At 43.2% G+C, this 119,648-nt stretch overlaps 2 protein-coding genes across 2 annotated transcripts; one reads left to right on the plus strand and one right to left on the minus strand.

Moving 5' to 3' along the window:
- Positions 1-15,018: 15,018 nt before the first annotated feature.
- FBXO28 (F-box protein 28) lies at positions 15,019-40,372 on the minus strand. The gene is made up of 5 exons (XM_056852666.1): positions 40,163-40,372; positions 29,100-29,209; positions 20,147-20,285; positions 19,562-19,757; positions 15,019-15,590 (listed from the first exon to the last, which is right to left on the minus strand). Exons 1-5 carry the CDS (start codon positions 40,370-40,372, stop codon positions 15,196-15,198), a joined length of 1,050 nt encoding a protein of 349 aa, XP_056708644.1. The 3' UTR covers positions 15,019-15,195.
- A 24,698-nt stretch (positions 40,373-65,070) lies between these two features.
- TP53BP2 (tumor protein p53 binding protein 2) lies at positions 65,071-118,463 on the plus strand. The gene is made up of 18 exons (XM_056852664.1): positions 65,071-65,205; positions 85,270-85,417; positions 90,757-90,870; positions 91,991-92,070; positions 93,350-93,451; positions 94,234-94,408; positions 99,473-99,654; positions 99,976-100,140; positions 100,438-100,675; positions 103,655-103,783; positions 104,959-105,107; positions 105,651-106,125; positions 108,304-109,082; positions 111,553-111,690; positions 111,907-112,040; positions 112,649-112,815; positions 115,743-115,942; positions 118,185-118,463. The coding sequence occupies exons 1-18, from the start codon at positions 65,179-65,181 to the stop codon at positions 118,224-118,226; spliced, it is 3,444 nt and encodes a 1,147-aa protein (XP_056708642.1). The 5' UTR covers positions 65,071-65,178; the 3' UTR covers positions 118,227-118,463.
- Positions 118,464-119,648: the final 1,185 nt, after the last annotated feature.

Here is a 119,648-nt window from a genome sequence, read left to right on the forward strand (position 1 = left end):
CTGATTGGCTAATTTAAGTGCAGTGTTCCATTCGTCCCTGGATAAGTTGTTTCTCCTATGCATCTTTTGTCGTTCTACCAATGTCACGATTAACCACCTCATGAAAGGTTGCAATGAAATGATTGCTCGAAGAGGGTATAAATTTGGATTTGGGTCTGAATTTATTTGGTGATATCTCGTTGTCATCATTCCCAAATTTCTCTTTCCATTTTAAAAGGCGAACATGTCCCCGCCCTCCTCAGGCTCCACCTCAAAAACCTCCCACCAGTGGCGAAGAGGGACCTGGCAACCCTAATTTTTATGCAGGGCAAGCAAGCCAGAGGGAAAACATTTCCTATGAAGCCCCCTTGCCTGGCCCATCTCAGGACCATACCCAGCTGGCACTTGAGTGGCCGGCCACAGAAAGAGGCCTTGTAGAGGTTGTAGAAGGTGCATGGGCCCCAAAGGGATGCCAGTGTGCCGGAGGAGCAGAGGAGCAGCTCTCTGCACCACTTCTGCAGGGCGTAAAGGAGTCTTTACCCCTACGTAAGTCTGGTGACCCAATTACCTTTAAAACTCTTTATGGTCTTGGTCCAAGATATTTGAAAGGATGTCTTTTCCCATATATTCCCTCTCGCTGAATGTTGCAGATAATTCTGTTGTTGGTCTCATTTCCATCCAAAATTAGACTAGTCACTTCTGAATGGCAATTTTCCCATTGTGGCCCCACAGTTATGGAACTAACTGCATCTTTAGTACCTAGATCTGAATTGTTTAATAATATTTTGTGGTTTAATTGCTATCTGCAGATCTATTTAAGTCACTCTGAACTCAGTTTGATTGGTTGCTTTTTAGATGTGTTCTTTTATGCTTTGTGAGTTTTTATCATTTTATTTTCTGTAACTTTGAAAAACAGACTATTGGTTAAAAGAAGACAAATCTCATAAATACATAGGAATCAATAACATTTAATATCAAGAGTGGCATAGGAAATGTGTCAAAAGGTTGTGTGATCTTTCTGTGTCTCTCTCTGCCTCTATATCATGGATACCATCATGGTTTTTATTCCATATATATCTGATAAAATAGTTTCTTGGTTTCCTAACATATTCAACAACAAAGAAGTCTTTGGTTATAGCCTTAAAAATGTTCTTTCCCAATAAATTACTTGACATTGTAGTAAACAGTTATTTTAGAATATTAAATACATAGAACAAGTTTTATACATACTTCACTGAGTCATTTCCTTAAAACAGAAATAACAGCGAACCAGATGGAAATATTTTGCTGCTGTGACTACTCTTGCACAAGGACTGTTAAATGGAAATCACATATAAGAAGATGCCAAAGACAGAAGAACAAGTAGATATTACCATATTTCAATTACTTAATTTTAAGGCTTTGTACTTGGTTGCATAGTACAAGCTGATATTTCTTTTTGTTCTGTTAGAGCATAGACATCTTTTATTTCAGAAATTATACATTTTGTGAATTACTAAGTATTTAAATCCAATGAATAATATTGTTTTAATTATTAATATAATATTTTTAATGCATAAGAGAAAACTTGAAAAAGAAAATGAAAAAATCAAAGATCAGGCCGATTTCTTTTGCAAGTCTTTTTATTTTCTGAGGAATCTTTTTTCCAAAGTTGTACATTTTTCTGTAATTGCCTGAGCTGTGTTTCTCTCTGACGGATTATCTTACCCAAAACCCATGATAATCCCTCACTCTTTGTAACTGAGCATGCCCTAGGTTACATTCTTCTCCGATTTTGTTTTTGCAGAGGTTTATGACATAGCAGGGCTGGATCTACATTTTTTGAAGGGGGCAAAAGTACAAAATGATACCCCCCCATATATGATATACATACATACATACATACATACAGACAGACAGATAGATAGATAGATAGATAGATAGATAGATTATATACATATATATATAAAGAAATCATATGTATATAATATATTGGGGCATCTTTTTGTACTTTGCCCCCCCCCCTTTAAAAAATGTAGATCCGGCCCTGCTTTCTTGCAAGGGCATGAACAGCTGGCTGAGTAAAGGCTCAACAACTATGAATGCGGGCTAGATAGTGAGCTTGTTCATATTTAAACAATCATACTTTAAATAGTTCAAATGATTGTTTTGTAGAATGACATTTACATCCAAACCTCTTACTCTGCCCCAAACTGTGCAGCTTAGGACACTGACTAACAGCCCATTCCTGAGCTGTCGGGGACCAGGGACGGTGGGGAGGAGGCACAGCAACGCTGTTCGTCTCGCTGGCATAACGGGGCAAAAGGGGACAGGAGGCTGCCTACAGGCAGCCCCACCCCCTGGAACACCCCGGGAACACACCCCGGGATGCCGGAACACCCCCTGGAATGCCGGTGCGGGCCTTTACGCTGCTAGGATGCTGGCAGAAGGCCCAGCCAGCGTCTGGGGGCGGTGCTGCCACAGCAGCACCAAGAGACTGGCATCCGGGCCTCCACAACAGCATTGGGGCCACTCACGACAGTGTCCGTAGCCAGGGCGCAGGCATGGGGGGCCCCATTGCCAGCTCAACCCCTTCCTGGCCTCCTGAGGACTTCCATCCTCAGAAGTCAGGAACTCACTGTAAGTCTGCAGCTCACATAAAAGCTGCTCACATGGTTAGGTCTGCACAGCTGGCCTCTCCCAGACATGCAGTTATTAAGGCTACTTCATCTGTGACTCTGTCATCTCTTAGTGCAGTTTGTAAAGGAACAGATGCCTCAGTAGAGTGAAGGAGAGGGTATGCCGATTCATCTGGCTTATTTCCAGTTTCCCAATGAATGTTCAATAAATGTACAGATTGCGTATAGCTGTGTTTGCTTGGGGCTCAGCAGATTTGTAGTAAGTTTGTAGTATGCTGTTTTTAGAGCACTACTCTCTTAATTTTGTAATCCTGTTTTATTGCATATATTATATTCCTGATTGCATTGTTTTAATTATGTAACCCACCTTGAGTCTGATTGAGAAAGGCACACTATAAAAGTAACAAATCAGTTCATAAATAAATGAGACAAAACTTCATCAGTGCTTAGGAGTCCACCTGGATTGCCAAGGCTTTCCCCATGTGAGAATTAAACTAGGCACCTTGGGTATGCTATCCTTGAACCTTTTCTCTACATTCTCTTGGTACTCTTCCCTGACCTGTTTTATATGGCTAGTGTGGACGATGGGGCTAGCAGTGATACATTTTGCCTTATGGTGTGTCTCATTCCTGTATACCCAGTTATAAGAGCAGAAATATGGCTTCCATCTGTGGAACAAAAAAATAAATGAACTACAAAGGCTAGACTTCAATAAAAAAAACAACCATTGTGTGTGTGTGTGTGTGTGTTTATACACACACACACACATACACACACCGTATTTTTCGCTCCATAAGACGCACTTTTTTCCTCCTCAAAAGTGAGGGGAAATGTGGGTGCGTCTTATAGAGCGAATGTGCGCACAGAGCTGTCTGGGCACTCTGGGAGGCGGCAGGGGAAAGCCGCCTCGCGCTGTTCCAGCGCGCCCAGCCCGCTCTGTGCGCTTGGCTCGCCCGCCAGCCCGCCTCCTCCCAGCCCGCTCTGAACGCTTGGCCCGCCCGCCTCCTCCCCGCCCGCTCTGAGCGCTTGGCGCGCCCACCTGCCCGCCTCCTCCCAGCCCGCTCTGAGCGCTTGGTGCGCCCGCCAGCCCGCCTCCTCCCAGCCCGCTCTGAGCGCTTGGCTCGCCCGCCAGCCCGCCTCCTCCCAGCCCGCTCTGAACGCTTGGCGCGCCCGCCCGCCTCCTCCCCGCCCGCTCTGAGCGCTTGGCTCGCCCGCCTGCCCGCCTCCTCCCCGCCCGCTCTGAGCGCTTGGCGCGCCCACCTGCCCGCAACAAGATTTTTTCTTGTTTTCCTCCTCTAAAAACTAGGTGCGCCTTATGGAAAGGTGCGTCCTATGGAGCGAAAAATACGGTATATATATATCAAATACAAATTTGTGTAATGATTACATGTATCTGGATTTCAAGAATGTGAAGATTACAATTACTGTGCAAAAAATCACTTAATCACATATATGAATTCTATGAATCATTCTCCTGCTTCATTTCGAGCTCCTAGCCCACATCTGCCAACAATACTTGATTTTGCTTTGTTCCAGTCATCTATGATTATCAGCCTATCTTGTTTAAGTGAGTGATCAATTTCTTCCTTATCAGCATCTGTAGTTGGGATGTAAACTTGAATGATGGTTATATTGATAGGCTTTCCATGAAGTCTGATTGATATTGTTTGGTCAGACTGCATCATAGCTCCTGACTGTCTGTGCTATATCTTGCCCAATGGCAAGTGGGCCCTGTGGGCCTCTGATGAAGTGGCCCCCTTTAAACATTAGACAATATGTTAAACATGTTAATAACCTTTTAGTAGCTTGAAAATATAATAGACATTCCAATACTATTACTGTATGTTCCTTTTCCCCACTTATGTATTTTTTGAAAATTTCATTTATTTCTTATAAAAATTAAATGATTGCCTTATAGTTGTGGCTGGGCCCCCTTCATTTCCTGGCAACCAATATTTTTAGACCATGGGGTTACTGCATTATGTATTCCCAGCGATGTATTAAGAGTTTGAAAATGTTATAAAAAACATCACTTTAAAAGGGTTTTTGGATGCCACGGCTAAAAAATGGTTGGAAGACGTCTTCACAGCTAAAGGGGCCAAATGAAGTGCGAACAGTATTTTTTATAATTCACAGTGGGTAGCATGTTAGTCTGTCTGCAGTAGTAGAAAAGGGCAAGAGTCCAGTAGTAAAGGTTAGTCTTTAAGGTGCTACTGGACTCTTGCCCTTTTCTAGTATTTTTTATAACAGTTTCAAACTCTTAATACATCGGTGGGAATACATAGAAAGTGCGAACAGTATTTTTTATAATATTTTCAAACTCTTAATACATCTCTGGGAATACATACTGTGGTAACCCCCCTAGTCCACCTTTTTTCCTGATCTTGCCTCACTATTAAAGCAACTCCGTTTCTTAGGTGTTTGTCATTTCCCGAATAAAACACTTTGTAATTTTCTGACTGAAAATGTCCTAATCCAATCCACGTTAGTTCACTCACTTCCAGGATTACAATGTTTAAACGTTCCATTTTTGGTTTTACAATTTAGAGCTTACCTTGATTCATACTTCTCACATGCCATGTTCCTATTATCTGCGTCCAACAGCTTTGGACTTCCTTTTTGTATCCATTCACATCAGCAACTGAGTCCAGCTGTGTCTCACTACAGGCGTTAAACCAGCATAGCATAGCTAGTCAAGTATCACCAGCTGCTGCTATTGTGAATAGGTTGTTGAGTTCTTTTGTTGCATATATAGCCTTTTAAAGAAATGATGGGTGTGAGAATGCTGCCATCTAGGGTGAGGGGATAAAATGTTTGTACAGAATGTCTGTGTGAACTTTTGTCCAGCAACAGAGGAGACTAGCAAGTTTCTTCTGCGGGGGAGAGGGTGTGACTGAGCCACGGCCCTTCCCCCTACTGGCCCTTCTTACAGTCATGGGTCAGGCAGAAAGGCAGCATACTCATTGGAACTCTGCATAGAACTGCCACAGACCTACTTTGACTTCCGTGGCCTTTTCCATTCTCTTCCTGTGTGGAGTATGTAATTTTTTAGGGTAACATTTTATACATCTAACCAGTTAGGCTCAACACCATGAAAGATAATGGTACAGTATATTTTTGTCGGTCTCTGAAGTGTCCCAAGACACCTGGTTATTTCTGCTGCCATACCCCATCATGGTCATGCCTTTGGAACTTGTTCTTTAAAAAGAGGGATATCAGCAAATAGTACTATTTACCACAGGAAAGAGCCACTATCCTCCTTTATCTAAATCTGGTTTGCTTATCATATTATACTAGAGCTTTTTAAAAAAAACTAAAACAACAACAATCAACCTAGCTGTTCAATGGAAAACCACATGTGACTTTTACGCACCACATCTCACCAGGCTTTATATGTGCTCCTTCTAGCTTATCTCTGTGGTATGTTATAGTCAATGGCATTGAAAAGACAATCCAAACAGATAAGAAAAGAGGCGATGAGAGAAGCTGTGAGTGTCTTACCCTCCAAGCTGTGCACAGGAAATGCAAGAGAAGAAGGTAGCCTGCCTTTCGACAGCAAAAATTATATAATTGGCTATCACTATCTGCCATGGATCTTAATATACACAAACATCAGTTTGGTTTTTGTGAAACACCTTTAAATAAGATGCTGTGCTTTCAGGAGCACAGCCTGTGTTTTTAAGGTTTAAATGGCAGGGGGAAATTCACATTTAAAACCGTTTCCCATCCTTCACCCCCCACTAGCCAAAACGGCAACTGTCACACAAATCTTGCTTTCTCATACAAATTTGTATGAGTCCCACAGCCCATGCAATGTCCTATTTTCCATGCTAGGCATGTTTACTCAGACATGCTAATTTCAGTGGGCTTTGCTCTCAGCCAAACATATCAGACTGCACACTTGAGACCGACATCCGGCCTTGGGTTATCCACAAGCTACAGCAGTGGCACTTCTGCTGGCTGGTGATTTAGATGCTTCTACTGGTGCTTCTACAGGTGCAGCTTTTTTAAAAGCTTCACAAATCAGTCAATAAGTAATTTCCCTCTTGAGCCAAGAAGATCTAGGGAGACTAGAATTAACAGTGCAGGGAAAGGATTAACTTCTTTAATTGCCAACAATGGGTTTTTCATTGTTAATGGTTGCCCCCAGGCTGATAGTAAGGGGGACTTTATGTGTATTAATCATTGTGGTGCTAGTGTTATTGATTTTTACTGTATCACCTGATTTGTTTAGTTTGATCGATTCTTTGTGATGACAAAATATTTCCTCTCCAGTTAATTCTTAGTACTTCAGGTTGTAATGCTCTTCTATCTGTTTTACCTTTCCAACAAAGTCAGAATTATGAGACTTAGACCAGTGCAATGGAATAATGATATTGTGAAGGAAGTGGAAAAGTTAAACTCTTGAACCTGGTTAGTCATATTAAGGCTTTAATTCTCATTCTTCTCCAGAAAGGAACCTTTGTGTATTGGGCGACTTGTTAAAGTTGTTCCAGATGTTTATACATCTTCTGAGCAGGTTAAGGATTATTATGGCCAGGCAAGAAAGGGGAATTGGATTGATGCTGACTGTAGGGCATTTAAAAGAGCAATCCATTGTGTGTATCAGCAATTTAAATCACACAATGATAGTTATGCTTAACTGGATATTGCTTTTGAAACATGAATTCAGATCTGTTACTAAAAACAAAAACAAAAAGAGCTGCTTTAGTCACTACATGGAAGCATTTGATTTGGGCCTCTAAGCAAAAAAAGTGGAAGGTACTTTTGAATTCTTTTATAAGAACAGCCTTAAATACAGCAAAAACTATTTTGAGATTTCATTATCCCTCTGGGAGACAAAATGTTCTTGCAGCAGTTCAAGCAATGAATGCTAATGTTTCTGGGCATTTATTGTATGCCATGGGGGTGTGGTAACAGATAATATTGATGGACCATTGCCAAGATTTTTACACAGTATCCTGAGAAATCCAAGATGTGTGGCAGGAATACTTTGAGAGCCAAGATTGGGGAGATGTCTTTTGAAGCAAATTCTTGGATTAGTTATGCTGGATCATCATACAAGTGATTGGGACAAATACTTGTAATTTAAATTATTACGTCTGGACATTACTAATGATATGATAGGAACTATGAGTAGATGTAAACTGAGTCAGTCAATTAAAAGACGCTTGAGGGATCTTGATTATACGAGTGTGCTGGTTAGAGAGCGCAGAGTATGTTCATCCTTTTCAGTTGGTAATCTTCCCCCAACAAAAATGCCAAACTACCTATTTGATTGATTCTTGTAGGTTATCCGGGCTGTGTGACCGTGGTCTTGGTATTTTCTTTCCTGACGTTTCACCAGCAGCTATGGCAGGCATCTTCAGAGGAGTAACACAGAGGATTACCTGTTTGAATTACCTCCTCCGAAGTATAGAAGGGGCATTTATGCTTGCTCGTTTGAATGCCTTGCCATCAGCAGCACTGTTAGGAAGATTTAATGGTATTCCATACTCTAATAGACTCTGTAGATTGTGGTACTAACTAAATTGACTCTATAGATCACATTCTTTTGGATCGTCCTAAATTTTCAGATTTGACAGCAGAATTGATTTTTATTTTGCTTAAGTAGGACTCTTTTTAGAAGCTAAGTCGTCTTGGTTACTAAGAGATGAACAAGTAACGTGTGTAGCTTAATTTTTGGCTGCTCTCGTAAAATCATATTGTAACTTGGGTAGCTAACAACTCCATTGCACTGCAGCTATTCAGTTTCTAAAACCAGATTTCAAGGGCTAATTCAAATTTCTCCTTTTAAGATTTTTCGAAAGTGTTTGGCACCCATAATTATTTATAAAGACCTTTTAAAGTGCAGTATATACACGAAACTATAATATGCAGTTTCCTGCAGCCTTCTGGGTTCTGATATGACTATTAATAATGACTATTTCATACCCTTCTGTGATTTCCAGTTAAGCCTAGCTTGTCCACACTGTAGCATTTTCATGCTATAACTTTGGTCTTGATAGAAAAGATGAAAGAACATAAGGCAAGACAGACGCCCATGTGTGGGGTTTAAAACTGGGGAAAGCAGGCTTATGTGGGAGGAAAATAGCAAAGGAAGATTTTTTTCACTATTGTCTTCCTTTAATTTAGATTATAAATTCTGTAAAGTCCCATCTAGATTGATCATGCTATATGATACACTACACCCAGCACATTAATTGGTATGTGAAACTTTCCTGATAACAGAAACCAGCACACCTACAAACATGGAATGGGAGTCTCTTCATCACACCAGAGATAAGAGTTGGGAGTTTCCAGGGACATATTTCCCCAAGTAGAACATAAGCTGCATGTACCAGCAAAATAAAATTCTGGATAGTTTACAAAAATGAAGACACTTGTATATTATCTTCATGCTTCAGACAATTAACTCTTCCATTAAAACAAGCTTAAGTTCTCAGCTTTGCTTGAACAATATGTCCCAAGTGTTTTTCTACAGCCCATCTTGTGGCATTATTTACTTTCCCAAAGCATATGTTTGCACAGCAAGTCAAAAGTGATTTATACTTCTCCAGTCCAACTGTTAAGGCTGCCTTAGTCTTCGGACAGAAGCTAGCAGTCTCTATTGGTATCTTGGAAATTCAGCAACCAGAGCCACATTCTATAACTTTTAGGCATTATAGAATTCAAGAAGCTTTCAACCAACTGGAATTCTGAAGGAGAGTTGGTTTTTATATCCCACTTTACCTTTAAGGAGTCTCAAAGGGGCTTACAATCACCTTCCTTTCCCCTCCTCACAACAAACACCTTGTGAGGTAGATGGGGCCGAGAGAGTTCTGAGAGAACTGACTGGCCCAAGGTCACCCAGCAGGCTTAATGTGGAGGAGTGGGGAATCAAACCCAGTTCTCCACATTAGAGTCCACCACTCTTAACCACCACACTACACTGGTTCTGTGAAGGAGCTGAAGGAGCATGTAGAGTGCAAGAGCATACTGTACGTCATTTCATATAAAGACCTTAGTGGTTCTCAACATTTGTTCAGTTTTTGTGGCTCACTGGACACAATTACTGCTTGCTCAAATACAAGTGCCCACACATTGCTAAGCAAGTCATCCTAATGATTCCATCTTGCATTTCAACTGGTATTTTGCTGATACCGGCACTGGAAACATACTTGTCATTACAGTCTGCACATGCTCCAGCGTTTGATAACAAAATCATATTTTGCTACTTTCCCCCCAAATGGATGGGGAACCAGCGAGTGAGTGATAATTATTCCGTGTTTTATCCATTAACTATTTGTGTCCTCCCAAATGAGAGACTTTATCCACACAGCTTCTTCCGTATGTTTAAATTTGGTTGTTCAGTTGTGTCAAACGATTAATTTCAGATCTTAGTGAATTTAAATATTACTATAGTATCACCAGTATATCTTGCAAAGAATAAAAGGAATGGCTTTGACAAGATGTGGGTGACAGCTGTCATGGCTACACTGACATAAGTTTTAAGAGAACAGAAAAAAAGCAATAATTTACAGAAACTGTTAAGAGATTCTAGACAAGGGGTCCCCGACGTGGTGCCCATCATGTGTTTTGGAAAGTGGGCAGGGTCAGATGGGTCTTTTGCCCAGCAGGACTTCTGATTGGTCAGTGGAGATCCAATTCACTGTGCAGATTTTTAAAAACATTACTGTAGCAGCAGTCGCCACCTCGGCACAAGGATCTTCACTGCATGACTGAAGATACGCAAGAAGATACCTTTTAATATGAACATATTGCTTTAAAGTATCCTGTTAAACAGAGCATCTGCTTGAAATGTTAGAATTATTATTACAGTTATGCATAACCTTACTCCCTGACATTTTGCAGTTGGCTCTATCTCTTTTGGCAGCCATTCTGGGGTTGCCCCCACCACCCAAGGTGCCCTCAGGCTCAAACAGGTTGGGGGCACCTGTTCCAGACACTTCAAGCTATGCTTAAGTGTGCTACACTGTCATGTAGATAATAGCTTTAATTCATTTTCACGTGTACATAACTTTGGATTGCTGCATGAATTTTGTTATTTACTCAGCTTTGATCTTGACATACTTTTTTTCGTTCTTTTAAACTTTGGACTGTGGGAACACCTTCAGCATTTAAGTTATCATACTCTTGCAGGAATGTATATTTCACTAGGAGATCTGAGACTAGTGACATGCTGCAAAATATGAAGGGAGAGATGGAATAGGGCTCCCAGAGTTCCTATGGGACTTTTAAAGAACAAATTGAACTACCTGTTCAACTTAAATTAGAAGAATCACATTCTAAGCATTTGAATGCTGTTCTTTTGGGATTCTCCAGTTCTCCTAATTTTAATGTTTTCTCTGAATGGAGCTGTGCTACTGGCACTATCAACTATAATGATAACAGGCACAGGCTGATAAAAAAGCCTTATGACCTATCCCATATGCCCGTGTTGGCGAACCTATGGCACGCGTGCCGACTCTGGCACGCGTAGCCCTCTCTGCCGGCACGCGCCCGGCTGCCTCCACTCACCCCCCGGGGAAGCAGCCTTCCTTCCCCTTCCCAGGCTGGAGGCGAGGAGTCGAGGCGCGGCTTTGCCTGGCGCCGCGCCACGGGCGGTCTGCAGCGACTCCGGATTGGCTCCTCATGCCCGAGGTCGGACTGGGAGGCGCTTCAGAACGGGGGCGGGGACAGCGGGCGACCCGGCAGCGGTCGCCCTCAGGGCCTGCCTGCCCGCCCGCCCGCTGCAAAAGGCCCCTGAAGGCCGGGCCGCCACCTGCGGCGCCTCCCCCGCTCGGCCAAGAGGAGCCGTCGCCCCGGTTCTGCCCAGCGCGCAGCCCAGCCGAGCGGCCTGCGAAACGGTGCCGGGGAGCGGCCCATGTGGTGGTGGTGGGGGGGGCGTGCTGCGGTGGCAGCGGGCGGGACTTGCGCCCAAGCAGCCCCCGGAGCCTCTGGGAGGAGGAGTAAGAAAGCTCCTGGCCCAGACTGGGCTCCGCTGCAGCTGCCAGAGAAACGCAGCGCAGCACGGCCCTCTCTGAAGCCGCAGCGTGCAGGAACGCTGCGGCCCCTTTAAACCCCCTCTCGCCATCGGCAAGAGGAGGCGGGAGGCGGGAGGGAGGAAGACGCTTCCCCCAAGCCAGGAAGGAGAAGCGTCCCTGCACGCCGATCAAGTGGAGGACTTTTGTGGACTTGGGGGTGTGGGGGGGAGAGGTGGGAAGGCTGAAGCCCGGTCGCAGGGAGCCGGCTGTGTGTGTGTGTGTGAAGGCTTTTCTCTCTTTTCTTCCTTTTTCTGTCACTCTCCTATTCTTTCTCTCCTCTTTTTCTGTCTCTTTCCCCCTCTCTTTCTCTCTCTCTCTCTCTTTCCCTCTCTCTCTTTCTCCCCCTCTCCCTCCCTCTCTCTCCCTCTCCCCTTTCCATGCTTCCTTTCTGCCTTCTTTCTGTCCTTCATTCTTTCCTTCCTTCCTTCTTTCTGTCCTTTCTTCCCTTCCTTCCTCCTTTCCTTCTTTCTGTCCTTCTTTCCTTCCTTCTTTCTGTCCTTCATTCCTTCCTTGCTACTTTCTTTCCTTCCTTTCCTTCTTTCCTTCCTTCTTTCCCTGCTTCCTTCCTTCTTTCTGTCCTTCCTTCCTTCCTTCCTTCTTTCTTTCCTTCCTTCCTTCTTCCCTTCCCTGCAGATCGACCGCAGGCTGCAAGCTGCGCCCCCCTGGCACCTTGGTTGCCTGGGCCCACCGCTGGCTGCCTTCCCACCTGGGAGGAGGGGGAAGACCTGGGGGAGCTGAGGCACCCTCCAAGCCTTCTCTGCATAGCCTCCCCTAAGGTTGCCAATCTGCAGGTGGTGGCTGGAGATCTCCTGCTATTACAACTGATCTCCAGCCAATAGAGATCAGTTCCCCTGGAGAAAATGGCCACTTTGGCCATTGGGCTCTATGGCTGTGCAGTCTTCCTCCCCAAACCCCGCCCTCCTCAGGCTTCACCCCCAAAACCTCCCGCCAGTGGTGAAGAGGACCTGGCAACCCTAGCTTCCCCCCACACACACACACCAGGAGATCTACGCCCGGTATGGCCCCCGAACGATGTTATAAATATGCAAATGGCCCTTGGCAGAAAAAAGGTTCCCCACCCCTGTTCTAAACTAAAACCTCAGTATTCAGGTTAAATTGCCGCATTGGCACTCGGCGATAAATAAGTGGGTTTTGGGTTGCAGTTTGGGCACTCGGTCTCTAAAAGGTTCGCCATCATTGCCAAAGCCAGCTGATCAGACACTAACTTCATGAGTATCGTAGCTTTCAACGCTAGCCCAATTCTATTATTATATTACAAAAAGTTATGTTAAAAAACTATGGAAGATCCATAGACATTAACAAAAGTATCTGCATGAATAAACCAGGGATTAACTGCTCGTACATGGCTTGGACTCACAGTACTTCAGCAACAGGAGGAACCACTTATGATGAGCCTCCTTTCAATGATGGCTTCATGGGAAGGAACAGCTCTCTCCCACAAGAATCAGCTCTTACTGTAATGCCCCAGTATTTTTATACCATGTTGGCTAATACTCACTTTGTACCAAATACCTTTGATCCTCCATATCTATCATTCTCTATCATTCTCTAGAGAATGAGTTCACAATCCTTTCAAGCATCTCTAACAAAGAGAAAAGGAGTGGACCGTGACCAGAATTAAAATAAGATGTTTCCAGCACATAGGAACAGATCTGAATACACGCAAAGCAATTATAATTGTGCTGATTTGATAAAACAATCATCAAAATAAGAAACATTCAAGTGACTGATTCAACAACTGTTATATTATCCATGAGACAATTCAGTGTTTACTCACTGCTAAGATACAATAGCCTGCTCCCATTTAAAAGAAAAACGCACACATAGTAAAAAGGCCTTGAGATAACAAAACAAGAATATAATTAAAAAATTAAACACTTCAAACTCGTGACATCAATTGCAATGTTTTGTTTTATAGGAAACTTATTCCAATCATGAATTAAATGACTGATTAACAGGGATTTTTTTAAAGCCCAGAAGGGTCTAAATGATTTATATTTATCTTTGACTGAAAAATGAGTATTAAGCTGCCATTTTAACTCAAGGTACTTTATTTAAATTGAATGTGAGGGGTGGCTCTAAAGGCTGCTCTTGAACAATTTATAGAGCCACCCCTCAAATTCAATTTCTGTTCCCAAGTTAGATTTCACCAAAAAGCCTAAGGCAGCACCAACAGCAGATGGAGATAAAAATTTAACAGCTGAGCAACAGAACTACAATTGTTTAGTAACATCAAATTAAAACAATGGACAGCAATAATTGGCTAAGTTTTTTTAAAAATATATACAACCAGGGAAAATAAATCAATGTACACGACAACTCGGAGGCTGTTAAAGTGACAAATCCATAGACTGTACAGTGCAAGACGTGCTTTTCCAGTTACAACTTCACAGCAGGAGTGCAAAAGAAATTAAAGCTTTGTTGTCTGAAGTCAATTTACTTTTTTAGGATTTAAGAAACACTATAATCAGTATTACAGACAGTTCTGTCCACATATCAGTAAGATCTTTCTGAACACAAACTTTAAAAACTGTAAAGAACAGAAGTCACTTTCTACCCCAAACACCTAACAGACTTATGACTGCTGGTATCAGTAGCGTATAACCAGACACCTGCAGGCAAGAGAAACAACCTCTGAAATCCTGCTTTAGATAAGAATATTTGCAGGCGGCAGAAGCACCAAATGGCCCAGCTTCCATAAGCTCCTGCTATAATGAGATAAAATGGTTTCACAAGAAATGAAAGCGATGTTAAAAGCATGTGTAGTGTGTCCTGGCTATGGAAAAAAAACAAATTTTCTACAAAAGTTGGGAGAGGCAGATTTAATAGCAACTCCAGGCAAGTGCTTTAGCAAGCTGACTAAGCAATGCATGCACCTATCCATGCAAAGGTAAAATATGGCTCCAGACGCTTAGAAGTAGGGTATGCATTTGTGAAAATCAGACTGAAGTCAGTTGCTTGCTAAATTTACAAAAATATAAATAGCCAATGCTGTAGCTTAAGAAGTCGTCTTTACTTGTTACGCAGACTCCTGTGTGTATAAACTACTTTTCAGACATTCAAAACAAGGTCACTTGCAACAACAAAAAATCAACCTTTTTTCAAAACTAAGATTTTGAAAAGTGGGTCTTTTTCAAGTGAACATGACATCTGCTGTTTACCTTTTCAAAATAAACCCAGGCTTAATTTGACTACAAGATACTCCTGTATAGGAACAGAGGCATAAACGTAAATTTCACTTTAATAAACACCTGCACAGAAAAGTTAACTTTTCAGAACATGATAGAACAGGTCTGGTTAGTACAAATCTATGGCAAATTATCACAATCCTGTACAGTAGGGCCCACTCTAACAGAAGCAGGGCAGGTGGCGGTGGGGCGGGGGGAAGAAATGTCTTAGCAATAAGAGAAAATTGTTGCTTAAGTCTATGGTGTTCTGAAGAACCAGCAGGCTAAAAGAGACCATGCTGTGAATTTCGGTATCCAGACCAGACAACCTGCTTGGGCTACTAAAGCAGTGCGTTCTCCTGGGAGGTATCATTTATTCCACAGTTATTTGTTATTCCGAAGGCGTTTCGACTTCCTAAGTGAACCTATTGATTCAACAGCTTTCTTCCGCTTCCTAGGAGTTTCCTCACTTGGCGTAGACCCTGAGGAACTTCCTACTGCACTTTCCATAACCTCTCGCAGTTTGCGTTCGAGCTCAGCCAGTCGGGCGTTCTGCTCACCTATGATCTGGGTTTGCTCAAGCAGTTTCTGGTCTTGGTCTTGGAGCTGCTTTTGCTGCTCTTGCACTTTGGTGCGGAGCTCCGAAATTTCACGCCTCAGCACAGTCACACCTGCACCATTTGTTTTAACTTGCTGCTGGAGTTTGGTGACCTCCTGCCTTGATGGGTTCTGTTTGGAGAAGAGCTGCATTGTTGTTAAGGCTGCAGAAGGACCTGGAACTACAGGAAGAGAGTTGTCAGATTTCCCCCTTTCAATTCTGAATTGCACTTAATTCTGTTCTCTGAAAGTCAAGTTTCTGAGCAACAAGGTTTGTAAAAGTGAATATGAACATGCAAACAACTACAACTATTTTTATAATATTTTTTACAGGTTCAGTTAGAAATTAATCTAAGAGCGGCCCTGCTCATCCATTTAGCCCAGCATCATGTTTCACCAGTTGCCCCTGATGGCCAGACAAGGCCCAGACACCAAGTCCTTTCCATAAGGTTGCCTCCTAGTACTAGTATTCAGGGGCTTACTGCCCCTGCACGTGGAGGTTACCTTTAGTCACACTAATAGCCACTAATGGTCAGGGATGTGCACCCTGATAGTTCTAGTCTGAATATGTTTCCTTATAAGTATTTTTTGGGTCTCTGGAACAGTATTCAGGATTTTTGGAATACCAGTAATTGGGTCCCATATCTTTTTGGAAATATCTGGGGCTGCATTTTGAGGCTCCCGGGCGAGTTTTTCTTCCATTTAACAGGTGTCCTGAACAATGGGAGGGAGGGCAGGTCGCCCATGCAATGGGATCAGACAATAGGGGGGAAGTACTAGAACCGTCCTCACAATCACAATTATTCTCTCGCGGCCCTCTATGACTCTCTCAGCATGGATAAAGAGGATAAAAAGCAGGCCTGGCTGCAGCTTGAATCCCTTTCAAGGCAAGATTTTTTGGAGTGGCGTGCCGCACTGTACCGGTCCGTCTGTCCCTTGGATTAATTCTGCTGCCTGAAAGAACTTCTTGTTCTGTGCCTGGACATTCTACAGGACTGGTTTGCCCACATTAGACTTTGTTTTAAAAATAATATTTCTTCTGTGATTTTTGTTTTTTCCTGTGGGGTTGTAGTTTGGGGGGGAGGTTCTTTCTGGTTCTTATTAGAATTTGTAACTGCTTTGAATTTTTTCTCTGTTTCCAAAAGGTTTTTAATTTTTAAAGGGTTTGTGCTAGGGATGGATTTTCCAAGTTGTCACTGTTTGCATTCTTCTGTTTTTATAGTTGTTCTATAGTTCTTGTAAAGATCTTTCTGAGTGGGTTTTTTTTTGTGGGGGGGGGATGCTCCAGTTGGTTTTTAATAACTGAACTGATGCAGCAGCTTGTGATGAAAATTTCTGATTCGGTTTTAAATACAGTTAACTGCAGCTGAGAGTTTAGGTATGTAAACCCCTCCCACACACACACAAAATAGATCAGTGTTCTGATTAGAGATATCACCCCTTTCTGGAACGCCACCTGCGCCATGTGCTTGAGTGTTTGGTGGAACAGAAGAGCGCCCTGGACAAGGTGGCCTCAGAGGTAGACCTTGTGCAGGGGTGGGACTATTTAGCAACAAGGAGTGGCTGACTCTCTCCCACACAGTGGAGGTTCTTATGCTCTTTGCAGAGTTCACCAACACATTCTTGTCTGACATGGCAAACCCAGGTCTCATTATACCCTTGATCTGAATGCTTCAGGGGAACATGGTGGTCTTTCCGGACCCAGGCACAGGATGTTCAGCCACTGTTCCAGCAGTGTCTGGTGCTGGTTTAGAGGTTGCAGGAGGGCACTGCGTCCCACCTGGAACGTCTCACCAAGCAGAAGGTGTACATATTGGCAATATGTGAGACCAGCACATCAAGGGCAGCCTCACCAACCATACCCACCAGCAAATTCACTGCAAAGATGAGCTCTATTGATACGTGTGGCTTTTGCAGGCCAAGAGGCGTGAGCTGCCAGGCTTCAATGGATGCAAAGGTGAGGGACTACCTATCTGAGCCCTACGAGTTGTGTGTCACCAATCCTCTGAGCTACTGCACCAGAAAAGACAGTCTGGCCACACCTCTCTCTCGTGGTTCAGAGGCTCCTGTTGTGCTCTCCAATACGCATGCAGAATGAGTGTGTTTTTTCTCCAGACAGTGACATTGTCAGCCCATACCCCTCATGTCAGCTCCCCTGCGAGGTTGAGCCACTGATCTTCCTGCAGATCAATGCCACTGTTCAACTGCCCAGCTGCAGACTTTAAGAATGACTGAAGTAAGCACGTGCTTGCGCCTGCGTCCTCTCAGTCTGTGTTGGGGAGTCAGGGTAAACCACTCTTCCCAAAACTTAAAACTGAAATCTCAGAAATAGAAGGAAACATAGGTGTTATGCCAATTTGACTGGCATGATATAAAAGCCACATGCCAAACTGTGTTCTAAAAAAATCTTCGACTGGTGGTGCAGAGCTGCCCACCAGGCTTGGCCCAGCTGAGCCCAGCTCGTGGATCTGCGCAGGCCGTGCCTCTGAGTTCCATGTGGAGCCCAAAGGCAGCAATGACAACCTGGGCAGAGCTGTGAGCCGGGCTCGACTGGGCTCAGCCTGGCATGTAGCTCTGCGCCACCGGAGCCTGGAGGCAGCGGCGAGGGAGTTCTGCATCAGCCTGGCCGGCAAGCAGGTAAGTAAGGGAGCAGGGAGGGGAAGAGGGGAGGGAGTCTTTTTTTTTTTTTTTTATGGTGGCAGGGCAAAGTGGTCCGAATCATGTCAAAAATATTCAGCTGGATTCCGGGATCTGCTTTTCAGATCCCTTTAAATTGCTGCCTTTTTTGGGGGGGGGGGACTCATAAAATTCTGAAAAGGTATTTTTTGGGTGATTTCGGTTCAGTTTTGCCAAACACACATCCCTAGTTATTACTCATATCAATCTTGCATTAGACTGTTCACTGATTTTTGAGGATGTTTATGTACTTTTTAAATTTTGCCTGTCTCCTGGAGGCTAGCTGATGGTCAACAAAAATGGACCCTCTGTGCCCTTACTACAGCTAAAAGATCCATATTACAACATTGGAAATATAAAAGCCCACCTCCAGTAAATCAATGGATTGAGGACCTCAGAACTCTATCAATATTTGAATGCATGGCACGTAGATGGCAATTGCGCATGGACTTATTTTTAGATATTTGGAAATCATTTATATAAAGGCATGTGTAGATCCACCACCACTGTTGCTATATTTTTGTTTTTACTATGGTCTCCTAACAGCCTATACTAGAAGGGGAGAATGGAGTTCATACTGTGAGATGTTCACTGCCCAACCTTAATTATCCCTTGCCCTCCAGTTCAGGACGCTACGAGCTTTTGAGGGCACTGAAGTCAATTAAAATATTTTTCGTCCTGCTTTTCTCCCTACCAGGGACCCAAACTAGCTTGTACAATACAAAAATACAATTTAAATCAACAAACTGAAAACGACAAACAGTACAATACACCACATTCTGGGCTAGTCCTAGATTTGCTGGCCCAGTTCACTCAGGACCAGAGAAGACAAGCCACAGGATAAGAGTCAAGGGCCCTCTGGCCAACGCCTATGGCCACACCCTCTAGCTAAACACCTGAAACAGAGGAGTAGAAGTTTAGTCCAGATCTCATTCAGCTGGTTTAAAGTAATACCAATGAGAACTAGAAAAGAAAGCCTCTCCTAGTCCTAATTTATTGCATCTCCCCCTTCCCCAGACATTAAGTTGTTAATGACTCTGTCCCTTTTGCTCCTTGATGTTTCATGGAATGAGGGGTGAATATAGTGTCAGAGAATGTGCCCCAGGCTGCATAAGGGTTGGAAGAGATGAAAAGATACTTCACCCTGCTCACTGTTTGGGCAGCTTCCTGTTCACTAAGCCCTGAACCTCAGGGGTCAGAGCTGTAATGCTATAATGCAGTAGCCCTACACTGGGAAAGTCCATGGCTAGGTAAAAAAGAAACTCTGCATCTAGACCTGGACCTAAGCAGTCTTCTTCCCACCCTCAGTGCAATTTCCCAAATATCTGTATTCCCTGCAATTCCTTCCTGGTCTCTAAATTGTGTACAACTATTTAAAATTTGTTCAGAGGAGGCAGGAAGTCACAAGAAAGTAGAATGTTACAGCTTCTCATCAGCAGCACAAAGACAGACAGCTCAAAGCCACTGGAAAAGGTACCTGGTGCTGCTGCTATAAGACGTCCTGATACATCTGATCCTGGTAACTTTCTTTTTAGAATTGGAACAATCTTCTCATCAAAATATTCCATTGCCATAGATGAAATGTCCCTTAACTCCTGAAGGACTTCATGGGCTCTCTGAGGAGCTTTGGTAGAGTTTACATACCTTAATACCCGATAAATTTCATCAATTACCTGAAACACATGGAGGGGGAAATGAACATGACTGCTGGTAAGATCTAAGAGAAGCATTCTTCTGAATTAGCAACAGTGATATTTCAAATAAGTGATCTGAAATTACTAGGGAAATAGTTTAGGAGTTTTATTGGCTGGAACAGCAAATTGGAGGATGGGCAACCGGCCAATTTTAATAAGCATTTTATAAATGTCTTCCGTCTGCATGGCATAAGACCAGTCCTAGCAAGAAAGCATCAATTTATAATAAGAAAGGAACACCAGTTTCTAATATGGTAACATTCAGATAACATCTGAGAGAGGTACCCAAAGAATTGCTCCTAGCACTAAGGACATGAGGTGTTAATTTTATTCCACTACATTTTGCTGTATTAAATTTTGTACTTTACCTTTCCAGGTATAAAGCAGCAGAGGTTAGAATCCACATACTTCATGAATGTCATATTCAGCAACGACAGCCTTGTTTCTACAGCAGCAAGAATATCTGCATGGCGAGCTAGTGAGTGATTTCTCCTTTCTGATTCTCGTCTAAAAACAAGTGGCAGGGAAAAAAATGAAGCTACATAGGAAAAGATCTTCTGTTCTTACAGATACGAGTCTATTTGGGGTTCAAACATCTGCACAAATTGGCTTCAGCACTAATGCTCACTATAGAAACTGAAGTAAAACTACACCAACCCTGTCATTTTTGCACAAATATGCACCTTTTAATTGCTACACCTGAATTAGCAATGACCTAAGTTTGAAAATACTCCCAAATGTGCTTCTGAAAAGGGGTAGACTATTCTAGAAAGCCTATCTAGGAAGATTCCACATTTTAAAATACACATTTACTTATGAAAAGTCCAGTTCTGACACACAGGCATAGTTCGGACACTATGTCATGGTTGGTACTGCATTACAGGAAAGAGACCTGTTTTTGTGCACTCCCTTCCCATTACCTCTGATAACGCAACCTTCCGATTTGCAAGCTTGACTTGGAGAGAGAGCGCAAGCCATAGTTTCAGATTTTACATCTAACTCATTAGCCTTTAAGAAGAAATATACTCTAATTGTGCAAGGAGAGGGAATGCACTTGGAATATTCATTCACATCTGGTGTTACGTCTGAACCATGCTACACCAGGAAGCTTGTGTTCTACTGGAGGGATGTGCATAATGCAGTGTATTGATTGTCGTCAGATCGCTTTATGGTAGATTTAGCAGGAAATCAAGCCTTTTCATATACAGAAGATTATATCCCCTGAAACTGAAGCCTTGGCTACTTACCGTAGGGGCTCATTCTCTTCCGAGGCGAAGGGCATCCTGAGCAATGGGTTGTTTTCCTCTCCATCCGGGTAGGCAGGACCTAAACTTAAAACTTCCTGTCTCCCTTGGCGAGAAAACAGCCTACAGGAAGCCAGTTGCCAGCTAGCCTAGCTATGTTGACAGGAATAAGTACGAACTCGCGGAAAAATGCTTGCATAAGAACCTAACGGCTTGTGCTCATAATGTGAGCATAGGGGCAGCCTTAACAATTAAATAACATTGTCATTTCTAAAGAGCCCGGGTGGGCAGGATGCCCTTCACCTCGGAAGAGAATGAGCCCCTACGGTAAGTAGCCAAGGCTTCATTCTCCCCCGAGGCAAGGGCATCCTGAGCAATGGGACCTTATCAAGCTCCCCATTGGGTGGGTGTCGCTCTAATCGACAACGTTTTGCAGTACCCTACGGCCAAAGGCCGCCTGGGCAGAAGACTAGGAGTTAATCCTGTAGTGCTTAACGAATGTTGAGACCGATGACCAGGTGGTGGCCCGACAAATCTCATCAACAGGTGCCTGTTTGTCGAATGCAGCCGTGGTGGCCGCACTTCGAAGGGAGTGAGCCGTGATGCCACTTGGCACCACAATACCATTCTTCTGGTATGCCTCTTTAATGCATTGCCTTAAGGTGTAGCTGATAGCAGCCACTGACATTCTTTTCCCCTTGTTAGGGTTGGAAATGCCTATAAACATAAAGTCAGATTGTCTAAACTCGGCTGTCCTATCTATGAAAATGCGGATAGCCCTCAAGTCCAGTGAATGCCACTCAGTTTCCTTGGGACCTGATGGCTTAGGGCAGAAGGATGGAAGGTTAAACTCCTGTGTCCGGTGGAATCTAGAATTGATCTTAGGCAGGAACGTGGGGTCGGGTGTTAGCACAACCTTATCTTTATGGAACACACAAAGGCCTTTCCTAATGGATAGGGCTCTTAATTCTGAAACTCTCCTAGCGGAGGTGATTGCCGTCAGGAAGAGAACCTTCATGCGACGGTATCTCATGGGTACTGACCTGAGTGGCTCAAAGGGAGGGGCAGTCAGGGCTTTGAGGACCAGATTTAGATTCCAAGAAGGGAACCTATGAATCACCGGGGGTTGAATCTGGGATACCCCCTTTAGAAAGGCAGAGATATGTCTATGCTGAACTATAGTGCAACCGTCGTAGAGTGGGAGAATGGTTGAAAGTGCCGACACCTGACGTCTTAGCGTAGATGCTGAAAGTCCTAGTCGTATTCCCTCTTGTAGGAATTCTAAAACTTTTGGAATGCCCGGCTGGAGCGGTTTAACCTTTTTTCTCCTAGCCCACCTGACGAAGGCCTTCCAAGACGCGTTATACATTCTTCGTGTGGAAGGTCTCCTAGCCTCCAGGATGATACTAATCAAATCTGAGGAGTAGCCCCGTTCTAAGAGGGCTGCCCGCTCAAGAGCCAGGCGGTCAAACAGAACCATTGCGGATCTGGGTGCACCAGAGGACCCTGGCGTAGCATGTTCCACGCTAGTGGAATCTGCCCGCTCCTGACATGATAGGCGTTTGAGGGTCGTGAACCATGGTCTGCGAGGCCAGAACGGTACTATTAGTAAGACGTTGGCTCCTTGCTGGTGATAGCATACGAGCCTGCCTAAATCTCCAGGACTGGACCTGGCAACCCGTTATGCAAGCGCACTACTACTTTCCAGCCGCGCGCCTGCCCCAAACGCTACTGGGTGGTCGCAGCGCGGTTCATTTGAAAGCTGACACAGCCGCTCTCGCCAGCCCGGGCAAACAGCCGCTAGGAACCAGATGCAAAGGACAGTCTCTAGTGAACCTGAGAGGAGCCATGTTCCTGTAAACCTCTGTTCCAGCAGCAGCCATTTCGCAGAGCTGACAGTCACATACTCAATGCAAACTGCTCCCCCTCCCAACTTCCTCCGTTGCTCAATGGGTCGTTAGCAGCGTGATATCAAGATGAGTCATCCCCCCCCAGTCCAGCTGCAGCGATCCCTGGACGTTTGCATAGATCGCTCCCATTGTTCCTGAATGTAAATCACATCAGTAGAGAGATTCCAGACCATCACGGGTTGCGAAAGCCATTGGCATTAGAAAAGATTTCCAAATTCTCACTACCCTGCCCCGGTAGACACAGCTTAATCCTTTTGTCACCTGGGAACCTGGAAGGGGTAAAACCCCTCTTCCTGCCCCCAGAAAAATAGTATAACTGGGGTGCCCCTGGCCCATTCTAGACACCTTGGGTCTTTCCTGGCACCTTTGCCGTTACCGTGTTGGTTTGGTTTCGCGGACCTAACCACGCTCCCTCCCGCCTTGCTGGTCAAGTCTATGGGATTCCCTGCCCCCATCTTGGTCTTCCTTTTCAATCTGTTTGTAGTCTACGTGAGATTGGACAACACCTCATCTAGATATGGTAAATATTTGATCAACGATATCCTGCCACATTGGCAAATGTCTCTGTACTACTCTGTTATTTCTTAGCCTCTCTGTATGTTTGTATTGCACCATTTGAATGCTTGAATACATAAACACTATTTAATTTGGAACTCCTAGTCTCTGTCTTTATTCAAATGTCTCATTAAACGGATTCTGGTATAGTTGAGTGCGATACCGCTATAAAAATACATAGTTACCGATTGCTCAGCTAATTTCCCCATATAAAGGAGCAATTCGGCTAACAGTGGTGTATTTTGCGGAGTACCTTGGGGAGAATCGGAATGGGGGGAAAGGTGTATAGCAGCCCCCCTGGCCATGGACTCGTGAGTGCGTCTGTTCTTTCCGCCCTTGGGTGGTAGTACCTTGAATAAAATCTTGGCACCTTGTGGTTGGAGTCTGAGGCGAAAAAGTCTACGGAGGGGGTGCCAAATTTGTTGGTAATTAGACGAAATATTTCCTGATCTAATGCCCATTCTCCCTCGTCTACACCTTGGCGACTTAGCCAGTCTGCCTGCACACTGAGACATCTTTTGATGTGCTCTGCACGGATCGATGGTACATTTGCTTGAGCCCATGCAAATATGGCTGACGCTTCCCTCTGAAGAGCCACGGATCTGGAGCCGCCCTGTTTGTTTATATAAGCCTTTGTTGTTATGTTGTCTGTCCTTATTAGGACATGGTGATTGGAAACACTCAGTAGGGCTAGCTTTACTGCTCTCAACTCCAGTAGGTTGATGGGTAATGTGGATTCCTGGAGTGACCATCGTCCCTGGGCTAGCTGTTCGCCCAGGGTGGCTCCCCAGCCTGATAGGCTGGCATCCGTAAATACCTGTAGAGGCTCTTCGTGTATGTACTGAATCTCCCTGCGCAAGGTCGATGTATTGGACCACCAGCGCAGGCTGAGCCTGACTGCTGGGGACATGGGGACCATCCTTACTTTCTTTTTGGTGATGTTGGATTGGAATGGTAGAAGTAACCTCTGTAGAGGTCGGGAGTGTAGCCGCGCCCATGGGACGACAGCAATGCAAGACACCATTAGTCCCATGAGCTTTGCCAGAGACATGAGTCTGGCTGTCCTCTGTTTGGCTATGGTTGAAGCTAATAGATCTATTTTGCGGATCCTTTCTCTGGGCAACGAGATAGCATTGTGTTTTGAATTGATCTGGACCCCTAAGGGAGTCATAGTCTGTGATGGTGTTAAGGAGCTCTTTTTGAAGTTTATCAGGAAACCATGTTCCTGGAGTACCTGAATTACAAGCCTCATGTGTGATCGGAACTGTTCCAAATTTGGAGCACAGATCAGGAGATCATTGCCTGAGGACTGCTATGATCGTGATCATAGTCTTGTGAATACCCTCAGGGCGGATGTCAGTCCGAATGTGAGGGCCCTGAACTGATAATGGTGTTCTCCGTAGGCGAATCTCAGGTATTGTCTGTGGGAGGGGTGGATGGGGATGTGCAGGTATGCTTCCATTAGATCCACCGCCGTCATAAAGGTGCCGGGGAGGAGTGACTCCACTACTGACTTTACGATTTCCATCCGGAAATGACGGTGCGCCATCCTCCAGTTGCTGTATTTTCAATTGAGGATGGCCCTCCATTCCCCATTCAGTAAAGAAAATGGAATACACTCCCCAGCATCTTTGTTGGGGAGGGACCGGCTCGATGACCCTGATCTGTGACAGGTGTTGAATAGCAGTGAGGGTTCTGAGATGTTTTTCTCTCCTGCATGAGATCGGAGACAGTAGGAAGCGGTCTGTCGGTTGGGATGCAAATTCCAGAAGGTAACCCTGCTGTATTATTTTGGATACCCACTTGTCCGGGTTGGACAGAGTCCACCGCGAAGTGAACTGCTGTAATCTCCCGCCTACCTGGATCTGGTTGGTGTCACTGTGGGTTACTCTTGGAGAATCTGTCCCCTCTGTCTGTTCTAGGCTGATTACCTGTACCCTGGGGTCTCTGGAATCTCCCTCCTCTACGAAAGGACCTATGGTTGGTCCATGATCCCCTATTGGATCCCCAGGAACCTCTATGGTTATCGGGCCTGAACCTGGGTGATATTTTTGAGGATCGAAAGGACTGGTACGAAGATGTCCTGTGATCCTTTTTAAGCTGCATGGGCAAAGCCTGCTTTTTATCTTTTGTTTCTACTAATATGCTATCAAGTTTCTCACCGAACAGCCGGCCCTCCTTAATGGGGTAGGCCATGAGAGTAGCTTTGGCCTTGAAGTCCGCAGGCCAAGCCCTCAGCCATAATGTTCTCCTAATGGAGGTGACCGATGACATGGAACGCGATACAAATGACAGTGTCAAGTGATGCGTCCGCCATAATGGTGGCAGCATTGAGTACCCTTTCCAGCCCCCCAATGACTCTAAGGTTGTCCTCTGGAACTAGTTGCATAATCTTTTTAATCCAAAGGTATGATGCTCTAGCGAATATAGAGGTTGTGGCGCTAGCTTGGATGGCCATAGCTGAGGCCTCGTGGGCCTTTCTAGCCAAATAGTCAGATTTTCTGTCCAACTGATCCCGCAGGGATCCTACTCCGTCTTCAGGGACTAATCCCGGTGACTGGAGGTCCTCTAAGGGGGCAGGGAAGACGGGGGAAGAACACACTAGGGAGGGAAGGTTCGGAAAGGAATTGACTTAGAACCGGTAGGGAAAGGGAAGGACAAACTCACGTTTAACGACTGACGAACGAACAAACGAAATCTCTCCTATCTAGTCCTATATCTAGGAAAAGGCACGGAGCTGCGCGATGGTGCCTGCTCTACCCAAATAGGCAGGACGAAAACTGGCTTCCTGTAGGCTGTTCTCCCGCCAAGGGAGACAGGAAGTTTTAAGTTTAGGTCCTGCCTACCAGGATGGAGAGGAAAACAACCCATTGCTCAGGATGCCCTTGCCTCGGGGGAGAATAATGTATTTCCAGTGTCTCTGGGAGGCACTCCAGCTACTATGTCAAGTTGGAATCTTGGCTGACCTCCAGGATGGGGAAATTGACAGAACAGTTAACACTATTGCTCCTAAATGTCCTCTCGCACATTCATGATCCCACTCAGATCTTCTAAGAGGGCTTGGTGCACTGTTAACAGTTAGAGCAGCTAGAGAGTTGTGGAATGAGGCTGGAACTCATCTTAGGGATTATTTGTGGAAGTGATGGCAGCACAGAAATCCTTTTTCCTCTATAGTATCAGCCAGCAGAGCTGCCTTGAGCGGTAAGGGGCCTTTTTTTTATTCTGAATCTCTAGAGGCAGTAGAACCCACAGTGGCCTGCAGTGATTGATCCCGCAAGGTATTCGGGCTCCTGCAAGGCCCTTTTCTGTTCAAGCTTGTATATGTTAAACTACAGAATCAGTCCTGAACATTCCCTCTTAGCTTCTGATCATCATGTTTGTATAAATACTGCTCAATTTGACATTATAACTTTTGCTTACTATTTTAGTGCTTTATTACTAAGTTTGCCAACCTGAGAGCCCCATTTCTGTAGGACAGATGGGCCAACTTTTTAATATGTGGAAATTCTGTTTCAAAGTACAAGCCACTAAACCAGCTCTTCCTGCTGTGCAGGGAATTCAGAGTCCAGGTTATAGGGCTGTGTTGGCGAACCTATGGCACGCGTGCCACTTCCGGCACGCGTAGCCCTCTTTGCCAGCACGCGTGGGTGAGTTCCAAAAGGCCTCCTGGGTCGTCTGTGCCCCTCCCTCTCTCAGCTGACCTCCCCCCCCCACCGTGCGTGCATCGGCGGGTCAGCTTCCTGCCTCGCACGCACGTGGCTGGCTTCTTCCTCTTCCCCCCATCTTGCCCCGCAACAGCTGATAGGCGGCGAGGCAGCCAGCAGCAACGAGGCGGGGCCTCCTCCTCTAGGCTCCAGCAGCAGCTCCTCCTCACCGCCTTCCTCCTCCTTGTCCCCCTCAGGCGGCTCCCAGCAGTCCAGCTCCAGGCTGCCGCCGCCATCGTCCTCCTCCTCAGGCGCCTCTCCCCCGGCCGTTTTCGCCCGCCTCCTCCTCCGGGCGCTCGTGGAGGGCCAGGCGGCCCCTCAACAGCTGCGCGTCCACCGGAGAAAGGCCTGCCATCTCCCGCCGTCCTCCCCCTCTCCCCCGTTCGCGCTCGTCCCTGACTCCTGCGGCAAGCTTGTGGAGTAGCCGGAGCCACCCTCGAGTCCTCCGGCTTAGGCGTGGCTGCGTGGCCTCTGCCTTCTCCCTCCCCACCCCCTAAGGTCGCCCGCAGGCTGGCGGGGTCGCAATTGTTGGCGCGCTCGCCCTCGCTCTCACCGCCCCCTCCTCCCCTGCCCCCGACAGCAGGTGCCCAATGCCGCCGTGCCGGGGCCCAACGTCTCCGCCGTCCCGCGCCGTCGCCTCGCCGCCTCCCCAGAGCTGCCGGTAAGGGGGGGGAGAACTTCGGGTGTGCATCCTGGAGCAAGTCCTGGGTGGGGCTTGAGGCCCGACCCAGGACACTTCCTTCCTTCCTTCCATCCTTTCTTCCCCAATTCCTTCCTTCTCTTTCCTTTTCCTTTTCCAGTTCCTTCCTACCTTCCTCTTTCTTTCTTTTTCTTTCTTTGTTTTTTTGTTTTTCTTTCTTTCTCTTTCTTTCTTTCCTTCTTGGTCCCTCCCCCTTTCTTTCTTCCTTCCTTCCCCAGTTCCTTCATTCTCTTTCCTCTCCCAGTTCTTTCCTTTCTCCATCCCTCCCCCTTCCCCTACTAGGGCTGTCAACCTCCAGGTGGTGGCTGGAGACCTGGCAACCCTAGCAATAATGTCTAGTATTCAGGTTAAATTGCTGTATTGGCACTTGGCGATAAATAAGTGGGTTTTGGGTTGCAGTTTGGGCACTCGGTCTCTAAAAGGTTCGCCATCACTGGTATAGGGTGATTTCTGCATTAAATTCTGCACCAGGAGTCCAGAATGCTACGCACACAGACTTTTTACCACCTCACTTCAAACAAAAGCTGCCTGAACTCCCCAAAGGTCTGTGGACTCTCGGGAACAAAATCCTAAAAGACAAGGGGCCACAGCTACAATCACCTCCCCCTCCATTCATTCTTCCTTAGATTTTCTAGAGGGTTGTGAAAAAATAATGTGTAGAATTTCATCATATATCCTATTAAAAAAAAGAGAGAACTAGAAGCTTCTGGGTGCTTTTGCAATCTACTTGTAGTCCTACTCTATATGTATACAAACATTACTCTATTGTTTGTGCTGGGCATCATCACCACTAAAAGTCTTTACATGCATACTATACAGATAACGCAGTTTATGATTACAAGCACATTTAGCATTACTATAGCATACCAACACTGGAGCACTTCCTTGTAAGGCAAAGCTGGAAGTGAAAGACAAGCACAGGAAGAGGGGAAAATGACCCTCCTTCCCCACCCACAAAATTATTCTAGGTGTAGAGATGCACAGTAATGATGTGACATTAAGTGGGGATGGAGACTGGTGGATCTACTGCATTGGCCACACCATTCATGTTGATCAGTTATGAACAGACTTCATCAGTACCATGAATCCTTCTGGCAGAAGACAATGGAGACCCTTTAAAACTTTGCCCTTCAAATGCTGGTTTCATAAACTATGGCCAGCAGGTTTTCTGTTTGAAAACTGTACACACAGAGGGGTGGGGTCCATACCTTGGAAGCTGTGCTTTAACTTGTTTCTGACACAAGTTGTGGTATCTTTCCACTTTCAGAAATCCCTGATTCAGCATTCTCTGGCAGACTAAGTCCATTCGCTTACATACCTACATTGAAAATACAAAACACAAAGAGCTTCAGATGTTTCCTAAAGTAGTAAAAACGCCAAGAGAACTTTTATGACCAACCAGCTAATGTTAAGCACTGCTTCTCCTTTGTACTGTGGCACAATTCCAGGGGATGCTAAATTCCAACTAGAGAGAGAAGAACAACCAACCGTTTGCTTTCCAAGTCTTTTGGCACACAGTGCTTCCATCTTCATCTCGTTCCATATATTTAGGAAAGGTTCACTGCAGTTCAAAGTACAGTCTCAACTGACATGACTATTAGCTTCATGACAAAATCATTTACAGAACTAGGACTTCCAACATACACAGCATGCATCATTCCCACCATATGGAGAAAAGACCATTTAAAACTATGAGGAAAACCTGGATAAATGCCACTGAGTTAAACCACAGCTTGTGAGATTTATGAGGAGCAACTCCTTTGTCCTTTATTATATCAGCTGATAACAAAATCAAAAGGTGGTCAGGTGGCAGAACAAACTGAAGCTAAATCTAGACAAGACAGAGGTAATGCCAGTTGGGAAGGGCTGATATTCTAGGGGGTCTGAGCCCACTTGTCCTAGATGAAGTAGCATTGGCTTTTTCAGAACAGGTTAAGAACTTGAGGGTGCTGGTTATGACCTTCAAAGCCCTCCATGATCTGGGACCCACTTATTTGAAGGACTGTCTCCTCCCAAGCATCCCATGTGTCCTAACTACAGTTGCCAGGCAGCCATCTGTTGGCTATCCTACCACTTAAGGTGGCCCAGGCTTTTCCCATCATGGTCCCAGCTCTGTGGAATGGGCTCCCTGAAGAGGTGAGTGGGCCATTATTTGTGTGTGTGTGTTAAGTGCCGTCAAGGTGGGGTGAAAATTGGAGGGAGGAACATTAATAATTTGAGATATGCTGATGACACTACATTATTGGCAGAAAATAGTGAAGATTTGAAACGACTACTGCTGAAAGTTAAAAGAGAAAGTGCCAAAGCAGAACTACAGTGGAACATCAAGAAAACAAAAGTAATGACTACAGGAGAATTACACAACTTTAAGGTAGACAATGAGGAAATTGAAATTGTTCAAGACTTTCTATTCCTTGGCTCCACCATCAACCAAAAGGGAGACTGCAGCCAAGAAATCAGAAGGAGATTGAGACTGGGAAGGGCAGCCATGAAGGAGCTAGAAAATATTTTGAAGTGTAAGGATGTGTCACTGGCCACCAAGACTAGATTAATTCATGCCATCGTATTCCATATTACTATGTATGGGTGTGAAAGCTGGACAGTGAAGAAAGCTGATAGGAAGAAAATAGATTCCTTTGAAATGTGGTGTTGGAGGAGAGTGTTACGGATACCGTGGACTGCCAAAAAAACAAATCAGTGGGTTATAAATCAAATCAAGGCTAAACTGACCCTAGAAGCTAAAATGACTAAACTGAGGCTATCGTATTTTGGTCACATCATGAGACGACAAGAGTCACTGGAAAAGACAGTCATGCTAGGAAAAGTTGAGGGCAGCAGGAAAAGAGGAAGACCCAACAAGAGATGGATTGACTCAATAAAGGAAGCCACAGCCTTCAATTTGCAAGATCTGAGCAAGGCTGTCAAATATAGGATATTTTAGGACTTTCATTCATAGGGTCCCCATGAGTCGGAAGCGACTTGACACACACACACAGTGGCCCGAATGGAACTTGAGATAGTTCACCTCACAATAATTTTGCAATAATTTCATAATTATCTATATATTTCTAATAGTATAATCAAATCAGTAATTTTTGGATATAACTAAAACTAATCTGAAAGTTATTATTCTAAAAATGAAGCCTTCATCTGGTTGCAAATATTAAGATTATACCAGCAAGAATGAGTCTTTATGTAGTCTTACTGACTAATGATTTAGATCGTGATTTAAATCAAACTGTGATTAGTGATTTGTGACTAGTGATTTAAATTACAGCCATTGTGCTAGAGAGACTGTAAGAGTCCATTCATCAGCAGAATGCAGTAAGAGTCCCAAAAGGCAATACAGAAGGGACAACTGTCTGTGGAAAGAGTTCCGTGCTCTTGCACTGCCCCCCCCCCATTTCTTTCATTCTACAAGGGAAGCAGTCTTACTTAATACCAACCACACCAGCATTGCAACATGTGAAGCAAATGTTTTGGCATAAGCCTTTAGATTGTGGGCCAGAGAGCCCTTAATCAGGTGCAACTGATTAAGTGCAACTTCTCCACCCCATACCAGGAATGAAGTTGACTTTCTTGAGGGATAGATGTCACCAAGTTGTAGTAGACTGCCATCTAGTGGCATAGCATAGTACTGCAGCCACAGCTGAAGCCCCATATATGAGTATTTTTCACAAGAACCAACTCTACCCAGTTTAAACAACGGCAGTTCAGAAACAAGACAGCCAAGTTTGCAGACTGGCACCCAGCTATTCAGAAAAGTAAATCCTAAACAGAAGGAAGAACTTCTAAACTGAGTGAGAAGATAAACAAACGGCAGATGTAGTTAATGTAAGGGCAAACCAGAACGCACTGAGCAGGCATCCACAAATTGTGGATGGGCTTGGTAGCCAATTGTTTTCTTCTAACCAGCTGTAATATTCAATGCCATCACAATATTACCTGTAACAATAACAGTTCCTAAATTGATTGGAGTTATGCTAATGGTTTTCATAAAAGGGAAACAAATTTTAACATAATTAAATACACCAGTATTCACTACCTTCACTCCTACCTACTTAATGAACATATGAAATGATTTCTACTTTTAAACTATTTTTGTAATTCTTGACCTGCTAATTCAAACTTGTTCAGTAAATACATCACCTTAAATCTGCTCAAAAACTGTACAAAATGTACATTTTCGGGGGAAGGAAATTTCTTTTCTTTTTTTTAAATTAGAAAGTATTTGGGGCAGTTCACTTTCATTTACGTTTGGGAGCGTTACACGTGCTTTCTGCACAGTATCTGAGCTTGCTTTCGAGACTATGTATTTGCTGTTAAATTCCTGTCCAAAATAATTTACCACAAAAGTGAAGAGGACAGACAAGTTTCCAACAAACACCAAGTCCTGTGGCACCTTTAAGACTAACACATTCTGGTGACAACGAGCTCACAGAGCAGAGTCCACTTTTAAAGATACAATATCTGTTTACAGAGCCCATTTAGATACGTTTTACTGATAATAAGGGAAGCCAATGCTTTGCATGCAGAGATGCTGGCATAGTCAGGAAAAAAGGATATCTGGTAGCATGGCACCCTGAAAACCACTGCAAGTCAGAGTAGACAATATTGGGCTGGCTAGATCAATGGTCTGATTCACTATAAGATACTTCATAAATTCAGGACTGCAACTGTATGCATAACTTGTCCCAGAGCAAACTTCATTAAAGCTAATGATACTTACTTCTCAGTAAATATGACCTGGGTGAAAGTCCCTGGCTGGGTATGGAAATGTTTTTAGTAGAAATGAACAGCAAACCTGATTTCAATTTTAAATCTGAATTCTGTTTTCATGTGCTATATAGCCACCAGCAGTGGCAAAAGCAGGTTCTTTCTACAATGGTGCTATGCATGCTCCCTCATTCTTTCCAACGTTCCTCTCTGAGGAACTGATAGCAGGGAAAGGGAAGCAAATAACCAGAAACTCACAAGGACTTTAGCTGAAAATGAAAGTAAAAATCAGCTGCAAGCCTTCTGCTTTGAAGCTCTTAAAGGCACAATGCAAATTCCTTCACTTTTAGAAGTCACTGGCTGGGATTAAATACCATCCTTCCCTTTGGTGTGTGCTTTTATGGAACAGTACCACTGGAACAAAAAAAATACAACCTTCATGTATGCTGTTTGGGTTTATACACTAGCTGAAGTCCAAGGATATAATTTATTTATTTAATTCATTCATATCCCGTCTTTCTCCCCAATGGGGACCCAAAGCAGCTTACATAATTATCTCCTCCATTTTATCTTCACAACAACCCTGTGAGGTAGATTAGGCTGAGAGAGTATGACAGGTCCAAGGTCATCCAGCAAGCTTCCATGGCACAAGTGGAGATTCAAACCTAGGTCTTCCAGATACTAGTCTGACATTTTTAACAAACCAGTCACTCTCAGGACTGGGCAGGGAAATCAGGGCAAGCTTCATGGTAAGACTTGGCCCAGTCTTAATGAATTCAAGATTGAATGCCTCTTGTGTGTGTAAAAAGGGCTGTCAAGTTGCAGCCTACTTAGGGCAACCCAGAGAATGACATAGGTGGTTTTCCATTACCTTCCTCTGCATAGTGACCCTGCTATTCCTTGGTGGTCTCCCATCCAAACACTAGCCACGACCAACCCTGCTTAGCTTCTGAGATCTGATGAGTCAGGCTAGCCTAGGCCATCCAGGTCAGGGCTGAATACCTCTTCCCCCCTTCAAAAGTATTTTAGACACGTAGCTTATGATTATTATTTTTAAAACATTTATTAGCTGCCTTTCTCCCTTGTGGAACTCAAGGCGGCTTAAAAAAAAGGTAAAGGTCCCCTGTGCAAGCACCAGGTCATTCCTGACCCATGGGGTGACGTCACATCCCGACGTTTCCAAGGCAGACTTTGTTTGCGGGGTGGTTTGCCAGTGCCTTCCCCAGTCATCTTCCCTTTACCCCCAGCAAGCTGGGTACTCATTTCACCGACCTCGGAAGGATGGAAGGCTGAGTCGACCTTGAGCCGGCTACCTGAAACCAACTTCCGTTGGGATCGAACTCAGGTCGTGAGCAGAGCTTTTGACTGCAGTACTGCAGCTTACAATATAAATAAAACAATTATTTAAAAAACACATTAAAAAGATAAAACATACCTTATAAATAAAACAAGTATTTAAAAAACACAATAAAAAGGAAAAGCATACCTTATTCAAGTCTCATAACCACCAGAAATATTATTCCTGGAGAATAAACCCCATATAGTCTGAAACTAACCCCCCAACCCAAAGGATCTTGGGGGCACAGCAAGAAGTTCACTGCAAATTATCAGTGAGCAGCAGCTGAAGGGGAAAACGTGCACAGTCAATCTTGACAATTATTAGGAACAGCACTGGAAATAAAGCATCAAAATACTATCCAGTGCAGTACAGCAACTGATCCTGGAGAAGCTGGCAGGAACACTGGGAACGGTGATTTTTCCGACGTAAAAGGCAGGGCACTCTAGAATGAGCTTGTGCTGAAAGATGGGCTCAAGCCTTGGAAATCACTGTGGTTCTGGCAGCACCTGGACAGCTTTTGTGGGCCCCTGAACACACAGGGAGAGGGCACAGACCTTGGGGTGGGCCATAACCATATCCGCAGTAGGCCTCCTAGGCGAGCAGCCTCTGGCACATTAGAACAATGTAGGCAAAGGAATCCAATAAGTCAGAACTGCAATTTTGAATACCGCCAACGGCTGGACCTGACCATAGCTGGAAGAGGGGCCAGCCCTCCCCTCCAAGGGGGTGGAACAGCAGCAGTGACTCGATGTCAGATGGACCCTTCCTGTGGATTGCCTGTTGCACCTGATGTTGCAGAACTCGGTGGCGCACGTAGAACTGGAGATGGCACAGAAAGGTAACCCGAATGATCAGGGCAATGGGATCATCTTCCCTATGAATGCCAGAATAGCAGGTGCATTAACCTGTTGCAGACAAAATGAACAACTGTGATCCAAACTGCTGTAGCCTTCTCAAATGCATGAACTGGCCACAACCTGCTGAAATAAGATGTTGCCTATGAAAATTTGAACCACTATAGCCTTTAGTCTTTTAAGGTTTAATGTCATCTGTCCTTCCTTGTGCATAAAGACTTCAACAACAGGGTGATTTTAGAGATGACCATGGGTACATGAAAAATGATAAGATTCACTTTGAAAATTGGGGCAGGAAGAAGTCATCCAATGAAACTAAATGGCAGCAGGTACAGTACACCAAGGAGAACTTTTCCAAACAACTGATAATTAACATATGGAGTTTGCCAAGGGATTAACGATAGCCATTGGTATAGGTGGCTTTCTTAAAGACTGCATTCCTGGTTGAATAGGTGTTAGCTAGGATAGCTAGAAATGGAACCTCAATAATCAGAGGTAGGACATCTTCTTCAAACAAAGTGCTTCCAAAATGCTAAGGTTAAGCATCCCCCGGTAAGCTGCCAGTCAAATGCTGAACACAGAGTGCTGGGACAGATAAGCCTTGGATCTGATGCAACAGGTAATTAATGTTCTGATATCTAACTCTTCCATCATTACTACTGCATTCATGTGCTTCTGCATTATTTCTGGCTTGTTCTAACCTTCTTTCCACCTCCATCTTATTGTGTTCCATCTTTAAACAGATTGTACATCTGCAAATAGAGTTTATTTTCAATTGTTATACAACAGCCAGTAGTTTAAGCCATCTTCTAAGTAAGTGTTAGCTGCCCAAATCTCAGAAGATTTTCATTGACTGACAGTTGTATCAGCACCACACAACACAGCAGCCTTTTTGAGTGATTTTGAACAAATCCCACCCTCACATTTAAGATGTGTCATCCAACCTTTACCCTCCTGTACCAGCATCCCATATGTTAGAGAATGATTTTGAGGGAATATCATCAAATATTCATCCCCCACAATACATACTGGTGCTTGTTGACTAGAAACTCTCAAGCAGTTAGCGTTAACAAAAAGCAAGATTTCTTGGAAGTGTTATATTGGCAAGGGAGATTCCACGAGATAGGTTTAACCAAGTAAGATAGGGAAAAATCTGTTTAGAATGGGGAGAGGTGGTATAAGTCATACCCAAGACATAACAATGAATCAGGTGACTTGGAGCCATTCTCAAAGAGCAATGCTGCTTCCCAGTGCTGCTGGTAGGATTGTTTTTTTTTTTTTTTTTTTTTTTAAGGCAATTATTACTCCCACACATTATTTCTACTGGCCATTAGACGTAAGCCTGTGGTAACAAATGGTAAACATGTTTGTGGCCTATGGGAAGGCAGAATGTTTCTAAATGCTAAAAATAAGAATGGCTGCCTATTTACCATGACCACAGTTAGGGATACAAATTCTGCTTTAAAAAAAGTCTGTGCCAAGGAAAACACAAGGTCTGCAACCTATGTAAACTATGCATATTTGTATGTTTAATATAATTTATTCTGTTCCTGCTAGTCACTGGAGCACAGAACAGCTATGAGGGTACTGAAGCCTTACCACCCAATTCCTAAAATGTATTCAGTGAGCCTCTGTCTTCTGCTACTTCATCAAACATTAATATGCAAAGATTTAAAAGAAGGCAACAATAAGGAGCCATAATTCCAACAGATTTTCTGGACTTCCACAAAATACCCAATAATAATCTCAAAGCATCTTTGAATTTATAGGGGCATGTTTCTCCCCAATGACAGTTATCTTAAATATACTGCAAGAGCTGACAGAAGTCTTCTACCCAGAAGCGGGGCACTACAGAAGAAGGCTTCTGAGCATGTTTCGGCAGCCATAAGGGGAAATGCAGGCACAAACTGGTTCTACATGAGCAGCTCTCCTTGCCCATTCAGCAGCTACAGCTAGACATAGAGAGATCTTGAAAAATCAATTAAAATGGCACTCACTAACCAGCAACTCAGGATTAGTGACTTCAGTCCCCTCCCGCTCCCTTTCTTCATAAAACAGCTGACTGGTGGGATTTTAATCCTTAAAGTTTCATCCACACATACACACACCACACTCAGTTGGACTTGGGTGGTTCACTGAGCAATGAAGTGTATTAAGAGCAGACACTTGAAAATAGAAATGTAAACTGATGTCCACAGGATGCTTGTAAGTTTCAAGAATCAAGCATATGACCCTAATAGGGGACATGCCAAACCCTGCAGTGATTGCTACTACTCCAAACACAACTACCAGGATTGGCATAAACTGTTTATTGGCAATGATCACGCCTAAAGAGTGCAAATCTCCATTTAGTTGGCATTCTCTTGTTAATGTGCTGCCTTCTTCTATGTTCTCCTTGATACAACTAATTCTGAATTAGTACCTTCAATCACTCTACTGTGCTATCCCAGAACATCCTGGAGCACACACAAGTAGACTACCACATTATTGAGTTTTGTTAAGGTAGGTTGTTAGGGTAATAAGTTTTATTTGTATGCCACCATCTCTTCCTCTGTTTTCTAGATGACCCTACAATGGCTGATGAAAATACCAGAAGCATAAAGACATAAAGTCATGAACTTTCCTATATATTGTTCAGGTCAAGCAGCTTTCCAGCAACTGAGGTCACAAACAAAAAGAAGAAAATGCACAATTGCTGGGATCCAAAGAATTCTTTCAAGTATGTCCAAGGCCTTAGGCATGGTTAGTGGGAACTGGTACTTTTAAAACAGCAGGCCCTCAATCCATGTTGAACACTATACCAAAGTTCTCCCCACCTTTGAAAGGGGTATGCCACACAGCCTGAAGAGCTCCTGTTAGAACCACCTGAGCCCAGGTCCACTTGAGCATGTAAATCTCATGACACGGTTCTTTGGATCTCAGCCAATAATCAAGTGAAGAACAGAGGATGCAGTTATAAGGCATCTTGAAGACACAGCAAGAGGAAATGGGACAGTGTTGGTTTGGAGCAGAAGAGTAATGACCATCTCCATTGCTGGTATTCATCTGTTTGATGAGCCCATTTTTATGAATATTGTGATGAAAACCATAAATCTGAATAGGAAAAACATGCCAGCTGCTGCTGTTCTACCAGGAATTCACTTGACAGATAAGGTGCTTGATATCTGTAGTGCAAAAGGTTACCTATAACCAGAAACCTGTTCAGACTCTTTATTTTCATATGCTTCTCTGCTGAACCAAACTCTCCATCTGCAATTCTTCATGTCTCCTTATGCTTGAAGAACACCTAAAGGCCAGTGGTCAAAAGCAGGTTTTGCTTTAATGAGAGAACATTATTTAAATCTAAGCTTTAATAGCAGATGATAGCCCCAAATACTCCCCTTGATTTATTCTGTAGAACAAACAGGATGACCCAAATCACCCCAGGTAAAAGAATCCCAAGAGAAAGAAAGCCAACACTGAAATTGCATGGTGCAAGTACAAACAGCAGGATGCTAAGCTGAATGAGGGCAAGGGGGCAGGGCCAGCACATTGCCCTGAACAAGCAAAAACTAAGCCCCTGCACAACTCTTTAAACTAGGCAAGTTGCAGGACAGGCTTGTGCTGAATTCAACAACGCCAAGCACATAAAAGGTACATCAAGGAAGCACAACTCCCACATCAAAACACGCGGCATGGGGCCACATTTCCACTCCAACAAGCAAACGGAGACATGAATGTTGGGCAAGGAAACAAAACTGGATAGCTATAGGATATATGATCTTTTAGTCAACTAGTAAAGGCTTATCATATTTGCACTAAATACCACGAAGACAGCAGACTCTCTAGAATTACTTGCATAGAGGAAAGCAGGAAGGAACCTCACTAGGACCCTTAATGTCAACTGCTATGGTCAGAGAGAACGGACAGTGTGTGGTTGCTTAGTTACATCAGTATGATGGCTTGAAGTACATAATACAGGAGTTAATCAAACAGAGAGTTTGGCACAAGTTTACATGCTTGCTGTTTCTTATATTGCTTTAAAAATTTACCGAGTCTAGTTTTAAATATCACAGTGAAGAAGTAGCCATCACAACAACAATCTTCTGCAGCAGGGAATCCACGTATCTGCCTACACAAATGCTAATAATAATGGCATTTAAGTTAGATAACAATCCCTCTCCAAGATCAGAAAGTGCAATGACATAGTGAGAGAACCCAGCATTCTGAGGCGCATATTAACGATGTTCACCAAGGTGTTATGCTTGTTTGTTTTTTCAAAGAGCTGCAGTGCTGTTTGATGGGAAGACCAACAATCAAAACTGAAGGATGGAAGCCCTTTATGGTAGGTCAGATTTCTACAGGAATATTAAGGATTTGTATCATTATCCTATAAATTCATTCCCCTCATTTTAAAGCTGCCCCTTTGTTTCTTGGATGAAGTAACTGTTCTATTACAGTATATTCGCCCCGATTTGATATATTAGTGGGTATTATGTTTAACTGAAAGAATCTCACACACTGAAAAGTGCCATCCAAACTGCATACAGACCCAAGGCATATACTGCCTTGCTTCTGCGCCTTGCTTCTTTGCATTGTTTAGAAAACCTCAAAGAAACCTAATACAAACAGAGAAGGACAGTTCTGGGTTTAACGCTAAACATATCAACGGACAGAGAGAAACTCTAATTACAGATTGTCCTTGTAGGGCGCAGAAGACAAAAACGCCTTCCCTAAAAGATGATGATCGTATGATTCGAGAGGCCCCATGCCCAGTATCTAAGCATCGGTGTTCGGTTACTGGGAAAGGGTCGAAAACGAAGACCAGAAGCTCCTTCACAAGGGGTTTGCAACACGTGGCGCTCACCCTTTAACCCCCCCCCCCAAAAAAGGACTACCCAGAGAAGAGGTCACGCAGTTCCTCCACTTCCTACATAACACTGGAGCCATTTATGCATGGAAGGTTTTGCATTGGGTTTGCCCCTGTCTAGGTGCACATTTGGGGCTTATTTTTGAGTTTTAAGGATGCGGATGGGCAAAATGTGCATCCAGAGAGCAGCAGATCCAAGGCAAAACCTTCCGTGCCTAAAGGGCCTCAGCTTTCCTGCCCGCTTTTATTGATCCCAGGCCGCCACCAAATCCAGAAGAGGATTAAAAGCCATGACCCGCGGGGGGGGGAGCGAGAGAGCAGATCCCAATTAGATTCCGATCCATTGGAAACACTCGCCGTCCCGCGGGGCGGGCGGGAAGGACAAGCGCTTCCGTCGTCTTCTCCTTTTTCACCGCAGCGCCCTCCCACCCCCTCGCCAGGCAACCCGGCCGCCCTCCACCTCCTCCGCTCGCACCACCTCCACCCCCACCCCCCCCCGACCCAGCCCCTCACCAGGCGGAGCTGGCTGGTCTCGTCGTAGGACAGGAAGCCGAGGATGCCCTCGATGGCCACGATGGGCAGCCCCACCAGGCTGTTGCTCTGCGGGAGCTGCTCCAGGGGCTGCGCTTCCCCTCGGGGCGGCGGGGGCGACAGGCGCGCCGGGTCCATGGGGCCTCCTTCCCCCTCCGCCAGGAGCCGCTCAGCCACCGCCAACGCCGCCATCTTGGGGCCTGTCCCTGCCTCGGCTCCGGGAGGGGGCACTTCCGGTGGCGGCGAGGCCGCCTCCTTCTCCGGCCCAGACTCTTAAAGAGACAGGCGCCCTTCTTCCCTCCTCGGTCGCTCGGCACGGGGTGGGGACGGCGGGGCACGCCCGCCTAGGAAAAGGAGCTCGACCATAAACTGGCAAAAATGGATTTTATTACTTTAATTAGTGAGTTATAGAAACTAGTCTTTATAATTTACTGTTAATAGATATTTTTAAAATGGTTTAGACACTTCTTCGGAAGTCGGGTGATGGGTCACATTTTTAAGGGGGGTGGAGGGTCGAAGGGGTATCTTTTTGGTCTTTATAACTTTGTAACTACGAATGTATTAATAAGTATATACAGATACTCTTTTGTATTTTCTTTTTATATTATTTTTATTGTATTTGTTTATATATATATATATATATATATATATATATATATATATATATATATATATATATATATATATATATATATATATATATATATGAAAAGGAAGTTATTCCAGACATGGTTGGGTTGGCTGTGGTTCCTCAGGGCCAGACGTACCTACATCACTCGATTTGACAGGCGACTCCCTTGCGGAATTTGTGAACTGACACCCCCCCCCCATTAGGAAGCGTTGTGGGTTTTTTTGTTTGTTGCTACTGTTTTTGGGTAATAGGAAGGAAATTTACGTTTACCGCAGCCTGTGCAGGCATGCAAACACGCTGCAGGGCTTACCCAGGATGCTCTAAAACCAGTCACACCATTGTCCATTGGGAACAATGGGAGATGCTGGAATGGATGCCCATTGGATATAATGAGAGCCAGGAGTGCCAATTGACTCACATGGGCTCCACTGAAATACAATTCAACATACAAAAATTGCAAGGAAATGTTGGTGTTTGGAAGAAGTATCAGACACCCCAGAGGCGAGTGAATACCGCAGAGTCAGCACATATACAAAAGTGCTATTTTATTTCACAGTGTCAAAGTGCTTCGCAAAGCATCCACTTCTATCAACCCACAACCAAATACACACATAGTACACTTATATACATAACTGGCATAGTCTCCCAGCCAATCAACTGTTGGCTGCCTTGTCTCCAGGACCATCTAGCTCAGTCCAGTGCAAGCCAGTTTTTCTGCTCAGTCATTGAGCTGTCATGTGACATCACCAATCACCTGGCTGTCACTTAGATCTTTTCCATCAGCTTGCCAATGTGCAGTCTTACATGTCAACAGGAAAATGCAGAATGGATTTTGAATGACAGTGTCTTGGCATAGATAGATTGATCTGAGATTTGCATGACATCCCCCAGAGTGGAACGATGGTCCCTGGGAGTAGCATAAGTGTTCTGCAACTGAAATGACATGCCCCAGAGTGGAATGACGGTTTCTGGAACTAGATAAACTGCTCTGGGACTGGCATAACAGTTCCAAGGAAGAGAATTGGTGATTTAGGACTGCAGTGGAAGCCCCCAGGATGGAATGATGGTGCCGAGGATTTTAAGTGTTCTACAACTGGAATGTCAGCACCCAGAGTGGAATGACGGTCCTTATGAATAGTTCCTGGGACTGGAACAAAACCAGTTTCCAGGTTCCTACCAGAAATTACACCATCAGCTTCTGTCCATGGCTACCTAAGTATGCATACAGATATAACCTCTGCTACAGTACCTTTTGTTGTTAGCTGATATGGATACCAGCAGATGGTCAACCTGCCCAGAAGAGTCATGGCAACTTCACATCATAAGGCTGCATGGTGTTCTGTTACAGCTGGAGACAGCAGTATTATGCAGCTTGCCTACCATCAGCCACCATCAAAATGCCAAAGTTTTTCATTTGGAAACAGTGTGTGCTTTAGAGATTATATTAAACCAGTTTTATTCAACAGTTAATACTGTACAGGCAAATGTTCATTTATTAATCCTTCCTGTAAGTGCCATAGTGAATGGTGGGTAAGAGTGTGTGTTGAGCAGTGGAGGTCAGGAGTGCCAAAGGGATGGCAGGAAGCAGAGAACTGTTTGCCTGTGTCAGAGATACTAGCGAGCCAGAGGCAGTCAAAGCCCTAGTCAAGATGAGCAAATGGCCTGACATCCTACAAACTGATTTAGATATTAAATCTTTACAAGTTTTGGCACTTCTGGAAAGCATGTTTTTTTCCTGCTATTATTAATGTTTGTTATCTGGATTTATTGTGTTTTTAGATTAATTTTTGTAATGGCCTTTGACCATATACAATAAATTTGAACCTGAATCTGAACCTATTAAATATTCATATATGAAAGAACACACCACCTCTAGAATATGGGATGGGGTTTCTCACAGAGAGGCTGTGGGGTGGTTGCTGTGGGTCAGTGGTCTACAGAGTGGGCAAAAGTGCTCAGGGAGCTCAGGCAGGGTGTGACACATAACAGGAACATGGAGGATAGGAAGGGAGCAGACCTAGACCCAATGAGGCTCTAAGGAAGAAAAGGGAGGGGTGGAGGGCAAGATATATACCGTTTGTATGCAGATTCCTTATGCAATGGTGTACTGTGAGTAAGCCTTGCCTCAGAAATGTCAGGTATTATAATAACTCCCTTTCAAAGTCAAAGCAAACTTGATGGGCTGGCACCTATCAGTAGGGCAGCAAAACAGGTCCATTCATGAAGCACAGAGATGGGAGATAAGCATCCCCTTCTTGCACTGTACCACCCAGGTTGAGAACTAAACAAGCAGTTTACTGCCCGCTTAATCTTATAACTTCAGCAGTCAGGCTATAGTCATGCTACAGGGCTAAATGTTCAGGACTGAATAAACAGAAAGCCATTCATCTAGCTTGGAGTTCGGACGTCTTATTTATTTATTTACATTATTCATAGTTCGCCTGTCTCATGGAGACTCCAGGCAGCTTACACAGTGCAATCAACAAAATGGGACATTCAGTAACCAATGCATAAGGATTTTAGAAGTCTGGAACCACCACCAAGAACTGAAGCACAGCATAATTATTAATATGACATATTAAGCAGTACAGAAATTACTTAATAGGATCCTACTTACAATAAGTTATAAGCAGCAGTATAAAACACAGTCCCAATCATTGATTTAAGTAAGTTTGTGAACCATTTTGTAGTGTAACCCTGTTACCTGTGCAGAAAAGCCCCCTTGAATAGTTTGGTTTTGCATAGGTTGCAGCAGGCCAGGAGAGCGGGAGCTTTCCTGACCTCCTTGGGCAGGCCATTTCACAAGGAGGGAGCCACAACAGAGAAAGCACATGTACGTGCAGTTATTGATTTTGCCCATGTGCAGGTTAGCACCTGCAGAAGCCCCTAATGACATGAGCAAAGTTGTCATGGTGGAGCATAGGGAGAGAGGCAGTCCCACATATAAAAGGGGCCAAGGCCAATACCTTAAATCGAGCTTGGTAACAAATGGGCAGCCAATGGAGCATCTGCAGAATGGGACTAATATGCACATTCCATCTAGCACCAGATAATAATAGCCAAGCTGCGGCATTCTAGACTAGCTGGAGTTTTGAAGTTGATTTTGAGGGGAGACCAATGTACAGTACATTACAGTAGTCTAGTCTCGATGTTACTGTGGTGTGGAGCCTGGTGGCCAGGTCAAGTCTATCAAGGTAAAGGCCATCTGAGGGCTAGGCTGAGTTGGTAGAAAGCCTTTTTTACAGCTGCATTAACTTGCTTCTCCAGTAATAAAGCTGGATGCAGTATGACTCCAAGGCTTTTAACTGAGTCAGCAAGGGTCAGTTGAACTCCATCAAAAGTCAGGTCTATCAATTGGCTTCTATGGGCCTCCGGAGGCCAGGTCTACTGCCAAGAAAGCCAATGGGTAGACCTGGCCTCCCAATGGGACTCAGCCGGAGGCCAGGTCTACCAATAGGCTTTTATGGCGATAGACCAGGCCTCCAGACGAGGACTCTGGACGGGGAGGGGGAAATGGCAGGGACTTACAATTTAATTTTTATCAATAAATAAGATCGCTATTAAGTATGATATCAAATTTTATTCAGTGTACCTATAGTTTAATTAAGACTTAAAACTTTAATTAAAGTTTATTAAGTTAATAAACAGTGTACCTACCTATATAGTTTAAGTTTAAGAAATTTGGCTCTCAAAAGAAATCTCAATCGTTGTACTGTTGATATTTGGCTCTTTTGACTAATGAGTTTGCCGACCCTTGTCCTAAGGGCACCCTGAGAACTGCACCCTGTGGAACCCATGAGATAGGTTTCACACTGGTTTCAAATAGCAACTCTTTGAGGCCAACCCATGAGAAGTTATTGGTACCAGTTCAATGCACATCTCCTGATACCTACTTCTGCCTTCAGGGGCCTCAACAAGATGGCATGATCTACTGTTGTAAAGCCTGCAGATAAATTCAATACGAGCAACAGAGAGGCTTGGGCTTTGTCTACACTCAGTTGAAGGTCATCAACTAAAGCTAGCAGAGCCATCTCCGTCCCATAGCCTGGCCTGAAGACAGACTGAAAAGGGTCTAGAACAGGGATCTTCCTGTTCCTGACAAGCTACCTTTGTCTCTTCTATTGCAATACTATCCCAATTACAAAATCCACACTCCCTTTAAGGAGGTGGAGTGATTAACTTTCTATAGAGTGTTCCTGGAAATATTAACTACTAGCTTGTCAGTTGCTACTTGATTAAGCACTGGGGAGAAATGGATGATTCGAAGAGTGATGAGAAATGCAACATCAAGAAAGAAGTTTTCTTATGCCAGTTCAACAGTGATGGTAAAAGACTGTCAGCTGCCCAAAAGAACTCCCTGTGTCTTACCAAGAACAGAGATAATGTGCTGGTGATTGTTTTACAGGAAACCCATTCACATAAACAAAGCTGTGTAAGTAAGCCTGGTTTATAGTTTTTACTCTTAACCACTCAATTTCACCCCTTCCCTAACAAATTACTTCATTTTCTTAACTTCCTTCTACAATATAGTCAGTGTGTGTGTGTGTGTGTGTGTGAGTGTGTGAAGTGCCATCAAGTTGCTTCCGACTCATGGCGACCCTATGAATGAAAGTCCTCCAAAATGTCCTATCTTTGACAGCCTTGCTCAGATCTTGCAAATTGAGGGCTGTGGCTTCCTTTATTGAGTCAATCCATCTCTTGTTGGGTCTTCCTCTTTTCCTGCTGCCCTCAATTTTTCCTAGCATGACTGTCTTTTCTAATGCCTCTTGTCTTCTCATAATGTGACCAAAATATTATAGCCTCAGTTTAGTCATTTTAGCTTCTAAGGTCAGTTCAGGCCTGATTTGATCTTTAACCCACTGATTTGTTTTTTTGGCAGTCCACGGTATCCGTAACTCTCTCCTCCAACACCACATTTCAAAGGAATCTACTTTCTTCTTATCAGCTTTCTTCAATGCCCAGCTTTCACACCCATACATAGTAATGTAGTCAATAGGAATGATTAATTAGTAGGTTAACAGTACAATCCTAAACACAGTTACACCCTTCTAAGGTATTCAATTGATTTAGAAAGGTGTAACTCTGCTTAGGACTGACTGCATTGTAAGTATATACTACTGTGAGGGCTCAGCCAAGTACATCTTCTTTCTTGTAGTGTTATCCAGGAGTTTCCTGGTATAGCAAGTATATTTCCCTTGATGCAGATTTTGTACCTGGACTTTTATTTTCTAATTGTAGCTTCAGGGGTTAATTTACACTGGGAAAATGGCACAGAATTGAAGGGTTAGATGGCTCTTCTCTCATTGCCATTTTGCTGCTCTTCAAAAGCAGATGCTTGGAACTGCTAATTAGGTTTTAAAATAATTATTATCATTAAAAGCCCTAATCAGGGCTCTCCTCTGCCATTTCTACTTTGGCCCAGAGAGAGCAAGAGTTGTGATTTTAGGCAGACTGGAAGTAACACAGGATTGATAAGGATCCACATTTTTGCTTTGGGAATCTGATATAGTAGAACTTCTTACTATTGTCTTCCACTTTGCTAGTTATAAAACAGAGAACACCAATGCTCTTATTTCTTCTAGGGAAGACTTCTGATTATCTCTTGTTTCCCAGCAGAGAATAAAACAGCTGGAAAGTGGCAATTCTGGGTGGAAAACAGGGCTGCTTCTGATAGGTTTCCTTTGTTGTTCTGGCTATTTTAAAAACCAAACCAAACTCATTCCTTAATTCCTGCATCTCAGTCTTTAAATATACTCAAGTGTAGAGGACATAGAGAGCCTGCGTAGTGTAGTGGTTAAGATGTCAGAATAGGATCTGGGAAACCTAGGTTTGATTCTCCACTCTGCTATGGAAACTTGCTGTGTGACCTTGGGCCAGTCACACACTGTCAGCCTTGACCCTGGCAAGTGTTTGGATGGGAGACCAACAAGGAATACCAGAGTCATGACGCAGAGGCAGGCAATGGCAAACCATACCGATTGTCTCTTGCCTTGAAAACCCTATGGGGTAGCCATAAGTCTGTGACTTGATGGCAGAGAGAGAGAGATGATATAACCATTATGATCTTTGGGTTGGTTACTGAAATGGTACTAGCAATACAGTCCTAAATCTCCCTCAGGTGAAAATTGGCCACTACTCTTAACTTTCTCTGATAAAGTGACTGAAAAGCTGGCTTTAGGCTTAGTTTGGTAGTCTAGCATTAGACATCCTAAAGGCTGCAATTACAAAAACTGTATCTGACTAGTTTAGGGTTGCCAGCTGTGGGTTGGGAAATTCCTGGAGACTTGGGAGTGGAGCCTGGAGGTGGGGTTTGGGGAAGGGGAGGGACCTCAGCAGGGTATAATGCCATAGAGTCCAGTCGCCAAGAAGCCATTTAATCCAGGTGAACGGATCTCTGCAGTCTGGAGAGCAGTTACGGTATAATCTAGGAGATCTCCAGATCTGGAGGTTGGCAACCCTAGCTACAGCTGCTCAGCCAAAGTCAGAGCCTGGGAATACCAGCTTTTTCAGCAACACAATTAGTTTCTGGCATGGATTCTAAAAACCAGCCAGGCTAGAGCAGCAACTCATAACACCCAGTTATGTGGGATTAGGGAGCAAGGCTTCATCAGACCTGAACACTACTACCACTCTTCTCATTAACTGTACACTCTGTACAGACTTTGCTAAACCTATCAGCGGCATAGTTTTAGTATATTAGTGCTGGGGAAAATCTTAATTTAAATTACCTAATCAAAATTTAGAACTCTGCTGTTTATTCAACTCGTCTATTGAAAACAATCAGGATTAGCATTAGCTGGATCATACCCTGTGCCAGACCCAGGAGCAATTGCTCAAATCTTTCTATAGACACACGGATTGGCAGTGCCTGAGCTTCTATGCCGATTACATCTTTAATCTGCCTAGCCAACCGGCGCTCAAGTCTAAAGTAACACATGGCCTTCCTGGTTGGAACTGTTTAAATTCCTGATGTTTTATGAACAGGATTTGGCTTGGGGAATAAGTCATCATGGCAGCTGATGCTACTTGAATGCTTTATTTTGCTCTGCAACCATGATCCTTGCTTGTTTTGAGCCCTGGAACCGGTTGTCTTTCAGCCTGCTCATCCCCTTGTCTTATGGATTTCAAGGCATTGAACCTCTTGCTTGAAGTAATGCAATAAGGGAAGAAAATAATGATGCCACTCCAAGGCAGGCTTTAGCCACTGTGACTCTTATTTTAAGATGTGTAATCATAGAATCATAGAGTTGGAAGGGACCACCAGGGTCATCTAGTCCAATCCCCTGCACAATGCAGGAAATTCTGAACTACCTCACCAACACACCCTCAGTGACCCATACTTCATGCCCAGAAGATTGTCAAGGTGCCCTCCTTCTCATTGGCTACACATCTGTCATTGGCCATCAGGAGGCGTTGTATGTTACTAACGATTAAATAACCTTTCTTCAGTCTTTTCTTCCTACAAAAGATAATTCTGACCTGGATAGCCCAGGTTAGCCTGATCTCATCAGATCTCCTCGAAAGCTAAGCAGGATGGGTCTTGGTTAGTATTTGGATGGGAGACCACCTAGGAATACCAGAGTTGATAGGCAGAGGCAGGCAATGGCAAACCACCTCTGAATGTCTCTTGCCTTGAAAACCCTACAGGGGTCACTGCAAGTCAGCTGTGACTTAACAGCAAAAAGGTGAGAAAGAAAAAGAGAGGATACTCTAGCAACCAATTATTGTATACAATTTTATTGATCCTCATCACTTCAGAAATATACTTGAAACATCTGTAAAAACCCATTATGGTGCAAGTTTGTGGAACTTTACCAATGTAGATACTTTTGTTTAAATTAGGAAGTCTGTAAAATCAAATACTTCAAAAACAAATGCAATGAAGCGGAGCCAAAGAAACGTGCATGTTATTTAATCAATTATTTCTGTTTAGGATGACAGAAATGGGGTGTACAGTGCTTTTCTATCCAAGTTCAGTTTAGGTTGACACCAGTGTTATCAGTACTTCAGGAGCAGATGCTCCTTGGGAAATTTACAATTATTGATGATCTCTTAGCAGTTGGATTTAAAGTCATGCTGTCATTTAATAAATGGATTCCTGGTGAGCCTCAGGGAATTAACAAGTTTGGCACTGCTATGTGAAACCCCGGTCAACCTGTAGAATATGAAGTTGGCCTGTGTGATTGGCATGATTGTTCCTAAGCTTCCTGCTCCTTCTCTCAGAAGTATGCTTGGTTCACAGGTGTCAGAGAACAAGTGAAGAAAAACTCCAAGTGAGTCTGACAGGATGTCAGTGAGATTACATTACTCTGTGGCAGTGGCAAAGCAACCTCACTTTTGCATAGTGAATGTATACCTAATGCTATGAAAATTAGGATTTCCAACTCTGGGTTGGGAAATTTGGGTGGTGAAGCCTTGGGATGGCAGAATTTGGAGAAGGGAGGAACCATAACGTCCACCCTCCAAAGCAGCCAGTTTTTCCAGGGGAAGGGATCTCTGTTGCTGGGAGATCAATTATAATTCCAGGAGATCTCCAGGCCCTACCTGTTGGCAACCCTATCATTCTGTAACATTCTTTGTTTAGGATTGAACCCATTGACTCCAAACATAGAACTACTGTTCCAAAATTATCTTGAATTAACATAATTACTTAACATGAAACTTCAGGCAATATTTATATCCTCATTCAAACGAAGACAGTTTTCCTCCAAGTAATGCAAAAGGGTGTTAGGTACTGTGTTGATTTGCTCTTGGTTTTGCCCGTACAAGCGGCTAGAGCCGTGTTGGCGAACCTATGGCACGGGTGCCACTTCCGGCACTCGTAGCCCTCTCTGCCGGCACGCGTGGTTCCTCCAAGCCGCTGGCCTTTCCGGCTCTGCCTTGCCCCGGATGGGAGAGGCTGTAGCCCAGGGGTGGGGAACCTCCGACATCATTGGCGGTGGCCCCCGGACTCTCCCACAGAAGCTGCCGCCATTGCCGCCACTGGAGCATGCGTGGCCGGCCAGGTGGGTGGGAGAGCGGGGAACAGAAGCCGAGCGCCCACACTCGGCATGGCCGGCGGCTTCTCCGGCGCCCTCTGGGCCTGTGTGGGTGGAGGGGCGTGGCTGGCCGGTGGGTGCGAAGGAGGCGTCCTCTGCCCTACCCTGCTCGCCTCTCACTAGCCTGCCGCCGCCGCCACGCCCCACCGAGTGGCAAATCCAAGGCAAAACCTCCCATGCATAAATGGCCTCTTTCTTTTTCTGTCGCCCTCTGTCCTTTTCTTTCCCTACTTTTCTTTCTCTCCCTTGCTCCATTTCCTTCTCCCTTTCTCTCTCTTTTTCTTTCTTTCTCTCCCTCCCTCCCTTCCCTTTCCTTCTCCCTTCCCTTCTTTCCTTCCTTCCTTCTTTCCCTCCAGCGGCTTCTCCGGCGCCCTCTGGGTCTGTGCGGGCGGAGGGGCATGCAGTCCTATTCCACCTTTGAAGTGCCCACAAGCCATCCTCCAAACACCTTTCCATTTGTCTTGATATGTAGAGAGAAAACACTAAGGAACTAGTTGCCAATCTCCAGGTACTAGCTGGAGATCTCCTCCTATTACAAGTGATCTCCAACCAATAGAGATCAGTTCCCCTGGAAAAAATTGCCACTTTGGCAATTGGACTCTATGGCACTGAAGTCCTTCCCCAAACCCCGCCCTCCTCAGGCGCAAAAACCTCCCACTCAAGGCAAAGAGGAACTTGGCAACCCTAGCCTCTCCCTCTGGGCCCCCTCTGGGGGTGGTATTCAGGTTAAATTGCCGCATTGGCACTCGGCGATAAATAAGTGGGTTTTTGGTTGCAGTTTGGGCACTCGGTCTCTAAAAGGTTCGCCATCACTGGGCTAGAGTCTGGTACGAGTGCCAGGCTCTTGACATGAGTCAGGCCTCTGCTGGTATGTTCTCACTCCCAGTGATTCCCTCCCCCCCCCCCCCCGTGTCCTTGACTGCTAACAAGCAACTGCTAACGAGCAAGTCCTTTGTTTTGGTTTCTGCTTTGCCTTCCTGCCCAAGACTGTGCTATCAATCCCTTTCCCAGGCCTCTGGGTTATGCACCTGTGATGTAGACATGTTTAAAACTATGCAGTATTTTCTAAGTAGTCACTAGCAGCTTTGCCTTTGCGAGGGCCTGGCTGGGCCTGTTGCTTCTACAATAAAGTTTACCTGCTTCTGACCTGATCGTCTGAGTGAGTGACTTTTTGGGAATTGCCCAGGGTGGCTGGAGAGCCCCACATGGGGCAGAAGAAAAATAGCTTAGTTTAGCATATAAAAACAATACAGATAGAGCATTAGAAAAGCAAATGTAAATGCTCTAATTATTTCCTCTTTAATATAATTTTCATCAAAAGGTTTGTGCAGTCTGATTGAATACATATTTACTTATCTCTAAGTCCTACTGGAAGAGTTTACTTCTAAGTAGCTACTGCCTCAGTAACTTTTAAAATCTTTTCTTACTCTCTGGATCTTTCCTTCTCAATGCAATACTTACACTTGGTAGAAGGTTTGTTATAATAACTGTAATAGGTAACATAACTATTTACAGATGTACGTACATAATTATCCACCAACTATTTTATAAATGTTCAGTAAGAAAGGAATGTAGCTAGTCTACTCCTCCCAGCTTAAGTTCTAAATGTGGAATGATTGTCTAATGAAGACTTAAAAATTGAAAGGTAATTTTTGAACAGTAATGAAATACGTAGTTCACCTTGATAGTTCTAGAAACAAAGCATCAGCCTTTAATCTAAGTTTAAAGAAGGGAATGCTGCTTTCAAAAGGGTTTAGTGTATGTTCTATCACATGAAAGAGTTAATTGTAATGTTTGGATGTTCAGAGGCATTGCTAAGAAACATTGTTGGGACTTGGCCAATGAAAAGCACCGCTGGTGACATAATCATGATGTTTTTATGACTCACTGACTCGCCATTCAAGGACTACTGGAGAATTTATAGGCTACAATTCTCTGGAAAGCTAGATTTTCATTGCCAATACAGAATGGCTGAGAGATTTTAAAATGTATTTAATTTCTGACTAAATCACCTGACTAACAGGTCTCACTAATCCCCTTGGCTGGAAGAGGGGGCAAGTTCAATGCACTTTACAGGGAGCTGCACAAACAGGTAGATGTCTGATTGCTGTTCATGTGACCAGAGTAGCTTTTGAACAGCAATGAGTTGTGTAGAAAATTATTCTTATTACAAACTAAAAACCAACAGAATATTGAGGTGCTACAAATAACCAAATACCTTGCTAGATATGTTACATGCATTGAACTTGTAACATGGCTAAGGATTACTGTTGCTCCTGCAATTTGGCCCATTCTTTGTTTTTATATTTTATGGTAGCAAAAGACTACCCATGATTTAATATTGTAATTGTAGGTGGGTAATTAGTTTTGCTATTGCCAATGGTATAAAATAATAACTAAATAAAAGGCTTGGGCCTTTTAACATTAGCATGTGGAATAACAGTGGTTAATCATTTTAGTGCTGGACATGTTTTTGCTCTTAATTCTTAAGCAAGTAATATTGTTCCATTACATAGTGGTGGCAGGGGTCCCAAATGGCTTTCCCTCCTAAAACATGTTGGTTTTAAAGGGATCCAAATTACTTCAGCTTGTACTTGGGCTATGGGTAAATCAGTTTCCCAGCATCAAACTGCAATTAATAGTTTAGAGGAAAATTCTGTTTGAATTAAGATTGTGTGAGTTTCTAGGCACCAATGAGCTGGTTCCTGTGATAGCTAATGAGACAGAAGGCCTCTAAAATAAAAATCACTAAATTCCAAAAGAGGGCCCCAGGAAGAAAGATTTGGAATTCAGGGGCAGACAGAAGGAGGCAAACAGGAAAAAATACCAAAAAACCAGAAAGGAGTGTTACTTGGCTGGTTCAAGGCTAACTAGATACCAGAATGATACTGGAAGAAAGACTGGTGCCCCAGGAATCTTAAGGGAGGGATGTGATTTATGGTGGCCAGATAGTATGCCAGGTGCAATGATGAACTTCAAACAGAATTTATATAAACCAATGATATTATTTCTGCATTTATGTTAACCAATGATATTCTTGTATGGGTGAGCCAATTAGAAAAGGGCTGAATATTATAATCAGCCAATAAGCTATTAGCTGAAACTCTGTATCCAGTAAAAAGCTATTATAGAATATGCATAGATAATGTATTATAATAAGCTTGCTGAAAGTTATAAAATATCCTGCACCTCTTTGTTCTGGGTCCAGCTTATTTGTAATGCTCCTGAGAGCAAAGCTGGAACTAGCAGCTGCTAAATAAAACCAGAATACTGGTCCTAGGTCTCTGTGCCTTCAATCCTAAAATCCTGCTTTTGGTTTTTCCCGCAACACTATGGTTGTCAACCTCCTGGAGGGGCCTGGAGTGCTCTTGGAATTACAACTGATCTCAAGATTACAGAGATGTTTCCCTGAAATGGCAGCTTTGGAGGATGAACTCTATGTAGGGTTGCCAAGCGCCCACTTATGGCAGGAGGACTCCTGTTGAAATCCGCCTCTGCCCGTTAATTGATTTATCAAGAGCAAGAGAAAAACGGCAGTGTCGCTGTATGATTGTGCTGGCTATTTTAAACTCCATGCTATATGGTGTGCTATCAGGACCCACAACCGTATTTTCCTATAAGAACATAAGAAAAGCCCTGCTGGATCAGACCAAGGCCCATCAAGTCCAGCAGTCTGTTCACACAGTGGCCAACCAGGTGCCTCTAGGAGCCCCCAAACAAGACGACTGCAGCAGCACCATCCTGCCTGTGTTCCACAGCACCCAAGATAGTAGGCATGCTCCTCTGATCCTGGAGAGAACAGGCATGCATCATGACCAGCATCCATTTTAACTAGTAGACATGAATACCCCTTTCCTCCATGAATATGCCCACTCCCCTCTTAAAGCCTTCCAAGTTGGCAGCCATCACCCCATTTTGGGGCAAGGAGTTCCACAATTTAACTATGCGTTGTGTGAAAAAATACTTCCTTTTATCTGTTTTGCATCTCTCACCCTCCAGCTTCAGCAGATGACCCCGCATTGTAGTATTATGGAAGAGGGAGAAAAACTTCTCCCTGTCCACTCTCTCCAAACCATGCATAATTTTATAGACCTCTATCATGTCTCCTCTCAGCCACCTTCTTTCCAAGCTAAACAGCCCTAAGTGTTTTAACCATTCCTCATAGGGCAGTTGCTCTAGTCCCCTAATCATTTTGATTGCTCTTTTCTACACCTTCTCAAGCTCTGTAATATCCTTTTTTAGGTGTGGTGACCAGAACTGTACACAGTATTCCAAGTGTGGTCTCACCATAGATTTGTACAAGGGCAGTATCTTTCCCCTTTCGTTCAGTTGCTTCATTCCCCCAAAACAGCTATTATGTGACCACCTGGTCACATAAAACCTCCTCTGGACTTACCATCTATGTCCCCATCTGCCTCAGTGTATCCAGTTTACTGGACATAATAACCACCTTTTCATCTTCCCGTAGCTGGGTTGCTCTCTAAAGCGAATGAATGGATCCCTGTAATAATTCAACTTTAAAATTGTTTCACAACTTGTAAAACTAAACTGAAGCAGACTTTATTCTAAGCCTCTTTCCCCTAGTGTACATGCTGAAGGCACAGCATCCACTTCCAAGCTTTCTGTAAAAGAAAGAGATTAGGAAAGGAAAACTCAAAATTAATAGAAGAAAGGCAGACAGGCAACCAGGGGGAAGAATAAAGCTTTACAAAGATGGGGGCAGTAAGAAAACACTTCACTTCAAATTACTTGGGGATGAGATTATGTCCTTTCACAAACCTTTGTTAGAAGAAGGAAAAAAGCACACAGCACCAGAGGTTGCAAGGCATGAATATAACAAATTGCAACTACTTCAAAAACATACAAAATAGTTTTTACAAAAGTTCATAGAAATTGTGAATTATGTATTGCAGTACAATTACAGTATTTCACTTGAGCCTTATTGCCTTCCAGACTGCATATACTTATCTGAATTTATGGCTTAATTGTTCTACACTACATGTGTTTCATAAAGGATAATTTCTTTAGTTTGGATGATAGTTACAAATCAACAAGGTCACAGTCTGAAGAAGAGATCTTGAAAGTAGCTGGCACACCGTCTGTGAAACATAATAAATTCTACTGTTTTTGCTCATTGTAACTGTACTGCAATACATAATTAACAATTTATTTGAAGTTTTGTAGCAACTATTTTGTAGGTTTCTGAAGTAGTTAGAATTTGTTCTATAAAATCCTTGTAGCCTCTAATGCTGTGCATTTTTTCCCTTTTCCCTTCAGAAACCTTTATGGTATAATAGTGGTGATTAGTATTTTCTCTTTGTGACAAAAAATCCCCCCACCCCCGTGGAATATATTCAAGACTCTGTTCATATTTACTGTTACAGTAGAACAGGGATTACTGGAGGATCTTTATAAAATGGCTGCTCAAACTGCATTGCTGTTGCTTGTAACATGGAACTTGTGTTTTAAATAAGGTATAGGTTGCAGACTTAATTATATTAACTATGATAACTATCCTCCAGTTTGACTGGAAGCATACCTAGTTCAAACTGTAAAGCCTCAGTCTGGATGTTATTGAGATATTGCCTTCCTGAAGATCTTGTGCTAAACTGAACCTTCCAGAAAATTAAGTAATATGATAGGAGGCTTCTTCAAATATTAATTTTCCGGGATAGGGGAAAGGCAAAAGTAATGTTGGCCAACAGAAACAAAGCACCAAGAATCCTGGAAAGTGCAGTATGATACAACAGAGGCCTGTGCTTTGCTGCAGTTGCTGTTATAGTGGCTTGCTTGTCTTCCCTGAGCCGTGGGTAGGGAATGGGCTCACCTAACATGCTGTCAGTGTACCCCTCTGTCTTATGGTGTAGCTAAAACGCAGGAAACGGGGATAGCCTCTTTCCTGATTCCAGATCTAAGAGCACTCTGATTATTGGAGAAATCCATCATAAAGGGACAGAGACTCAACACCATTATCAAGACATAGAGGCCTTGAGGAAGAAAATGTAAGGCTCACAAGGCTACATACACTAGGGATGCCAGCCTCCAGGTGAAACCTGGGAATCCTCCGGAATTACAGCTCATCTCTAGACTGCAGAGATCAGATCCCCTAGAGAAAATAGATGCTTTGGAGGGAGGACTCTGTAGCATTGTACCCCACTGAGGTTCCTGCTTTCCCCACACTCCATCCCCAAATCTCCAGGAGTTTCCCAACCTGGATCTGGCAACCCTACCCCCACCCCCACCAGTAGGGTTGCCAACCTCCAGGTACTAGCTGGAGATCTCCTGCTATTACAACTGATCTCCAGGTGACAGAGATCAGTTTACCTGGAGAAAATGGCCGCTTTGGCCATTGAACTCTATGGCATTTAAGTCCCTCTCCAAACCCCACCCTCCTCAGGCTCTGCTCCAAAAACCTCCAGCCGGTGGCAAACAGGGACCTGGCAACCCTACCCACCAGTGGCCGGGGGGGGGGGGGTCTGGCAACCCTAATATACACCCACAACATTTGGAAATAAAAGGCAAAGGATCCTACAGAAAGGGCTGGAACGAAGGTTGGGGACCTATCATATTAGAGCACTTTGCTACCAGAGCAAAGGTCTGCTGAAGAGATGAGCAGGAAGAAGCCGCTGCTGCTGCTTGAGACGGCTTTTGCCTGCATGAAACTACTGCACCACTCTTGCCTTTGGAAAGGGTTCTTGCTGGCTTGGCCAAAAAAAGGTCTGTGTCTGTTTAGCAGGGGTGTAGTGGAGGGGGTTCGCAGAACCAGTTCTTTTTCCTTAGCCAGGACAATGATGCCATCAACAGGTTCTTTCTCAACTGACTGGATTTAATCTATTGAGACAGACCCCAGCAGGAGGTGAGCTGGTTGGGATTAAGGGGTCTGGGCAGCCAGGGAAAAAGCCTCTGCTTGTATTGCTGCTTTATCTTCTCAGTAGAATAGAGGGGAAAGCATTTTCTATAGCACTTCTTGGAGGCATGGCCATGGTTGGGGTTGCCAGGTCCCTCTTTGCCACCGATGGGAGGGGTGGAGCCTGAGGAGGGTGGGGTTTGGGGAGGGGAAGGACTTCAATGCCATAGAGTCCAATTGCCAAAGTGGCCATTTTCTCCAGGGGAAGTGATCTCTATCAGCTGGAGATCAGTTATAATAGCAGGAGATCTCCAGCTAGAACCTGGAGGTTGGCAACCCTAGCCATGGTAAATCAGGAAAAAAAACCTGTACCTCTAAATTTACCTCTGCACCACTGGTGTTTAGATAAGGACAGAGAGGGAAAGGTGTAGTTATCCTGATTTCTTTTAACCTATAGCAGTGATGGCGAACCTTTTAGAGACCGAGTGCCCAAACTGCAACCCAAAACCCGCTTATTTATCGCAAAGTGCCAACACGGCAATTTAACCTGAATACTGAGGTTTTAGTTTAGAAAAAACAACTAAAACATTAACATCTTTTGTCTTAAAAGAAAAACACAATAACAGATCTTTCAATGATACAAACAACTTTTTATTGAAAGGTAAAAGTTTGTATTTGGTATGCTTTTGAACAATTTTTTTTTTTAATGCACCCAATGCTCAGCTGAGAGAGAGCGAGGGGCCCAGACGCCGACCGGGGAGGCCTTTAGGAGCTCCGGAAGTGCAGGACGGGAGGCTCGGGAGGGGGCGCAGAGGCCAGAGAGGAAGAGGCTGGCCATTGGGGGAGCATTGGAGCCACTCCATTCTCCAAACCAAGGGTAGACGCGATGGCTCCTAAGTTACCCTAGCGTGCCCACAGAGAGGGCTCTGAGTGCCCACTCCGGCACGCGTGCCATGGGTTCGCCAACATGGACCTATAGGCTCAGTTCGGTCACTTCAGTTGCTAATCCTTTGCATATCTTTTTAGTTAAAATTTCCTTCTCTCCAGACTATTGCTGTACCACTTTGTACCAGAATGAAATTTAAAATAAATCCAAGTATATCTGTGCTGACCTAAACTCCCTACACAGCTGGTTAGTAGCATCATCCCTGCTTGGCCCTCAAGACATCAACATCTGGATCCTTGGAGAAGGAGGGAAGAGGGGGAAACAGAGATGCTTCCAATGGCTATTTACCATGACAGAAAGAACAGTGCTTGGCTCCTTCCTGCACTACTTGCAGTGGCTGTGCTAGCCAAGGTAATTCTTGCTCCACTTTATGTCTTTCTCTCATCAATTCCTCTTTAAGAAACAACTGAATCCTTTATTAAATACCATGCAACCTGCTGCACAAAAGCCTATTTCATAATGCCCAGTGTTTTTGCCACTGCACAAAATGTATGTAGCTGCACATTAGAATAATCCTTGAACTGAAGCTATCATTATTTCTGTTTGGCTCAACTGACAGACAGAACAAAAAGCGAAACGTTGAAAGAATTGCTCTGCCTCTAAAACAACATATAATTCATAATGGGACTATCACTAAATTCCCGCGGCAGATATCCCACGAGAGTATCTGCCTCTCGATCTCTGCTTGGAGAAGAGGCCCTTGGCAGGGTCCAAACCAAGAGGAGAAATTTACTCAGGTCCTGGAGGGCTTTTGTAAGCAAGCGATACTGACATTAAAATGTAGTAGGTCATGTTTATGCAAATATATATGCCGCTCAGTTTATATTATCATTGTAAGTATAGGGTGTATATATCTTGTGAAACATCATTCGATCAGGACTAAGCTGCCTGCTGGTCCTCTTAGCTCTCAAGAAAAGTCCTGCTCTCAAAGCGGGAGCTTACTATTCCCTCACCAAGAGTGGTCTCAGATCACTCTGTCAGTGCTTTTTTCTGTGTTGTTGGATTGTGTGTGTTTAAATGTAAATGAAAGAAATACTAATGTTAGGATTCCAGGGATGGCAAGTGACCTCCCTTGCCCCCCCCCCATGGACACCCTTGGCCAGTGCCGCAGGTGAATTAACCCCCCCACCCTCTCTCTGTGGTGCTGGTGCTTCATGTGGCTGCTGGGCACCCAAGCCGCTAGTGCTGTTGCTAGGGTTGCCAGGTCCCTCTTTGCCACCGGTGGGAGGTTTATGGGGCGGAGCCTGAGGAGGGTGGGGTTTGGGGAGGTAGGGGACTTCAATGCCATAGAGTCCAATGGCCAAAGCGGCCATTTTCTCCAGGGGAACTGATCTCTATCAGCTGGAGATCAGTTGTAATAGCAGGAGATCTCCAGCTACTATCTGGAGGCTGGCAACCCTAGCTGTTGCTAAGCCCCCTACCCCAACTGTGCTTTGTGCAGCTCACAGGTGTTTTTTGAGCATAGTCCTCAATAGCTTATCTAGTGGTGCTGTGACTGCTGCACCCCCCTTTTTCTTGCTGCAGTACACCTGCTGGATGTCTTTAGGCTGAAGAAGTGCATCCTGGACCCAGAAAAGGTGCCTGGGCTCTCAGCAGCCACCGGTGTGCAGCAGAATTGATTGCTAAGTATAACAAACCATTATTCCCCCACACAAATGCTTAGCCTTGGGATAAGGATTAGTAGAAGCAGCAGGCATTTAGCAAACCTTTCCAGAGATGGGCTCAGACGTTTGCTTTACAAGGGCTCCTGTTTTGAAGTACATTCGCATCATTCTCTGAAGCTAGATATTAAAACAGTGAGAAATAGAAGCCCTAGTCAGAGCAAGCCTGGAGACAGTAGTGGTGTTATGTTCCTAGGCTATCACTTCAGTCACCTCAGTATTTTCTTGTTAGATAGAGACAGATATATATTGAAAAGTGTGTGTATTTTATGGAAACATTAGGGCAAGGAAACAGAAAATGTCATGAAAATAATTATTGAGTTTAATTTGCACAATGGAGAAGCAAAATCAAAATAGAGAGTTGGGGATCAAAGTTGCAGGGATGAGAGAATCAAAAGCATCCCGAGGTTCTGCACATCCTTAACTGAAATCCACAGAAACAAAAGGAACAACAGTTTGCTCAAGCCCCAATCGTCACTGTCCTTGAAAATGTGAATGCCATTATGTGGTGCATAGTGTCAGAAGAGTACTCAACTATGAAAATGAGGTTAAAAAGTTTACTGTAGTGCAAATGTAAAACCATCGGGCTAGAAGTATCAAAAGGCTGCTGAGAACTGGTTGCAGTGATAACAGGTCTGAGAAAAGACAGAGCGACTTGCAGGTGAATTCTTGTCAAGCTGTGTTCTAAAAAAGTTGGAAAGTGGATAGAATCAGGTTCCTCCTCTCACGCTGAATTCCTTCTAAGAAGTACACATTCATTCTGTTTCTGTGGATTGCAGTTTGGGATGTGTATATGCATGCATAACCTTGAGATGATTTTGAATCTCTCACTCATCAACCTTCTGAGCAAAAGGGAAAACACAGGTGCAGAATCCAAAAGCCATGTCTACCTTTTATTAAGACCAACCAAAATAACACAAAGCAGTGTGCAAGCTAAGCCTTCAAATTCTTGCGAACTCTTTATCAGGTTGCATATTAAAAGGGTGTATGTGGGGGGGTACCAGATAAAGTTTTTGCAAGCATCCTCTGTAGAATGGCAGGTTTTAATAGATAAAATGGTGCTGGGTAACATTAAAAGGAGCAATATGAGCATTAATGAGTTGGATCTCATTTCATTAGATGTATAAATTAAACATGCATAAGTAGATATAGTTATACTGTGTATAGGGTTGCCAGGTCTCTCGTCGCCACTGGTGGGAGATTTTTGGGGCGGAGCCTGAGGAGGGTGGGGTTTGGGGAGGGCAGGGACTTCAATGCCATAGAGTCCAATTGACAAAGCGGCCATTTTCTCCTGGTGAAAATACCTTGACATGTCTGTACCAGGCACAGACCTAAGTAAACTTTCAATATATTTTTGGGGGACTCCAAATACCCAACACAAGGCAAGATACTACTCACTTCAGTCCCTCGGTTAAACTATTCAGTCCTGTTAAAAGTATACCAACAACAAGCGAAAAGCAGGAACATTGCAGCTAGGTGCACGTAGAGCAAGTAGCTGCAGATGGTTCAGCTGAACACCTCAAGCTGCCTTCTACTGAACCAGACCCTTGGTCCATCCAAGTCAGTATTGTCTACTCCGACTGGCAGCGGCTCTCCAGGCTCTCAGGCAGAGGTCTTTCACATCACCTACTTGCCCAGTTCCTTTATCTGGAGATGCTGTGGATTGAACCTGGGACCTTCTGCATGCCAAGCAGATGCTCTACCACTAAGCCACAGCCCCTCCCCGTGTGAGAAGCATCTCCCTTGTTATTACAGCCAACCAAAATAGCACAACACAGTAAGCAACTGGTGCGCTGAGTCACATGCTACAGACAAAAAAAAATGTATACCAGACAAAAAGAAACACGTGCAAACAGTGGAGGAGTTTTTTCTCTGCTCCGCATGCAGCAGTCAGTCAGATCCTCAGTGTGAGCCAGTTCTCCATGAAGCGTCACCAAAGGACATTTCATTGCACACAAGTTCACACAGCCCAACATAATGTCTGTTAAACAGCAGTTCCTGATGTGGTAGAAAAAAAGCTGCACTTAAACCTTCAGGCTTAAAGGTTAAAAATAGAGATTAAAATGCAGGGTTGGGCTTCAAGAAAAGCAGCAATTACTGAAATACTTTCTCTGTGTATGTCAGTCAAGTTACTCCAGTGATTTCTGCAAACACAAATGAATCTCCAGCAGTGTAAGAAAATCTCTAGAGCCCTAAGAAGCTAGATATATTGCAGAGATAAAGGGTGCAAGGGAAGAAGCAGTTTTTCAGCTGCCTCCTGAAGTGAGTTGTTTGAAATTCAGTATGTTGTAAAAGCCTTCAGGCAGAATGGGGCTGGGATTGTTATTCTGATAGCATTCATGATAATGAGTGCAGTAAAACTACAAAGACAAGTCTAATGAGTATATCCTGCAGGCAAAATAGTCCTCACCATTTTCTGCAAGAAGTGTTCCAATAAATCTACCCTCACAAGAAAACTGCCCATACATTTTAAAAGTTCAGTTATGCTGAAATTTCAATCATTTTGGGATGAGCCAGACTAACATTGTAATTGTTTCCCCAGCACTGCTGTTGAAATAAAAAAATAAATAAGGACATTTTGTCATTGGACTGTGTATATGTTAGTTTTGGAGTGGTTGGATGCCCCCCTTCAGTCTCCACATAATATGTGAAGGTCTTCCACCAACAGCAAGAGAATAGTAACACGGTAATTTTGTAAACTATACTGGTTGAAGCTTCACCCTTGTTGCTACCGCTATATTTATTGTTCTCTTCTGACTGTATAAATGCTTGTCATGGAGTACATTGTGGATAGAAACTTTCCCCTAATTTTTCTATTGATAAGTTTTGCTATGCTAAAACAAAGTCTTGTGGCATTTAATGGAGTCGTTTTGTTTTGCTGAAACAGACTCACAAACTACCTCTCTGGATATTGTCGAAGGCTTTCAAAATATTGTCGAAGGCTTTCACGGTCAGAGTTCATTGGTTCTTGTAGGTTATCCGGGCTGTGTAACCGTGGTCTTGGAATTTTCTTTCCTGACGTTTCGCCAGCAACTGTGGCAGGCATCTTCAGAGTAGTAACACTGAAGGACCTCTCTGGAATTTTTCTGCTATGTTGGTTGATCATATAAGCATTCCTAACAGGATTCAAAGTCCATGACCCACTAAAAACACATATATTTATTTTTATGAGGTTAAATTAGAGAAAAGATTTGCTGAAGTCCTGGGAAAATCAAAGACATAAAAGTCTGTTCTAGATTGAAACCAATACATTTAAGTAGCAAAAGGCCAAAGAGGGAAGTAAATTCCACAAAGCTCAACTTCTGTATCACTCATCCTCGTGTTAGCAAAGTGGTTGTGCTAAAAGCAGGAGTGGGTTTCTAGTGAGGGGAAGGAGGCCTTGGAAGCATACAGCAAAATCTTTCTAAAGGCCTTTGTCACCAAAATAAGCAAAATGATCCCAAACAGGGTGTGGGAAAGAGGTAGGCCCAGCAAAATAGAGCAAGGTTAGCATGCTTGTAAGCATCACAATAAGGTGAAGGAGGAAGAAGGTAATTTGATTTGCTGTTAGAGAAAGGAGTTACAGTTGGGGTAGTACCAGGCAAAATCCTAGTGAGTTGCTGTCTTGTCTCAGAGCCCATGGGGGATAGTGGAGAGGAGCATGGCAGCACATGACTTTGCCAGGTGCAGGCTTGGGTGCAATACGACTGGAAAGGAGCATGGCCAACATACTCCTCCCTGATGGCTGCAAGATGCCCAGGATGGCGATGGTCACCACTGTGCTCCCCACCTCCTCCTCAACAGATGCTAGGGATGCCAGACTCCAGGTGGGACCTGGGGATCCCTGGGAATCACAGCTCCTCTCCAGACTACAGAGCTCAGTTCCCCAGGAGAAAATGGTTGCTTTGGAGAGTGGGCTCTTTGGCATTATACCCCAGTGAGATCCTTGTCCTCCTCAGGCTCCGCCCCTGGAATCACCAAGAGTTTCCCAACCTGCAGCAGAAAACCATACCCCCTCACTCCCGACCGTGACCTGGGGGGACCAGACAACCCTACTAGATGGCCTGCACCCAGGCCAGGTGCTGCCATACCCATACCCCATCTCACCAGCTGCACCAAGCTCTAGCTGACACAGGGCAAAGCTGTACACCATTGTGCCTGTGCTGCTCCTCACTGGCCACGTTGACTTGGGACTGGGCGCATCCAGGCACCACCATGCTCCCCAGTGGGCTGCGACTCAAGCCCAAGGCCGTTGTGCCCGTGCTCTTTCTCGCTGGCGGCACCGTGCTCAAGTTGGCAGATGGTGAAAGGTGTCGCCGTGCTTTTCGCCACCTTGTCCTTCTCTAGAACCTGATGGGTAGCTGTGTTAAGACTGTCACTAGCAGTAGAAAAGAGTAAGAGTCCAGCAGAACCTTAAAGACTTTAATTTCTGGCAGGGTATGAGCTGCCTTAAGCCACAGCTTCAGATACAGCCAGGAGAGCGGGAGGCCTTCTTGACCTCCTGAGGCAGGCCATTCCTCCCGAGGCAGGTCTCCACAATGGAGGAGCAGTATCTGAAGAAGTGAGTTGTGGTGCTACTGGCCTCTTGCTCTTTTCTACTTCTCTAGAACCGGCATTGTATTCCCTATTACTATGTATGGGTGTGAAAGCTGGACATTGAAGAAAGCTGATCGGAAGTAAGTAGATTCCTTTGAAACGTGGTGTTGGAGGAGAGTGTTATGGATACCGTGGACGGCCAAAAAAAAATCCCAAATCAGAGGGTTATACATCAAACCAGGCCTGAACTGACCCTAGAAGCTAAAATGACTAAACTGAGGCTATCGTATTTTGGTCACTAGAGAAGACAGTCATGCGGGGAAAAGTTGAGGGCAGCAAGAAAAGAGGAAGACCCAACAAGAGATGGATGGACTCAGTCAAGGAGGCCACAGCCCTCAGTTTGCAAGATCTGAGCAAGGCTGTCAAAGACAGGACATTTTGGAGGACTTTCATTCATAGGGCTGCCGTGAGTCGGAAGCGACTTGACGGCACTTAACACACGCACAGAACCGGCAGCCTTCCCTAATCCCGGTCAAGCCAACGGCCAGCCTTGCCTCCGGATATTAAAAGCATTGCGAGGTGCGACACTTTAGGGGTTACCGCACTTGTATTCCCAGCAATGCATTAAGAGTTTGAAAACGTTATAAAAAAATACCGTTCGCACTTTCTGTGAATTCCCACCGATGTATTAAGAGTTTGAAAACGTTATAAAAAAAACACGGTTCGAACTTTGTTTGGCCCCTTGGGCTGTGAAGACGTCTCAAATTATTCATAAGCCGCGGTATCCAAAAAACCCTTTCAAAGCGGTGTTTTTTGTATAACATTTTCAAACTCTTGATCCAGCGCTGGGAATGCCAAGCGCGGCCACCCTTTCTCAGCAGGCCTCCAGGGGGCGGGAAAGCCGCGGCCCCGCTCCCCAACTCACGGCAGGGCCGCCTCAGGCATTAATCTCCCTCCCCCTCGCCGCTGAGGCAGGGCCGCCCCGCGGAGCCCGCAGCGTCGGCCTCACCCGGCCCAGCCCGCCTTGGGGGTGGGACTCAGCAGCTCCTCCCTGCCGGGCCAGCGGAAGAGGGGGGGGGGAGAGTTTCGGAGGAGGCTGGAGGGCGGCGGCCGTCTTGTTTGTGGCGAGCAGAGGCGGCGGGGAAGGAGGGGTGGGGGCGCGAAGGCGAGACAAAGCTGAAGGGCGCGGGGCGGCGCTGGGCCCTGAGAGAGGCGCCGGTCCCGCGAGGGCCGTCCCACCGGCCCGGGAGCGCCGCCTGCAACAGGTTCCTGGGCACGCGAGGCCGCCGCACTCCTCCAGGCCCCGGCCGTTGGTCTCCGCCTCGGTCCCGGGTGGTGGGAGCCGGCGCCACCCGCCTCAATGCGGTTCGGGGCGAAGATGATGCCGGTAAGTGGCCTCTGGGGGGGAGGGGGGGAGGGGGAGCCCAGGCCGAGGGCCGAGTCCGTGCCTCGGCCTCTCTGCTCGCCTGTGGGAAAGCGACCGTTTCCTCTCGGCTCGCCGCCGCCGCCGCTTCCTCCTCGGTCACCCTTCAGTTCCAAGGGAGTCTCTGAAGTAGTAGCAAAGGGCCGGAGTCCAGTAGCATCTTAAAGACTAACAAAAATATTTTCTGGTCGGGTAGGAGCTTTCGTGAGCCACAGCTCACTTCTTCACTTGAAGATTTGAAAAAATAATTTATTTATTTATTTAATCAATTAAAAAAAAAAAAAAGGGCCAGAGTCCAGTAGCCCCTTAAAGACTAACAAGAATATTTTCTGGCAGGGTAGGAGCTTCCGTGAGCCACAGAGCTCCCTTCTTCAGATACCCACTGTGAATTACCTTCAAGGGAGTCTCTGTGGGGAAAGTTGGAAGAAGGGGCTGAGGCTTGTGGGTCCGCCGTGTCCCCTCTGCGTGTTGAGCCCCCGTCCTGAGATGGGGCGGTCGGGAGAGGGGTGGGGTGGGGGACCCCCCCCCCAACGGAGCGGCGGGGCTTCCTTGTGCGTCGCGACCAAAGTGCTTCCAGGGGAAACGGAGCTGTGCGCTGGCGGAGTCGGTCGCCGACGCCACTTTCTGCCGCTCGCCGACTTGGTGCAATGTTTTCCCTTCCAGAAACCCGTGTCCGCTTGGCACCTCCTCGTTTATCAGCAAGCTCTGCTTGTTCCTGCTCTTTTGTGGTCGGCTTTGCTACGGAAGTGGAGATTTATTAAAAAAACGCACCTGGATGAGTGATTGGTTTAGTAATATTAAAAACCCCGGCACCACTTAGGTTTGCCATATGAAGTTTTTCCAGTAGGGAATGCCCCGTTCTCTTGAGTGTACTGACTCACTCTGAGTAACCTGCCTTGCGTCCCAGTCACAAAGGCAGACTATAAATCATAAATCAATATTTTTGTTCCACTAAAGAACAACGCTAGAGCACAATAGATTATTCATTTAAAATGTACAAACATTCCCTAAAAATAACTAGTTATTACCGTCTGAGTAGAGCTTAAAATGTTCTATTATGTTTTCAGAGGCTAACCTTTTTTCACCGTCTAGAAAGTCTCGATTCGGTAAACAATGCAATAGTATTAAGGTTGTAGAACCAACCAGAAATCTAAAAACAGAACTGAAGCAAAGCATTAAATGATGCTAAAATTACATAGTAGGGTCCTATTTACAGCAAGCTATGTCCCTAATAATTTATCCAATAACTTTGTGAATCATTTTGTACAGTGCAACCCTTGTTGCTTGGGTCGAAAAGCTCTCTTGAATAATACAGGTTTAGAATAGTTTGGAGAAAGCCAGGAGAGTGGGAGCCTTCCTGACTTCCTGAGGCAGGCCATTCCATAAAGTGGGGGCCACGATGGAGAAGCTTCAGTCCTTTGGGCACGTAATAGCGTTTCCATTTTCCTGACATTGCAGATTCTTTCTCTTCTTATTTTGGTCATTGGAGCGTAGATTTGAGAAGTCTTATCATTTAGTAACCTGTTGGAGTAGGATTGTTTTAATTATTTTAGTACATGAATATACTGCAACTCTCCCTAGGAGCTAAAATGGCTAAACTGAGGCTGTTTTACTTGGGTCACATTATGAGATGACAAGAATCACTGGAAAGGACAATGCTATGATGGTACACACGAAAAACATTTTTAGATCGACCTGCTTTTCCATATGTGCATCCCATTTGTGAAGGGGGGGGTAGATCTGCAGTGGCCTGGAATGGCTCATTCGTGCTGCCTCCTCCGAGGATTCCCAGCTGCCGAATATAAAAACAAAGCAGTTGTGTGTGTTAAGTGTTGTCAAGTCGCTTCCAATTCATGGCGACCCTATAAATCAATGTCCTCCAAAATGTCCTATCGTTAACAGCCTTGCTCAGATCTTGAAAATTGAGGACTGTGGCTTCCTTTATAGAGTCAATCCATCTCTTGTTGGGTCTTCCTCTTTTCCTGCTGCCCTCAACTTGCCCTCAAAAGCAATTACAAAAAAAAGAAAGGAAAAAGCCCCCATAGCACACAGTGAGTCTACGCCACCATAAGAGGTGCCGCAGCAATGCCGCTGCTCGAGGGGGCGTTCTCAGGGCAAAAGGGATTGGGAAGTTGACCCTTGGAATGCCCCGGGAATGTTGACCCTTGGAACGCCCCGGGAATGCCCCCCCCATGCCAGCATGGGCTCCAACTTCCAGGATTTCGTTGCGAGCGTAGCAGTGCCAGTGGTGCAGTCCCGTGCAGCAGCATGGGTTACCGGTCCTGGCATGAATGCCCCCAAGCCAGCATAAGTGCCCCTTAAACTGGGATAAATGGGCACTTACATTGGGGCGGGGTCGCACTGGCTCCTAAGCCAATTTGGCTCCCCCCTTCAGGATTGCAGCCTTAAAGTGGTTGGACATAGGGTGTTGCGAGTCATGTGTGTAAATAGGTTTACTGTGTAGCCATGGCTTCCTAGTGCAATCACTCTGTGATACACAGTGCAAATTGCACTCATGTAGTATTTTACCTGGACACATACGTTTCATACACTTTCTAAACCAGGAATGCTTTCTTGGTAGGAAAATCATAATATGTTCTTTTATGCTAAAGTTGAAATTGGATAAAATGGTACCACTCAAGCTTTTTTGCATTTGGTATCAACAGAAAGGTATACAAATGCAAAAAAAAACTTGAGTCACCCCCATGTTGCCTTTGAGACACTTTATGATTACACCTGCATGCTTAAGAGCATTGAAAACAAACAGGATCTTTGCTGTATCTCCAGCATTGAGAGTGTCTGTTTTCTCAGTTTCTTCAGAGTACCTTTAATCCTAGAGTATGCTATTGAATACTTGAAATTATTATTGGTTTAATAGAACATCTCAACTGTTTGTTACAAAAGGAATGTATAACTCAGTTGTGTATCGAGTGGGGAAATTTCATTTTTTAGCACAGCAATATTTGTTACTGGGAAAACATGCTTTTCCTCACTTTTTTTTCTTTTGAATGCTTTGTGGAATGCAGTTACATCAAGCAGTGAAGGACTCCCCTTCCCCCCAACTCCCTGTGCCTGCCCACTTTTGATAGTCGTTTTAAAAAATGTAGTATTTTGGTTTGTTCTAAGAGGCAGATGGCTCACTGTACCTTTAAAAAATATTTGTTTATTTAACTTCACTTATCCTCTGCCTGTTTAATGGAAACTAAAGGCGGATTATAAAAGTATAAACAGTGTAATAAATGCCACTATAATACATACAATTAAACTGTATTACACAGGTAGAGAAAAATGAAATAAAGGCAGTATAATATATCCAATAAACTGCAATAACATAATTGGAGAACAATGAAATTAAAACATTTTAATACATCCATATGAACAATTCTGTATGAGAGAGGGGAGGGGAAAAAACTGCATAACATTTTTTACAGATAATTAAAATATATTTATAAACATGTCCTCCTGAACAGTTCTGTTTTACACATTAAACAAAATGGTGGTAGTGTGAAGTGGACTGTTCCACCAGATGGTAGCTACAAAAGAGAGCGCTCAGATCTGGGCAGCTGTTAATTTTATCCCTTTAGAGGGTGGCACCTTCTGAAGAAGTTGGAAAGACATTTGATACAAGCCAGCAGTGTTATCTGCAACTTTATAAACCTTCGTCATTCCTCTCTTTCATGTTGTGTACACTTTTATCTCTCAACAATAATTTTGTTTGAACAATCTGTAAAGGTCTTTAATTTACAAAAGACCTCTGGTTGCCATGAATGTTAAGGGGTTTCAGGAGAAAAGTAATTTCAAGTTTCAACAATTGATTTACTTAGTAAACAGTAACGAAATTTCATTTGTGAGAAGATTTTATTGATCTCTTGGGAAATATTTCCCTGTTCTGTGGATGATAGAGATTGTAGCTTTTCTTACCAAAATGAATATGAATCTTCCGCCTACAATAGGAGCATGATGTGTGGTGGTCTGGTAGAATAAATGAAGCAGAATGTTTGTTATGGAAGTAACTAATGATAGAGCAATGAATGCTGCAGATGAAACCTTTGAGAGCTTTGAGGGAACTGACTTGCTTTGAAAACTGAATAAACAGGATAATAGTAGGGTGTTTGTTTAAAAGATTACTGCAATTAAGCTAAGGAAACATTCTGGCAATAGAATCTGCTCAGGAGTACACTTATTAACTATCTTGTCTTCTATGGAACTTGTTCCAAATTGCATGACTTCGGTTAGTTGCCTGATAAACTTAGTTAGTGCACTAATCAGAGCAGCTGATGATGGGATTTTCCCGTTGTTTCAATTAATAGAAGATCTAATCGGTTTGCTGATGGTGAAAATGAAAGGAGGGGTGGTAGTAAATTCATATCAATTCTTAGTAAACTCCTTCGTTATGTTCCTTTACAGATAATAATAAATGACATCTGAACTATTCTGCTCTATGTATTTTGAGAATACCATTTTTAATTGATTGGGACATTTCTCATACATGTAGGAGCAGTGACCATTTTTAATTGGTTGGAGAAATTCTCATACAGGTTGGAGGAATGACTGCTCTGATGGCCTGATTGGGTGTATTATGAAAGTGTACTCACTTAAACATTTCTTATAGAATAATGCTTGCATATTATCTAAGGACAGTAGCTAAACCAAGGGTTTAAATGTTTTACTTCAGAAGACATTTGTATTGTATCCTTCCTGTGAGGCTTTGGCCCATGGGTTGGGGGTTGGAAGACCCTGTAGAACCATCATATTGTGTGTGCTGCTTTTTGGACGGACATGCTACGAGTGTGCATGTGCGAGAGGAGCAGTAGGATAGCAAAGCAATGCCGCTGAGCATTGAGATCTCTGACCCGTGGCTTGTTCCTCAATATGGTATACCTTCTGGGGCTTGGCTTATGTTTTGTGTACCAGGACTCTTGCTTTGCTTCCCATGGTCCTGGCCTTGACACTGGTGCTCGCTTCCCCCCCTTACCGTGTTATGCCTGAAGTTATGTGACTCTGTTATGTAGCTTTCTGCCACTTGCATGAAGTTCATTGGGTTCCATTATACCACCTGACAATTAAAAAAGGTTACCTGGAGGCAGTTTTGGTGTGCATATGGGTTTATAAACTGAAGTTTAATCCTGACAAGATGGAAGTACTACTGGTGAGTGGAAGGTATGACCCTGGGTTTAAGATGTCCTCTGTTCTGGATAAGGTTGCACTCCCCTTGAAGGAACAGGTCCGTAGTCTGGGGGTGCTCTTGGACCCAGGCCTACTGCTGGGTAAGCAGGTGGGGAGAAAAAAGGCACCTCTGTACTAATACCACGAGGTTAGGAAAACAGTACAGGATGATATATATACACAAAGTGCAAATTTTATAAGCTACTGAGATGAAACAAGGACCATATACATGACACATACAAAGCACAAATATATACAATATGTACAATCTGCATAAAGCAGAAATGATTCCAAAAATCTCAATAGAGTACCAGGTAAGTATTAGTATTTTAAGCAGGTGGCAGCTGTGGCAAGGGTGCCTTTTAGCAGTTTAAGCTGGTTAGCCAGCCGTAGCCTTTCTGGGCAGAAGAGATGTAGCCACAGAGGTACATGCTGTGGTTACATCTAGATTAGATTTCTGCAGTGTGCTCTATGTGGGGCTGCCCTTGAGAAGTGCTAGGGAACTTCAGTTGTTGCAAGGTGCTGATGTCTGGATGTTGATTGGATTGTAGGGACCATATCACCTCTGTCTTGGCCCATCTACACTGACTCTCAATTTGTTTCCGGGCACAATTCAAAGAGCTGGCGTTGATCCCTCCTTCCTGTCTAATGTTTTGATTGTCATTTTTATATCTCTGTATGTATTTTAATTCTGGTTTTAAGTGTTTTAATTATGCCTTGTTCTTTTTGGTTGGTTTTAATGGTTTTAAAATGTCATTTTATTATGCATGCTTTAATTTGTTAGCTGCCTTAGTGGCCCTTGTAGGGACAGAAAGGCGGGATATAAAGTTTGTAAACTAAAAATAAAATGATAATTCTTGCTCCTGTTATATTATCACAACATCCCTATGAGGTAGTTTATGCTCTGATCTATGGTAATCCTGATTCAGTGAGCTCCATGGTTGACTAAGCAGGAATTTAAACCTGGGAGAAATCTGAGAGTTTTCCCTATACATTTTGATGACAGTAATTCATGTTGTTCAACATTCTTCCAAATGTAGTGTTCATATTTGCATATACAATTTAACAGTTGGAAGGACTTTGTGTATGTGTGTGTGTGTGTGTGTGTGTGTGTGTGTGTGTGTGTGTGTGTGTATGTATATATATATATATATATGTATGTATGTATGTATGTATGTATGTATGTATAAAGTGCCATCAAGTCACAGCCGACTTATGGCGACCCCTTTTGGGGTTTTCATGGCAAGACACTAACAGAGGTGGTTTGCCAGTGCCTTCCTCTGCACAGCAACCCTGGTATTCCTTGGTGGTCTCCCATCCAAATACTAACCAGGGCCGACCCTGCTTAGCTTCTAAGATCAGGCTAGCCTGGGCCATCCAAGTCAGGGTTGGAAGGACTTTATGAGAAGAAAAATGGTATCTATTACTACTTATACTGCTACAAAATTTACATCTTAATGATATAAATAATCAGTCATTGTTTAATTTACTGGTGTCTGTCATTTCTTCCACTTTCCTGGTTGGCAGAGAGTAAGGCAAATACAACAAGTTAGATGTGAGTATAAAGTGCCATTAAGTCACAGCCAATTTATGGTGACCCCAGCAAGGGGCTTTCAAGGCAAGTGGGAAACAAGAGGTGGGTTGCCATTAACTTCCTCTGCAGAGTCTTTCTAGGTGGTCTCCCTTCCAAGTACTGACCCTGCTTAGCTTCTGAGATGTGATGAGATTTAACTATACCATGCTGCCTTCCCTCCCCAACAAGCTAGATAGTGGTTAACAAAAGAATATTTATAGCCACAACCATGCTCCAACCAATGATATTATAAAACACTTTAAAAGGATATAATGCCTGTAGAGAGAAGAGTTAAATCAAACTGAGGATTACAGTTATTTCACCTTTTCATATGCTACAGATACGTGGGAGTGTGACTGCTGTGTAGCCAAAGTGAGAAGTTGAAACACATGGCAGAGCATTCTGCTACATAATTAGTCTCTATTTTTGCATTGTCTCATGCATTGTATTTTAGCATAGGCTAGTTTCAGACCTACAGGGTATAATTGCCACATTTGAATGTCCTTGCACCTTTTTTCAAACTGCGGGTATTATATGGATGCACAAAAGGTAGACACCTGCCCACTTAAGATGTATAAAATGTGAAGCAGCTCTTGAAGTAGATATTAAAGAATACCACCTGTGGCATTATATATCCTTGACAGGTTTGCATGAACTCCTTAGTGTTCTGTGTCTGAAGAACAGGACTATCCAGCTCAAAGGTGGTAGAGGCCTTCTTTAATATAAGCTTAAAGGTCTCTTTTTATTAAAGGCTCTGTCTTGGAACTGCTCACAGGACATTTACTTTGAACTATTCGTAATATATAATTAATGTCACAGATGAGCATCAGGATTAAATTTTGCAAATAGTTATACTTACAGCTATACATGCTTATGTAGGAGTGAATTCTAATAACAAGAAATTAGTATTCTGGAGCTTTGAGTGTACTTGCCAGTCAACTATGGTAAGCCATATAGAGCTTAAACACTTGAATTTACTGTATCTTGAATTTACTTTTTGAGTTTCTAATACACACTGCAAACTCTGCATGTATTTTAGTCATTTTGACAATTCTAGGGAACTCATTATAAACAGATCGCTCGTGTGTGTGTGTGTGTGTAAAGTGCCGTCAAGTCGCAGCCGATTTATGGTGACCCCTTTTGGGGTTTTAATGGCAAGAGACTAACAGAGGACTTCAAAATTACCTGTGCTGTGCAACCTAACTGTAGCCTTTGAAGTCTCTTGTAAAGCCTGAAAAAAAGCACTCCCATTTCCCCCTCTCAAAGCAATCACTACACTAAGGGAACTCTTTAACTGTTGTAAATATTGAGATAACAATAGGTAATGTTAATGTTAAACTAATACATGCTCAAAGTGTTTGTAGGTAAAACAGTATATTTAAGAGAAACAAAAAAGTACTATTTCACTTAAATAACATGGACATACATGCCTCATGAAAGAGCTGATGTATGTAAGATTTAGGGTAGGATTAGTTAGACCTATTAGTAATGCATTAATGGCAATTAGCCTGCTGTGATAGCCAGAAGTACAACTCTTTTCTTCAAAGAGATTAAGGCAGGGGTGTCAAACATAAGGCCTGAGGGCTGGATCTGGCCCCTTGAGAACTCTTATCTGGCCCGTGAGACAGCCGAGGCAGCTCCCCCCCCCACCTCATTCTCAATCTGGGCTGGCGAGGCATGGCCCGCCTGACCAGGTGACATGTATGTCATATCCAGCCCTCTTAACAATTGAGTTTGACAGCACTGGATTAAGGTATCTCACCATCAGATGCTGTGACAAACTGGTTATCTATTAATATGTTGACTGGCTTGTGTACTTTTCTGTAACATATTGATTCAGTGGCATGGTGGAGAGTTAAGTTCAATACTCCCAGGTGAACCTGCCCATTTTCTGGTCACCTTTTCTAGACACATGGTCCTGTGTGTCCTAGTCTTATGGCTGGTAACCAGAGAGAGGTGATTTTCTCTGGAGATGGTCCAATTGCGAAATGCCTTCCTCAAAGATACTTGTTTGAAACAGGTCTATGGCTCACCTGTAATAAAACATAATAGGTCTATGGAAGGCAGACTTTCTGGGAACCCTGCATATACTTGTGAGGATTTTTCAGACCGCCCCCTGCTGGCAGCATACTTGTGAAGCCCCTGGATGCCACCTCAGGCTTGGCTTCCGTGGCCTCAGATAAGGGAGAGAGGTTGCCCTGTCTTGACAGCCCTTTTTCTTCTCTATTGGCTCCCAGAGATAGCCTTTCCTCAGTCTGTCCTGGAGCTCTCTCCTTCTCGGCCACTGTCTGTAGCTGCTTATAAAGGCTAAGCCCCTCGAATTCCCAGCCTCTTCCCCTTCCCTGACTCTGCCCTTTTTGAGGCTATAATGGCCTCTGGGGCTGGCCCACTCTAGATAGGATCCGAGCCCTGACCCCGGGCTTCTGCTCTGCTGCATCCATGCAGCTCGCTGCAGGGAACCCCAGCTGGCCGGTGGTGAGGGCAAAGGTCGCATGGTCCTTTGCCCCCTCCTCCCAGCTTGCCGGCCATGATCGGGTGATAAATGCGGCATTTGCCCCGCCTGAAGGGCCCAGCTGATTGTCGGGGCTGTGCATGGCGGCTTGGGCATGACACAGCGGTGCCCTCCCGTCTTCTGTGCAGCCCGTTGGCCCCAGTTTATTCATAAAGATAAAGTGGTTCTGTGACCAAACACCATCTTTATCCCCAAAATCAATACCCTCTTCCACAGAGAACAAGAGATCTATCTACCATCATTCTGCCCATGGCTGAAACATGACAAAGAAAAAGCATGGCACATGCTAGACCTTCAATATGTGCTTCACATATATCTCAGGTGTACTGAGTCTATTAGGAGTCTTCATATCATTGACTGCCCCGAACAAGCGGAAGAAAATGTCGAGGTCAGCAGTTAGCTGCGATATCAGACAATGTATTTTCCAGGCTTACAAGGCTAGCAATATTGCCGTACCTCCCAGTATCACAGCACACTCCGTGCAAAGTGCAGCCACCTCTGCTGCCTTTGATCATCAAGCTTTGGTGGAAGAGATATAGTCCTCCATTTCGACCTTTGACAGACAAGTTGAATTTATTTTCTTTAGCTGACAGTCTTCAAACAAAGAGTGTTGCAACACGTGGTGGATGAGGATTAGTTCCCACCCGGATCAAGGGACACAGCTCTTGGAAGTCCCAACTCTCAAGTTACCCTCCTCCTCAGAGGAAGAAAAGAAACTTGGATACTTACCGTGAGGGTTCCTCCTGCTCTTGGGTAAGGAGGGCATCTCGCTTGTCCAAACAAGAGTGAGAAGAAGAGGAATAAAGGAAATTCAGACAGTATGTCGAGCAAGTAACAACGCAGTAGCACATCTTTGGATTGTCAACAGTCATGCAGTCAAGTGTCTACGGCATGGGTCGGCAAACTCATTAGTCAAAAGAGCTAAATATCAACAGTACAACGATTGAGATTTCTTTTGAGAGCCAAATTTCTTAAACTTAAACTATATAGGTAGGTACACTGTTTATTAACTTAATAAACTTTAAAGTTTTAAGTCCTAATTAAACTATAGGTACACTGAATAAAACTTGATATCATACTTAATAGTGATCTTATTTATTGATAAAAATTAAATTGTAAGTCCCTGCCATTTTCCCCTCCCCGTCTGGAGTCCTCGTCTGGAGGCCTGGTCTACCACCATAAAAGCCTATTGGTAGACCTGGCCTCCGGCTGAGTCCCATTGGAAGGCCAGGTCTACCCATTGGCTTTCTTGGCAGTAGACCTGGCCTCTGGAGGCCCATAGAAGCCAATTGGTAGACCTGGCCTCTGAAGGGGGACTTTTTCTCCTCCTCGGAGTCCAGGTCTACCGCCAAGAAAGCCAGTGGGTAGACATGGCCTCCCAATAGGACTCAGCCGGAGGCCAAGACTACCAAAGGAAGCCCGCACCGCCCAACAGCTGATAGGTGGGGGGGGGCAGGAACCGCCGAGCCGCCCGCCGAGCAATCGCGCGGCTAGAAGGGAGGGGAGGCTTTAGCCTCCCAACCATTGAAGGCAAGGGAAAGGGGGACCCAGCCATTCTCCCCGGCGGGGGAGGGAGGAGAGACAGACGCCCGCTCGCCAGCTCTCTCTCAGGCGCGCCAGCTCCGCAGCCTGGTTGCGGTGCGAGCGGGTGCAAGAGCAGGGGCTCCGAACCGGAGAGCCGCACTCAACGGGCCAAAGAGCCACATGCAGTTCTGGAGCTGCGGTTTTGAGACCCCTGGTCTACGGGAAGGGACCAGATCTGCCTTCTTCTTCAAAAAAGAAAAAGAAGAAGACAGAAACAGACCATCTTTTCTGTTGTTCTAACACCCTGTACTATAACAGAGTTTTCACCTGTTCTGTTACTCTTCTGTTTTTGGTTTTCCTTCCTGTCTTCTTATTAGCTTGGAAAGTATTTAAACTGAAAAGCAGCCACATAAACAATATAAATCAAGATTTTTTTCCTGGAGATTAGAAATAAAAAAAATTCCTGAAAGAGCTGACCTTTTTCAAAGCTAGCAGCCTATCACTTGTTTGTGGCTTCCTAGAGGCACCTGGTTGGCCACTGTGTGAACAGACTGCTGGACTTGATGGGCCTTGGTCTGATCCAGCAGGGCCTTTCTTATGTTCACTAGTAACACTAACCTCTGACATCATATTCTGGGGAATCCCACGCTTATCTTAAGATTTCATAGCACCTATTATAATAGAGTTCATAGAAGTGACACTGTATGCGTGTGCGTGTGTGTGTGTAAAGTACCTTCAAATCGTAGCTGACTTATGGCGACCCCTTTTTGGGGTTTTCATGTTACGAGACTAACAGAGGTGGTTTGCCAGTGCCTTCCTCTGCACAGCAACCCTGGTATTCCTTGGTAGTCTCCCATCCAAATACTAACCAGGGCTAACCCTGCTTAGCTTCTGAGATCTGACGAAATCAGGCTAGCCTGGGCCATCCTCGTTAATATCTAGAGGCCGGTTTACACATGCTTCTGGTAAGGCTACTATCACAGCACAGGTGCTAGCAGTATTTAAAATAAATAAATAAATAAATCAGTTTCCTGGCTAGTGATGTGTGTTTTCCAGAAAAATGCAAATAAGAATTGTTTTTTTGGGAAACTATCCACTGCACTAAAAAAAGGTGTGATCTGATTTAGCATGGTAGTTTTGATTTTCATTTAATAAACAAATATTTTAAAGACCCTATATTAATATAAAGCCCCAATAGTGTAAAGACAATATAGCATATACTTCAATTTTAGCTTTGGTTTCGATTTGACATTATTCGATTTAACATTTTTTTATTTGAAGTATTATATATATTTGTGGGTTTATTCCTCACCCCACTTCTTACAAATCAATAATATGCACATATACTCACACAATTCCTAGGGATAATCAGCTGGAAAACATTAATTACAACTTTGAAACTGTCAAGCTTGCCTAATATTTTCTTGAGTATCATCCATCATTACTAATTTTATAACATGATGAATGTTTATAGAGATGTAAAATTTTGCACACACAAACGCCCTAGAATATTTTTCAAGAAATATATTCTGCCCTAATCTCTGGTGGCTATAATGGCAGTAAGACTAAAAAGCAGGCAAGCTTTTCATGGAGCTTCTCAGGTTTGTTCTAAACCTCTTCATGGCAAAGATATAAAGTAAGCTGAAGCTGTTACATCTTACCGGAATGAAAAAGTATTGCTTTCTAATGGTGCTTTGTTAGCCTGTAGATCTCTGGAAATTGACACCAGGGTTTACGAAGTGAACTGGTGTATATCAAGTTGTAAAATGTGTTTTAATCAGAATGCTTAACTAGCAGGATTTATTTCCACCATTGTATATAATTTGGAAGTTTTTTGATGCTGGAGGTGTAGTTTCAGTGAGCCTATGCAGCTTCAGCAATTAGCACCATGCTTTAAATTAAATGAGTCTTTCCCCCCTCTAGTTCTGCATGAAGTTGATTTCACTCTGAGTTTCATCAGGGTCAACTTTTCAGTTGATTTCTAAATTTCCTAAACTTGAACAATAGGCATTTATATGGTTTAAATATAAATGTGCTATATTTCAGAATAGAAGCATTTGCCTCCTTTTTTTGTCTCCTTGATGCATGTCAGTATCTCACCGACACATGTTGCAAATAAAGAAAAAGGGGTTGAAACCTAGTGCATGGTTACTAGTATCAGTTAACTGGTGTTGACGTGAGGGTTTATGTCTTTTTCAGTTACTAAGCAACATGGCAACGGGTTAAAATTAAATCAGAAGAGTTTCCATCTAGACATTAGGAAGAATTTTCTAACAGTTAGATCGGTCCCTTAGTGGAACAGGCTTCCTCGGGAGGTGGTTAGCTCTCCTTCCCTGGAGGTTTTTAAGTAGAGGCTAGATGGCCATCTGTCAGCAATGCTGATTCTATGAACTTGGGCAGTTCATGAGAGGGAGGGTATCTTGGCCATCTTCTGGGCACTGGGTGTGTGTGGGGGAGGTAGCTGTGAATTTCCTGCATTGTGCAGAAGGTTGGACCAGATGACCCTGGTGGTTCCTTCCAACTCTATGATTCTATGGCAGAAAGTGTGTAAGAGGTAGCTGGGATGGAAGGTAACTGTCCGCGTGCTGTGGGGTGTTTCAGATTATGTGAGCACTCTAAATAATGCTTTAGAATGGCAGGCCTCCACATGGAAGAGGCTGCATGCTATGTGGTTAGTGAGGATTGTGTGGTCTTTCTAAGCCAATAGTTATATGGAAGCACAGTGCTTTCAGAGACATGTAACAGAGTCAGCTCCAGTCATTAATTTGCAAACATCATAGTTTCTGCAGTTGAGTGCCCTACGTGGAAATATAATTTGATAGTACTTGAAGGGTTGTTAGCATTTGAACTGACTCGTGAATGAGAAGCATTAATTTGCTTTTGATAGTATAGTATATGTATTTCAAGCAATTGTACAATCCTCACAATAGCATCCCACAGGGCCCCTCTTTGAACACACTTTTGCTGGCCTAAAGCCTCTCAGTGGTTTGACATAACTGCACTTCTGATGCTGGGAATGGCCTGTCAGGGGAACTACAGAACCTGTTTTAAGTACAAAGCCAGCTTGTGTGTCTGCTGCAGGTAATTGAGAAGCAAGACAACTGAGGCTTACGATCGCTGGATTCAAAATTCCATCACACACAAATGTCATTTTGGGGGGCTTAGGCTTGCGCAGTGTGTGGATTTAACATACTGCAATGTGGAGGGCAGTCGTCTCCTGTATATTAATGCACCAGCAGAGCTTCATATTTATTGTGAAACTTTTGCTTCAATTACTTTGTTCTGTTTATAAACAGTATTGATTTTGAATGCTGACAGTGGGTTGTTGTTTTTAACAGCACTTCAGATATGGAGGCGACTCTATTCTAAGTACAATCAAAAGGGCCGCATCTGTGGTGCATTGGAAGGGGATAGAATAGGGTTCAAAATAAGCCATGAAAATGCAGTTCAAATTGTGGCACCAGTTGTAATGAAGCCTGTCTTAGTCTTATGTAAATTGTTCTTAGTCTTATGTAAATTGTTCAAAAGGGTCTGTTTGGCCTTTCAGGGACACCTAGTGAAAGGATAAAGGGTTGACTTCTGAAAGAGGATCCTAAAGGAACTCAAATGTCATCTCTGCTCTTTGAGAAAGTTGGTGTTGTTATCTTGACACATGAAATAAAAGATGTGTTTGAAAACCTAGTTGAAATGTTTTTAGTAATTAAATAGTGATGCTGTGAATATTGTTGGTGCGAACCCAAAACCTGATTTGAAATCTATCCCAGCTCTGTGGTACCTTCTGAGTAAAGCTCAGTTGTACATCTGGGCTTATTTGAAATATCACTTTAGGGAGTTATGTCTAGGATCCAAAGAAACTGCAGGTACATGAACTGGGAACCATATTCAGAGCTAGTGCTTTCTTGGATGTGTTCAGCTTTGACAGCCAAAATGGAAAGTGGTTTGACGTATCTTTTTAAAAAAAACTGGCTTGGCTTTTGTGCCATGAAAACTGCGCGATGGAAAACAAAAGGAGGCTCAGGCTGTGCAATGTACAGCAGTAGCGTCCAATCTTCTTGGCAAATAAAGTAAGGATTAATGCCACTCTAGTGCTTACACTAGAATCTTACACAATGGAAGATTTTGCCTCTAGTCTAGAGAGGATGCTGCAGTGTGCTTTTGGATAGACAGTCAGAAATGCAGTATTGGCTCTGCATAGCCAGGGTTGCAGGCCCTAATGTTGCAATCCGGAAGTGCCATAAACTTTTTTTGGTTATAGTACATGCTTCTGGTTGCCAGTACTTCTAGGTTAAATGTTTGTTTTAAGTTTAATTTTTGCTACTAATCTGAAATGCTTTTATCTTACAAAAGACACAGGGGCCAAATATCTGTCTGCTTTTCATATTCTGTGTGTGTTGGCTTCTAGGATGCAAACATACCTTTTTTCAGAATTGCTGGTATGCCTTCTGTGTTTGTATTTATGTATTTGGTGTATGTTTCATGCTGTATAAAGTAGCAGTTTTGGTGCACAGGAGTCCCTTTGCTTTCCTCCAGGTGGCGTAAGCATAAGGGCATCAAGGTGCTCAACTGATAAACCTAAATGAAATTGTAGAAACTTGTATGAGAAATGTTTTGAGCAGCTGCTGCAGCTTCCTTAGCAGGTGTGTGTATTTGATCTAATTAGAAAAGACTTCACAGGAGGTCTTTTGACTCAGAAGTTGTGTGACTTATGAGATGTTACCAAATGTTGCTGCTTTGTGACTACATTGCTGGAGAAATGGGGTCTGTTACTTGTGGGTTTTGACATTTGAAGGCTCTCTTTGTTGTGGATGTAGATCTGAGTGTGAGCAAGAAAATAGCAAAAATCAGAACGGCTCTCTTAGTATGGCCAGCCCATTCCTGAGGAAGGGGGTAGATCCGCAGCTGCTGGGAGCAGCACAGCCATGCAACCTCCTCAGAGGCTTCCCGGCTGCCATTGTTTTTTATTTTAACAATAAAAAAGAGGAAAATACCCCATTGCAAACAGTGAGGCTGTGCCATGCCGCAGCTCAAGGGAGTTTTCCTGGGGCGAAAGGGGTTAAGAAGCTGACTAACGTCAGCTCCGCCCTTTGGAACGCCCCAGGAACGACCCTCCCGACGCCACGCCGGCATAGCTTGCTGCTTCTGGGACTTAGGTCTTGGTGTGGCAGAGGCCCGCGCCACTTTGGGGCACCCAGGCACCAGCATGTATGCCACCTGGGACAGCATAAGTGCCCGTTATCCAGGTTAAACGGGCACTTATGCCAACACAGGGTCACGCCCCCTCAGGAATGCGCTCTTAGTTTCTTCTCCATTCTTAACACTTGAAAAGTAGATCTCTTGAACGAGGATAGTGAGTGCAGGGAGCACTTGTGTTAGAAATAACCTCTGTCTGGTGGTCAGTATCAAACATAAGCTGTGTTTTGTAAGTTGTCATTACATTTAGACAATAAAGGTTATCTTGCCTTAGAGTTTAGGAGTGAAATATAAGGCCTAGGGTTTTATGTTCTCCCATGAGACAAGCAAAGGGCAAAAGGCTCCCGTATATTCAGTCCCAGAATAATCACAACAATTATGCTGCACTTCCTACCGTACTCCACCTACTCTGCATCATAACTTCCTTTCTCACAGTTGTGGCTAAGTGCCAAAGCAGTACAAACTGGATTGTGTCTGCAGTAACTGAGAAGGCAGGAACATATGCTGACCATCAGCCATAGTAATAGGTAAATATAAAATTTCTCTGTAAGCTTTGTCCTAGGACATTGTGCAACCAATTATGAAATGAAGAGTGTATTAACATTTTAACATGTGTTTTTTTGTCATTTACTTTAATGTTTAAGAATAGTGAATATTCAAACATGCTAATATGAAATAGTTGAATACTTAGGAATAGTGTAACTTAAAAGGCTTGTAGAATTGCATTTTACTTGATCAGTCTTTTAGCGTCACAGACTTGAGTATGATTATCAGTTTGGGATAGCGTTTATCTGAAAGTTAAAACGCTTCCATTGTACTGGCTGCCTTTTGTCATTTATAAAATTGTAATCTGGCAGAAATGAGGTAAATGTGGTGGTTGTCTAGTTGTGAAAATCTTACACCTGTGTTGGATGTAAGATGGGAGCTGTAATGAAAAAAACTGTTTAACTGGGTTTTTTGTTTGGTAAAAACAACTTATAACTTTGATAACAATCTAATTGAGTCATCTCCCCCCCCCTTTCCCTGTCACTTAAAATAACTTTTGTGCTTGCTGGAAAATATAAATTAAGCCCATCCTAGCTTTTCAGAATTGGTAAATTAACTATGTAGAATGTAGCTATGTAATCATGCTATTTTGAAAAAGATTAGCTGTATAGAAATAAAAGTTGAAAACCATATAACACTGAGAACAAGGTTTCTTCTTGTATGGTTGCTATCTTTCATTAATTGAAGCCTCTCTGTATATGTACTGAAAATAGCTGCATGCACACACTTCATTTCAAAATATTTAGGTAACTGACAGTGCAATCCTAAAGAGAGTTATTCCAGTCTAAGCTCATTCATTTCAACGGGTTTAGACTGGAGTAACTCTGCATAGAGTGGCACTGTAAAAGTTGCTTGTTAATGGCTGTGTATGATAACAGACTCTAAAGAGAACACTGTTAGAATAACTCTGTTAAAGCAGGAGATACTACTAACAAGGGACTAGTTGCCACAAAGCCATCTTCTCCTCTACAGCATTATTTGAGGCTGCCTAACTGGTGAATTAAGATTTGTGAATCTTCTGGTCGGAACAAGATGATTGTAAAAGGGAGCTTTGAAAATTGATATAGATACCGTATATACTCGTGTATAAGCCGAGTTTTTCAGCTCAAAAAAAGGGCTGAAAAAGCCGAACTCGGCTTATACACGGTCAATACGGTGGGAGGAGGGAGGGGGGAGGGAGGAGGGAGGGAGGAACTTACCGCTCGCAGCCTCGCCCGGGAGCCTTTCTCCTGCCGGCAGGGGCCTGGAGGGGCCGGCAGGAGGTCTCTGCCGGCTGCTCCGCCGCCGCCCAGGCGCCTGGGTGCCTTTCTTCTGCCGGCAGGGACCTTCCTGGGCCGGCAGGAGGCCCCTGCCGGCTGCGCCGCCGCCGCCCAGGCGCATTCCTCCGGCCGGCAGGGGCCTGGAAAGGCCTCCTGCCGGCCCAGGAAGGCCACTCCGCCGATTTGCCGCGTCTCCCGGTAAGTAGGGGGTTCAGGGGCTCTTCCCCCTCCCCCCCTTGGATGGCACTGGGGTTGGGGTGGGGTGGGGTGGGGCGGGAGGGCCTGGGAGGCCGGCGGGAGGGCGACCTGGGGCAGGGGCCCTGCGCTCTAAAATGGCGGCCGCCATTTTAGAGCGCAGCATTGCCGATAAAGGGAATTTCTTATTGACCCTCGGCTTATACGCGGGTCAGTAAGAAATTCCCTTTTCTGGCCTCAAATTTGGGGGGTCGGCTTATATTCGGGTCGGCTTATACCCGAGTATATACGGTAAACATCAAATGTCATTGGATTGTGACCTATGGGATATTCCTGTAGTGGAAGAGGAAGGGGGTAATCTTGCCTTATTCACCTCCTTACCCGCTCTCTGACCCGCATAGCTTTTTATCTGTAAGAACCCCTGAGACCTAATCATGCATTTTTGGAGGGTTGCATGAGGCTGCTGGGAGAAGGGGAAGGATCTGCTTTAGGCAGTGAGACTTTGTTAGAATACCACCCTTCGATTAGCAAACGGAAACTGATTAGCAAACGGAAACTGAATAGACTTGAAGACCCAAAGATTGTTCCCGCAGCATTCGGTGTCGAGTGAAGATGAAAGTTGTACATTTAAATTAACGTGGTTGTGGTTAGCGGGGCAAAAATCTCTTCTCATCAGGACACATTCATATTCCCTGATACTAGGAACCACGACTAGCCTGACTGTGTCATGTTGTGAATATTTAGTAAACATATCAGTGAAAAGCCAGTTTAGTTTGGGCTCCAGAATACTGAAGGAAAATAAGAACCTGGTCATTCAGCTGGAAAACTTAATTTTAGATGGAACAAATCCTCATACATTAATAGGTTATGCGTTAGAAATTAGTAAAGTTTTGTGCAGCAAACCTACATATTAAAAAAAAGTGTAGTTTAGAAACCTGGCAAAATTTGCAGAGTGTTTGGGTTAATTCTTGCACTGAGCAGCTTAAGGAAAAGAGATACCCTGTCTTAAGCAGATCACCATGCTTTAATTTGTCCCTTCTGACACCCACTTGTTTTTCCTGTTGCTCCCCTCTCTTCCGGCCCTGGGGTGTGTTACTGCTCTACCTTACAGAAGGCTATATTCAACAGTGATGTGTAAGACATATAATTGGCACGTGGGTAGTTAGGTGTTTGGTGAGATGGTTTGGAGAAAAAATTGAAATGTGTCACTAATGACTGAGAACCAGAAGAATTTGCGTTCATGGAAATTACAGTGGAACCTTACCTTCCACAACCTTTTTTTAAAAAGGTGCGCAGTCCTTACTGTGTTTCCCCATCAGTTTTTTTCTTCCTTGTCTCTCTGACTCTGGTCTTGTCTCTGTTTTAGTACTTTGATTGGCAAAGCTCTTTGATCATCTCTAACTCCTTTTGTCACAAGGAGAGCCTTCTTTAGAGATTTGAAGAAAAAAAGGTTGTTTTTCCTTGAGTATTTTTTTCAGTTTTTCCAGTGAAAAAACTGGAAATTTTAGGGAGTACTGTTCTTCTGAAATATTATTTTGGAATGTGCAAAATACTATTGTATTCCCTCAAAATACATAGTAGCGTGAAGATGTTTATGTAAGGTAAGCCACAGCATTAGCAAATGATGATTCCTGTGTACACGTCAACATGTATAATGTGAAGAATAATATGCCATTGAAGCATTCAGTATTATAAAGTTTAATTCTCAATCCAAATAGGTTTCTAAACCTGTTGAGATTATACTATTTTTTTTGCTTTTTTTTTACTTTAAACATGTGTTTTCTATTTTCAGCCCCCCCCCTTATCTGCCTATCAGATGGCAACAGCTAGCATACATGTGCTAAGATAGCATAGGTTGTTGCAGTTTGCATCTCTCTCTCTTTGGGTGTATTTGCCATTTTGCTTGTAGAAGACATCTATCTGCATGTAATTGGGGATTTTAACTTGCGAGTAAAAAGAAAAAATGTTGACTGGAAAAATGTTGTCTGGTAACAAAAGAATCACTTGGTCTTCAACTTAGTTTTAAGTTTGTTAATCGAATACTCTGATCTCGTCTTTTCCAGATGTTTCTTACAGTGTACCTCAGTAACAATGAACAACACTTTACTGAGGTGCCGGTCACCCCTGAAACCACTTGCAGAGATGTTGTGGATCTGTGCAAAGAGCCTGGTGAGACTGAATGCCACCTGGCTGAAGTGTGGTGTGGCTCTGGTAGGTGACAAAACCTTTCGTGCCTTGCCAGTCATCTTGTATTAGTATCTACAGTTACTTCAAGATTAATTCTAAGAATGTTATTTAAAGGATCAGATGAGCCCATAAAATACTCGTGTGACTTCTTTTGTTCTAATGTTAACCACTTCTATGTTGACTGTACAGTAAAGACTGTTACGGTAAGTGAACATAAGAAGAGCCATGCTTGATCAGACCAAAGGCCCATCAAGTCCAACATTCTGTTCACACACTGGCCAACTGGCTGCCTCCAGGTAGCCCACAAGCAGGATGACTGCAACCGTATCCTCCTACCCCTGCTTCCCAACAACTGATATAAAGAGGTATACTGCCTCTGGTACTGGAGGGAGTAGATATCCATTGTCACTAGTAACCATTGATAGTCTCATCCTCCATGCCTTCTACATTGACAGCCATGATCACATCCTGTGGCAGCAAGTTCCACAGTTTAGCTATGCACTGTGTATGCACCCTTCAGCTTCAGTGGATGACCCCGGGTTCAAGTATTATGAGGGAGAAAAGTGGGTTCAAGTGATCTGATGGACAGGTACGTAGCAGCACTCTTCAGCCAAAGAGTCAGAGTTTCTTTATTAAAAAGACACTTCAAATGTTGTTTCCCACATTGTTAATACAAACGTAAAGTCCACCTTGGCTAGAATATATGTTTACTTTTAAAATGGCTGACTTTGTATTTTTTGTCCTATACTATCCACATTCACCCATACATGCAACTTGCACAAGAATGACTCAGATGCCCTTCTGGTGTTCTGAGAACCCCTTAGCTTGGTGGCCTTATTCATGTCATTCTTGAGTTGTGTAAAACTGAGGGAAGTTCTTTCTGCTTGGCATTGTTGCGAATGACACTTTGTTTTTATAAATGCAGCTCTTATAATATGCAATGATGGCAAAGGGGCAACGGAGGTGCTTGTTGGTTTGTTAGAAGAATACCTTAGGGATCACTGCCTTGTCGTTTGGAAAGCCTGGCTTTATTGTCTTATCTGTTAAAATATACTTCAGGTCTCTTTGATAAAGGTGGGGCCTCTAACGAGTTCTGCCAGAGCTCTGGGAATTCTAAGGCTGTAATACAATTCGTATTATCGTCCCGCTAAATTGATAGAAACAAATAGAGTTTTATCTATTGACATGTAGTTTTGTTTTCCTGACTAATATTGCTTGTGATCTTCTTAGCTCAGTGCCATAAATGATAACAGTAGGCATTCATTTCACATACTTTTAATACATTTTTGTGCCTCCCCCACCCTGATCTCCGAGAAACCAAAGAAGTGAAACAGTAAGATGCAGTTTGAAAGGAGCCAGATCAAGTCCAGGAAATTCTGTAGGCCATCGGATTTATTCATAAGGGGTAGACAACAATAGTATTGGAATTGATACAGTGTACGATCTTATTTCTGCCCCAACAAAGCACAGAAGGCGCATTGCTAGTTTAAGCCATTGTTATTCCCTATCAGCCCATAGTTCTAAAATCTTAAAAGTAATGTTGTGATTCTAATTATATATATAGCTGTAATGCTTATAGTAGCATGTTGCATATGCTAACGATATATCAGGTGTAACTTCATTTTAACATCTTAAATTAACATTCATGTCTATTCACTTTTATTGCCTGGCAACCTTAGATAATGATTCTCTGTCAAGTTGAGCCATGATGGCCATTTTAGTGTGGTGGTACTTGGCTCACTATATTGGCATGCTGATCTAAGTCAGCTTGCCACATTGGCAGACTACAGGGTGATGTTAGTGCAGCAGTCATTCTCCCTTACTGAAATACTTGTTTTCTGCTACAAGAATTCATTAGAATAGGCTACAGATATTGTGAGGCTTTAGGTAAGGAGCTGATAGTTCTTTATTTCTTTGCTAAGACCCATCTTTATAGCGCTTCCTCTTGTGGTTCTGTGAGTGATCATCCTTCAAACAGAGTCTATATTAACAGAAACTGACCTGAGAAATCTAGCATGAAAGGGGGCATCTTAGACATCTTAGCAAGGCTAACCAGCCTTGCTGGACTAGTACTACCCTCTTCTGTCTTTCACTTTCTTTTGCCCTTTGTCTACCACCGAGTCCTTGCACCATCCTTATGCAGGTTTGGTGTTCGGGGGGGGTGAGGTGGGGTGAAACATGTTCCAGTACCAAAATGAACAATTGAGGAAATCATTAGGTAGTTTGTGGTAATCCTTGACTTTCTTGAATTCAACCTCGGTGTGCTGAAACAGCCCACCATAAAAGGAATTCACTTTACTTTGGTTCCTACTAGAATACTGACTTAAAAACTGCCATAAATTTCCTGCTAAGCTTTTTATAGAGCCCTTTTTTCTCAAATAACAGGCACTTTCTTCCCATTGTGACTTAGCAGATGAGCTGTTTTAGCTGTCTAGACAAATAACCACCGAGGCTGCCTTTTCTATAACAGTGACCTAGTTGTTTATAATATAAAATTAATCTCCTTTGACAGTCACCCCCGAAATTGTCATCCTTAGATTGCTTCAGCGTGGATGCAGAATTTTGTTGTTGCTGTTATTAAAAGAAATCTTTCTTTCTCCTTTTTTACTCTGAACTACTTAGGTATCATAAACATTTATGTTCATCTTGCAGAAAGGGGGATTATGTTGGCATAGAATGTGAGGCACCGAGGGGGCAGGGGGTTCCAGTGTCATCACCATATGCCTGTCTTTTGGCTTGAATTAAAGCAAACAGCATTATCTCCCTAAACAAGTTGCCTATAAGTGTGGCAAACCCTGACATGATTGCTGTGGGCCATAATTCATGGTTGGTTTTTTGTTCTTGTATTTTATATATTATAAAATGTTGCTGCTTGTTCTTTATCTTGCCTTCCAGCGGCATTACTCTGAACCTGGCATTACTCTGACATCTGGGTGCTGCCATAATATAAATTAAGGGATATAAGAGAAGCTTCCATGCTTGTGTTTACATTTTAACACTGACTGAATAGGTTGTTGCTACCAGTGGTTTTAAATTAAGTGTGTTGTGAGTCAGATATATAGAAAGTAAAGAGTCTTGGACAATGTGTGAAGATTAATGGCCACCAGGCCTAGGTAAACTAGTTCTCTCTGTGTGGAGGAAACATACTTTTAATACTGGGGGCAGTCTGTGATGATGATTGGTATTTCTGTTATTAAACCCAACTCTACCAAATGTTGGTATTTGGCTGGCCAGTTGCAGAAAATATGATTGTGTCCTAGTAAAGTAGTTCACAACTCACAGTAAGCTTAGCAGCTTGCACAGTTTTCATTTCCTGGTCCCCATAAAGTAGTCAGAGTAGCAGAGCCAGCTTCCTTCATACTGGATAGCATGGCACTGTTGACATTATATAGCATTTGCTTATTTTAAAACATTTCAAGCCCCCATTTATCACAGATAACTCATTATCCATATAGCTGTTACAGTTGTTCAGACTTACCTTCTAACCTGGTACCAATGTCTCTATGAGGAGCTGCCAGAACCATTTCTGCACTTGAAACTGGAAATGTGGAAGGAAGGGCGAATTCTGCAAGGACAAATAGAGTGCAGATGTCTGATTTCCTTTGTGGTGGTTAGCAGCTCAGTGGGGGTAAATGTGAATGCAACACTTCAGAGTATTTCAAAATGACAGGTGCCTCACTGGTCTCCATGAGACTGAAGGCTGGCGGGTGCAGTTGCCCGCATGCACTACCTGTCACAAATAGTATCATTTAGGGGCAGTCTCAGGGGGCAAAGTATGCCAGTTCCAACAGATTCTGGGAAGTGGGAGCAATAATTCCTCTTTACTACATTGAATAAGTTAGTGATAAAGGGGAGAAATGAGGATGGCAAAATCCACTGCCTTAAGCCAGGGTAACTGAGGTTGTCCTTGTTCAATATAGGTTGAATGGGAGTTATCCCAGTACTGAAGCTGGAAAATCTCAACTCTATGTACTCCAAAGCAGCCTGAATAACCCTGATTAGCCTTATCTCAATAGAGGTTGGAAGCTAAGCTGGGTTGCCCATAGTTAGTACTTGGATGGGAGAAGAAGGTAATGGTGAGCCACCTCTTCTCACCTCTTGCCTTGAAAACCCCATTGTCCTGGAGTGGCCATTAGCTGGTTTGTGACTTGATGGCACACAATTATTATTATTATATGTAACCCAAGCTAATGTAGCAATTACAAAAAGGAAGCACTACATCCTGTTTGGGCTTAAAGAACCCTTTTCTGAATAAGAAGTGGGATGGAAACTAATCTAGCAATTCCAATATCTGGAAGTGTTTAGCATGAAAGAGGAAGAATTTATGAGAACAGTGTAAGCAGGAGCAAGATTTCAAAGAGGTTAAAGTGGTTCAAAGAGGTTTGTACAAAAATGAGCCATGGAATATCCTGGTAGTCTAAAAGCAAACAGCAAGCAAGTCTGGATTCTTTTGGGAGCAGAGATGTAAAATTTCCAGAAATTTTGAACCAGGGGAAAAATAATTTTGATAAGATATTACATATATTTTAAATTTTTATCAAGTCTGAACCTATGTTACTGCTTTAACAGCATAAGATACACAATAACTTGGAATATACAATTGCAGTGTTTGGCGAACCTATGAAATTTAAAAGCCTGGATTCCTTAGACTTCTAGAAATAAACATTTTAATAAGAACGTAAGAGCCCTGATGGATCAGACCAGTGGTCCATGTAGTCCAGCATCCTGGCTCACAGTGGCCAGCCAGTTATTCAGGAAAGCCAACAAGAGGGTGCAGAGGCCAGGGTTTGATGGTGCCTGCTGGCACTGGCACGCGGACGTTTGTTGCCTCTGAATGTGGCATCATGGCAGCCACTGCTCCATGAATCTTTCTAACCCCTTTTAAGGCTATCTGTGCTCATGGCTTTCGCTACATGTTCTAGCATTGAATGCCATAGTTTAACTACTTATTGGGTAAAGGAGTATTTCCTTTTGTCCATCCTGAATCTATTGCCCATCAACTTAATTGGTTGCACCAAAATACTGTCAGTACCTGAAAGAAAGATAAGTTCCTGCGCTCCCTGCTACCTCATCAGAGGTATTTTAATTTTTGCCACTCGAGATCTGGGGGGAAATAATAGTTGAAACTAGAAAACTAATTCCCATCCATGTCAGAGGTTTGCCTCTCAGTGCATACCTGAAGGGGAGAATGAATGACTTCTCTTCTGCAGCGCTGAGAATGAACTCAGGTTTCCCATCAGAAATATCCTCAGCTTTAACCATTTTTCCTGTTACCTTTCCTATATATTTTCATAGTTTAGGGGAAAGGGATAGTGTTGACAGCTTGTGAGGAGAAAATATATTGAGCTTGCTTTACTTTTCAGAACGCCCTGTAGCTGACAATGAGCGCATGCTGGATCTTCTGCAACGCTGTGGAGTCCAGAGAAGCGAAGTTCGGTTCTTTCTCAGGCATGAACGGCCCCCTAATCGGGAAACTGGTAAGCAGAGTTTTTATCCTTGTGTGTATTGGTGCAGATCCAACTTGAAAGCAGTATCCTGTTGAGAGGGCATACTTGATCCACATTTGCATGGCAGAAGCGTCCTGTCCCCCGTGTCCAAATTGCAGTGGAGTACAAATTGCCCAGGATTGACACAGTCTTCTCAGTGTTTTAAAATTTGCCTCTCACCAGAAGAATATCCTTCTTCAGAGCAGCTCATCTGTTCACCAGAAAAGGGCTTAGATCTGTAGTTCTGTTACAGTGATTTACTAAGATTGGGGAGCACATAACTCATTTTGTTTGATTTTGTCAGTATTTCTTATGTGATCCTGTTTGTTTTAGATGCCACCTTTCTGTTGAGCTTAAAATTACTAAAATGTTAAAACTGTACAGGCAAATTACATTAAATTAACACAATAGATACAGCATACAGTAGATTAGTAAAACAGATTGGCCAGTTTGCATATCATTCCTGTACTTCCCGTGCTCATGTGAAGAAGCCTGTTCTGTTTCTCTTTTGATTGACTAGTACTATGTCCCCACATAGTTGGGTATTGTACTATTGTTGTGCTGTAGTAATCATTTCCAACTGGATTGGCTTGCTCACAAAGGAAAACCCTTCTTTTAATGATTACAGTAATAGTGCAATATCCAAGGATGTGTGGATGAAGCACTGGTTATATATTTAAATTTTTGTTGCAAAGGAAACATGGCTGTAATGTATTGAGGGCAAAATGTGCATGTTTTACTGATCAGTCTCCTTGATTGTGTCATAGAGGTTAAGTTTATGTAAAACACATGCTTAGCTTACTGCTGTATTTTAGCACTTGTCAGTTTTAATGTTCATGAAAAAAGATTTTTCCCCTTTATTGTCCTCTGTGTATCAGACAAGGTTAATGCATTTATTGCACAGGCAGCATTTTAGGAGAATATGACAGGGTTGCAGCTGCGCTTACATTGACTTACAAATATTACAGGGTGACCTTGTTCCCAGACTAAAATTGCAGAGCTCCTTGATTCTTCTCCACTCTCTCATCCAAACCTTGCAGAAGGAAAGTTGGAAAGAAATCCTGAAAATAAAATTTTATAGTTTCCTTTTGGATCTTTTTGCTTAATAAAGGGAGTGGACCAAGATTACAAGATCCAGGCATGAAGAGAAATGGTGTGAAAATGCCTGGTGAATGGAGAATGGAAAACGGAGTAAGTAGTTATGTCACTGCAATGTGATCAAACAGATAATTTCTTCTGATGAATTTTTGTGTTAATTTTAATAGAGAAATATCTCCCTGATGTGGATATCTCTGTACTTCTTTCATGGTTGCTTGTTCTTATAAATAAGCCTCAAATGGCTAATTAAAATTCAGATATTGAAAATTACGACTTCAGGGATTTGTTACTTTGATGTAAGGTTGTAAAGCATATAAACTCACTTTGGATGGAATTCAGACCACATTGGTAATTGGTTTTTTCATGTGATAACTTCCATCCACAGAGGGAGTGTGCAACACTGTTTTATTTGGGAGCAACCCCCAGAGAAGCAAGTGGTGTTCTTTGCACCCTTCAGTGCCAGATGCTTCATGCTGAAAGTTTACATAGGAGAACTGGCCAATGTACAATACAAAGTTTGAGGCTTCTTAACATTATTAGCGCAGAAAGTTGGTTGGATAGGTTTTGCTCTATATTCATCATATTTGGGATCAGAAAAGAGATTTTCTCTATCAAACTCAGATTCATAATCATTGTGTGTGTGGGGGTGGGCAGGTGTTCCATCTACTGAATCGTCCCATGGCATATAGCTTGGCCCTTTTCCTGGGATGGTGCTTTATAGGTTAATACAGATATCTGCAGCCTTTTTGAGCCTGCAAACACCTTTGGAATTCTGACACAGGGTGGTGGGCACAGCCACAAAATGGTTGCCACCAAAGGGCTGTCAGAGGAGGCAGAGCCAGTCACAGAATGGCTGCCGCAGCTTACCTTCAGTCACATAGTCAGGATCCCTGTGCTGTGGTGGCAGCTGCTGCCAAAGCAACATTTTTAAAAATCTACACAGCCAATCAAATATTCCATGGCCAACCAGAAGCCTGCTGGAGAAAAGCCCCACCTGGCCCACCCACTTTCTAAAAACATTTGGTGGGCATCAGGAAAAGTGTCGGTGGGCACGATGCTTAATGAGTGGAAGGTTATAGCTTGAGTTTCCATTGGATGAGAATGTCCAATATGCACCTTCTGGTCTCATGACTGTTCAGAATCCAGTAGGACAGAGCTGTAATAGTGACTTAACTGTCTTCGTTCTCATGAACTCTGAATATTGCATGCTGTTGCTTGGACCCTATTCCATAAGTGCTAGAGAAGTCAACCTTATACTTCAGAAGCCGGATACTCAAAGAATAGAATGGCTACCTGGCACCATGAATGGATTTCAAAACACAATGTTTGTGTACCATTTCCTGATCTTTTTCTTTCTTTTTTTGAATGGAAGGTCAGTGCTCCTAGGATGGATATGACCCTGGCTGAACTGCAGGAAATGGCATCACGACAGCAACAACAAATTGAAGCGCATCAGCAAATGCTGGCTAATAAGGTTTTTAAAATAAATTTCTTTTGAAACAATCTGTGAATAAGGAATAAAAAGTGTCAGTTTTATAAAGAGCCTTAAAGTTGAAAGGGCTTTGAAGTCAAGTGTTCCAAGGGGCAGCGTGTGGCCAAGGCTATCCAGTAAGACCACAGCAGAGTCCAGGTGTCCTCAGTGCATGCTGTTTAATCTCTTGCCACTTTTGAAACATACCAAATGGCACAGTGCAGGGTTTTGTGCTCCTTGGAAGCTTATCAGGAGTTCTCAGGTGAAAAGATCAGCCATGGTACACAAATTTCTGAGAGACAGCTTGCCACCCACTGCCAAGGGTAAAGCTGTACAGGAGATATCTATCATAAATCTCTGAGGAATTTTTAAGTAAAATATGAGAGAGGGAAGGTGCTGTGAATTTCATCATAGCCATGGTACTGAGAAACAGTGGTGCATAACCCTTTCCTCTAAAGCCCATGTTATGATCCAACTCATATGTACCTCTTCTACTGCCCCCCCAAAGCTGCTTTCCTACATACAGGGGGATGAGATCCCCCTCGTACCTTCTCTGCTCTCATCTGCGCCTCCTAAAGTGGCCTTTCTTTCGATAATTTCTGTCTGTATTTAGACCCTAAATCATAAACCAAGAATTTAACTTCCTTCAGTGATGAGTCTTTATTCTTAAAAGTTACAATAATCAGGTGCTCTGCAGTTTTCTGTAGCGTCGTGCATAATACATAGCATGCACAAAGTATCATCTGTTCCACAAATCACTGTATCCATGTCTTATTCACCTACAGGAGCAGAGGTTAAAATTCTTGAAGCAGCAGGATCAACGGCAGCAACAGCAAGCAGCAGAGCAGGAAAAACTCAAAAGATTAAAAGAAATTGCCGAAAATCAGGAAGCCAAGTTGAAGAAAGTGAGAGCGCTCAAAGGTCACGTGGAGCAGAAAAGGCTCAGTAATGGGAAATTAGGTGAGTTGTTACTGAAAGAGCTTGGCTGACTGACTCATAACCTTTATGCTAAAATTCATTGTTCAGATGTTCATATTTTAGAATAGTTAAATTTGATGGGAAAATTATGGATTTAATTTCTTGGATTGTTTCATTGCAGATGTTGCATTTATAACTCTTGCGGCTCAATCATATGCTTAGAAGTAAGCTCCACTGAAAGTAATGGGTGTTACTTTTGAGTAAATGTGGATAGGATTGGGCTGTTAAGTGTTTTTCAGGGCAGTCCAGAGGGCTGCTGTGGTGGTGATGGTCAGCCACCAGCACCACCAACAACAACAAAAAAAGCACCATTGGTCTGTACCCCATGGACATTCAGCTGGAGAAATAACAGCATGTGCCCCTCTGCAAGGCACAGATGGCACAGTGATAGCACTGTGGTCCATAGAAAGCCTGGCATACCCCCACCAGTCAGACAGTGGCAGCCAGCGATGCCCCGGTGAGTGACACACACAGGTGAAGCCAGTCACCATCCACTGATGCAGCCACTGGCGAACACAAGAAGCTGCCTTATACTGAATCTGACCCTTGGTCCATCAAAGTCAGTATTGTCTACTCAGACCAGCAGCGGCTTTCCAAGGTCTCAGGCAGGGGTCTTTCACATCACCTACCTGCCTAGTCCCTTTAACTGGAGATGCCGGGGGTTGAACCTAGGACCTTTTGCATGCCAAGCCACTCTACCACTGAGCCACAGCCCCTGCTTGGTGCTACTCCCCACCCCCACACACAGAACCAGTGGACAGAGAGGAAAGACCCAGCACAGTTCTACCTGAATAAAAGCATGTGGCCTGAGTTCCTTTCCTCCAGCCCATAGGAGAAGGGCACCCATGTGGCTTACAGGACACCCACTCCTTCCTTAAGGGCTTGACTGGCAGCAGAAGTGCTGCGCACACTCAGCCATCCCTCTCCAAACCACACATCCCCTCCTATGACAAAGCTTGAACTCGCAGCCCCCATGCCGAAGAAGAGTATCCTAATCACTGGGCCAAGAGGATAGGTTTAAAAAAGGCATGCCGTCAGGCATTAGGCACTCCACTGCAGCTCTGACATCACTGCCAGCCACATGGGGCCATGCAGACCATTGCGCAGACAGGCATGGCTCAGTGGGAAGCATTGGGATAGCATGGCCAGGGCTTCTGGTTCAATCCCCACAGGGAGAGAGGCGAGAGACCGATAAAAGCCTTAGAGCTGATGTTTTGCTCCTGCACACCACAAAAATGGGAACTGGATGGCCCAACTGATGGGTTGCCGTGAAGATCTATCGTTTTGACAGGGACGCCACTCCACCACCTCTCTATGTTATACCCATGGCATCAGCATCCTTGCATCTACCCTGGGTCCCCTGTGCCTGCACTTCCAAGCTGCATGGCTTATCAAATTCCAGCAGTGCTGTGGGGGAGTGTGGGAACCAGAATTAACTCCTCTCCATTCCCCCCCCCCCATGCTAGAGCAGCCACACACACCCTTAGACCATCCAACAGCCCATTCCCTGTGCAAGCTGCGCAGGGCAACCAATAAAACGACTTCACATGTCAGCCATGCCCTTCCACCCTCTACATTGGACAAACAGGCCAGTCCCTATGACAAAGATTAAATGGGCATAAGTCTGACATCAGAAACCACAACATTCAGAAACTAGTGAGGGAGCATTTTAACCTTCCAGGGCATTCAGTTGCTGATTTAAGAGTAGTGGTTCTCTTACAAAGGAATTTCAAAGGGAGATTAAAAAGAGAGAATGCTGAATTACCACTAATAATGAAGCTCAAGACAATGCGTTCTCCTGTACTGAATAGAGATCTGGGATTCCTGTCTCATTACCAATGCTAATTTCTCCACGCCTACTACCGTTTGCATATCACACCTAATTCAATCACGCCTGCTAATGTCATTTACTTGCTTTTGATATTTATGTTGTCATTGTGCGTCTAATTCACTCTTTACTTAAGGATAGATGGAATCACATTCTAGCTGTATCTGAAGAAGTGAGCTGTGGCTCACAAAAGCTGATAAAAAGGTAAAGGTCCCCTGTGCAAGCACTGGGTCATTACTGACCCATGGGGTGACATCACATCCCAACGTTTACTGGGCAGACTTTGTTTGTGAGGTGGTTTGCCAGTGCCTTCCCCAGTCATCTTCCCTTTACCCCCAGCAAGCTGGGTACTCATTTGACCGACCTCAGAAGGATGGAAGGCTGAGTCAACCTTGAGCCAGCTACCTGAAACCAACTTCTGTTGGGATCGAACTCAGGTCGTGAGCAGAGCTTGGACTGCAGTACTGCAGCTTACCACTCTGCGCCACGGGGTTCTTCACAAAAGCTCATACCCTGCCAGAAATTTTGTTAATCTTTAAGGTGCTACTGGACTCTTGCTCCTTTCTATTGACAGACTAACACCACTACCCATCATGATCTAACAAAAATAGTTTTGTTTGTAGCTTTTTTTGTGGGATTTAAAAGTTAGGTTAGCAATTCTTCGATAACAAGAAATGTAGATTGTAACAGAACAACAGAACTGAGAAGTTTGAGATGGTTAAGTTCAAGGAATATATTGTACTTCTAAATGTGTCAAGGAGTTTCACATACAAGTGTTTGAATATTAATTTGCTACTGCGAGGGCTTTCTCTTGACAGTCTCTGGTTTGTTTCTTAAACTTAAGTTTCTTTTACACAGTGTTTCTTTACTTGTAGGAGTTAGAACATCAACACCCTTCCCTGATTTCTCTCTTAAACTGGCCTGGGATCGCTCATTTCACCAGAGCTATCTCCCTTTAAACTCTTAGGAATCACTCTACAAACCTGAGTCAAGAGTCCTGTGTCACGTGCCCTACCTACTGAACTATGGAATGTCCTGGAGGAGTTTTCTGTAGTTCTGGGGGGCGCTATGATTGGGTGCGAGGGAGGGGGTGGCCACTGCTGAGGAAAAGGCTGCCAGTTGCTGCTGTAGTTGGTATCCTGCACTCCGCCAGGTCTTCAGGGTAGGACCACACCTGGGGCGGGAGGTGCTTGGCCTGTCCCCTTGTATGGGCACCTATGGGCGATGCTGTGGTTTTGATGGCATAACTTTCCACTGGTTTGGGGGAGGCATTACTGGGCTGGGACAGCTTAGGGAGTTAACCATCTCCTGCCATGCCCCTGGGTCGTCCTCCTCCTACAGTGCAGCGGCTTGTGCTGGCATTGCTCTGCACCTCCAGGGCGCTCTGTGCATCTCAGTGATACAGTGGCAGAACGCCTCATGGTCTCCCTGTGCACTTTCACCCTCTCCCTCAGGATTGTGCTATTTCTCTAATTTATTTTAAAATAATTCTAACTGATGTTCTTTGACCTTTAATGGGACGTTAATTTACACCCTCTTATATTAACCTTGCTTCCAAGGTTAAGGTTTTTGTTTTATTAACTGTTCTTCAGTCCCTGTTTATTTAACAGGGCTTTTTGTGTAGTAAGAGACTTGGATGCTTAACTGTTGGGTTCTCCATTGGAGAAAACAGTTGCTGTTGACTACATAACTTGTGGTGGTTCATCTTTCAGATTTTTCAAATGTTTGTCCTATCCATTTTATGTAGCATTTCCATATCCTATTGTGCAACACATGCTCCTTCCTTTCCAATGTGTTTTGAAGTTTGTGGTCCATTAGAAGAATACTAATAATAAAGAACCTGGAACACCTTCTTTATGAGGAAATTTGGAGCTTAGTTTAGGAAAAAATAATTTAGGAGGAACATACAGATGGACAGAAGGAATCTCTCTAGTGCATTTTATCCTGCCTGCCCTCCAGGGAGTTCAGGGTGGCATGCGCATGATTCTTCCCCATGTTGTCTTTATAACAGCCCTGATGGGTACGTTAGGCTGAATGTGTGTGACTGGCTGAAGGTTCCTTTCAAACTTTGAATCAAGATTTGGATCCAGATCTTCCAGATCTTAATAGAACTCTCTAACCACTATACCAAGCCAGCTTTCGCTGCACAACATGTAAACCAGTTGATGAAACTTGCAGCCTTCAAGTGTAGTGATGGCTGTTAGCCATTTCTCATCTATGTATTAAATATATAGAGGTGTTCCAGCGTATAGTATTGTTTGGATGAAGGTGACTCAGCAGCACCCAAATGAATTAGAGAGAATCTGTGTAACGTATTTTATTGGACATGAGAGCACAAATAAAACTTTATGCTGTTAACATACTCAAATTGATGATTACTTGGCCAGATAGTCTTTGAACAGCATAGAGGAAATAGGCCTGACCCTGATGCCTCTGGGTTCAGGTTTCCTTTAGCCTTTCAGAAACAGTATAATGAACAATAAGGTAGATTCAGAAGCTATTATTTCTCTGTCTTCAGTTCTGTTTTATGAACTTGTATGTTTATTGTTAACTATATTTTTAGAAAAGCTTTCTAGAATTGCACTCTATAAATATATACAGTCTGAACTTTTTCAGTTCATTGGTATTATAGTTTGTTTTAATGTGCTGTAAGCTATATTTTGCAAATGGATGGAACTTCATAAGACAGATATCCATCCCCCCTGCCATGAGAAGACACATCTGTAACAATATATTCAGCCAATTTTTTTTAAAAAAAATTCTGGTCGTTCAGTATTTTATGGATGCCTTTTATGACACAGAGGACTGCTTCAGTTCAACAAATCTGCTAGTGGTTCGTTTGAGTTCTCCCAGAACAAAATCTCATATCTCAAACTTGCTCTAGTCTTAGATAATACGTATCTGACTGTCTCCTCCATCCCTGCGCCCCCATTTTAGCTGCCAGAATGAGATGTTTTATTAGATGTGCATGCATTCTCGTGTTTATCTTATATACCATGTTGGAACAACAACAAAAAAGCAAAACTTTTCTTAAGATTTAGATCCTTTCAAAAAAATTGGAACTGATGACTTGATAGTTCCCGATCAGTGTTATCTCTGTTTTGAGGTCTGTGCTGCAGAGCTGCTCACTGCTTCTGTCCCCTTAACAGCTGCCTTGGAGGCAGCCCACATTTAGTCATTTCTCAGCTACGGCTATTGTGTTCTGTCTTTCTCTCCAGTGGAGGAGATTGAACAAATGAACAGTTTGTTCCAGCAAAAACAACGAGAACTGGTACTGGCTGTGTCAAAGGTAGAGGAACTGACCAGACAACTGGAGATGCTGAAGAATGGTCGGATTGATGGTTACCATGACAACCAGTCTGCTGTAGCTGAGTTGGACCGCCTGTACAAGGAGCTTCAGGTAATTGCAAATCAGGTCTGCTAACCTGCAATAATAGCTAAAGGGGGTAGGCCTTGCAAAAGATCTTGGTTCATAATTTCCCTACAAAAAAGTCAAAGAACCGCACAACCTTATTTAATGGGGGATACAGTGTTTCTCTAGGTTTTAGATTTTTATGCTGGTATGCTGCTTAAAGAAGCAAATGCCAACCCAAACTTCCTGACATGTCTCTCCTTCTTTTTACGATTCACATTATTATTATTATTTTTAATTGCCAATTTCCATCCTGTCATCTGCCTTGCAAGTTATTTGTCCCTGATTTCCCTCTCTTGAATGATTAAGTTGAGGAACAAACTGAACCAAGAGCAGAATGCCAAGTTGCAGCAACAGAGGGACTGTTTAAACAAACGCAACTCAGAGGTGGCAGTAATGGACAAGCGTGTTAATGAGCTGAGGGAACGGCTGTGGAAGAAGAAGGCTGCATTACAGCAGAAAGAGAATGTACCAGTGAGTGCCAAAAAAATCCTCTTCTTCTGAATTAAAAATTTTAAAACTGGAAGGGGGGGTCACTGAGAGGCTACACGTGTCCCTGAGTGGTGGAATTTCCCTTGCAGTATGAAAACGTTTTAAGTAATACATCAGCATTAACCTACTTAATCTTTTATAGGCAAGAGTGCTGCTTTTTTGTATTGAAAATGCAGTTGGGTTGTAAAAATGTCTTCTTTATAGCAAGAGCCTGCTTGTTCTTTCCCCAAATGTAGGGTGTGATGTAATGTTTAAATATCTCTCTTCATGTATCCTTAGGTGTCTTCAGATGGGAATCAGCCACAGCCAGTGGTGTCTACTCCAAGTCGAGTGGCAGCTGTTGGTCCTTACATCCAGTCTTCCACCATGCCACGCATTGCCTCAAGGAATGAGCTTCTAGTCAAACCTCCCTTTCCAGATGGAACTGCAACCTTACAAGTTCCTGATGGCCCGCTGAAAACCCAAACCCTACCGAATATGAGAGGAGGGTTTCTTTCACAAATGAAGGCTCCCAGTGGTAATTATCATTTTTAAATACTCTGCCCGTTCCTGTCATTGTTTCACTTCATCTGGTTTGCTGTTTCAAACATAACATCAGGGACACCAGCTAGCTTGTCCCATTTCATTCTTTGCTCTGAATGTAACAATGATGTATCTTTTCGTCTAGCTTTCCCAATTAGTTTAATTGGCTAGAGGTGGTATCTGAATTTTACACAGATGTTTGTTTCATCCTGTGTATCTTATTCTGTTTAAGCAGTAAGCTTGGTAAAATTGTTAATGCAAAAAATATTACAAGGTGTGTCTGTCTTCAAAATTCTTGCAGAGAAATAATTATCTGATGACTGTTTCATCCTGATATTAATTGGAAATATTAAGTGCAAGTCCTGTTAATACAAGTGATAAATATTCCATGGAATGTTAACATTAGGGTGCAAATAAAAAAGTTTGTATCTCAAAGTGGAAAATAAAGATTTTACCATTGGCTAATGATATGCCTGGAAATAGAAGAAGCAAGTCATCCAAAAGTAAGGAATTTAGCAAATAGATATCTAGTTCATTTTCCTATATAGGGAGTCCTAGATTGGGCTCAGCAAGAAAAAATATTCATGGGTTCAGTTTTGTCGTTGATGAAAAGAGCACTTTGAACAAAAGGTAGAGGGATAGCATGAAACATCTTATTCTGTGCATGATATCTGAGAACATTGTGCAAAATATGGATGTAATGGCTTAAGAATACTTGCCTGGTTTGCGAAATCTTAGTCACAGTCAGGTTGTTCTGCTGCTCAGCGCTTCATGCCAGGCTTCTTTTTAAAAAGACACATTTTTATTCCTAGCATAGAAACAGGATTTAGTTACATAAACTGTGCGTCCTCTCCTCTCTCCTGGCCAGTAGCCCATTTGCTGAAGCAGTGTTAAATGTTCTGTGAAAGTTGCTCTGTGACTAACCCCGTGAAATTTGCAAATGTTAGGCTTGAGTTTAGCGGAGATTTGGTTCCCCTCCCTGCTCATGTGTATATTGCATGTGAGTAGCCTTGGATGAATCAGCGTCTCATAGCTCCCAGTCATTATCTCACAATAACAAGGATCTATATGGATGTAAAGCACTCTGTGTATGCACTTTTTTTTTTTTTTTTACAAAACTTATGTGGAAATTAGGGGATCATGCAGAGATGAAAATGCAGATCTTGCCAGACTACGCTGTAGTTGGCAATGGTCAATAGAGCTCCAGTTGGTGATAAAATGTGTACTAATTTTTTTTTAATTTACTTTTTTTAATTTTTTAAAAAATTTGGTGTTGGAGGAGAGTGTTACAGATACCCTGGACTGCCAAAACAAAACAAATCAGTGGGTTCTAGATCAAATCAAGCCTGAACTGACCCTAGAAGCTAAAATGACTAAACTGAGGCTGTCATACTTTGGACACATTATGAGAAGACAAGAGTCACTGGAAAAGACAATCATGCTTGGAAAAGTTGAGGGCAGCAGGAAAAGAGGAAGACCCAACAAGAGATGGACTGACTCAGTCAAGGAAGCCATGGCCCTCAATTTGCAAGATCTGAGCAAGACTGTTAAGGATAGGACACTTTGGAGGACATTGATTCATAGGGTCACCATGAGTCGGAAGCGACTTGACAGCACTTAACACACACACAAATGTTTTTAAGCAAATTGTCACTTGTGGCCACCAGTATATACAATAGGCACTCATCCACATGCCTCCAACTTGGTAGAGAACAAACTTTATTCCTAGTCAGAGCCTACAAACCAGGGCAGCAACGATTGCTGGGGAACGAACTACCATATGCAGCAAACTGTTTTTTTCTGGGGTTTTTTGCTTGTTTGAAAACAAGCACATACTCTGATGCCTGGATTAGTCTCAAAATCCACATCTCTTTCTTTTTTAACATTTTATTTATATCATGGAAAATAATACACAAGGCTGTACATTATCCAAAAATTTTCAATTCAATGAGTAGTATCTAATTTTTTACAACCTGTTGTTTTCTTCCCCCTTATAATAAGTCATCTTTCTTAAAAATGTTGTATTCCAGATTATTCTACACCATTCTATCAATGATAGTGAATCTATAGACTTCCATTTATGGCAATACTCGTTCTTTCACCTATTACTAAGGCCATGACTATTTCTGTATCGTCTGTTCCAACACAGTTTTTAAAGTAGCTTACTTTCAGAAATCTTGGCATTACATAGCCTGTCATTTCTTTGATTACAGTTAAGATCTGTTCCCAGAAGGGGATTATTATTGGGAAGTTCCAAAATACAAGTCTAATATCCGCTTTAATGTTTGGATTGGTCTCAGAATCCACATTCCTCTCAACGTCACTGTGTAATTAAGCTAAGGAATCCTGCATCGTTCTTGATTTGTGATTTGATTTGTAATCCTCAGTGATCATAAAGGAAGTTCTTATTTGGGGGGAGCCCTGTGGGGCAGCATTTGGGTGCAGAATGGGGCGGATTTCCTGCAGCCTAAGAGGAAATTTGGAACTCTCCCTTGTGCAAGCAGCAGCACCTTCCAGTCACGCCAAGGCCACTTCATATCTGACCCCCTCTGTATTTGACATATTGTTTTTTCTTCAGGTAGCATGAAAATTCTTGTTCTGAAAATCCTTCCTTTTTAAAATTAATTAAAGAAGCTTATCGCAGCTTAGTGCATAGTGAAACATCTAAAATATTAATACGCACTGCGTTTAAGCCAAAATTAACTATTGGCAAATTTATTAGGTACAAAGAAATCAGTTTTGAAACCAATTTGTAAAATATTTTTTCTTGCTTTAGTTGTGCTTTCCTTTTGTTACTTTTTCTCTGCTGTGTGATAAACTCTCCTTCTGATTGCCAGATTTAACATTTTCTATGCTCAAAGCAGAGTGAAGATATTTTGTTATTATTTTAAGAAGTGTAGCATCCATGTGTGCTGGCCTGGATCTTGAAATTTCTTTCTTTCTAATTTCCATTGCATGTTTACCTTTGCATTAGGTTCTGCTTCTGCTGGTTCAAAGCCTCCACTGGCTGTTAATGACTGGAATAATCCAAGCACTGACAACTTTATTAACCAGGCGCCACCTTTGTCAATAGCAAAAGCCAATGGTAACAATGAAGGGCAGGGTAAGTTGTTATTGGGTTAATAGTTGGTTTTATTGTTGTTGGCTAAAATAAAAGGAGCCCCGTGGCGCAGAGTGGTAAGCTGCAGTACTGCAGTCCAAGCTCTGCTCACGACCTGAGTTTGATCCCAACGGAAGGTGGTTTCAGGTAGCCGGCTCAAGGTTGACTCAGCCTTCCATCCTTCCGAGGTTGGTAAAATGAGTACCCAGCTTGCTGGGGGTAAAGGGAAGATGACTGGAGAAGGCATTGGCAAACCACCCCATAAACAAAGTCTGCCTAGTAAACGTCGGGATGTGACGTCACCCCATGGGTCAGGAATGACCCGGTGCTTGCACAGGGGACCTTTACTTTTTTAAGATAAAATAATATTTCTGCTTAAGAATCTTACTACAATGAGAAACATAATTCAAAGCTTGCTACCTTTATGTCTCATAGTGTTCCTAACTGGTTCCTGAATTGGTAGCATATACGTTTCTAAATACGTTCCGAAATAAATTGGACACCATGAAATTTGTTCAAAGACTGAGTGGAGAATTCGGGTGGGGGCAGTGGCAGGTAAAGCTAATGTACTCAGGTGCTATACTTCAGCCCAATGGCTCAGGTGCTGGAACAGTTATGAATTTCCTACAGCAGTAGGAGTTGTCTGCTTATCCCCCCGCCCTCGTCTTCAGCTTGGAAGCTCTGTTGCACCTCCTAAGGGTATAAATGTGCAGCCTGGGTAATTGGAGTTGGCTTCCAACTTGCTGACTTAGTTCCTTACAGTGGGCATCATCAGCCACTGCCTCAGCCTGCGAGAACTCTTAGAGTATCTTTTACCTCGTACATCATCCATGCAGCTAGACAGCTCAGTGTCCCTGTAGTTTAAGTGCTTATTTATTTACAAAATTTAGCCAGATGTTTTATTAATAGGCACCTGAGTTGAGATAAAGATCTCTGCTCAGTAATAAGGTTTGAAGTTAGCAGCTGGAAAGTCATTTCTTCTTGTCTGTGCTTGTGTGTGCCTGGTTAGTAATAATTTTCTGTATTTGCTTTACCAAACCAACATTCAAGATAGTTTGCCACAAACCTGTTGCACTGCATCTTGTTAGAAGCTTATGTTTGAGTACCCTCTTTCTGGTTTTTTGTGTGTGCAAGTATTCCATCTACCTGCTTTACATCTAGCTCTTTATTCTTTTCAGCTGGTGAGGGTGACATTCCTGTTAGAGAGAAGAAAGTACGGCCCTTTTCCATGTTCGATTCTGTTGACTCAAATGGAGGTACTGGAATGCCTGCAACAGGTACACTGAGAAAAAATCAGAGTAGCGAAGACCTCTTGCGGGATGGCCAGGTATTCAGAAAATGTGCTATGAACACTGTTGTCATGAATGTCTGCTGAGTTACTAATTCTCTTGTTAGCGAGTGTAATCTACTGTTTATAATATCTGGCCTGAGATGTGATTTAAAACTAAGCTCAAGGGCTCAGTGGCTGCCTTTGGCAAGTGATTATCTTCCCCTTTCTTTCTCAGGGTAGTTCATTACACAGTGGCAGTTCTTTGTCTGAATGAGAAGGAAATGTAACCATGTGTGCCATACCCCTCTTAGTCTTTACACAAGGCCAATGTATGATGTCTATTACTTTGTGCAGCAGATGTATGTTACCAATTCAAGGTCTGCAGAATGGTTGGAAGTATTATTCAAAATCTTTATTATGAAGCTGTATCTTAGGCTGTACAATTCAGAAGCAAAGATAGAGAGATTTACTCTCTCAGCATGTTTTTTTGCAGACGCGAGTCTCTTTTTAACTTGATCTAGTAGACAAGTTAGTTTAACCTTTAACTCATTATGATCGGAATACATGTTTCATTCTCCTGATTCTCGTTTTGCCTCACAGACGGGTTCTAAAAATGTGGCAAAAGTACCACCACCTGTTCCTACCAAGCCAAAACAGATCAATTTACCTTATTTTGGTCAAGCCAGTCAGCTTCCATCCCCGGATATTAAGCCTGATGGTAATGTCCAGAAACTGCCCCTGGTGACTGCAACTGTGGGAAGCAAGCAGAAGCTGCCGACGCCACCTGCCCCTCAGCAGATCCAGCAAAGAATCTCTGTGTCCCCAAGTGGTCCGCCTCCTAATCAGGACCAGACTCTTCCCAAACAAGAGATGCCTCCTGCCGCAGCTGTGAGACCTTTCACCCCTCAGCCAGCCAAAGAGGCTCCTCCACCCCCCTTTCGAAAGCCACAGACTGTGGCTGCGAGTTCAATATACAGCATGTATACAAAGCAGCAGACCCCTGGGAAGAACTTTCAGCAGGCAGTGCAGAGTGCTTTGACGAGGGCTCACACCAGAGGGCCACATTTTCCAAGCGGTGAGCATTTGGGTGTCATTTAACTTCAAGAGCACTGTGATTCTGCTTCACCAGAGGAACCTCAATTCTCTACATTGTGTGTGTTTGTATGTGTGTGAGAGAGAGACGTTATATCGTCAGTTGGTACGAGTAATTTGTGTGTGTTAAGTGCCGTCAAGTCGCTTCCGACTCATGGCGATCCTATGAATCGATGTCCTCCAAAGTGTCCTATCCTTAACAGCCTTGCTCAGATCTTTCAAATTGGGGGCTGTGGCTTCCTTTATAGAGTCAATCCATCTCTTGTTGGGTCTTCCTCTTTTCCTGCTGCCTTCAACGTTTCCTAGCATGATTGTCTTTTCCAGTGACTCTTATCTTCTCATAATGTGTCCAAAGTATGACAGCCTCAGTTTAGTCATTTTAACTTCTAGGGTCAGTTCAGGCTTGATTTGATCTAAAACCCACTGATTTGTTTTTTTGGCGGTCCAGGGTATCCATAACACTCTCCTCCAATACCACACTTCAAAGGAATCTGCTTTTGGACAACTCCAAAAATTCAAAGTACTACTCTCTAGTCATGTGTTTGCCCATATGTTGTTCTTGTGTTCTGCTCACTGAAAGCGTGTGCAGATTCTCTTACTGGAAGTTCTCCCAAATAGCTGTAAAAATAGATTTGGTTCTGGGGAAACTGGGAAGAGATTATTATAAATGGATTATGAAGCTTTTGTATAATCTTGCTGTCACTAATATGTAAACGTTGGCTTGGTTTTACTTAGTATTGTCATCATAGTGGAACTGAAAAAAATATGTTCTTTTCAATACTAAAATGGGTGGTGCTTGCCCACCAGTATACCAGTGAAATGTGCTCACTGCAGTTTAGAGGGGAAATGTTTTAAATCCCCAATAATTGAATGACAAAGGATGGCATTTGCAAGTAATTCTCATGATGCCATGGGCTCCTGGCAACTTGCTGGCAGAGGGCAAATAGACACAAGCCCTCAATTTGACAGGTGGCTGTTAGCTTAAGGAACACAAGTGCACAGAATCCCTCAGTTCCTTCCCAACGCACCCCCCCCCAGCTGAAGGAAAACAAATGAAATCCTTCAACTCAAACCCCCTCCTCCAATTATTCAAGCTATTAAGGGTTGTGCTGTGTTTTAGCGCTTAAGTGTCCTTTTGTAGATGGTTAATTAGGATTGGCTGAAAAGAACTTTTTATAATACCAATTCATTCTTTTCCCTGCCCCACACGTTTGCACAACCCAAACAGCTTAAAGGATTGTGAAGGATGGTGGGGGGATTCATTTGGAAATATGTGTTCTATTGGATATGCATCTCTTAAAAGGACCTCTTATGCACATCTTATATTAAGAAAAAATATAACATGTCTAGCTAACTGTTGAACAGGTTTCCTTGAAGCAGAATACAAAACACATTAGGAGCTGATTATTTTCCATATAATAGCCACACCTCATGGGTTTTCTTTTCTGTTTTTTAAAATTCCTTGTGTAGGCTGGATATACTTTATTATCATGGTGGGTTCCCACCTATGTGTCCATATTTAGAATTATGATTAGATCATTTTGGGTGAATTGGATTTGAATCTTGGCCAATAGATACCTTTTAGAAAAATGTGATTTATGGTACAAGAGCCACAATTGATATTTGAAGAGGTCTTCTTTTACTGAAGAAATTAATTTCCTTAAATCCAGTAGTTCTTAACCCTTCTAGCAAGGACTTCTAATTCTGGTTTGCAAAATCTGCAGTTATCTTTTATGATCATAATTCAGTGAAAATGTTATACATTTATAGGGAAGAACTGTGTGCAAGTTGAAATTTATACCACATACTGATTTAAAAAAAACTTTGATGCTGCAGCCGTTTCCTAATTCACAGCACACAGGGCCACTGCTTTCAGTAAAATAAATACGTACTTTTCAAAGTAAAGTAAAATAAATTAAAATTAAAGTGGGTAGGACTTGAACTCATGACTTCTCAAGGTTAGAGAAAGAAGATTGGTGTGTCTGAACAAGAGACAGTTACGGCGAACTCCATTTTAGCAGTTTTGATATAAACCAGCGGTTACATTTGTGCTAATGTGTCCTATGTGTCCTGTTTATACTGTATTCTTTAATAGTAAATTTTTAATTTGCCTGTTTTTGTTGCCAAATGCTTATGGTTTTCTTTCTAAATTGCTCCACAGTATACGGAAAGCCAGTTATTGCTGGAGCTGCTCCCCCAAATCAACAGCATCAGTCAGAGAATATTTATTCAAGCGCCCAAGGCAAGCCAGCCAGTCCAGAACCTGAACTGGAGACTACAGCTTCGGCCAGTGAAAATAATGAAACTGAACGCATTCCTCGTCCACTCAGTCCTACCAAACTGTTGCCTTTCTTGTCAAATCCTTACAGAAATCAAAGTGATGCAGATCTGGAGGCCCTTCGGAAGAAGTTATCTAACGCTCCAAGGCCACTGAAGAAACGTAGCTCCATTACTGAACCAGAGGGTCCCAATGGGCCTAATATTCAGAAGCTCTTGTACCAGAGAACAACGCTAGCTGCTATGGAGACGATCTCAGCTCCATCATACCCTTCAAAGCAGACTTCAGTGGCTGTTGCTGAGAGCTCAGCAGAAATTCCAAACCCTTACCTATGCACAGAGGTGGACAAAGAAACGGTTCCTACTTCACTTGAGCCTGCTGTTGAGGAGGAGGCAGAAAGCACAAGTACTGATCAGACTGTAGGGCCTGTGCCTTTGTTAGGACTAGAGAGTGTTCCTGAAGGAATATCGGACAACACCTCAATCACTCAGTCTGACATGGAAGAACCAAGCCTTGAGGTGCCCTTGCCCATGGAAGTGTATATGGAGGAATACCCTCCCTATCCACCTCCACCATACCCTTCAGGAGAAGCAGAGAGTTTGGGAGAGGACTTGTTCAGTATGCGACCTCCTGAAGTTACTGGACAATTTTCTTTGCCACCTGTAAGTAAAAAACAACAACTTGGCTCACTCATTTGAGACTCTGTTGTGGAGGTAGTATATTACCTCACTTCAGCTGGGTAGGCCAGTCTTTGCAGATGGGGTTGACATTGCTTTCTTTTATTATTAACAGTACAATTTTGATTTATTGGAATCCTGCATCAAACTGAAATGAAGTTGAAATACAGTGAATTGCGCCTTCCATTGGACGGTAGTTTTTAGATTTGCAGGATTTTCTCAGGTTGTGTAAAAGGCTAGTTTGAACAGCAACCTCTCTTGAAACAAATGGTAGTTGGTGACAGCAAAGATCTTCAGCAACATTTGTAGATCATGTGGTTAGAAGTGTAAGCTGGGAATGCTAGAAGTGAGAATATGTCTCAGGTTGTCAGCATAAACAGAAGCCTGCGGCAGACAGAATTTTCTCCCTTAGAAGCTTTTTCACTCCCCCATCCTTTTATTTCTTCTTCTTTGGGCCCATGAACTCTTTGGTTTGACTTGGCTGTTTGGCTATGTTTTTGTATTGCCATCACTTTTAGAGGCATTTGTTAGGATTTGCTACAAAGACATCTGGATAGCAATGCCTATGCATGCACTACAGTTAACAGCAGGTAGATAAAATAACAACCCATGTCCATAAACCATTAGTTTACAACTGATGGGGGCAGATTCCTCAAATAGTATACTGTTGTGTTTTCCTGACTTGGGCAAAAATTCCTGCCAGTATTGGAATATGTTGGGATCAAATAGACTCCTTAAAATGTCCCTTTGGAATGATTGTGGTTTTGAGTTTTGTGTCCTGTGGACCCCTTAAAAGTAATGCACAATTGGGGATGGTTTTTGAATTTTTAATAATGTGCATATTCGGAAAATCCATGTCCTGATTATTATAGAGTAGAGTGAAGAGAAGCATCTAAGGCTGTGTGGTCTAGCCTCTTCAGTATAGACTAACGCCAGATTAGTGACATTCATGGGGCATACCTGATGTTCAGTGGCAGCTGCTACTCTATTTACTGCCCTGCTTCTTACAATAAGTCTTTGTTGTACAGCTCATCTATATCTGTCATTCACACCGAAATCTTTACATCTTCTTAAACCTATTTCGCCACTCCATCACTTTAAGCTGGTGTTGCTGTTTTCCCCACAATTTCTGTTGATGCTTGAAACACTGACAAGTTTTGGGACCAGATATAAGTGTGCCCCATGGGCACTGTTCTGGTATCGAGCCCAAACTAGTGTGTGTGATGTAGGTTGGGTTAATAAGATAGCTACTTACCAGTTTCTTTTTAAGAAAAACTTAAATATCCCCCCGCCCAAGTCATCTTGCTTTGGAAAGCAGGTTCTGTGAAGAAAACCCTTCCTAGAGTGTGAACTGAGCAACTGCCAACATGACTCATTTCTGTTTACACTTATTTATTCTGACATCTGTCAGAATTTGCATATCCCTCTGAATAGTGTTTATTTGCTGCTGTTGAACCAGCTGGCGATATCACTGGTGTAAAATAAGTACAAATGAATCCTGGGTTGAATGTGACTTGTGACAGAATGTGAGCTGTATTTCTGGCAGCTTTCAAGTGTTCAAAGCTCGCTGAAACTGATCACCCCAAGTTTCTCTATCTGCACTCCTATGCAGTTTCTGCAGTCTAAGCCTGCTGAAACTAATGGATTTAGACTGGAATAGCTCTGCACAAAGAGATGCACTTCTGCAATACTCACTTTTAGTGATCAAAAGCACAAGGTCCCCACTTATTAAAAACTTTGCTTTACAGGGTTCCTATTATGGAAGCTTTTAAAGTAAGGAAAATACTGGGAATAGAAAGCTGCTACACACTTTTGATCATTGACACTACTAACTACTTAACCCCTTCTTGCCTTTGTCTGATGCTTCATAAGAGAGATGAAAACTCAAAAGTTACAAACGATTGCAACAATCTTCCCAACAATCCATGTTGTTGGTGTATCACTGTCCAACTGATTTTGCCTTATTACTCTTCTGATGCATTCCATTCCCACCTACCCCCTATCCTTCATGTGTAGGCCTGCCCGTAACCCTTTTTAATACCCAGTCTCCGCTGCTATTTTATTCTTGTTCCCCGCTTACCTCCTCTCATTCGCCTTCTTCAGATGGTGACTCTTCATTCTCCACACTGAAATGCAGTCCTGTCTTTTGCAGCACATTATGTTAGTAGCATTCAAATATTTTTGGAAGCTGCTTGCTGTTAGCTTAGTCACATTGGGAGGTACTCCCTAGGATAAAGAATGTGATCATTTTTTTAGCCCGTGATTGAGTGAAAATATTTTTTTTAAAAATTGAGGTTTTGAGCATGGAATATAAATCCTGGCTTTATTAGATACAGCTTTTAGCTTCCTGTAGCAATGAATTAGTGTCTTTGTTTAATATCCTTGATTTGTCAATGCAGTCTTCCTTGTGAACTATAAGTCTTTTTAAAAAATATGCCTTATTTTTCATCCTTAGGGAAAGAGGACAAACTTGCGTAAAGTCGGCTCAGACAGGATTTCCCATGGAATGCGAGTGAAATTCAATCCTCTTGCTTTGCTTCTAGATTCTTCCCTCGAGGGAGAATTTGACCTTGTACAGAGAATCATTTATGAGGTATAAGTTCAATGTTTCCATTATTGATCTGAGACTGTCTAGAGGTATATGGATTTTTGGTTTAAGTCCAAAAAAGAGTTCTGCTTACTTACAAATGCTTGCAGATGGTGGAAGAGTACAGTCTGACTTATTCTAGCGCGAGAATATCAGAAGACGCTGGGATAAATAGAAACGACATTTATTTACTCTGTGGCATTCTCTGTGTTTGATCTGTAGGTTGAAGATCCTAGCTTGCCCAATGATGAGGGTATCACTGCGCTTCACAATGCTGTGTGTGCCGGTCACACAGAGATAGTGAAATTCCTCGTACAGTTTGGTGTAAACGTAAATGCTGCAGATAGTGATGGATGGTAAGAGTGATCTTTGGCTTCTTTGGTTTAGCACATGTGTAAGTTAAACTACTAGATCTCTCTGACCTGTGGGTCTTGTGCTGATATGGAATCCAGATGTGAGTATTCAGCTTCCCTTCCTGACAGATCATTCCCTTTATAAGTGAAGGGAGGAGTTGCCACCAGTGAACCAGAACAGAAGGTGGTCAGAGTAGAATTAAAGCCTGGAATTGACTTCTGTGGTCTGTATGGGACAAGACAATCTAGTTAGTAATGGTCTCTCTACTCTGTCATCCATAGTTCCCAGTTAGATAAGCGCAGGGGTGTGAGGGTTTATACACTGTGAAGGGATGGCTGTTCAGCTGAAACTAGATGCCATACCATGAGTGAAAAAGGATGCTCACGTTGGTCACTCATAGTTGTTCCTGCTGCAGTGAAAGCAGCTGGGAGGATGTACAGCTATCTGTAGTTAAAAAGGGTCCCCCTGTCTCCTCACACCCATGGCAAATTTCATCAGTGTCAGCTTTAAAAAAAATTTTTAAGTAGTGCACAATCCATATTTTCCCTCCTGTGAATGTGGAACTATTCAGAACATGCTGTCATTTCCCTCTCTTTTATGGAATCTGTAGGACACCACTGCATTGTGCAGCATCTTGCAATAATGTCCAAGTGTGTAAATTCCTGGTGGAGTCAGGTGCTGCGGTGTTTGCTACAACCTATAGTGACATGCAGACTGCGGCGGACAAGTGCGAAGAAATGGAAGAAGGTTACACGCAGTGTTCTCAGTTTCTCTATGGTACGTGACAACAACTAGATTTCCTAGAATGCCTGTTGTGCTGCAAGTGCTTTTTCTTTCTACAGAGGGTTTGAACCTTTCTGTGCGAGCTAAAAATGGAGATTGATTGCCATCTACTCTTTCAGGTCCCTAACATCAGCTGAGTAATGCTGACTGTCCTTGGACTTGGTTTCCTTTCTTTTACCACCTCTGATCACTCATTTGCTCGGTTTTTGTGTGCTCAGAGCAAGGGAAGATAGAATACTGATTCTCAGACTTATCTTTCCTATACATGAGCACCACTGACGTCATGTGTTGATAAATCTTAGAAGGTATTGATTATAAGTACAATTTTGTGCCTAAGTTGGGATAGAGGAGTTAAATGAAGAAAGCTGGTCAGCTTGAGGTCACCTGCTCATTTCAGGTCAGGAGACTTTACAGTGATCTCGTTTATGAATGAAAGATACTAGCACTTTTTTGCAAAGAGAATCTTGCAGCGTATTTTATGGTGTTCAATTGTTTGGAATTTCTCGTCATCCACCACTAATGCTAAAGTATCTGTTCAGTAGAAAACACAGTTCCTTCTTCCAAGGAGCTGAGTCAGGCAATTTTTCACCCTTCTGTTCCTTCCTGTCCTTTTAAAAGGGTTAAACAAGATATTCCGCTGCATTTAGCAGAGCAAGATGCAAACTGCATGTACACTGGACAGACTTGGTATAATGAAATTGCTCTCATACATTCTTGTGTAATGTTCTGCTAATCCCTTTCAGTGGCAAAGTGCATACAGTGCTTAAAAACTTGTCCAGGAAATCTTGCTGAAGTTAAATTAATCCATGCTGAAGGAAGAGAGTTTAAGCATATAATCTTTCCCACTGGGATTTGATCAGTCCTTCCATTTTGAGTGTGAGACCCACTCTTGGATGTACTGAGGGGGAAAAATGGAATGTAATATTTGGCTGCATGTGCTGCGAACTGCCTGTTGGAGCAACTTTAGTTACCTTCTTGCCATTTTTTTCTCAGTTTTGATTTACAGTGAAGTAGAATGGTGGTAATGACACATTATGTGGGGGTGAATTTAGAAGATCATGTGGAACGTAGAACCAAGTAATTAAAAAAAAAACTTTCACCAGGCTGTCTTTGAGTATACTTGCTGAAGAATCGTAGGACAAGAGTAGCTGTCTTCTGCAGAACTGGACCATTGTTCCATCTAGCCCAATAGCTGCTTTCCAGAGCCAGTGTGGTGGTGTGGTTAGGAGCGGTGGGCTCTAATCTGGAGAACCGGGTTTGATTCCCCACTCCTCCACATGAGCGGCAGACTAATCTGGTGAACCGGGTTGGTTTCCCCACTCCCACACAAGAAGCCAGCTGGGTGACCTTGGGCTAGTCACAGCTCTGTTAGAGCTCTCAGCCTCACCTACCTCACAGGGTGTCTGTTATGGGGAGGGGAAAGGGAGGTGATTGTAAGCCAGTTTGATTCTTCCTTAAGTAGTAGAGAAAGTCAGCATATAAAAACCAACTCTTCTTCTTCTTCCTTAATCTTACCATGTGTAGCACTCCCTGTAATATCTAGTATCTGCCCAATATCCTTCCAATGCTGATTCCAGGTACTGAAATCCAGAGACTTCTAAACCTGTGGAGTGTATGTTCTCACTGAGCTTATGCCTTAGTGTTCTCAGTTATGCAGGTCCTGGACCCTAAGGCTAGTGTGTTAGTGGCATATACTGAAGTATCTATGTAGTGTGCAATCCTTGATTCTGATTTTTTTTCTCTTGCTCTGCTTAAACTTAATTGAAATCTTGACTATTGAAAAATGTACTGCTCCAGCTCCAAAGTCAGCCAGTTGGAAAATATGCAGTACTTAACTGTTTGATAGTAGCGACCTTTTAAAGTTTTCTCCTGCTGTCAAATATCTCCTCTAGATCAAAAATAAAAAAAACTTACTTTTTTTGGGGACCAAATCCATAACATATTGCAAATGAACAGTGAATGATAGGTACAGTTCAGGGTGGATTTTTATTTTATTTTATTGTCGATTTATGTGTTTGTGTTATTTATATTTCTTTACATTATTTAACCTACTTCTTTGACCAAAATCCTTTTACAAGAATCCCTTGTGGTAAGTTCTACATAGATTGAGACAATATCATCTGTTTAGCTGTTGATCACCTCATGTGGCACCATTGGTTTATGATGGTTGCTGTCTGAAGTGAATGTATGTTGACAACAAAACAGGGTCCTGTCTGTGAATTGCTATTTAGAAAATGTGTCTATATGGCTTCATGTCTAGTCAGGGATGAAAGTAACTTGGATTTTGCACTCTTTTGGGGTGGGGCGTGAAACAGAAGACGGGAAGTATCATTTTGGCTGCTTTCTGACTGGTACTACGTACCGCCTTACTATCACCCCTGCTTCTAGTGACACAAAGTAGACCCAACTAACAGGAGAATCTTGTTGAAGTGTAAATTAGAATATGGATATGGTCACTGAATAACCTGTGCTGTGGCATAAAAATGATTTCTCCCTTTTGTTAGTCGTGACGATAGAATTCTCACGTTGTTACTGTAGAGAAGCAATAATGTTACACTTGCAGATGGTGTGTTAATTTCTGCTTTTTTCAGGCAGTGTTTGGACAAGTTTCCCCAGTGCCAAGTAAATGGAATGATTTTCACACTTTGAGATGCCTGTTAGTGTATTTGCATCATGCTAATCTGTAATTGCTTGGGCATTCCTGCAATTCCAAGAAATTTGACTGTGTTATAATCCTTGCTTGCTGCAGCCTTTCCAAATAACAAACAACTCTTCGTTATTTGTGCTAGTCAAACATCAGTATTCTGTTGAGAGTGTAGTCCTAAGAAGAACCGCACCCTTGACTTCAGTGGACATAAAATGATGTAACTGTGCTTACGAGTGTACTGTAAGTTGCTTCGTTTTATCTTTTCCTGTTCTAGGAGTGCAAGAGAAGATGGGAATAATGAACAAGGGAGTGGTCTATGCTCTCTGGGATTATGATGCTCAGAATGATGACGAATTGTCCATGAAAGGAGGTGATTGCATGACAGTACTTCGCCGGGAAGATGAAGAAGAAATTGAGTGGTGGTGGGCACAGCTAAATGACAAGGAAGGATACGTGCCACGTAATCTACTTGGGGTAGGTAGAAACAACAACTATTCAAAGAACAAACCCATCAAGCAGTGTGGAGTGACCTTGTCTGCTGCTTCCCTTGGCATGCATGCAAGAGAGACAGGATGCCTGGCACCCTTGCTCTCTGTGCATACTCACTTACAGCATCTTTGCCGAAAAGGTAGTAAAAAAACCTCCAGGTGGTTCTCTAGGGGCTCCCAACCCAGCACATATGGTTCTGTGACTCACCTGAGAATCTCAACCTCTGGGTTGAAAACCACTGTCATAGAAGATGATGATAGGCTTTCCATCCATGTGACTTTTTCTTCAAATATAACAGAGTTGCTGTGCATACCCGAAATACAAAGCTAAGTTCAATATATTGTAAAGGAAGTAAAACCGTAGGAAGTAAAATTGCTAATAATGGGGTTTTCTTGTGATACTTTATCACGTACAGTCAAGTAAAGGGTGTTTTAGGACAGATTTATAACAAGAGAGCAGTGCTCAAGGGCAGTGCTTTTGAGTTCTCTTTTCTTTTGTACTCTTCATGACACTTAATGTAGGAAAGAGGGAGAATCTCTCTAAACTATCTTTTCCAGTTCTGTAATGCTAGGCTTCTATACTGCAGTAATACCGTATAGCAGATGGACTTTGGCATCACTGTATTTATAATTCCTCTCTTTGTTAATCTTTTATTACATGACTGGTATATCTGGTCAAGGAGATAATCCTGTAGTGCTGGCAGAGTCTTGTCTTGGTTTCAGTTGATTGATATTTGATGCCTGGCAGTACCACTGCATCAAATAGATAATCCACCGATTCACAAACACTAGCACATTTTCAACAGTCTGCTTTGAAGCCTGAAATCCTAGGCCTTTCAGAGATAGCTTTATAAATGGAGTCTCTCCTCTGCAGCCTGTTATTTGTCAGAAATAGTTCTTCCTGCTGCTTGTCTGGGCTTAAAATATCTCATTTGCTTAACAGATATATCTTCAGAAACTCTTCTCAGGCAGTTGGTTACAGGGGATCCTCCCCCCCCCCTAGCTCTTGCTAATGTAGTGTAAAAAGGCATTTCAAGTAGAATTATCTAATTAGATCTTCACCTACAGTCACCCTTATTTAACACTGGAGGTCAGAAGATAACAGTTGTCAGTCATATCTACAACTGCTTTGCTTACTCATAAGGCTCCTTGATTAGTCGGTTCATAGTGACATACCACTTTGGAATTGACTGTAGCATTGGTATTTGGGAATGATCCTGCATGCAGCTAGGTCCTGGTAGTACTACCAGGTGAGGAAGGAAAGTCAACCCTATAGGATCAGTATAGTGGATGGTGGCTGCTATGGAGAACGAAAGCCACTGATGTTGCAAAGTAAAATTAGTCAGAAATTTGTTTAGATGAGGGCATGCTGAAACAGGAGTCATAAAATATGATTTTGAACCAGACAGTTGTAAAATGTCAGTCTTGTGTATCTATAGTGGCCTTGGTGATGTTCCTCCCCCTCACTCAGTGAAGATCATATATGGGATCACCAAAAATGTTTTCCCCAGTCAATTCTTGTGAAATTTTGATTTTTCGGAATAGCCACAAGACACAAGAGTTGGATCTAGCACAAAATATCTGTTTGTGATAGGGCTCTTCTGCAAACAGAAATGCAAGAAAAAGACTGTGGTAGCTGCTTGCACTTAGTCAATCAAATTTATCCTCACTTGCTTTTCTGCTTGCACAAGATCATGTGCAACCAATTTCTGTAATATGTAGCGATGAAAGTGCTAAGTCTGTTTATGTTTCTGCTTGTCCATCACTGAATTCAAGTTACTGGTTGTTAAAAACTCTGGCTGCACTAATAAAGATACTGGTACCATTATGGTTTTATGTGGCATTGTCTAGTACATATTTAGCCAAAATTTCAGGTAATCTGAGGAAAGGGGGAAGTGTAAGAAACTGATACATAAGACTATCTGATGCTGCAGTTCTTGGCACATGTCCATATTGAAGTATGAACTATTTATAGAATTTTAAAAAGTTTGAGACAGCTAAGTTGAACAAGTATTGCTCCTGCCATTCATATCTATACTTGCAATTGACTCGTCACTGTAAAATGTTAGTCACATGTGTAGGAGTGTTTTAAAATTACTGTGGGGATTGCCATAGCAATGTGCATGACGAGTTCCATAATTAAACTGTAGGCACCAACGTTGCTGAAACAATTTTATATTAACGTGTTTTATGCCCCTTGTATCACTTATTTTTTATTTCCCCCCCAGCTCTACCCAAGGATTAAGCCGAGGCAAAGGAGCTTGGCGTGAAAACCTTTGAAGCGATTTTATGAAGTACCAGTTGCAGGATGAGTCTATTTTTTTCTATAGAAAGAATGCATTCTTTTTGTGTTTGGGCCAATTTCATGAGACTCGTTTCATGGACAATGTGATGTGAAAGCAGTATTGAATATGCTTTGAAAACAGATGAAGGATGGGTCGTGTTCACAAATGATGGAAGATGTTCCCCAATTTGGAATGCTCCTTACTAGCAAATGGACTTGTGTCCAGTGAGACCCAGAGAACCTAGTGATCAATTCCTGCTTGCTGTGTTTCTGCAGATGGCTTTCTTTTCCCCCCTTCCTTCATAATATGTCAACAGGAGAGAATCCAGTCAGTTCTGGGGGCAGTTGCCTATCTCCTTGCATTCCCTCTAGAAGCAGGACCAATGCTATTCATAGAAAGCTAAAAACAGATTCCATAAGCAAAATAAGTAGAAATGCTAAACATTATGAAAATGGTCTAATGCATCTTACTGTAACAAACCTTTTGAATCAGTTCTTTGAGCAATAACTTTAAAGTGCAGTAGCATTTTATGATTCCAAAGTGTTTAAAATGTTATTCCACAAGCAATGTAGTTTTTACCGTGTTTTTTATATATAAAAAGAATCTTGTCTTGTCTCTTTTGTAATTTGGATATTAAATGTAGAAAATCTGTGTAGACTCTACATCTTACAAATTTTGTTATAACTATCTTTTTATTAAATGTGATTAAAATTCTGCTTCGGAAATACCAGTTTCTTTGGTGTCAAGTTAAAATGTTCACCCACCCAAGACCTCTACAATTGAGCTCTCCTAATATGCTGACAAGGCTATATCACAGAGTACAGCGCTTGACTCTCTCTCGTCAGCATTCCACGCCTGTTAGATTTAATTGCTTTGACCTGTGACTCATCTCTATAAAGCCCGTTGCACCAGGTGCATGAACAATGTCAGTTTTAGGCAAAACCAGTTTGTTTATATTGCTGGATTGGGGGGTTCTGGGGTTAACTGAGAAAGCAGCCTTTAGTACCAGACTGTCTTCTGTCCAAAACTGGCAATAGCCTGCCATGGCTTCTTATATTCCGAGGTTCTGCAAAGCTTTAGCCTGTTCTCCAGTGCCTTGGACCCCAGTAGCCGTTTTAGCAAGTGTCATGCCAGGGGTTTTTGTTAGCAAACATTTATCTTTGGGGTTAATGCATTCAGTATAAGCAAGTCATCCAGTTATAAGAACAGGACTCTCAGAAAACTTCTCAATCATCTGTGTTCTTACCTTGAAATGGGCATTCCTCATTCTTCTGCTCAAATTTCTGCAGGCCTGCCAATCTGACATGTGACTTTCTACTCATCCATTTCCCCCCCCCCCAAACAAACTTCCCTTCTGGAGCTGTCTTTTCAAACGACTTTATCAAATAAAGAACAGGAAAACCAATC

Source organism: Euleptes europaea, chromosome 7, assembly GCF_029931775.1.
Source record: "Euleptes europaea isolate rEulEur1 chromosome 7, rEulEur1.hap1, whole genome shotgun sequence".
In the NCBI taxonomy this organism is placed as follows: domain Eukaryota; kingdom Metazoa; phylum Chordata; class Lepidosauria; order Squamata; family Sphaerodactylidae; genus Euleptes; species Euleptes europaea.

Excerpts from the sequence above, each read along its gene's own strand:
- FBXO28 (XM_056852666.1), bottom strand. The coding sequence starts at position 40,372 with ATGGCGGCGTTGGCGGTGGCTGAGCGGCTCCTGGCGGAGGGGGAAGGA. Across the intron at positions 20,286-29,099 it reads GTTAAAGCACAGCTTCCAAG|ACGAGAATCAGAAAGGAGAA; the intron begins GTATGGACCCCA and ends ACTTGTTTTTAG. Across the intron at positions 15,591-19,561 it reads TCTTATAGCAGCAGCACCAG|TTCCAGGTCCTTCTGCAGCC; the intron begins GTACCTTTTCCA and ends CTCTTCCTGTAG.
- TP53BP2 (XM_056852664.1), top strand. The coding sequence starts at position 65,179 with ATGCGGTTCGGGGCGAAGATGATGCCG. Across the intron at positions 85,418-90,756 it reads TGAAGTGTGGTGTGGCTCTG|AACGCCCTGTAGCTGACAAT; the intron begins GTAGGTGACAAA and ends TTTACTTTTCAG. Across the intron at positions 99,655-99,975 it reads GCCTGTACAAGGAGCTTCAG|TTGAGGAACAAACTGAACCA; the intron begins GTAATTGCAAAT and ends TGAATGATTAAG.